We start from the raw sequence: 141,049 nt of genomic DNA, 5'->3' as shown, positions 1-141,049 counted from the left end.
TGATTTTATGTCTGCAGTTAGAGTCTGCGGATGCGCCAGACTAATAGAAGGAGGTTTCGCAAGCCGGCCAGAATGCGAATATTCGAGCTTACATTAAAAAAAAATATTTAAAATATGTTATACCAATAAAAAAAATGGTAAGACTCTTGTAAAATGTAGATAAAATTTCCTACCTTGACAATGTTTTAACGACATTCCAACACGCGCTTCGATTAGTTTATTACAGAACTTTATCAACCAACCGGAATGGTCGCGACCTGCAGAGGGATGAATGTAAATGAATGAAAGCAAAAGACTCGTGAAATATCTAAAGAAGTCACAGTCACCCTCGGGACACGACGGCCTTGGACGTACCTCAGGGACCGGGTGGCTGTGCTGTGGCCGCTCCGCCCGTCACAATCCTAGGCAAGATTAATGAACCACGCACATGTAAGCTCTTCGCAGTTGGCTGAAATGCTGATAATCATAGCTCGCCCCATCGTGGGCCACCGGTCCGACTTCTTGCCGAATAACCTGCGGGGCTTAAAGTTTTGTGCAAACGCGAGGAGAAAAGAAACCTACGCGAAAAGTCCCCCCACGGATCCCGGGGGGTCCCACAGGACCTGCAGACTCGAAAAAAGGAGCTCCATTCTTGAAGGGCACTGTCTGGCGGCTAAAATGTGCTGCGCTGTGCACTTGCGAGCGGGTTATAAAGATTTATCAAGCTTTGGCCGCACCGGATCGGCTTCTGCCGTGCTTCCTACCTACCTTACTCAAGTGGACCGGCTCGCGGGCCACGGACACGAAGCGGCGGGGAAATATTTAAGACCATTTAGTTTAATTTATCGTGACAATGGAAGACAGTTTCCTACCGAGCAAAGATTTATGATGACATCAGTTAAAGCGCCACTTGCTCCGCTGGAAGCCGGCTCCGGCAGGAAGTACGGCTCGGGGAGCCCGGCGTTCCCCGGTTTCCCGGGTGGCTGACCTCGACCACAAACCCCCACCGGCACTGCAACCGGCGTCTACTACGTCGCCAGGGCCCCAGCACAGCAGCTGGCCGCACTACCGAGCTACCGGGGCCAGCTGCTGTGCAGTTAATGCACACCGCTCAGTACACGGAATGGGCGGCCTCCGATGTGGTACTCCGAATATTGATTCTTCCCGCCGCTTGGCGAACTCGAGCACTTTAAACGAAGTCGAAGTCGGAGCCGGAGTTGGACTCTAATGCAGATTCCAGAACGGCGCGACCCCTTTGGGAGAGGCGCACAGGTAACAGCGACATTCCATATCCCCATGGGAAATCGATTGATTTATCGGCGATCAGAATCAGGGGGCGCCGGATAGCGAGCCCCTCGAGACGGGGAGGGAGTGCGCCCCGCTTCGCGGCTAGTCGCGAAGACAGGTTCAAAACTGTCGGCCGCCAAAAGGATCCCTTCCGGGGGTCGGTAAATGATTTCGTCGTGCGCGCCGTGGCGCAGCGGCGGCAGCTGGGCAGCCGATGGAGCGCCAATCGCGGTCGGTCATAATTGTATTTCCGAACCAATCGACGGGCCCGGTAATTAACGAGTGATTTGTTTTCCGATTGTTGTTAAACCGATTAAATTTTCAACTCGACTCCCGGCCCCGTCGACGACGACGAGGATGGTTTATGCAAATTGACACGAGCGGACAATTTGATTATGAAGCGTTTACCACCACCAACAACCGGACCACCGCCGGAATTCGAGTAGTCCGGAGTGTGTGGTTCCCGGATGGGTTTTATCGTGCACCGGGGAGGGCATTGCTTTGAATTTCCTGTCCCACCGGAAGTCCGGTGCGAAAATCGAAGTGTTTAATTATTGGCGCACAGGCCCGCTCAAGTCGATTCGAGCAACGCCGCAAATCATCGTCGACCTCATCAAAACCGGACCCCATCACGAGCGTTTGGCACGATTTGTTCAATTATTCACTGCGTTCAGTGCGGCCAGCGCGTTTAGACCACTTCGCCCCAACAATAATCAGATCTTCGGAGGTGATGCGCTTTGCGAATGCAGAGATTTGGGCAATCAAATATGCAAATCCACCCTCGGTTCGGTGGCCCCAAAAGGGGGAATACAATTGTGCAATTGTTCACTAACTTCTGGAACATGTTTGCCACGCATTAAGTGCATTCGATCAACGGTGGGCCGACCTGGTGAGTGATGAATGATTATCTGCTGCCAATTAAAATTCATATCCGAGCAGTTTCGAGTGGTTTATTTGGTTGGGTTTTTTAGAAGTTCGAAAAGCAACGCAAATTCGTAAAAAATATTTAAATCTTAAACGAGTTTCGAAAATGACGTTATGGGAACAAAATAACCAAGATGCTTGAGAATTCACTTGCAGAACGAAGGGACCATTCTAAAATAATTAATTGTTTTCGAAACTATTGTTTTACTTTCGAAAACATATTATCAGCTTAACAATAAAATTTGTGAAGTCTCTTTCACCGACAAATAACGGCTAACTTCATTCTTGGGCGAGGCATAATGGATTAAGTTGCAATCGACGCTATCGTCCCGGCCACAAACGTCCTTCGAAGTAGGATGCGCTCTAGCGACCACATAAAAGGTAATGCTTATTTCCCGTCCCTTCAATGCAGTTTACTGCAAGGACCCTTAAATCTTTTCTCTTATTTGCAACTTAATCGAATACTGGCTTTAAGCGGACAGGATCGGTATGCTGGAAACGTTTCCGTTCACCGCCAGTCACCGCACAGTTGGCCGCAGCGATTGGCATTAAGTACTGCGAAAGACGGCCTCGACGGCTCCACGCTCTATCAATCAATCGAATTTTCCGCGACCACCGTTCCCGTTGGCTTCTCTTTCTTTTCTCCCAAGACAATGGTCTCGGTGCGGCTTAAGGTTCGCGGGCGGAATGCGTAGATTTGAATTCCATCGCGTTCCGCGTCGAGCCGCCAGCATCCGCGTTGGCAGCGATCCGGGTGATCCGGAGCTGTGCGAAGAAAACTCATTTTCGAATTTAATTTTCCGATCTGACGTCCTTTCAATCAGCGCCCTCGCGGTTGGCGCACTCTAGAGAGCTGCGGAGCCGGGCGGATACGATCGGAACAAAAATGGAACGATTTAGCATTCGTCATCCAGAGTGGCACGCCACCGAAAGAAGTGGATTCGATTCCAGAGCAGTCCGACGACGTTGATGGCTTAGAGTTCGAGGCGAATTTTACTTTAGCCTCTACTGTGTCTAGGAATCGGTTGACGAATCGAATTATGTCAGGGTGACAATTTTTCTTCCGCACTGACAGCTCCGAAGAATGGGCTTCCGTTGTTCGAGGTTTTGCCGAGGATTTTTCTTATTGTTACTACTTTTTCCACGCTTTGAAGGCTTGCAGTTGCTTCGCCTGCTTCAGTTGCAATACTAGGAACCCCATTGGAACCTCAAACCTTGGTTTGAATAAGCTTTAAGAGCATCAATGTTTTGCGAAACAAAGCGAAAATTCAATTCACATAAAATAACTAACTAACGACGGGATAATTTCAACTAACACACCTGGTAAAATATTGTTCAAATATAAGTATTTCAAGGAAATCTAACGACACTCCAAACTCCAATCTAAAGTACCAACATAAAATAGATGGCACCAGCATCAACGCCATCACCCGACAATTGGAGGAAAGCGAGAAAAGAAACCTGCAGCAAACCGCAACGTAGATTGCCCTCACTTGGCTGCGGGTCAAGATCCTGACCAGGTCCTGCGTCCTCCCTAACCGAATGCGGAACAAGCAAACGTCATTCCCTATTAACGTTAGTGACACGTTCACACGATAACAATAATATAATGGCTAATGGCACGTCCGTCCAGTGCGCAGGCCGCAGTTTCGGTTTCTTCGTCCCAGCCGCCAGGGGTTACTGTCGACTTACATCTCTCGAGGGTCTCGAAATACGTCTCCGAAGTCAACTCGAATCAGCGTGGTTTCGGGTTTTTCTATGATTTACCACAAATGACACACAGCGCAGTGGGACGCTACATCACTTGACCGCCGTCGTCTTCCGGACTCTGTAATGCCTCTGCGCCATGTTGCGCCCGGCCAAAACGTGCCAGGCACATGAGCAAACTGACCAGCTAGGAGACATTGCACTTCGAGCTTCGACGTCTCCCGGGTAACCCTGGAGCTTGGATGCTGCAGACGGGTTTGGGGCGCTACATCAACTGGCGGACAAAAGTATTAGAACAGCGCATATTCATTTCACAAATTTGGATTGGAACACTTACAGCAAGTTGTGGATGAAACACTGAACAACACAACCCAAGTATTGTTCTTGTGTACGAATACCTATTAGGCTGTTCTATAAGTTTTGCACTTCGATAAGAAAAACACCATTTTACGGTTTGAAATACCTGGTGTTGTTGCTGTTTTTGGACGTCCTATAAGTAGCTGTGGAACAATAAGTAGCTGTGAAACCTTTTGCGCTAAGGCAAAAGGTAAATGGAAATTCTTCAGTGAAATGAAGTGAAGTAAAGACAATAATCGATCTAGCCTTGCTGCTCAACCCGGCACCCCAATGCCGCGCTCTAACACTTTCGACCGCCAGTGTCGACGACCACTCCTTCTCCTGGAGGAGTTGACAAAACCCTGCGCCCAAGCGGCGCGTAAATGGCACCCATTTCTTGCCTCGGAATGCTCCCGAAATGCTGCAGAAAGCGAGTTAGAACTCCTTCCAGGGCCCTGACGTTGGAATGCAACGAGATCTTCGATACTTTCGTAGTTTCATTTCATTTCTGCCGCACGTCTTGCCCCGGGGTAATCACCTCCGGAGAGAGCACAGTTTAGTGTCCCGGCCCCGGACCCGGCCCAGCATCCCTCCAGTGTTCGCATCCATCTGCGGGCTCTAGTGACAATTCCAACTTTGCCGCGGCGGAGTCGGACGTGAAGAAAGTTCAAAGCTACCGAGGGGCCTTAGAAGCTGCCTCCGGGAGTAGTAGTTCTTCTATTTTGCCGGAGAAACTTCCTGCGACGTGGCAACGACGGCGGCTGCGGCGGCGGCGGCGGCGACAGCAAAACGTTACAATTTATTACGTACTTGGCATTCATGGCGGAGAACCCCCACACAAGGGACCGACGACGTCGACGGCGGCTGGGTCGGAGGCAGGTAATGCGACATATGTTTAATGGAACTCGTTTAGGAGCGGCTGTGGAGCGGTGCCGGCAAACGTGTAATGTCCCCCCGAAACTCCCACGTGACCGGGTGAGGAATTTGCACGTTTTCCGGAAACCCCGGGCGGCGCGCCTCCGACGGCGCTTTCTTGGGGTCCCATGCTTATACGCTGCTTAAATAAATATTTACTGGCTGCAGCCCATCCGGCGGCCACAATGGTCGGGCCCGCCGGGTGCGCGAACAAAGCTGGGTGGGCCAGAATAATAGTTTCGGTGCGATGTGTTCCCTCCAGAAGATTTGCGTCGGTTTTCTTCGTCCCCGGTCTTGACGTGGCTAAGTGGCGCGGAGAAAGATTTCTTTGTCCGAGCGCCTTCGGCGGCGTTAATCGCCACGAAAGTTTGTGAAACTTACCCGCTAATACCGTTACGGAGGACGTGTTGGTTCTTGAACGTGCTCAAGAGGCACTGCTGCTGCTGCCGGCCGGCGGGCGAGGATGCGTTGTAAGATGCCGGTCTGCACGGAGATTGTTCCGTTCAATTAGAAAATGACCCAAGGTGGTGTAGGTTGTTGCTTCCACTTATCGGTTGCGTCCTCGGGTTTGTTCGAAGCTAAAGGAGACGTGTTCAAGTTTAATTAAGGCTCAACAGCTGACCGACCGGTCATTCGGGCGTTGGTCCTGCTGTGCCTTGCAGCGGATAATCAGCGAAGTGAGTAGATTCTTTCGGTGGAGGTGATAAAAAACGAGGACTAACTGGGAGCCGAGATGAAAATGTATGCAAAAAGCTGTGCTCAGAAGAAAAGGAGAGACTGGAAAAGTTTGCCCATTTTCCGCTGTACAAAGTGGAGCCCGTTCGGGGACCATTGTTGTTTATCCCGAGGGGTTTACTAGGGTAAACTAGGCTATGGTTGAAAGAAAAAAGAAGGAAAGAAACCTTACCATAAACTTCAATTGTGCTCTCCGTCTCGGAGTTGCGTGTTGATTAATTATCTAATTTTTTGGTTTGCACATCTTTTAAAACAACAGCCAGTTATTCGACTCGCCACCAATTAAATCTAATTTGTGGACCCGAGTCGGCGGAAAAAATCGTGAAAGTTTCTTTGAAATGCATTGCAAACGAAACTGAGCTACGCTACAGATCGACATGGCGTTCGGGCTCCCCAGCAGCCTGAAACCCGGATAAAATATCCAGCTGAACAATCCTCTTTTACTTCCGGGCGCCGGGAAGCCCGAAAAAATCGAGCCCACTCAGGGGACCCTTCGCAGTGGCCAGGCTGCCGAGCGTTGCAGCATAACGAGCCAGAAACCACCCCCGGAAGTGAGCTGATGATGAATAAAAAAGGATAAAAACGAATGGAAAACCCCGTCGGTCGGTTTTCCTGTTCATTTCCGGTGGGCAAAATCGTGAAGGAAAACTGGCACAGTGAGACAGAGAGAGAGCGCGAGAGAGAGAAACGAGAAAAATGGGTAGATAAAAAGCCGGGCAACCCGGGGAAATTCATTGTTTCTGCGTCTACCGGGATTCGAGGCGCACTGGAGCGGGTTTTCCCGGGTTTCAACATTCAATAAATTATACAAACACGAACACACGGCTCGTACCTTGGCCGCTCGTTTCTAACCGCCTGTTCTAGGAAAATAGTCAACCATCCGTGCCGTATTTTTGTGTTTGAAAGATACTTAACACTTCACTACAAATTTGATTCACATCATATTTGTATTAATAAACAATGCCCCATAACGAATAAACTGTCGAAAAAGTAGCAAAACAGTACAGGAAAAAACATTTAAAGGAAACTAAATTAAGCTCACTCAAGACCGAAGAAACAGATGATTAAACCCATTTAATAATTTACTGAATATGTAAAACTAAACCAACAAAACAAACAGACAATTAAGTCAAAAGGCACCCGAACACACGGTGCTTACCCATGTCTAGCAGTTTTTATCAAAAAGCACAAACCACTTGAGGTACTCCTTTGCTCCTTTGGCTCTGGTGGTCCGCTTCGGTTGCGTCCAGTAACCGATCACTCGGCATGCTGTTTTGACCCCGGAAGTCGTAAAGCTTTCATGGAGCGCGTGTTCCGCTTTTTTTTTTGCCCCAACTGTACTTTTTATCACACCAAACATAGCATCTTCGCGCCCGGTACGGACATCGTGTCTAGTTTTCCAGTCCGGCTTCTAGCGCGTGCATGTAACGACACTCTGGCTTTTCGTGACAAATTCGGCGTGAAAATGTACTGACCATTGGTCTCTTTGTTTAGTGCTGCCAGGAGTACCGAATGGAGCCGGTCGTACCGTCCGAGTGGTGTCGTTGCCAGTCGGACACTACTACGTCCGTTTTAATTAACTTTTCCACTGTCCATCGCTAAATATATAGTTAAATGCCCCAAAAAATGTGAAATAGAATAAAAGAAGCGCATCCTGTAACATGAAGAACATTTACACAACACGTAATATGCTGCAATGAGCAATACGGAAGTCCTCCGACACGGATTTGGTGGCCAACGTCACGTTTCGTCCGTACCGGCGACAATCGACAGTGAGTTGAGTGAGCAGTTAACATAATCAACTTTCGGCCGCATAATAAAGCATCGAACGTGCCGTGTCGTCGTCGAGAGACAATTTTCAACATCGGAACATTTGTCAACCGAACGACATCTTGAGGGCCATCGGCCTTTTTTGCTATCCCCGGATCCTCTGTTTTGGCAACAGAGCATCTCGTAACTATCGAATAAACGAATTTAGCAACTCGTCGAACCAAACTACTCGCAAGTTCACACTTTTCCCCGGGATCTTCACAAAATCATCGAAATCAGAAACGAATCCCGATGGAGTGTTGGGTCCTCGGTACCGTCGAAAGGAGCATTCCGAGCAAGAGTGTCGAAATAAAAGAAGTTATGCTCCCCTTCACTGGAGGTCCTGGACACAAAGGGATGCGGCGGTGTCAGAAAATCTGACGTGTCGGGCTTCGTGCACCGTAAGAACCAGTGAAACAGTGGCCAAGTTGGCTGTTGTTCAATTGCTTGTTTTGAGGGGATGTTTTTCGTGCTTTCAATTTACTACTCGGCGTCCCGGGTTTTGGTTTGGTCGGCGGCCGTTTGGGCCACTCGAAGACTTTGGGTTGAAAGAAGGCGCTCCCAAGGCGACGAACCTTACGGTGCGCCGGCCGATAACGAACGGAATGGTCAGTTTCAGTAGTGAGCGGACGATATCCGGCATGAGACGATTTTTGGGGGTGTTCCAGAGCACGGAACGTGACTTCGTCTAACGAACGTCGGTGTACTACCAGAATGAGAGTACTGCTTTATCTAGTTTCGAATTGATGGCGATTGTTTAACTTCGTTTGCTCTGTTTACCGAACGAAAGAGACATTTTAAGAGAAGAGTCGGCAAAGTCTTCAATTTATTCACAGTCTTACTCTTCCTTACTCTTCCTACACCAAACTAAAATAAACAACTCAACACCGGCTTGTGATTTTTGTGCAGCGAAATATCCTTTCTTCGCTCAATGTTTTATGGGATGTAACTGATGGTTTCGTGCGCTAACCACTGCGCGACTGCGGAACCAGAATCCTCATTTGTTTCCGCTTCGGTTTCGGTTCGGTTCGCGACTACCTTTTATGGATCGCTTCGCCGCTAATGATGATTGCGATTTGATTCAACATACGGCAGGACCCATCAGCACCATTCGCGGGCGATAATGTTACGCCGCCACCACCGTGAGTTAGTTACTCTTTTTCTGGCCTCCCCGGGAATCGAAAGGGAAATACTTTTCCCGTTCGCCTTTTCCGGCAGAAGCAGAATGTACCATTTTGTGTTCCCTTTTCACCGGCGCGAAAGCTCGTTTAAATCCGGCGATCTTCTGCCTGGCATCTGGCACACCAGGAGGAGCGCCAGGGCGCCATTGGCATTGGCTAATGGATGAAAAATCACACAACTGTGAAGCATCAGCAGTGGCCGGGAAGAAGTGAAATGCCAGAATGCCTGGCGTAACGACTATTGATCTAGGAATGAAGACGTTAAAGGCGGCCAAGGCTGAAGCGGAATTCTGTGAGTGAAAGCCAATCGTGCGTCTAATTTACAACGCTCTCGATACCAACGTCAGCAGGCCGCGCCTTAATGTGACGCATTCCGGAGCTCGGCGAGCCATGAGACAATTGGAAGTATTTTTCGTTGATCTCGATCGGCCGGCCGGTCGTCGCCTTTCATCTTGGCAGCATTTTTGGGTTGTCAATCAGAGTTATTTCTGACTGGCGGAGAGACCGACAATCGCTATTCATCTTCACCGACATCATCATAACCCGGGAGACGATGGAGACTGCAGCATAACCATAACTTGATAATAATTTTTTGCCGCGAGCCACATCTTTTGCTACATTACTTTTTTTGTGGATGCATAACTTTCTTCCGGTCGCTGGTTGCTGACATTAATACCTCTGCCAGCTCTCGACAGCGCCCGCGAAGGGCTAAAACAGAAGACAGTCCGGTGCCAACGGTACCCCAAACCCGCCGATACGGAAGGAAACGATAAATCTTTTCCAACATCTTTTCCCGGAACTCGCGGGAGCGGGCAAAAGAAAATCGTGGCGCATCATTCACTCGGCACAAGGATCAGCACCGTTTGTGGCGGCAGAAGCAGTAAAAAAAAACACAACCAAGAAACCAACTCTCAACGTCCTGATAGGACGAGGATTTAATTGTCAGCCCGGTTCGCTGTGCTTCATGAACAGTGAGAAAATAAAATCGAGTGCGCCAGAGGCTCGGTACCGGCCGGCTGGTGCCAACAAAAAAAAAGGACGAGAAGGACGACCAGTTAATGTGGCGAAACTTATAATTATAGCTAACAATGCGGATTACTTCTAATGCTGGTTGAAAAATGGTGAAATGATAAGAGCGCACCGATTGCGCACCGAGCCAAACGGAGAACGGTGTCTTGAGCGGTTTGAAACATTCTTGGCCATCATTCTCTCGGGGAGCCGGCTTTGGTTTTCCTGTTTTTTCTTTAGAATCTGACCATCCTCCCGGGTCTTATCCGGGTTTGCAGATTTATGTCCTTTGGCATCGTTCACTCAATAATGACAGTGAGGGCGCAGTAGCGACAATTGACTTTGGGAAATAGCTGACCGTACCAATGGAAACTTTTAAAATTACATTTTCAATTTACAGCCACGCAGGGCATTGGTCTTCCAGTGATCTATCTTGGAGTTTACCTATACAAGAAGACAGTATTGTCCATTGAGTAGTATTAGATAAACAAACTGTAGGTCAAATTAGCATTAGGATCAACCTGCAGAGCGATCCTGCTTTTTCCTTTCATTATCGCCTTAGTGGCAATTGGAGTAATTTAACATTTTACAATTCCAGCGTTAGAAATTGAGTAAAGTTTTCAAAGCTATGTTACAATAATTATGTAACAACTTTGTCCTATATTTATCAAAATATGTTTTGACTGTGACTCTGTAAAAATAAATTCTATGCAGTGTCGTAATCAGTACTGCTCTGTACTTTTGAGCTTCTGCTTTTCGAAGTAAATAATTCTCTTCTTTGCTCATTTTTGCCGAGCGCCAATTCACATCCAACTGCAATTTATAATATTTAGAAAAAAAACATCTTGGAAGACACAGGCTCATGCTTTTGTCGGCCTCAACGTCAATCTTGTATTAAAACGCGAGAATCACGGTAAGCAAAATATGGTTGGCACCCTTGGGAGGTATCAAAAAGACAAGTAAACACTTTGTGGCCCGGACCGACACCAAAAAAATCCAATCTTATTTCTACTTTCGCGACGCGTTCCAGCTGTGCTTTCGTGTTTCGTTGAGGTGTCTCTCTGCGTTCCGCACCGAGACTCATGTTCCGCTGTCGGTATATTTTTAATAAGCTTTTCCGGAGAGCCCGTGCCGTTTTACGACTTCCCCAAAAAGGCGTTCGTCATCGCTTTTCTAGCTTCATCATGTCTTCGCCAAACGCCTCCAGCGGAAGATGGCCAAGGGGATGGCCTGCTAAGGTTTTTTGACAAGCACCGCGTGCGTCTCGCCATAAATCTAGCGGCACGCGCTGCTGTAAATCTGCTGCAATGCGCGTTTGCGGCTTCGGTCGGAATGATTTGCTGAAGGACTTCAAGGAGATCGTGTCGTTCCTTTACTTTTTTGGGGCTGGCTGGGCCTCACCGTGTATCGATCGGAAAGGTGCTACGTTCTAGGATCCAGATGAGGATACAGCTGAGTCTCCTGAGGCGCCGCTTTTATTCGGTGCCATATAAATTCAATCTTCTAACACACTTTTACTATCGCGCCTTCAGAGGTGCTTTTCTGCACACCTTTCGGTGGCGGTTTTATCCGACGGGATGTTATGGTTCTTTGAAATTTCGTCACTTCCTTTCATCGACGATGGCTCACTTGGTGGCTTTCTTTGCTACCAAAGGACCAAAGTGTTCTTTACGGCTGCCGCAAAAACACCACTTATGTAACCACACTCAACAGATTCCGGAAGAGGAAATTGAATAACTTAAATAATTCAACTTTACCTGATAAAATTTTGGGACAAATTCGTGTTTCCAATCCCAGTTACAGCTTCTCAACTCAACTGGTACCTCGTTGACTCAAGAAAGAAGGCCACTCCAAGCAATCAATCTTTATAGCTCATATTGTTTGTCCCGGCGCCCTTTGCTCGGGCCATAAACCATGCACCGGGCTACCGGGATGTGGCCCGTACACTGCCCAATACGCTGACCACATTACAAAAGCCAAGCTCCAAGCTCCAGAGCACGGACGGCGAGCGAAGCATTTGTTCATGTTTGTAGTTTATGCAAATGTATTCTCCTTCGGCGCCATCCCTGGTTTTTTTGTGCCCCATGACAGAGAACTTTCGAAAGACAAAATAAAGGAGAGGCCCAGAATCGTCGACGTTGCCACTTCTGCTCCCGAGCGAGACCGAGGTAACGAGGATAATTTATTTCGTTCTATCCCATCCGTCCGAAACGAGGCAAAAATTAGACTGAATTAAAACACCATAAATCGTGCCACGCCGGATCGGCGGATGATCCGGAAAATGGGCGGCCTCTCTCGGATTCCCTCTTTGCTGCTGAGCGGACTAGCGAGCCGAGGACGGTACGGAAAATCTGTTCCGTGCCAATTCGGGCCAGCTTCCAGATTATTTTTCCGACTAGCACAGAGAAACCGGACTAAGAAACCGGAAGATGCTGTAGGGTTTCGAGAAGAATTTCTCATTCAATTTATTTGCCAATACAATTTGATTCAAGATGTGACACTAATCGTGTTGGGTTGGAGTGCGAGTCATTATTGATTGCTCAGAAAGGTTCCGTGCAATTGTTGAGACAATTACTTCTGTTTCTCAAAAGGTATTAACTAAAGAATGTCTAGACCCAAAAGGTTGTATAGATTACTTACTAACACTTACTTATTCCAATGTTCATCCTCTACGAATATCAACATCTATGCGTCAGCCAATTTTCTAGCATACCATTGCTTCCAGCAGTCCGATCCCAAGCCCATGATTAATTAAACCATTACCAACACCAACGAACGAGCTTTCTTTTCGATAGGTAACACATTGCCGGCCCAGCCATGTTTGCCAAAAACCCACCCAATGGCCGCTAATGACCTGCCCGCGAATCGATTTGGCCACGAAAACGCGCCCAAAGCTCGAAAATGTGGTGAACGAAATCCAATTTTATTAATTGATTTATCATTCCTCAGCCTTCCCGCGAGTCTGCGCGCAGGAATGTTGCGCGAAACAGCTCCTCGCTCGGCTCTCGGCTGCTGGTTCTCTTCGAAACCGGAACATGATGAAGTGTCGCACGCGCCTTCACGCGAACTTCATTCGCAAACGAACAGCCGCCTAAAACATGTAATTAAATTAAGCCTACCACCAGCTAGGTGCCAGGGCGTAGTGATGATCACACTTCGAAGCAGGGTTCCCACCTGACTCTCCGGACTTAAAAGCCCATCCCAAATAAATTTCAATTAGGCAGCGCAGGTCCCGCGCGAGTGAGAAGTACTCAATTTATCGGTTCCTGGCGTCGATAAGTGTATGGAGTTCCCTGTTCCCTGTCCTGGCCGTCCTTCCTTGCCTGCTGATTATGAAATTCGCGGCACGAACCCAGGACGACGCCAACACGCTCAACGGACGGACGGACTTATATTCGCAGGATGCCAGGACGGAAGTTGTCGGAAGTGTCGCCATCATCGTCGGAAGTGCTCTCCGTGTGCCCGTGTTTTTCGGCCTGTGAGTTGTTATTGTTGCTTTATTGTGGTCTACTCATCAATTTCCCACCACCCACTTTCGCCAATCGATGATGAATGATCAATTTTACGCTCCCGTCCAGGGTGGGAGCTTCTGCTCGACGCTGCGAAATAGATTAGATGTCCTTAACGATTCCACCGTTAGGGTCGTTGTTTGGGTGACATGTTTATTATAAAACAAATTGATTTTTTATCAAACTCGGCCCATAAAGCGCTCGATAGCTTGGAGCGCAGTTGGAATAGGAAAATTTCAATTTCGATGAAGAAGGTTTTTGATAATGAATGGGGTTCGTAACTTTAATTATGCAAAATTGAAAACATAATCCATGAACTTCATCCGAACAGCAACCAAAATGTGACAAAAATGAGTTGTTATTTGTCAATATAATGTAAACTGGTTATTCATTATGAGATTATAAAAAACAAAGGTTTATTTACTTTGAGGCTATGATCTAATGACGCATTAACTATATTTGATCACACTTATTTAACAAACGATCCAACTCAAATGATTCTAATGTCTAATAGCGCAAACTGATGCCATTAGCTTTTATTACTCCACAAAACTAAATCTTGTTGTGCATTTGTATTACTACTTAAATGACTAATTTACTCATAAAAGCTAGCAACTAACTAACTAATGGCCAAGTTACGCTACATTGCGATTTGTTATAAGACTCGGAAAATGGAAAATTGTTATAGGTCACGTTGTAGTGTCTGTGCTGTACAGTTTCAAAATTTTTGTAATTAAAATCGTAACTGAATTTCGATAAAAACCCACAGTTGGGCCACTCGACACGGCAATACCACGGCCGGGCGATCATCCATCAACATTACGATTTATTGAAATAGAACAAAAATTGGACAGAAAAGTGGGCGAAAAAATTGCGACACGCCCTCCATAATTCATTCTTCACATTTGCTGCCCTGCCACTGGGTGGCTGTCAATAATTTATGCAAGTATCAAACTTTGGAGCACCCGTTAGGATAAAATATTAATGAAAATCGATCACTAGGGCTCGGGACGAACGGCCGCTCAGAATGGAAGGAAATTTGATTAATTATAAAGCTGGAATTTCTAATTAAGCCATCAGCTGACGCACTGCGCCGCGCGGATACTCTATTCGAATGTCCATCTACTAAGAAAGTAACTCCCAAAAAGGAGGGACATTCGGACGCGAACAAAGTGAGAAAAAAACATTAACACAATCCACTCATCATCACGCAGCTGTGCCTTTACGTGACAAATCTGGCATTCGAATGTAATTTTGGAGCGAGAACCAAAAAACCCGGCAGACCGGGGGCGTTGTGATTTTGTCGCACGGATTCGGGGATTCCGCCGGCGTCCTGGTAGCGTCGGCCGATAAATTATTCAGCACTTTTGCGTTTCCGTTTCCGAAATTCATGAGGCTGTCATTTTTTTGCTCTCTCTCGGTGTTCGCTGTTGCGCCCGCACTGCTGATTAATGAGGCTCCCCACTAGAGGCCGAGCAAATGGCCGACCAAACGGAAGCTCTGAAAGTCCGGACGAGGACGCTCTTTGGAGCGTGCGTGGAAAAAAGGCAACGCCGGTGGCCGTTGTTGTATCATTTTAACGTTCGCCCCACACTCGCATAATCTTCCGACAGCGAAATAGTGTCCAATTTTCACACTATGAGCATCACCTTGCGCCGCCGGTGACGATGAAAATAACAATCTATAAATCATCGGCACAACTGATATTATTGTCTCTCGACCACCGTCCCCGCCCCAGGAGCTGGCCCCGGCCAGGTGCCATTGCCAACAAACCGCGCGCCGTGCTATGCTTCGGGATGAAAAATGGCAACCATGCTTTATGCTGTCAACCTGTCCCCGGGCTTGGCCCGGCAACCCTGTGCCTGACTGGCTGGCTGGCTAGGAGCGAAATTAAATGAATAATGCAGCATAGTCATAGCATGATGATCGCGCGCTCCCACACACACACAAACATTATGGGGTCCCGAACCACCCGAAACGCATAATTAAAAATAATATAAACGCTCTCGTTCGTATGCGCAACGGGAAGGACATTTTCCGGTCTCCGGTCCGGCCGGAGCAGCACCATTAAATGCTTACGCCCGGGAAATGGACGAAAATGACAATTTTCGTCCCCAACGATCCGTCCGCCGCTGGCTCTCTCTCTCTCTCGCTGTGTTGCAATCTCCCCAAGGGGCCAACCGCACACACATAATTTCGAATTTCATTTCCACTATTCCCCGACCGATCCGGTTATCATTAGCAATTCTGATGGTTTGCTCAATAATTGAATGTGGGACGGAAAATTCATTTCCAATTTCCATTTCGACCACATTCGCGCACTGTGGCCATGCTTGTTATATTCGAGCCACAAAATAAAACTCCTCCTGAATGGTCATTAAATGTCTGAAGAGCGCGTAATCGTAATTAGAAATAATGAAATTCCATTCCTTTCTAAGATAACAAAAAGAATGCTTAAAAACTTTGTTAAATTTAAGGCAAAATGGCAATTGACACCAGGCACCAGGTGTTGAAAGTAGTGAGACAATTAATCGTCTGTCAGACACTCTCGGAAGACTTCTTTCTTCACTTCTGCACGACGATCGCTGTTTCTTTCACTAATTCACTTTTCGTGTTTATGTTTCCGACCGACGAGCTCCGGCCCCCCATTAGCACCATCGACAATCGAACCAAGGAACCGTTCCGGTCCGTGGTCACACGACGCTGTATCCACTCGAAAGCTCGAAGTGAACTTCAGCAAACTTATGGTAGCCACCATCAGCTTGAACAGTCCACTTTATTGTCCCCCGGAACAAGGCGATGGCAATTATTTTAGCGTACGCGCACCACAAGACAAGATGCAGAAAAGGTCCCATCCGATCGTTCAAGCTCAGCTGGGGCTCATTGATCGCGGCCAAGGATTCCGGCTGAAGCGTTAAGAGGATAAACATTGGCCAGCCACCCAGACAGGGAGAGAGAAGTTGGCGAAAACCGAGCTCCGAGCCCTCGTGTCGTGTTAAGTGATGCGCTGCACAACAATGTAGTTCATAAGTGGCCGAATGAAACGGTTTCGTTTAGTCCAAATGAGTCTATCTGATTGCGACCCCACCTCGCCAAATAGTTAATTTCTTAACAATAAATTTTAAAATAACCGTTTAGTAAATAGGCCAGGCGCTCCCATTCGTAGATTTACGAAAACCCGTTTTTACAGCTATTCTGCTCGTGGAGTCAGCTGCAGGTCGGTGCCAGGTTCATTATCACCAGTTCGCCTTGCAATCTCGTATCAGGTCTCGGGTATTCAAATGGCCACCGGTGTGATAAAATAAAAATCAAGATTTAATTGTTTGCACCCGTTCTAATCGATTGATCGACTCGTAACGGACTGTCCGGCGGCCCGACGGGAACAGGTGTGCCGTGTCTTAGACACGCTTATCCCGCGGCCCAGATTGCATGATAATGGGGACCATATCTCTCGCTCGAGAATTAACTGATATCGCATGCTAATTAATTACTATTGATTTTTGCTCGCTCGCCAATAACGTTCCACGAACTCAACTCGTTGCGTTCTAAACGAACCTCGTCAAGGAACCGCTACCATGGCGTGATTTGCGTAAATCTCTCGCCATAGTCCACCCCGGCCGTGGAGTGTGAGCCACGGACGAGTGGGGACGGACGGCCAGGGCGAAAAGAAGGTCAACATAAATTTAATTTCATTCCGCAGATTAATAGTGACCATTACCGGGGGTTCGGGTTAGACCGGGCGTCACAGACCCCAAGGATTATGCTAATGATTGTTTTGCTGTTTCTTTTGTGCGATTAGTTTTCACCAGTCATTAGCCTTTTTGACGCTCAGGTTGTGACCAGTTCATGCCGGCCGGTTGGCCGGGCGAGGGATGAAGACATTAATCTTTCCGGTGCGAAGTGGCTAAGGGATCAAAGCAGGATGCGCGGTCAGTCTGGTCAATAGGAAAGTTTTAGAAGCCGAGTATAGGAACTTTTTTGTGATTACTAAACGCTTCTTAAAATAAAACATAATTAATACAAACAACCAACAACAACCCCGGGGCGCGGGGCCAACAACCCCGCCCATAAAAAAACAAAGTTACAGAAAGCACAAAGGAACTTAGAAACCGGATTCTTGATGATGACTATACGCTACGAACTAGGACTATGAAAACGGACTTGAAACTAGGGACATGGAACGTACGCACTCTGAGAAGAGCTGGGAGCCAGAGGCAAATCGATGAGGCCCTAGCCGCGCTGCAACTGGATATCGTTGCACTGCAAGAAATGCGTTGGCTAGGAAGTGGTTCGCAGAACAGGCGTGGCAGCAGCTACGATATCTACTACAGCTGCCACGACCGCGACCACATGCTTGGAACCGGCTTCGCCGTGGGTCCACGGCTGAAGCCGGCGATCATCGATTTCCGGCCCGTAAACGAGAGGCTATGCACCTTACGCTTGTCGGGCAGATTCTGCCATATCAGCCTGCTTAACGTTCACGCCCCTACCGAAGACAAACCTGAGGAGGAGAAAGACCACTTCTACGACATACTCCAAGGGGAACTGGATAGATGCCCCAGATATGACGTAAAAATCATTCTGGGGGACTTCAATGCCAAAGTCGGTAGGGAGCCGGTGTACCGCCAATACACCGGTCTTCACAGTCTACACAGTGAAAGTAATGATAATGGTTGCAGATTGATCAATTTTGCATCCGCAAGGAACCTGGTGATTGGAAGTACCAAATTTGCGCGAAAGGACATCCACAAAGCTACGTGGGTGTCCCCGGATGGAGCTACTTCCAATCAAATAGATCACGTATTGATAGATCGGCGACATCAATCGAGTCTGATAAACGTCAGAACCTTTCGAGGGGCCAACATCGACTCAGATCACTACCTGGTTGGCGCAGTGATCCGATGTAGAATAACTCGCCGAAGTACAACGAGCGGGAATAACACACAGACTCGATACAATACGGACTCCCTGAAACAAGAACGGATGCAAGAGTTGTACAAACAGGCCATCAGGGAGTCGCTGCAACCATTAAACGATGAGGCAACTACGAGCGAGAGATGGAACGCTCTAAGAACATGCATAGAGAGCTGTGCCCAAGAAGTCTTGGGCACGCGTCGTGGTAAGACCAGATCTGGCTGGTTCGACAATGAGTGTAGACATGTGACGGAACAAAAGAACATTGCGTACAGAGCAATGATAGGCAGGCGCAGGACGCGGGACAGCGTAAGGGAATACAAGAAGCTCAGGAGAACAGAGAAGCAAGTTCATAAGAAAAAGAAGCGATTGTGGGAAGATAACAAAATACGTGAACTTGAAGAAAACAGAGTGCGATACGGACCCACAAGACAATTTTACAAAGCGGTAGCAGGTCACCGAAACAACTTCATACCTAAGGTCACCTGCTGCCGCAACAAGGTTGGAAATCTGATCAGTAACCAGCCAGAGGTCCTCTCGCGATGGGCCCAGCATTTTGATGAATTACTCAACGACCAATTTACTGAGCAACCAGAAGCTCCACTGGTGGATACAAATTTGCTCCTGCCACCAAGCATAGAGGAGACCCGAAGGGCCATTTGTCGACTGAAGAACAACAAAGCACCAGGCACCGACGGGATTGTAGCCGAGCTCATAAAACATGAAGGGGAGAGAGTAGAGCACGAGATTCATCAAATCATAGCTGGGGTGTGGGATAGCGAAGTGATGCCTTGTGAATGGAATCTTGGCATCATCTATCCCATACACAAAAAGGGAGACAGACTAGTTTGCAGCAACTATAGGGGTATAACGGTGCTCAATACCGCCTATAAGATTTTCTCCCTCGTTCTGCAGGAACGACTAGTCCCATATGCTGATGAGATAGTTGGTAACTATCAGGGAGGATTCAGAAGAGGAAAGTCTACCACTGATCAGATCTTCACCATGCGGCAGATCTTGGAAAAGATGATTGAGTACAGACAAAACACATATCACCTCTTCATCGATTTCAAGGCCGCATACGATAGCATAGCCCGTGTAAAATTGTATGAGACCATGACTAGTTTCGGAATACCGGCCAAACTTACCAGACTTGTTAGAATGACCATGACCAACGTCACAAGCCAGGTGAAGGTGGATGGAAAGCTCTCCAATCCCTTTGCTACCACCAAGGGATTGCGCCAAGGGGACGGCCTAGCCTGCATCCTTTTCAACATCGTGCTGGAGCGAGCCATCCGGGACTCGGGAGTAGAGACCTCAGGGACAATCTACTTCAAGTCCAGCCAGATCCTGGCCTATGCTGATGACATAGACATCATAGGTCGACGGCTCTCCGATGTAGTTCAAGCCTACACAGGGATTGAGCATGCGGCGGAGAATCTCGGCCTGCAGATAAATGAAAGTAAGACCAAGATTATGATGGCGCCACCGTCAGCAGCCCCACCAACAACATCGGCGAGCATACGTGGGGGTGACGTACTAATAGGTGACCGAAAGTTCGAGGTCGTCCCGAGCTTCACCTATCTAGGGTCAAAGGTTAACACCAATAATGACATAACTGAGGAGATTCGCGCCGTGCTGTAGGACCCTTAAATTCCTAATCTTTATTTGTAATTCTTTTATTTAAGTAGTTTTTACAAGGATTACTACCAATATGCTATGGTTGCAGCGAACCGTTCCCAAACCGTTTCTTTGGGATTTGGCACTGCTGACCTCAACTGGATGGATTTTAGGAAAGGACACAATTTTGGGAGACTACCATCGGTGCCACTTCGAACGCTTTGCAGCAAATCCCAACCGTCACGGAACTATTTCGCAACCTGTTAATTCCCACGGTTCGCCCGATCTGTTAAGCAGATTAAAAACTTTGGCCCAAACCAATTAGCAGTTACATAACTCCATGTTTAGAGAAAAAAGAGACCCAATTCCCATCCTGAAACCATTCCTAACCATTATCCATTCGCTCAAACACACGGGATCGTTGTAATTTCGCTGGATTACTGTCAAATCGCCAGCACTAACTAGCCGACCGTAAAGTACGATTAGGATTAGCCATTAGGTGCTGGGTGATTTGCAGGTGATTTTGAGCATAATTGGAATTACCTTTTTTCTTACTTTTCCCGAAGTCCCGAAGTTAGTGCAGTGAATTTTAGTAAACGTGTTTGATTGGTGTGCGTTAGCCCCAGCAAAAATGTGTTGCGAGGTCCAGAGAAGATCCGCAACGTCGGGTGACAATGTACCATCGCCGTCGACCGGGAAGCGTTCGATGACCCAATTTGAGCCATGAGTGCTGTCATTATCACGTGCTGAAGGCTATTTCGTAGGGCATCTTCAAGGACAGGGGAAAGCAACTGGGCAGCCTACACGAAACGATGGCTATTGCTGCAGAGGTCTTTTTTCTGCCATCACGCACGCACAGCCCGCCGCCGACCGTGTGCGATAATGACCAGCTTCATTAAGGGGACGATGATTAAATTGTGTGTCATTTTCGTCGCAAGGCTCGCACTCGATGGGCCTTCATGGTGCAAGGACACGGACACAGCAAGTGGCGAAAAAGTGTCACTTCCGTCACATAATTGTTATCGGCGCAACCATCAACACGGTTCTTATCATGCGCTTTTCTGCCAACGAACGAATTTAGACCCGTGGCTTTTGATGTGTAATGATTTTGCTGCTTTTGGTGCAAAGAATCCCATGCGAAGCAATCCTTTAGGGAGTCGTCAACAGGGCAAAAACTGTGATTCATTTTCAAAACCTTTCAATTGAATAATGAGGAAGGAACCAATAAATAGGAATAGGACAGTTTCACAAATTTATTTATTAATAACATAATAAACGAATGAAGAAATTAACAACCAAATGAGAAGTGAATATATTTGTAGTGACATCTGAATTTAATAAATAAATTTCTACCATTTCACCTATCGCCAGCAGAAAGCGACATGATTACGAGATTTATGGTGCCCCCCTGGCGAATGTTATTAATTATCACCACCAACATTCGTCATCGTTAGAATCTGGCCGACCGATGGAAGCCAGGCACTTTTATGAATTCAACATCGCAGAAACTTTCAGCTTTCGATTTTCACTCGTTCGACCATTTCTTTTCCATTTCCATTCGCTCTCTCTCGCGCGCGCTCTTCCTGAAGGATGTCGGCACAGGACGGCGTAGAAAATAATTTATGCACAACGACCGTACGCTTCGAGTTCGAACAACCAGAACACAATGGCACAGCGGCCAGGGCCAGCGCACACGTGAAGTTGGAAGGCGAAAAGAAAGCGCACGCCGACACATAACTGCATTGGCACCACCGTGGCATGCCTTCGGATGCCGCCGATACGGATCTAATACCGGAGAAGCCCCGCAGCATAATGTGCAATCCCCCGGGGAGGACTCAAAGGCAGATTATCCTCCTGGTTGGCCCCTCCAAAGAACTCGCTGAACCCGATGAAATGATAGAATTAGAGACATCACCGATGCTCAGCAGGACTTTATGCACTGCAGCGCTATGCCCGGAACTGGAGGAGAAATGCCATCGGATCGCCAAGTGGGACCGTCCCGTTTTTTCTATTATTACTAACTAAGCTAAGGGAAATTCGCTACACTTCGCCCTGGGATTAGGAAACTTTCTCATGCTACTCTGGCCCCGACCGACCCAGGGCCGCAACAATGGCCGCCGCCAACCACTCCCCGAGTGTGTCATAAATCTTTTGAGGACATATTTGAATATCTGGCACACATAATCCATACGGCTCTGCGCGCTGTGATCGGCACCGGTTGATATCGGGTTAAGGGCGCGATTGGCTCTGACGCCCTGCCGCGTTTGCATGTTGACACAGTTTCAAGTGATTTATTGTGGAGTTGCCTGCCGTTAGTTCGGGGGGCTAATTTTTGCGCGCCAGCCAAATCGGCCCAAATCTAGAAAGCTGCCCGTCTAAGGGAAAACTGTCCAAACTCCCAATCGATGGCACGCAGCGCTTTCCATCAATTAGCCGCAGCCGCGTTCCATCAATCACGCGGCTTCCTAATTAACCGCCGTCGCCGCGCTGGTACCCGTCACGAAATCAGAATCCTGTCAAAACCCGTCAGCAAACAGTGGTGGTGGTGGTGGCCGCCCGATCCGGTCCCGTCTGTTGATTTATTCGCACTCGGAAGTAACCGAATCCTGGCGCTACGTGGGCCCGGGCGTGATGGTGTAAATGGGTCTCGCCTTCGGCCTCCGGAATCGAATCGCGCGCGGCCCGAAATGAAGTTAGTTAATCAAAGACAAACATCATTATCGGTTCGGTTGGCAACAAAAACTTGATCCTTCGGTTCGGGTGCCTTGCGCTGCGGTGGTTTTTGCGTTCAATATCGAATATTAATATTTGAGTTGGGGCAAGAAATTGGCACATTAATTAGATTCATTTACGCGCCTCTAACCGAATCAATGCAAAGTTTGCTCATTCGGAAGCACTCTGTGGGATCAGCGGGCCGCTCCATTTCGAACGCACGTGCTTTGCTCTTTGCGCCAAATCGGACCGGCACGGCGGTTTACGTGCTCGCGGATTGCATAACCTTTAGGCGCAATCATCATACATTTTTGGAGGCTCGGCAAACGTTGTTCTAGCTTTGCTTGAGTACGTTTACAGTCGCTCCTAAAAATCATCCTAAAGTTCAACTTGTTAGTCACAAACCTTTAAAGTTTCAATGTCTTCTAAATGCTGTTATGGTTTGTCTTGTACTTGAACCAAATCTATTTAAATAATATTCAATATTAAATAGAAGTGTTTTTGAAATTTTGTCTGACTGAATTGTTGCACGAAGAATTTGTTGAAGAACTCACCAGCCCACTCCCAAGAATTCCCGACAATTGCTTGACAAAATAACGTGCTGATAGCCGAGTAAGCCGATCAAAAGTACGTGCGTCCAATAGACTACGGGCCGCATGCTAAATCACATCCACAAAGGCATCTCTTCTGACCCAACCCAACTCCACCCGGAGCACAGCATAACTCGCTGCATAATTTCTCGTGCTCGAGAAGGGATTTATTTATTCTGCAATCAGCCACCGGCGCTACTTTCGTTGTCGTTTATGAACTAATTTTGCATTCAAAACGGCAATCACCCAACTTTTGCTCCCGAAACTGACGGAGCGCCCTTCCGGTTTCCCCACGGCCCATGGCATCCAGCAGGTGCAATCTTCGCTCTCCCCCCACCCAATCGGTTCGTGTTCCCCTGGCGCAAATTCATTGCAACTGCAATTCTATTCCACCGTGGCGTGTCTCAAAGAATTTCGGTTCGTTTCCGGAAGCAACTTTCCCAACTCTCGGCTCTGCTCTGCTCTCTGTGCCGTGACAGAGTCTTCAGAGGGAAATTCCCGCCAACGGAGATTATTAAATTACGGAATCTTTTGCGGGGTGCCCGGCCGAAGACGACGATGCGCGTGGCGAGCATGGTAAACGGCGTCTCTGTGGCTGAGGACTCTGCGCACCGGAACCGTCGACTAAACGCCTTACTCCAAAGCTGGCGTCTGGCAATGCCGCGGAGAGGTATGGAAATTAGGTGGCAAGCAACTTTTTAATAAGCACATCACCCCCCGGCACCCAGGACCGTTCCCGGGAAGGAACGGCACGATATATTGGGCGAGATTTTTCGAACGGAACGGAATGGCGTGTGTTTCTTCTAATCAGGGCCCCACCGGGATGGGCCACGCTCAGAATGTGTGTAGCCAACCTGCAACCGGCTGCGGCGTGCTTATTTCATTAGAAAGATGTTCGCGCAAAATTTGGCGAAGCTGAAAATTACAGCAGCGTGAGATTAGCAATAAATTAGCTGTCCCCCGCACAGACACACCCGCAGTTAGCTGCCAACAGGCATTTGCCTTCTTCTGCTTACTTTCGTCACAGAAGAACATGATTCAGATCGGCTATTAAAAACGGGTTTCTGCTCGAGTATGAACTTTTCCCCGAAAAGGATAACGTTTTCCGAGTAACTTTTACTCACATCAGCAATTGTATTGTTTCTTTAAGATTTGTAGGATTGAGTTATTGTTTGCCGGAATCATTTACATTTCAGGCTGGTTGTTGTGAGCGAAATATTAAATCGACTTTCTGATGATAATCCTCTTATGTTTAAAAGGTGTTATGAAATTATATGTTTAACATGCAATTTCATAGTTCAATTATGCATGATAGACGTGTACAATAATGTTGGGTGTAATCGTTAGTTCGAGTAGAACCATTTAACAATATTTTTGGAGTAAATTAAATTAAAAACTGTCGCAACGTTGCGCAAGATAGATCAAGATGATGATCACAATTAACTGCTCACGACATAAAAAGCCATTTTAGTTTAGTTTATTGATATTACACTAAAATCGAACAACATAAAATTGTGTCGCATAACTCCAGGAACATTTGCCGCAACTCAACGTAATGGACGCGTAATTAATTTATAATTGTGTCATGAGACAGGGACTAATAAGAGTGAAATTCTCTGGAGACAGGCACCACAGGCAACCGTTGAGGTGCCACTCCTAGAGCATTCCGGCGGAACTATCTCGTTCCTGTTGTTGTTGAAGCTAAGCTAAAAACTGTATGCAAAAGAAACTTTAATTAGATCAGGGCGGTCTCGGTCAGGGCTTATCGTACAGCTTTTCAGTTGTTATGCAAACATACGATGCGCCTTCGGGTCCCAAAATGTCAAGAATTTAATATATGATTTTGGGAGAACACCGCAACATAGCCACTAATCTCAGGAATGTTTTACTGGTTTAGATTGCAGAAAGGCTGAACGGTGGCTCTAGTGATGAGGTTCAACCATGGAACTACAGCTGAATTAATTAAACATAAACTGACTTGACAAAAGGACGAGATGTTACGGAATTTCGCACGAAGGAATGGAACCACAAGGTATGATTTTCACTTCAAACGGATCGGCATCAATTTTATCACTCTTTGGTTCTAAGCCTTCAACTTAACGTAACGAACATAACAACATGAAACCAAAATGAAACATTGTAACCCCTAACGGTGCGTACCAACAGTTCTGTGGCTTTCAATAAGATCCTTCTAATCGGCGTCACAAACTTGTAATTTACTTATCAGTAAATGCAAATAAGGTAGGAACGATATGCAAATGTTACGATTAATTACCAACACGCATAAACCGTTATGGTTTGGTAATTGTTTTCATTTTCGAAAGATTTCCGCCTTTCGTTTTCAATGAAATCAAAACGAAGTTCCAACAATGAGTAAATGCATTTTATAGTGTAAAGTAATGGCACTCCACAGCGACAAGTACTTCCATATTTGCATATTTTTCATATCCTCTCAAGCCTTAAGCTGTTTCAAAATCTTTGCTGGCCACTTGCAAATGCACATGTTGTACAAGCTTCCTCGACATCCTTCAGGACTTCCGCTCCACGCTGTGGCTGGACCGCTATTACCATTTCCCACCTGACACCCGAGCGTAGCGGCTCTGGGCAGTAATTAAAACACAAATACTCTAAGCGTGAGGACATGACGGACCATGACATCATTCGCGCACGCTGGACGATGTATTTGCACTACATCGCAGCTCCTACGGTGGTCAGTATACGCGCTGCCTTTACTTAGTAAGGTTCACCCGACGTCCATCCGATGACGAAACCCGCTCGGCGAAAGGCGTGTAAGCCGGTAAAGTCCGAAGTGTTCCGGGAGTACTGTGCCAGCAGTTCCGTCCATGGTGTGCGATACTTTGATTCGCACGAGCGAACGACGTGCGAAAGATTCTGGTGGTTGGTGGTGTTCCTGCTGTCCATGGGCGGGTGCGGAACGTTGATCCACAAAACGTTCAGCAAATGGGAAGAGGCACCGATCATTGTGACGTTTTCGGAGAAAACCACTCCCGTCTGGGAAGTTCCGTTTCCGGCCATCACGATCTGCCCGGAGGCGAAGGTACAGGCGAAGAAGCTGAACTTTACGGGTCAGATGAGTGCTCTGCTGGAGGACCTGCGCGACAACGGCCCCAACATGACGATGGATCCAGCGATGTAAGTTCAGACCAGCCGATAGGTTTGTAGAACCTTTTATACATTGGACCCCCGTTGACAGCATCGGCCAGCTGAAGGTTGTGGCTCAGCTGTGCAACTTTCTGTTCCATTCCCAACACTACTACTTGCCCTCGTTGAATGGAACCGACGAGGACGATATCGTGAGCATGCTGAAGAATATCTCTCTTAACCGGCATCGGGTGAAGGCGTTCTGTATGTTTGACAATTTCCACTACGAGTGCAACGACTATTTGAAGGAAACAATCACCGAGGAAGGCATCTGTTACTCCTTCAATATGCGCCCGGAAGACGGTATCTTCCGTCCGGGTGCCGTACACGATGAGTTCAGCTACACGGAGGATTGGTTGGGTCCGAACAACTCTAGCACCAGACACGCGCCAGATCCTAGCCCACCCATCCATGCTAGTGGCGCAGGTCTGAACAGCGGACTGCTGCTGTACCTCCAGCAAAACCTCTCCGACATTGATTACATGTGTACGGTATGACCTGCCCATAGGATTGCCAGGAAGTGCCACTCACCCGAGCCACTTCTTTTGTAGGGATTTTCGCAAGGCTACAAACTGATGCTCCACGATGCGGACGAGTATCCGCAGGTGTCGAAGCGCAACATCCGCGTCCCGCTCGGGCACGAAATAAACATGGCGCTCAAGCCCCAGATGATCATCACCTCGCAGTCGGCCGCCGCCTACGGCTGGCAGAAGCGTCAGTGTTTCTTCAACTACGAGCGCCATCTGCGGTTCTTCCGGAACTACAACCAGAACAACTGTGAGCTCGAGTGTCTCACCAACCTAACGTTGGCCCTGTGCGGATGCGTCCGCTTTTCGATGCCACACGCGCAGGGCACCCAGATCTGTCCGCTGCTCCAGTGGGACTGTATGTTTCAGGCGAAACAATTCTTCCGTCCCAAGTCGAACGTATCGCACGAGTTTCCCCGGTCGGTGCAGGACACGGTGGCCCGCTGCAACTGTCTGCCGGCGTGTACCTCTATCCACTACGATCTGGAAATCACGCAATCATCCCTCGACATCGAGCGGTTCTTCAAGGCCAACGGGCTGCAGAAAAACTACATCTATCATCAGTAATAAGCAACCGGAAGTGGGTTCCGTTCGAAGCCACCTAACGTGCCACTTGCTGTTCCATTTTAGTTTCGCTTTTACGTCGCTGGAAATTTACTTCAAGGAGTCGCACTTTATCACCTCGAAGCGTACGGAACTGTACGGAATTGTCGACCTGCTGGCCAACTGTGGCGGACTGTTGGGGCTGTTTATGGGCGTGAGCTTCTTGAGCTTGATCGAGATTTGCTACTTCATCACGATCCGACCGTTTTCGATCCGGAAAACGCGGAGCGACCGCAAACCACCGATGGCCGGCCAGAACGACGCCAACAATTCGCTGCTTGCCGTTGTGTCCAAAACGGATTGAGTCGGAGGTCTGAGTCTTCACATCTCTCTCGAGGATTTCGCTGTATCGATGTTCGTTGCACCTTACATCACTTTTAACAATATTACTGTACAATGAATCACAAGTGACGTTGTTCTATTTCAAATAATAATGTTAAATCGAATTTTAGCGTTACCGTCGCTCGAAGGTCAGCAGCAATCCATCCTTCGCTTGGTAAATGAACGAGCGGGGATCTACGCAGAAAGGTTTATGGTTCGCCCCAATCGACACTCGGAACTGCAGGATGAGCTTCAGCAAGCCCAGCTTCACCTGCATCTGTCCAAACCGCATTCCCAGACACATCCGGGGTCCTTCACCGAAGGGCATGAACACCGTTCCGGCCTGATCGGTTTTTCTATCCGGACGGAAGCGCTCCGGATCGAACCGCTCCGGTTCTGGGTAGTACTTTGGGTCCCTGACAAAGAAAATATTTAAATTATCTGTGGCTCTGATGCTGGGTCCAACGGGCACTCACATGTGTATGGCCAGGACCGGTATCAAAATGGAAGTTCCTACGGGAACGAAAACGCCCAACTCATGCCCGTGGCTGTCCCGCTGCAGCCGTCGCATTATGTAGTTCTTGGTACACGTTTTGTGCATCGTGGCCGCCGGGGGATGCAATCGAAGCGTCTCCAGAGTCACCCACTCCAGGTAGTTCATCTGCTGCATCGCCTCGTAGCTCAGCTGCCCGTCGTTGGCCCGTAGCGCTTCACTAACTTGTTCGAACAATTTCTGCTGCACTTCCGGATTTTCTGCCAACTGAAAGAAGTCGGTTTAGCTTTGGCCAGGAGCGGCGCAGAGGTGATTTAAAATTCCGTTACCCTGTACAGTGCAAAGCCTAGAACGGCAGCAGACGATTCGAATCCTTCGATGAAGATAGTTAGTGCATGGGCGGTGATCTCTGTCTGAGATGCATCTGGGACGATACGAAAGATTACTTGAATGAGGATAAGACACGAGCGGGTGCCCAGCCATACCGTGTTTGTTAATGTTGTGTAGCAGAGACTTCAGAAAGTCGTCCTTCTTTGGCTCCTCAATTTGTCCGTGCATCCGTTTGCCGATTATGCCGGCCACAAGCGACCGAATCCACTGATCAACTTCCTTCAGGAGGAACCTGCAACGAGTATCGGGCCTTGTGATAGCTTAATCTTCCGGCTACGTACCACTTCTGATCCTACGGCACGGGTATCCACTTGGCGAGGGTTGGCAGGAAAACGCCCAGCATCATCTTAGCGGACGCCAGATGAGACATCTGGAAAACGCGTCGTCCCATCAACCGGAACTCACTTTCGCGCTCGCCGAAACAATCAGCGTCGATTCCGAACGTACAGGCCACCACATTTTGGGTAGTAAATCGTGCCGAAATCTGCAGTCAAGACGATAATTCCGATAAGCGGTCGTTATCCTTCTTTCAACTGATAAGAAATCGAACACACCTCTTTCGCTTCCAACTCTTGCGTAAGATGGCGCCCGACGAACGCAACGAAAGCATCGCCCACCGGCTCCATCACCGGAAACAGCTGCTTCATTTTCGCGCCGGTAAACGATGGCGTCAGAAGGCTGCGGGATCGTTTCCACGCTTCGCCAGCCACCAGAAATGGATCGTGAGCCAGCAGCGGGTCCCGAGCTATGTCCAGCATGAAATCGTTGCTCGCGAAACTCTCAAAGTCTCGTGTGAGGATGTTTTTCACCAACACCGGGTCTTTGACCATTATGGCTGGGCTGAGCACTTTGAAGTATCCAACGAATGCGGCGTGCGGGTAGGAACTAGAATACGAAGGCCAACAAATGTTAACGAATCCACAGTCATTTTTGCTTTTAAGGCTACTCACTTGTACCAATCGGAAGCCAGCTGAGATATGTGCTTCCGCAGCATAATCGAAGGGCCCAGGTTGCCCGTGAGCAGCGACGGTACGGGATGCGGCACATCGATGTTCCGCCAGAACCGGTAATTGTTCCATACCAACCAGTAGAAGACGGCTACCAGAACGATCACGGGCAGCGCCGCTATTGGGTTGTGGTACAGCAGCCCGGCGAGTAAAACGGTTGTCCCGATCATGATGGAAATGGAACTAAAACCGGCACACCGTGTCTGGAACGCGCAACCCACCCGGCTGTCTTTTGCCGAATTGCCGGCTGATAAGATACGAAATTGCCGACGTCTCGTGATACGGAATATCGGTTGCAAGGCAAGGCCGATGAGATAATACAATTTATGCCCTGTCAAACGGGATTATCACGAGTCAGCAGTAATTCGGTTTCGAATGTTCCGTATATAACATAGAATAAGCCAAATAAATAAGCCGGAATAAATTATAAAACCGGAACATGATTTACGTCTTCAGTGTAACGGTTTTCCTATTTAACTTTCAAATAAAGCTTGCGTGAAATTTTTAACCCATATCGTGCAAGCTGCAAAATTCTCGCACGCAAACATTATTATAGCAACTGTCCTGAGGGGTGTTTTTAAACGACCAAACGTCTTATACACTTTGGATACCTCTTGAAAATACTTTTATGATTAATTAGGATCGATTGTGATTAATTATGATAATTAGGAACACACAAAAACTGATCAAACTGCCAACTAACAGTTTAACATTCAAACTGCTCGTGCTATAATACTCGGTCCATAGCAACCAGTTGAGTACTAGATTTGACAGTTCTCGGTGTCATCGAGTGTTTTTTTTTTGTTTACGAGGACGAGTGCCAGCTGTTTTTTGTTGGGGATTACTTTAGCGTGCTTCTTCGTGTAGCTTTCTTTTGTTATAATCCATTGTTTAGGCGCAACAGAACGAAACAGAACGTGTAAATTAAAACAGTGTGTTTAATATTATTGAGTGTTCGTTAAAAGTGCTTCAATGAACCGGCGTAGTCCAGCATAGCCTAGAATCCAAAAGAAAAGGATTGCATTGTGCTCAAACAAAAGGACGTTGGCTTTGTCCTTCATTCTCTAATGATATAGCAGGTAACTGTTTGAAAATTAAATTACAAGCTCTACAGAAACTTGTGTTATGATGGTTATATAAATTCAAAGAAATTATTTAAGCACGAAACGGAAGTCCATGCCGTTTGATCGTGAGAAACGTGTCAACCGTAGTGGCGCGGGGAGCAACAAGCATTCGACGAAGGGCCCAATGCGCTGGGCATTATCATATGCCATATGCGCCATAAAGGAAAGCATAAACCACTCCTTATCGCGGCAGTTAACGATATCCTTCGCTCGTCTGTCGTTGCATAGCCCCTCACACATCACCTGGATCGATCGCGACGTTATCGATCGGAACCGGGGGACAGCAAACGAGCAAAAAACGCAACAACCCTTGCTGCGGTTCCGCTTTGACCAACCGTTCCGACCGACCGAAATGTCGGAACAAAGAAAACAAGCGAAGAAAGAAGTGTCATTAAAAGTGCATCGGATCGACGACCGTTGTGTTCTCCAAGTGATCGGACACCGGCATTTCGGGTTCTTTGCTTTGCCCACAAGCCTTGCGAAGAAACAAAGCACGAAGACGCAATGGAAGGAAATAAAAATTGAAAAGTAGCGATAAATGAACTTCTTTTGGACCTTTCTGAAACCGGAAGTGAACAAGACGCCGGCGGTGACTTTATTTCGGGAGGTCACACCCGACGGGTCACAGAGTCGGCGCCGGTTTTTATCTTATTCTTTTCAACATTTTCGTTTCTATCATGCTCACGAACTGTTTAATTCTTTCTCTATTTTTTTGTGGAAATAGAGAAACAACAAAAATTAATTAAAGTTCAAATTGTTTGAAGTTGCGACTAGAAGAGTTCTGATTGCCTTCTATTTGAATCATCGCTGATCACAAGGTTTTGTTCCTTAAACTAGCTCAACCAGTAGCAAGAAAACAACATTTCCCCAATAACCGCAAAAATCACTTACCCTGCGCGGCGCAAATTCTCCCCACGTTCCACGGACACAATATGGGTCAACCAATTTACACGCGCGGGTCGTTGAATTGACCTGCTCAACACCTTCACGCTGATTCACTAACTGCCGCGCTGAGTTTCCTGATTGATCCAAATTATCCGTCGAACAATTCGGACGAGTCACGAGGATTCTAACTTCCACACCACACCGGATCGAATCGACACCGAGTGAAGATCTCTGCGCGATCGTGGCCCGACGTGCTCCCTACGGGATGCAATCACATTTTTCAACGACCGCACAGCGCCGGTAAGCAAATAGTAGTAGCCACTTGGGGCCCGGTTGCAACGTAGGTTGATTGTGGGTAATTTGTTGTGGTCAACATTTTCTCCCCTCGCCGCGCGGCCTGGACTTGGCCCCGGGGACGACCTTGTGCACTTGTGCCGTAGAACGGTAAGCCGTGCCACTTCAGCACTGGTCGATCGTGGCGAGTGGGAGTTGAGTTCAAGCCGTCTCCAGTTGGCCCGAAACGAGCTGACCGGAGTACTTCACCTCGAGCATCGGGCCGAGACGCTACTCCAAATACGTTTCTCGAGATTATTCAAATTGATAAACGCGCGAACTGGAGTTGAGGCAGTGAACGAAAACCGTTTTGTCGGGCCGGGCCGCGCTGAAACTGATTGCACACTGGCAACGGTCCACGATTCAGGGCCAGCCAAAGGGCCAACCCCAGAATCCAGGCACTTTCGCTGGGTCCGGGTCCAGGAGGATGTCCTTTTCGCCGATCACCGGCGTTCGATCGGAATCGGTGCGCACGTAAATCATTCCATCGATCAAGGCACCTTCGGGGTGTAATTTATTTTGCGTCGCTCCAATCGCGCTCGCTTCATCTTTGCTGTCCCGTCGGGTCTCGGCACCCGCAAATTATCACCTCATTCGCAATCGAAGAGCAATTTGCATTTGTGCCCGTTCATTTCCTTTCTGTGTTTCCTTCTTATGCAGTTCGGCGAAGAGAGGTTGCATCTAAAAAGGTCCCAGAGGCGACTGGCGTCCTGTTGAAACAAATTTGTTCTCGGCGGAAGGATTTTATCAAATTTTGGACACATCGGAAGCTTTTTTCACTCTATTGGTTGATTCGTTATCAACAATCCCACGGCAATATTTACCAAAAGTGCAAACATTTCTCTTCCTACACATCGTTTGGTCGTTTTTTTACGGTATTTGTTTGGAACTTGGTTTAATGTCGAAGCGTGCCCACACTGAACGATCCTTCACTGTAGCGTACTTGAAGCTATTTTTTGGCCAAACCCGAGAAAAAAGAGGTCGGTTGCGTTTCGTCTTGAGTGTAAATACAATATTTACCATTTGCATTCCAACGTGCCGGAGTGGCCGAAGCATCGGAAGAATTCTGCCAAAAGTCCCGTCGAAAAGATTTTTTAACTAAACGTTATCATCATTCCAAAAAAGAGTTGTAAAAACCGATCATGGACATCATAAATATGGGAGTTTTATTTCAATTAAGCATCCAGGATCATGTCGGCCAAGTCGGCTCCAGGGCCTGAAAGGACGTATCGACGAGGTCCAGCGGACTTTTTCTTGACCAACACTTTAGAAAGAGTTACCCACTCTTTCAGATTTGAAAGATCTTCTTTGCGAACTTCGAATTGAAATCGAATCGAATCAAATTGAAACCTTTTTTCAAATCGAATAACCAGTAGAAATGGTGTTGTGTATTGACCTCCAAGAAGCTGCGATTCGACACCATTGAACTGTTATCTTTAGGGATCGGTGAAAAAACAAATGTTACACAAACAAACCAGCAAACATTGGCGACCTCAAGACCCAAATTCAAATTGCCATTGGCGAGATAGAACCACAGACAGTCGAAAATGTACTCGAAAATCGAATGGCCGATCGAATGAGCTTCTGCCAAGCCAGCCGTGGTGGATGTTTGACCGAAATTGTTTTTCGTAAAATAATTTAATGTATCAACCTTTCAAATAAATATTCAAGCATCGAAAAATATTAAACCGTTTTTATAACCAAATGAAAAAACCAAATCTTATATACACCACCCATTAGAATAGGAAAATCGTCCCATCGTCCTGACCGACTTCCGGAACCATTCTTCTGTCCAGCACTGGCCAGTGCGGGCCAGTAAATTCCGTAACACATCTGCCCGGCCGGCCAACGCTCTCGGGCAGACCCGAAGCCAACCGACCGACCGACCGACGATAAGAATCCCGATCAATCCTCTCTGACCGGTGCCCGGTGGCCGGGTTCCGTGTGGGCCACCACCCCCCGGAACGCGATGTGTGTGTGTTTGCGTGACACAGCGCGCCACAGTCTGTAGTGGTGTGCATACGCACCTTTCGCGGCCGAGTGCTCGAGTGCTCGGTTCCGTTCGGTTCAGTCTCTGCCCGGTGCTGATCGGATGCAGAAGGGTTTTCTTTTAGGTTGTGCCAGAAGTGAGTGAGTTCATCCTGTGTGCCGTGTTTAAAGTCTGTGATCTGCTAGTCTGTGGGCCCGAACAAGAACTCTTCCGAACCACCCTCCCGGGGGGCGAAATTGACCGTTGTTGCGTACGGCGCAAGTGGTTCTCGAACTGATCGTGACGTTGGCCGCTCCATCTCTCCATCTCCGTCGGTGGTGTACGTGTTGTTTTGCTAGAAATAGTAAGGTTTGCACTCCTCATATGTTTACCACTTCGAATCGGCCACTTGATGGTTTCGCAATATGGTTCGTAATCGCGCGGCCGATTAGCCGAATCCGAGGGGGCCGTTGGGTGGGTCGTTACGAGCAGAGGGAAGCATTGTAGCGCGCGCGGCCACGATTATCACTTTCTGTGCGATCAGCATTATGTGCGGCCCAGAACAAACCCCAAGAATGGTCCTAGAAGCGAGTGTGTGTTGTGGAAGAAAGCGCACCGCACCGCATGATACGAGCCAGCCACGGATGATGATGATCGTTCGCGGGCCGCGACGGTACTTTCTTGATGGTGGTGGCTTCAGCATCCATCTCTCTGTAGGCTTCCCCCATTTTCTAGGCCTCCGGTTTGCCGCGTGTACATTGTTCCCCCTCGAGTCTCACATTGTTGCTGTCTCGGACGGAACCGTGATCATCTTTGCCGATTTCCTTCGGGGATCGTACGGGTACGGGATCGCGGGATCGTGATTTAGGTGCAGCTGGTTGATTATTTTATTAACTCTAAACGTCAGTGCGTCAGTGCGCGCCACCTAAAACTCTCCACCAAACCTGATTCCTAGTGAGCCTTTGGCCAAGCCACGCCGCCACAAAATGGAATCAAAATTGCCGTGTATATGGGGGTCGTCCTCGGTATCGTCCCGGCGCCCGCCGGCTCCATTATGCGCCACGTTACATTCTCTCCCCGCGGCCCCGCGGGCCCGCGGCCCCGCGGGCCCGCGGAGAGCCGCGCGAACTAGACGCATACGCTACGCTCCGGATCCGGATCACACGGAAGGGAAGAAGACCAAAACAAAAGGGCGAACAGAGCGGCGAAACAAGGCCAGCAGCATGGCATGGAATGGAATGGCAGACCCGGCTGCGGCTCGGAACGATCTTGCAACATAAGAAAGACACGACGACACGGCGCAAAGGAAGCTCTACACGCGGAGCCCCGGGAACGAACGAAAGATAATCATCTCACTGCGGGCCACACGGTGTACAATTATTCACCGGCCACAGATAGAGGCCCCGGCCCTGGGCACGGCCACAGTACCGGGGCCGGGCAGAGTAAATAATATTTAACATATTCTCGACTCTCGCTCTGCACCGCGACTGAGAGTGCGCCGTTGACTTCTTGGCGTTACTTCTGCTGCCGGCCGCCGCTGCTACTATATCGACATAGCTGTCTCTAGGATGCGCCGGTCCACTGTGTGGCCCCCCCCTGGACTCGGAAGGTGCCACCGACGTGTGGTGCCGATCTTCTACGGCAACAGTTTCGTTTCGCGCCCCGGAAAACGGGAACGACCAGAGGGAACATAAAATCTCCCCCCTAGGGCTCGTGTGCGGTTCTGCGGCTGATTTGTGTGCCAAAGTTTATGGCAATCACTTTTTGACACAACTGTGCAACTGCAATTGTGGTGCCGCTAACGCTTCGGATGCTAATTGCATTGGTGGCCGCCTCGAAGCCGGGTTCCTTCTTTCTTCCAACCGCCTAGCCGTTGGGCGATATTAATTGTTTTTTACTTAAATAGTTTAAACGATCTCAAATGTGGATCATCCGTTGAAGAGTGTATCGACTGGAGAATTTGAAGTCGAATAGAAATAGTTTTTAACCCGGAACTCTCTGGCGGAATAGCAATGAATTTGAATGCGGCGCCAAGCGAGGAAAGCATTAACGGGGGTTTTCTCTAAGGCGTTTGCCCCCCAGTTGGCCACCAAGAAGGTGCAGTTGTCACACGACTCCACCCAGAACCGGTGCGCGACCCATAAACCACGGTAGAACCGGTGGACCGACCACAAACGGGACCCAGCCAGCGCTAATCCTGGTCCGCGCGGTCCTCAGCCCGCAAAGATTAATGCCCGCAAAGGTTGCAGCGCAGATGCTACCAGCGCCTGGGCCATTGAATAGATAACATTCTTATGGTCAACCCCAGACCGACCACAAGTCCGTGGATTGAGCGTGTCCCGGGCTTATTCAGTTAATTTGATAATTTATAATGGCAACCCCAGCGGTCGCCGGCGATGGATGGTAATGAAAATAACTAATAGTATTATAAAAATTAGTCAAGGTGCGCGGGCGCGCGCGGCCAAGCCCCAAGAAGGGATGGCCATCTCGCCTCAGCGGTGCAGTGAAATATATATTCGCAATTAATCTTTGGTTGGCAATCTTGTTTCACTGCACGCCGTCGTCGTCGTCGTCGTCGTAGGCCTTCCCGTGTTCGAACTCGGGAGTGCCAGCGCAGTCGGCCAGCGGCGCACCGTTCCGCGGGTGCGATAAGACACAGAGGAAAAGAAGGAACAGGAACATCATCGTGGTTCGTCTTCTGTTTTGCTGCGCGCCATAAGTAACAGCGTCGGAACTAAGCCAAACCGCTCGCTGGCTGGCTGGCTGGCTAGATAGCTGGCCAGGGAGTGTCAGATACTTTATCGAGCTGTGGAGCGGAACCGCGGAGAATGGAGGATCGAAACAGATCAGTCGCTCGCAGCAGCAGCAGCAACAGAGAGTGCACCAGGTCTGCACATCGACCTGGATATCGGGTCTTTCAACTTGCGGCGCTGCTGGGAAGGTTTAATGGCAAGGATTTTATTACCACTCCATCTGCACCGGGGCCGGCGCGGAAATTATCCACCGAGCGGGCGAACGATCGTACCGCGGGACACGGTACGGATGGATCTTCACGGATGTCCAGGTTGAAGATGGAACACCTTCGTTTAGTTATTGTTTTCGTTTACGTGATCGTTTGCAGGGGCTGGGCTGGTCTGCCACGCTGAGGCATTTACGACATTCCGTAGTGGCGGCGGCGGCGTCGGCGTGGATCCCGATATTTATTTTTTTACGACCCGGAATACTCGGATTTAAATCCGGTCATATGTTTGGTGCGGGTTAACGGGTTCTTCGGGGGGACTGGACTTTTATGGTACTACACCCCGAGTTCCCGGGCGAGTTGCCTCACGCTTTGAAGACTCTATATCGTAAGTATCGGTTACGTGCCGTGCTCACGTCGCATCCAATGGTCCACTTTCGGGGGCTAAATGTTGCCGAAAAAATGACCATCATTAAGGTTGACAAATTCCGATGGCACTTCAAAGGTCTAGCTCGGGCTAGGACATGCAAAACCAGCCCCGGACAGCCAGCCAGCCAGCCAGCCGGTGGCCAATATTGCAAGCTCCGCTTAACGAGCTGTGTGGCACATGAGCCGAGTGAAGGTGTCAGAGAGGCATCTCGGCTCGGCTCGGAACGGCACGTGATGTTACGGTCGGTTAAATTTTCCCAACATTTCCCACACACACAGCAGCGAGTGAGAGCAGTGAGTGAGGTGGGAAAACTTGCACTGGCCAGACGAAAAGGGGAACTCTCGGACCTGGCCCCGGCATTCCGGGTGGGAGTGGGACAATAAATTTTAATGCTCGCTGCCAACCCGAAGGCGTGTTGTCGAGAGCCGTAAACTTGAAGAAGACATCTCTTTTTTTGGGCCGAACCTGCCACAGCAAGCCTTTCGCGTGGCCCCCATAATTATAAGAGGCGAAGCCCCGTGAAGCACGGAGCCATGTGCGAACGAAACTTGGACGTTAGGAGGTTGTGTTGCGCTTTTTGGTTATTTTTCATCCATTCATACTGGGCAACATTAATATTATTTAGTTGGGTGCTTTTAAATTTTGTTTATAAAATCGACCGACCGGCCCGGGGAAATAATTGGTTGAATTGACTTATTTCCTCATCAAACGGGACGCGCGATGATGACCATCGATCGAACCGACTTCTGCTTGTGACTGACTGACTTGTGTCTGCCCAGAAACCTCAGAAAGTTTTGTTCCTCACGTCGCACAGAAGATCGCACGTGGTTCTCGCAGAAGACGGTGCCTTCGGTACCGCAGCAAAAAAACCCGCAGCCCCGGATGATTACGTGGCGCATTCGAGTGCACGAACCCTCGGGCGGCACGATGCAGCACTTTACACGCCCGCAGGAAGCCTTCGAGAGCTCCGACTCACCGGGGATAATAATGCGCGCGCAAAGTAAATGATATTTCATTGCCGCGCGCGCCCCACTATGGGCCACTATGGGCCGCGAGTCACATTTCGCATGGCCATAAACCCTGCTGTCATACGAGAGCGGGTCCTGGGCGGCTGCAAGGCAAGATGACGAAACAAATAGCAGGCAAAAGGCAGAGCGCAAAACAGCGTGACAGACGCTGGCCAGGGGGTGATCGCGCATCACCCACCACCTGGGGAGAGGCCCCCCCCCCGCGGGGAGACCCCGTGGGCCAAACCCGTGTTGGAATCATTTTTTATTATCATTACTATTATTACGTGAAATCATAAAATTATAAACATGAGAAGCAAACAACCCGAGCCGAGCCGAGCCGAGCCGTGGCTCGGCAGGGCGTAAGGAACCACGGCCATTTCGCTACGCCATCTTGCGCGCCTATCCAACACGCCTCTAATTGAGCCCGGTCGTCGTCATCGTGGAGAGACTTCGGTCCCGGTACGGTGTGTGGAGTTCGCAATTTGCTCCGGCTAGAATTAAGATGGCTAACCGGAGATGGGATGTGCATCTAGTTTTATCACCGCACGGTGTCGGCCTGGCTCTGGTACCAACGCGGTCGTAATGAGTACACTAATTGGCTGGACAGCCCAGCCTCGGACGCAGATCGCTTCATTGCTTTGACTGGTAAATCTGTCACGCGGACAAATTGGGAAAACCATTGAGCCCCGGGGGTTGCATAAGAAATTGTGTTTGGCCGAGAAGTGTCCCTCGCCCTCGCCCAGACTCGTCTATCGCTTCCTCAGGACCCCCGGTAGTAGAAGCGATTAAGTGCTCCATCTCCAAGCGCCGCGAGTGCGGAGCCGATTGTGGTGGTCTATCATTTTTTTGTTGCGCTTCCTATCACACACTTCTCACAAGACCATGCCCCCTGGTCGTGCCCGGACAGCATAGAACATTCCACGAACTGACCAACACACACACCAGGCACACACGATTCACACACATGATTTTGCAAATGAAATGCAAACCCGCCACTCATCGGAACAACGACGGACGGAACCGTCAAAGCCGTCCGGAGCCGATTTCCCCGCCGGCGTGGCGTGTCCGACTCCGAGCCGAGAGAGAGAGAAACCCGATAATGTATTCTAATGAATTCCATTTTCAATTTCACCCACCGTAATGTTTAATTAACTCCGGGCTCGGCTAAGTGTGTAACTTAAGACGCCCGGCTGCCGCCCTTCATTCGCCAGGGGAATATATTAATCAAATATGTAACACACTCGGACAGAGCCGGCGACCACCGGCGACTTGACCGGCATCGACAGCAGCACCGCTACCGTTCTGGTCGCTTGGAAGGATTAAGGCACGGGTTGATGTGGGTTGATGGGGAAGGTGGGAAGAAAGGCGGGGTCCCGTAAACGAGGAGACCTCGGATCTCGGTCCCGTGTACCAGCGTGCTTTCTGTGACAGTGACGTACTTTGCGTACTCCGGTTGTCGCTACATCGACTGGAACGGAGCGAGACTCGATGTGAGATATTTGAAAAAGCGAAGAATGGCCCACCTTTACTCTTGGCAATTTTTAAGCCAATATTTATCGCTAATCGATAGGTATCAGCAAACAATTTATGAGGAGTCTATAAACTGTAAGAACCTTTAATCCAGGACACACTGAAACGTTAAAAGTATTAGAAACCCTAAAAAATTGATTTCATCATAATTCCAAGAGTTTCTTCGTAGATTCGCTATTTATTGGTACTGGTAGTACAAAGTCGCACCACCCGAGATCGACAATCCGGCTATCGGAAACGGATTGGAAGGACATGACAAACTAACATATTAATATTGGTCATCTAAGAGCCCTGCGCTTTGCTCTCGTGCACTGTTACACTACCTCTCTATCGCTTTCTCTCTGCTGTAGCTGCTCTCTCTCTCTCTCTCGCCGTCTCTCTGTTGATCCGATTGTCTTCCGATTCCGGTTGATGCGGGCGCCGCATCCTCGATGATGGCGCTTCGCTTTTCGCACACGTCACTGCCACCAAAAACCCCCGTTCCGGGAATCAATGGCCAGGCCAGTTGTTATCAAATTGTACCCGCCCGTGCTCGGTTGCACAATCAATCGGCCCGACACCGGGCAGGATTACCAGCTTCTTTCGGGACTCTAGGCAGGCCACGACGACGATGATGATGGTGTGTGTCTGGCTTGGGCGCGATGTAGTTTCGTTCTTTTTGATAAGATGTTTGTTAATATTTCCCCCGATGTGTCCGTGTGCTCCTTATCGCCTATCGGTCGGCGGAGTAATTCCTGGGAACAAAGAACAGGGCACAGGGAAATGGAAGGTGGCTTTTTTGGGAGGTCTCCCAGTGATTCGAACTGCACACTCCGGAGCAAAGTTGAAAACTTTCGGGTAGAGTGGAAGAAACAACAGCTTCTCGCCGCGTATCGCCGCTCTGTCGATCGTCGATGGACCTACCCAAGGCGGATCATTGTTATCGCACAGAGAGTACCACCACCACCACCATGAAGGATACAATCGTCTTCACTAGTGTGACATTGGGAATTTTACAATAGATGACATTTCTCACTAAATGTCTCAAATTCTTTAAATTAAAAATGTTTTTTATAGATACTGTCGTTATGCATCTAACGCAGTATAGACCGAAACATAGTGTTTTAATGGATGTTTATGATAAAGAAAAGAAAGAGGTATTTATTACAAGAATCCCAAAAAGTAAAAACACCTCGGTACAACCAGGTTCATAGCAACTACAGCAAAATATTCGCTGTGCAAAGGTTGTTCTGTGCATATGGTGGGATATGAAAGTTGTGGGGTACTATAGGCTTTTAAAAATTAATAAGGTTATTGATGGACAACGCTATCGACAACAATGAAAGCGTTTGAAGCAAGCTTTGGCCATAATACGGCCGATAAACGATAAAAGACAAAATAAACTGATTTTTCAACATGACTACGCTCGACCAAACAACTCAAAACCGGTCAAAACCTAACTAAACCAATAGTATTCACCACATAGTGCTTCTTCGGACTACGATTTGGTAGCACAGCGGTTCACTTCTTATAAAAATATTGAAAAGTAGGTTTTTGATTGGATCGCTTCTACAGATGAGGAGTTCTATCGACACTGAATCCCGGGAATTACCTAACAGATGGGAGAAAGTAGTAACGAACGACAAGGCCACAGGCCACAATTGACAAATAAAAACCACATAATTTAATTCAAAGTCCTAATAAACGTAAAAGAAATCTTTGAACTACTAATAGGAACCTTTCTGGCATTAAGTGAATTAATGAAGGGCTTACCAAAACCCTTTTGTTCATATTGAACTGATTGTACTCATTTACTGTGACAATAATATTACACACTCAAAGCATAACGATCGCACAGAGCACCCATTGATCGATCCGTGTCCATTAATTGTAACGCTATCTCTTCTTGCTTCGTATCTTCCAGGCACTTCCCTACACCACCACCATCTTCCGCCGCATAAGCATTGCGGAACAAACACCCATCTAAGCAGAATCGACACGGTCAGCTGAGTGTTTCGGGGCCGTTGGTTAATAAAATCCCAACCCCAATCACCATAACCGAACGGCCATCGCCAGCGCCGGCCAGAGCTACGCTGGCTTCACCAGCAACATCCGGCCAGTCGTCCTGCAACCGCGATCGGGTGAACATCGTCGTCGCGTCGCTCGGGCTCAGGCTTATTGTGGCATTCAACACAGTGAACGTGACGGAACAGAGAGCAGACAGATCGGCACGACGCGCGTGTTGTCCGATCGGTGCCGGGAGAAAAGAAAAATACTGTGTGCCATGGTGCATCTGTTAATCTGTTGAAGCAGTAAAATCGAGGGCAAGATTGCGTTCAAATCTGATAGCGAACTTCGGGCTGTGAAGTGATAAGCACACAGTGATCGGGCAGCTAATCGTTTCCTGGTAACTTCCCGCATGTGAAAATGACACGCCAGTGATTGTTTGTCGGTGTCGGAACGAATTGGTGGCGGACTTCATCGACGCGCGAGTTTATGTTTACGACTTTCTGGTGCTTCCGTTGCAACGTGAGAGCAGCGATTCCGATGCAGTGATAGCCAACGTAAGTAGCCATTATCAGTTCATCCAAACGGCGTCAGCCAGCTTCGGCTGAGTGACATTTTTGTGTAATCTACATCTGTTGATTGGCTTGGCGATCAACGGCAATCGTAACGTTTTTTTCATTATTGTTACACTTTTCCAACAATGTCTGTTTGAATGATTTGTTTCATTTATCATGTTGGTCGCTCTTTATTTGCTAGTGACACGTTGAACTTTACTTCTATGCTAAGATTTGAAAACTATTGGCTGATAATTCTAATTAAAGTTGAATAATCAATGGTTAAAACATTTAGTAAATATTGCATTAAATGTGAAATGTGATATTTATTTCACCAACTCCGTCAGACGATTAAAAATGACTTGTAAATGCCCCAGAAGCGTCTCCGATCTTTCGGATTCCTGAGCATTACCCCGCTCTGGTGTGCGGCTAAGAAGATCGTCCGCCCGGGCGAGGTCGCCAAAGGGTGCGAACAAGCCAATGCAGACTAAATTGTAGACTGCAGTGCTCGGTGGTGGAGCTCTGCACCAGATTAAATCTTGTGCCGCGCTGTGGTCTCCCACGAACGCTGTTCACGGTAATTCGCCAGAGCCGACCCCGCGACTGATGCTATCCCCGCACATGTTTTTGGCTTTCGGGGAGGCTTCCTAGATTCGGTTTAATCGTACATCCGAACAGTCCCTTTCTCGACCGCTTCCGGGATCGTGATCGCGCGCCCGGCCAGCCGGCCGGCCCAATATATCACCACACCGTGAAGCACAGACACGAAATGCCGGACGGACGGAGTGCCTAGCGATTGCAGACCTCCGACAAGGCCCACGGCGGCCCTGTTCTATCGCCAGCCTCCTCCTGGCGGTGGGCCTCACGACGGCGAACTCGCCGGCCGCGTGAGATTAATGAAATAGATTTAAACGGTTCGATTCCGAACCGTTTAATTAGTTTCGCTTACAGGCTCCTCCGGCCCCGGTCCAAATCTAGGCCAAACGATTTATCCGCGCACCCGGCAGAGTGAAAGCAGCAGGGCAATCCTTCCCATCACGCGGGACGCGGGATTGAAGGAACCGAACCCGGCGTGTTTTAGCAACAAATGCACAATACGACTGGCACGGCCGTGGTTTGTGGTTCCAAAAATCGGTCAAACATTGTTGGCTCGGCGTGGCGTGTGTTTACTTTGTAGAACTGGCAAAACTCAACGGGTGTCGCAGCGGGCCTTCTGGTGGCAGAACTGACCGGAGAACATTTGTCAAACAGTAACGCACTGGATCGCGGTCGATAAATCTTCCGCGTCGCGCCATAGAAGTTCCGTATCATCCGGACGAAAAGATCACCATCATCATTACGCACGGGGGAAACATCGCCACATGCCTCGCATTCCGGCCTTGCTTCGGCGGTGCGAAAGGTATGCTACGGCCCCCAACAAGACATGGTGCCGTGCCGGGTCAGCCGAAGAATCTTCGAGGCCAGCCAGTACGGATCGGATTTAGATACGCCTGAGGGGCCCCTCGGTACGGTCCACTGAAGATCGCTTCAGCGTTTTGTCGTTCGTGTGGATGAATTGATGATTTATGGATAACGTCTAATGCGCTATCGAGAAGATGGTTCGCAACATGTAGCCCCGACAGATGCCTCGAACATGGTCGAATGCCAACAGGTGGTCTCGTCTCTTTGGAGGATCACTTCCATGTGTATACATTTTAATTGTTCAATAGAATCCCCGATCGACCACGGCCGGGCTGTTTAGCGTAAATTGAATTAAAGGGCGACACTTTTCTGTTGTCCCTCGGCGGGTCGATCAATCATTACGCGGAGCTGATCGGAAGATCTCCACGGGCCCCGTGCGCGACTTGGGACACACTCTCTCTCTCTAGAACTCCGCCAGTGATGGGCCGGGGATTTGCAACCGTTCATTATCATCTTGCGCCGCGGCTGCCGGCTCGTAATCTTACGTCACCGCAATTAATCATTGCACCACGAACAAGACGGAGAGCCCAACGGATTTATCGTACTTCTGTTGTTACGAGGCAGCAGCCTATCCTTCGGCCCGGTACGTAACGGGCTCCATAACCGCCTGATGATGATTGGCAAATCGGCTCATTAGCTCCTCTGAGCGATGCGCTCGATGCGGCCTTACCTCTCGTGGGCCTTTAAATTGGCTATTTGTACAACGTGGAGTTGCCATTGTTTGCACATGTTCTCGAGCGCGATTTGTTGGGTCCACTAAACCAATCGCGCGCGGGTGCACATTGTAGAGTACGCGGATACACCGCACCAGGTTTCCCTGAGTCTGCCTGACATGCCTTGACAAGCTTCCTGATGACGCGAGCTTCACGTGGCCAGTCGACAATTCATTAACTTTGTTAGACTTGTGACGTACTTTCAGCCTTTATGCAAATGATGGACCCATTCTTGGGCTCCCTTTTATCACATTCAACCAATTTATGAATCGTTGAAAAAAATTAAACATTGCGATTTTACGTTCACCGAAAACCATAAACTTTGAGTGCAAAACCAAATTGATTCGACAATGCTGTGTGTCTGGTGGGACCAGAGAGGTGTGGTGTACCACAAGCTCCTTAAATCTGGTGAAACCGTTAATACAGATCGCTGCTGAGAACAAATGATCAATTTGAATCATGCATTGATCTAAAAACGACCAAAATGAGCCAGAAGTCACGGTTTGGTAATTTTGCTCGATGACAATACGCCTGTACACAAAGCAAAATTGGTTCAAGATACAATTAAAGCACTTGGCTGGAAGCACTAGACTCGGCCCCTTCCGATTGTCATTAATTTTCCTCGATGGGACAAATTCGCGGTATCCACAAATTACTTGAGAATGAGAGAATGTAATATAATAAACATTTGATTTCTTTGAAAAAAATCCGATTCTCCGAGGTATCCAATTCTCATCTAGCCTTGGTATATGAAAGCCCCCTTTTGGAGACAACAATCGGCTCGCTGTTTCGCTATTTCTCCTCAATCAATCCCTTGTTTAGATGAAGGACCCCTGGCACCTGGCACGAGTCGTAACGACTCGATCTCCTAGCATCATCCGCGCGCGCATTCATTATCTCTCACGTTGCCCCAGAAATGTACCGAATGTCTTAACGAGCGTGCGTCGCGGAACCCTATAATTTCTGCACCTCGTGTGCTGTGTGTGTTTGTTCTGCTGCGCCATTGTGCCTAGACTCTGTCGCCTTCGACGGCGACGGCCACTCTTGGCGTTTGATCGACAGCCAGCAGCCCACTCCAGCTCCAGGCAGTCGGGCTTGAATTAATGATAACGGCTCACCTCTCGACATGTGCGCCTCGACGACGACGACGGCGGCGGGCTTTTCCTCCATTTTCCGAACCGCCCTCCAACAATGCATATTGTGACAGGTTCGGGGTCAGTGAGCACAATTTGCACAATAATGCACGCGCCCGACGGAGGAGGCAGGCGGAGATTAAGATAATAGCTTACTCAGGCCCGGCCCGACACTGGGGCTATAATTAGCATTTTCTACGATTGATACTTTATGACGACATGACATGATTAGGAGGGGCCCTCGGGGGCCAGAACCGGACCTGCTGCCACCTGACAGCAGCGTTTCTTGCAGCAGCCGAGTGCATCTCTGTGGGACATTAGAATTAATTTTCGGTACCGCACTCTCGGACTCGGACGCCATAAACCTAAACGTGGGGCGTGCATCGGACACGGGACGGTGCGGCTCAACTCATCCTCTGCGTCCTTGCGGCGAGCGGTGCGAAACTCAATCGCCAGTGGCTATTTTATGGGTGTTTTTAGTGTTTGGAGGGTGCCGCCTGTCGGGTCGTGATCGATCCACCGACCCGACCGTCCTTTTAAGTGCCTGGCGGAGGCTGTAAATCCGTGGCATCGATGGGCGCAGTTCCATATTGTGGTTTATTAATAATCTGCCACACTTTGCTAGGAAATCGATGCTCTTGTGGGGTCGCCCTCTGGTTGACTTGATTGATTAATTTGATACGCATTTACGTCGGGTTCTAGAGTTTTATGCGAGAGAAGATTACTGAAAGGTATTAAACGAGGACCCGTAGGTAAAGCCTTGAAACGTGAGTAACGCAAGCATCATTCATAAGCGTCATCTGTACTTATTTAATGTATCTTTGAGTGCTTTCCGCTGCACATTTCTACGAAATGGTTGAGTGGTGTAAAGTGCCCTGTGGAACAGAGATGAATCTTCAATCAGATCTTAGACCTGATCGAAATATTTAAGAAACTTGCAATACTTTAATAGAATGTTGAATTGATTGAAAACAAAAAGACCCCGCTTGTGTTCCCATTCATTTTGGAACCCAAAACACCGAACCTATCAAACGCTTTATCCGCCATCGAACCGAATGCTATTAAACAATTACCGTCAAACGGTGGCCCCACCATATTTTTTTGTTGCCCTCTGGCGCCCCAAGGCTTGCGGAATGCGAAAACGAGCGTATTCTCGTACGACGTGGCGGCTGACGCAGAAGAACCCGCCGGACGGACGTGTTCTCTCATGCTCGGTTGATGAAATAAATGGCACCATTTAATCAAATATAGCCTTAATTGTGTCTGCACAACGTCTCAGACGTTGCCAATTGTGTTGCTCCAGCCGCTTCGATCGTTCGATCGGCGTTCACAGCATTACGCAACCGATGTGCCGCGAGATGATGGTGGTTAACACATCGCGGTTCCTGCCGGGCCACATCCGTAGGTGGAGTTCGGTTTTAATTAAAATTTATGCTCAACGGTGCTATGCAACTTTAAGCCGTCTTCTTCAGCGGTGCTACCCAGCCATTGCTAGTCTCCCACATAATCCCACCCTTGGCCAGGTGGCCAGGTGTGCCGGGAGCGACACGAATGCAAATAGCGGGCATGGTTTATGAAAAATGCATGCCCACTGCTTCCCGATCGGGAGCGTGCCACTGTTTTTGCATTATTCATCGATACGCACCTTCGGCATAATCGGAAGCAAATTGCATTTACGAGAACAAATCTGCGGCAGCCGGTAAGGAATTGTAAATATTTTATGAAGAACAATCGGCTTCGGCAACAATAGCTCCGGGCAATGCATTAATCGACATTTGTCGTGCCGCGGCGAGTCTGGTGAAGATGGATGCATTATTTTATGGCTCCTGCTCCTGTCCGACTGTATGCTGTGAGGAGCTTCAGAAGTTGTCGATGCATCGTACCAAATGTATTAACAGGAATGTCTTCTCGTAGACATGGCATGAAAGTTTTACACCTTTATTCCCTTGGTGATGTGTATTCCCTTTGAGGTTTGGAAATAGGATATCATTTGATAAGCGAGGCTTTTGGAAATCTTCTACCGAAGGAGCTAAAAATATAAGGGAAATGAAATTCCATCAGTATTAAGTTGATTAATACGCCCAAAGAAGGTGCAGATAGAACATGATCGCTTCGAGAACTTGATTTCTGAACCAACTACTTCCAAATCGTTTGAGACATTTGCTGAGCTTTTTCAGTCGCGATTTCCAAGCTTCTGAATATTTTCTTTGACGATGATGATGATTTGATCAATAAAGTTAACTAATATTAGGACTCAAGTTATGCCTAATTCTTTAGTCAAAGGCTCCTAACACTTGACGCGCACCCATCGTTCGCCGAGCCGAGTTCTAGTTGATGGCCCTTTGCGGTTATGTGACCGAGACACTACAATGTAGCCGTCGTCGTCGGTGTAACACACTTCCGGGGTTGAGACCGACCACAATTCATCATCGCCAGCTCGTCCCGCAATAGGCAAAAGAAGCCGTGGTGATTGCGTGGACACAACGACGCCACACGCCACAATATGCACTCATTTGATCGTCCAACTCCAACTCTCTCCTCTCCGCGGGCCGGAGAGTCCCCCCGGGGCACGGTTCGATTCAGGCACAACCGAAATGGCGAATGTCACGGACGCGCACCGGCAATAGGCAAACTCCTGTCGGGGTTCCGGGGTGAATTATGATTTCTAGCGCACCGGCGCACCGTGTGCTGTGTGTGTCCATCATCTTTCGCCTCCGAAGACTGATCGTCTGTGATCGTCTGTACACAAAACAGCTCCGAGCGGGTCCTCTGTCGCCCGAGAGCCGAGTGCGTCGCTGCTGCATTTATCATTAATCACCATCATCCTACCTGGCCCGGCGTGGACGCCCCACGATGATGATGGCCGCCAGGCAGAAAGGACACATTCAAACAAACCGACGGCGAAAACCCCGAAACCTTCTCCCCATCGGCGGCGGCAGCAGCGGCGTGAAGCGGCGTAAAATCACTCCGACACGCAGAGCCTGCCGATGGTCGGCCATCGTACCAGGCGTGTAATCTCTATAATTTAATCAACCATCAAAACGCAATATGACAGCCCGCCGCGATCTCCCCGCGACGGCTCGTTGTTGCGGGCCGTCGTCTCATAAAATGTCAAAACCGATCGAGCGCCGCCACGGGGTGGTACCTCGCAGGTGACGCAGCATCATCATCATCGGCATCACCATCGGCGGCGTAATCTACATCGCTGAAATCACGATCTCACCGTCGTCACTTGAGCCCGAAACGGGCACGATTAATCAAAACATCAAATCAGAGCCTAGCCAGCGTTTTCACTTCACACTGGCCACGGAAAAAAAATGTCACCACACGTCAAGATCCCAATCTCTGAAAGGACTTTCTCTCTTCCTGCTTTCACAGGCCTAGCACTCTATTGAAGATCTGTCCGCCCGGAAGTTGAACTGCGTGTCCGGGACCTCAACCTCACTCACCAGCCACCGGCGATCACCGCGCACTCCTCACCATGGTGCTGGTCCTGAACGGAATCATACAGGACGAGCGTCCGATCAACACCCATGCGCTGTTCCTGGAACACCCGGTCTACCGCGAAACGGCCACACAGCTTCTCTCGATTCCGACCAAAACGGTTCGTGTCCGGTCTGGTCTGGTTGGCCCTCGGCCGAAGTGTTCTCAAACTATCTCTCTCTTCCCGCAGGTTGGAGCCCCCGGGTTGCTGTACGTTTGCCAGCGGGAAATGGCGGCCGTAGCACCGCACGATCGCAACGTGAACATCATCGGATCGGACGACGCCACCACGTGCATCATCGTTGTCGTGCGGCACTCGGGTAAGTGATCCCTTTAACCAACACTAAATTCAGACCCCACTCTTGAGAAAGATAGTCCCAAACTTCTACTTTGCAGGATCCGGAGCGATAGCGTTAGCACATCTGGACGGGAACGGAACCGACGAGGCCGTATCGGCGATGGTGGCTCGCGTCCAGGAGCTCGCGTTCGGTTACCCGGAGGGCCGCATCGAGCTGCAGCTGATCGGAGGCTTCGGGGATCCGCAGGGCTACGCCGAGGATCTGTTCGGCACCATCATGCGTAAGTGTCGGCGAAAGCGCCTTCGATGTTCGTGACCAACTCTTACGTCACGACACACAACCATCTTCGTTTGGGGGGGGGCCATAAAAGATCCAATAGAAACTAACCACGCCGATTCACTTGTCCGTTATGGGCCTCCGCGTGGCTTCGTGGGGCCGGGTGATTGGGAATAGAAACCTATTTCGAATTTAAAAGGCCCGACCGGCCCGGCTTGGTTGGGTTTCACTTTGGGCTCTGACGCGATTGACCGTGCCGCCATCATTCTTCGTCCAGCGGGCACGAAGCGACTCCGGCCGGAGCAAAATAGGGCTACATGACCATAAAGGAGGTTAGTTGGCTGTTAGGCTGGCCAAAGATGCGCGGAGCGCGAATTTTAAACGCTGCCTTTTGCACGACGCGCACTGCCCATCGTGTCTGTCGGAGGGCGCGGGCTTGACGGGCTCGCACCTGCATCGTGGCGCGGCCCGGGCTCACACTCGATCATTTAATGGAGTTTTGACCCTTCCCGGAGATTTATTAGCGAGCAATGAAAATTTATTAACAAATAAAACATGCTGACGGCCCGTTCCCGGCTGGCACGGGGAGCGAGAGAAATGGTGGCCCCGAGCGCAAAATCGAATCGAATGCACCGAACAACCTGCATGCGCTCGTCGATTTCACCGCCGTCCGAGGGGGTCTCACGTTGCCAATTTTATAACTCCCGACGCTCGACTCCCGACGGGTGTGCCTTCATCGTGCCGGAGTTCATCCCTCTAGCACTCAGCCCTAGACCACCGAGAGAAGGATGGAAAAAATAAAAGATGAAACCCGCTCCGAAGGCGAAGACCCCACCTTACACGCTGCAAACCGAATCCCTCCCGAATAATGGTTGGTCAAATTTTAATGATGCCACAAAGATCCTCCCGGGTTTTTCCCAGTGGCCGCCGCACGTTAGTGTGGGATCCTTATGCTTAATTCTAGACCAGTGCCCCCCCAAACGGGACTATCGACGACGGTGGGGTTATCGAAATTGATGATGGCGAAAGATTAGATAACACCATTAGTAATCCTCTCGACCCCCGTTCGTTCGGAGTTGTGGACCGCTTTTCGACCGTCCACACACGCAAAATTGACCACACACCGAACTAGGGTGTGTAATTCGAACTAGAGATAGTGTGCGAAGGGTTTCTTATGCTCTCCGGTGGCCGGTCCTCTGGTCGTGGTCATGATTTGAAGCGGATTTTAATCAATTTTTCGGATAATTTGCACACTTTTTTAAGCATGATTTATCAGTTAAGAGTAGGAAAATACAGAGATTTTGGGTGAACATTTTAAATTGAGACTGCACCATTAATTTGAAAGGTCTTTAGGCGGCACAAATGTTTAAGAAAGGTTTCCAAATTTTTAAAACTCACAGTCATGGACTTCGTCACATAAATGAAACCCTCTAAAGGTCTAAGAAGTTCACAGCACCATCACCCGAGCATATGGGTGGGACTCTCCTTTGCGTACCGAGCGTTTCAACACCCGCCCGCCAGTGTCCAGTTAATAATGAGTTGTCGGTGGCCCTCCCCCGATGTTGTCATCTAATAAATCAATTAATCCTAGGCACTGGCAGCTCCAAGACAGGGGGGCGTGTTTAATTCCTCGCGTAAATATACACTAATCATCCAATCGACGTGCGGAGTGTAACGAGTCCTCCGACACGTTATTCACATTACTCGGCCCGCCGGGTCCGTAATCCTACACGTCCTCGGTACCCGGGGACGGATGAATAATTCTTGATTCTCATTCATCGCGCAGCGCTGAACCCCAAACAGAGATCGTTCACGATCGGCATGGTGGGGGTCCATAGCTATCGTCACATACCCCGCGACCCTGGAGCATGAAATTTAATTATAGTGATTGTAACGTCTCGTAAATTATAATTGACCATCCGAGAGCCCGCCCGGTTGTTGGCGGCGGTGGCCGCAGCAGCGCATACCATTCATCACTATTCATCTCGCCCCGTCATCCCTTCGAGTGGGGAGAAAGATCCTCTTAAGAAGTGTTAATCACCCTCGTGTAAGCCGTCCCGGTGTCGCCCCTTTCAGCCACGGACACTTCACTCTCTCTCTCGGCGCGCGCGTGCTCATTAATCGGCACTTTTTCCCGGCATGCGGTCACTTTCTTTACACGCCTAATTGAATGAAAAACAAATTCACCCCAATTGATGGCCTCGGTCTGCGCTGGCCACATGTGTAAAAAAGTGCTCTTCAAGTAGAAGAGCGAGCGAAACAATGCTGCTGGTGGTCCACTACCGTCACCGGCGTATGAATGAACTGGGAGCTGGTTCCGATGGCCACTTAATTCAATCAAACTACCGTGCTGGCCAATTGCTGCCGGCGGCCAAGTGTTCTGAAGCCAAGTGGCCCAGAAGCAGAGTGGGGCGATCCCTAGGGTCAATTAGGGAATAATTAAATCAAAAAATTGACACCAATCAACCGGCGACTGGCGGCTGGCGGCTGGTTCGTGTCTTTTGCCTGCCTTAACTTATTTTCACCTAACTGAGTTTCTTTTTCCGTACAGAATCGTTCCACAAGCATCCGCTCGAGATCGATCTAACGCAATCGTGCGTCGGCGAGCTCAACACGATCGCGCGCGACGAGGTCAACTGGCCCATCATCTACGGGGTCGGTGTGAACATAAAAACGGGCGAAATCTTTCCGGCCACATTCCCGGACAAGGGCCCGGATATTCCGCTCCGATTGGCCCGGCACTTCACCGGAAGCCACCAGGTATTTGCAGTCCTGCTGTTCCCTATTATCGCACGAATATCACCCAATCCTCGTTCCATTCCAGGTGCTAGACATCTACGACTCCGCGGTCGGCATGCTGCGGATTGGACCGTTCAACTATGACCCGTTGCGCGGCGTCGACCTGTGGCTGGCGCAAAGCGACGAGTTTATTTTGAAGCATCTCTCCACCAGTCCGGATGTGGAACCGCCACACTTTGCCATGCAAGTAAGTACACACTTCGAGCTTCGATCGAGGGCTGGATCTCATTTGTTTCCTGTTTCATCCCGTGCTAGGTCCGTGCCACGCTTAGATACATTCAAGATAACCAATTCCCGGCGGTGACCGTGTTCCGCAACAACAATCCACACTACTTTCGGCGGGACGAAACCACGGGCTGCTGGTCGCCGGTGCGATACTGAATACGGCCCGGCCCGGTGCCTAAAGGCGGCTGATGGCTTGCCCAGTACTTTGAGTCTCTTTACTGTTCGTATTTAACCAACGTGCCAACCTGTCGTTCTGCACGTCGTCATTCGCGGCTCTTTCTTGTTAAGTGTTTGTTTTGTTCTTCTTTCCAACGTAGTGGAAACATTTCTGTGCCTTTTTGCTCTACCATTCACTCAGTCTCTCTCGACGTTACACTCTCTATCTCTGACTATCTCTCTCTCTGTCTACATGCTCCCTAACCTTTGAAGCTGTGGAAATGGACAAACAAAACCGAATTGTTCTAGAGTTCAGTTCGTACACACTACAAATGATCCGACAAACCGAGTGCAGATGGCCGTATCCATTTGCCATTATTTAACACCCGAATAAAAGCATTAAACTATGTTCCACTTAAGGCAGCGAGAGTTGTTTTACATATCACACGATCCTCTGACGATTTTGTAAATTAGTTTATTCGGCAACATGTGTTAAACAACCCCGAATGATCGCGATCGCCCTTATCCTAACGAGCGTTCGATAAACACATTCAACAATCACTCGCTTCCGTTACATGACGTTACATATTTACTACGTGGCTCCGGTGGCTCCAACGCGGCTACAGTTTGGCTGACTAACTTCTCGTGTGCCGATTGCCGTCACAGATCATCACTCGAACGTATCCGATTGCGGTAGGTTAATAATTTAAACATTTAAAAACATTACTTTAAACATTTGTTTGTTTTCCATCTCGCTCTTTTAGCTCATCCTCAACTATCTCGAAGCAACTAGCCAAGGCACACCGAATTTCGTAACACGAAATGACCACACGGACGCGGACGCTGAACGGGGTGGTGCAAAGAAGCGCATTCAAAGCATTAAACAAACAATTATTTACAACAGAATACAACCCCCCGACGGAGGCTGGGTCGAATGGTCAGTTTGATCCTGCTCGCGGAAGGCCACGAAGATCGAGTAATGCGGCCCTGCTGCTTAACAGAGAGCGGTAAACAAAACAACTACAAGCGGATTGACACATGACGGGGAGAGATTCCAATCAGAGCCCAGCATTGGGCCGTCTAGAACGCGCACAGCATCCTCGCTACGACCGTCGTGACGAGCGTACACAGCACCATCGGCAGAGTGGCCCCAGTCAGCTGGAGGCCGGAACCTGGAGGGAGAGAAGCAAACAAACGTTCAAAGATCGAACGAACCCAGACAATCACGCGAATTACCCAGATAAGGCATGCTGGTGTGCAGCCGGTACTCCGTCGCCGGTATCGTCACTTCGCAGTCGATCTGCATGTCCTTGTTCTGGTCCGCCAGGATGTGCTGCACGCTCACGTTGTAGTAGCCCGTGAAGTCTTGCACTTGCTCGCTTACCACCACATCCGTCACTTTCTCGTCGTCGATCCTACAAACGGAACGAGCGTGCAGAGGTTCAGAAGAGGTTGAAATGGCCCTCCGCGCGCGCTACTTACACCAAAGACACGTCCGGCAGCGGATAGATTTCACCGACGTTGCAGAAAACCAACGTGCTGCCGTTCGTTTCGCGCTGAAACCCGAGCGAAAAATCCGTCTCCGGTACGATGATCTGCAGGTGGGCCGTTTTGGTGGCCATCCGTTGGTAGGTCGACACCTGGCACGTGTAGTTGCCCGTATGGTTGGCCATCGGCGTGATAAACTTTAAGGCACTGTGTTTGTGAAGCCGATCCTCCGACTCGGAGTAGTCGGTATCGAGATGCCCCCGGAATGAGCTCTGCAAGGGCAACGAATAAAGAATCGTCAGGGTCCTAGTGGACGGTAAGGTCGCTCGGTCGGTAAACTTACAAATACGACCGGATTCCGCGACGGGATCCATTGGTAGATTTGCAGATCGTTGTGTTTCCATTTGAGCACGAATCCTTTCGAGTCGTTCTCGTCGATATCGTAGTCGCAACCGAGGACGAGGTCTTTCTCCTGCTTTTCGGCCCTCGCTATGGTGTAAGAGCTGGGCACCCGAAGGTTGGTAATTTCGAGACTGCTAGCGACTGAAATTGAAGAATACAGTGGGTCACTTTCAAGAGGACGAATAGACCGATCACGTGTTGGCGATCTTTCTCTTCGCGCCAAGTGTGCTTGGCTTCTCGGCCAGGCATAAAATAATAATACCGTTTATTTTAGAACCTTAGACCCTCTGGCCCGGTGCCAAATAAACTCGACGCTTTCATCTCGCAATGTTGCCGCCAGGGAAATATTCTCTCAAACGAGCGTGCGGTCAGTGGAAATGCGAAATGCTATCGAGCGAAATGGATACAACCTTGTCCGGGGCGGTGGGCGAAAACACGTGTACGCTAGTGGTCGAAAGTTGGCCACTGGCCGAGCTCTGTGAAGCGTTACATCGTTGGCGTTACATGGGAGCGGCGCGTTCCGGCGTAGTTTACGCTCTAGAAAGCCAAACAATAACAAGATGACCAGAAGAAGAAAGTCGCAACCGTGTGCCATGCACGTTTCTTCTATCGCACTGTCCACTTGACTGGGTCCATCCGCGGGGCCGCTTGAGGGGAAAGTTAATGGAAAACGTCTACAAATACGCACACCCACTCGGTCTGTTTGGTGAACAAACGGTTCCGATTTGTGCCGTTAGAGTTTTGTTTTATCAATTTTCATAACACTAACACCCGGGGGTTCCGGGCGGAACTGTGCGAAAATACCCCCGAAGGTCCCAAAGCTGGTGGTGGTCCACTATCGAGACGACGAGCCCGGGGGGGACCACTAAAAGCAGTGCCCAGCCCGGACCAATAACATCCGGCCCCGTGGCAGCCAGAGGTGGCGGCGGTACGCGGCTAATGGATGGACAAATAGCCAACCGAGCGTTACAAGTAAGACATAAATCAACGCGCCGATGCGGACGTCAAGCAGATATCAGAGGTCTCCGCGGTGGGAGCGAAAAGGACGCAGGCAAACGCCACGGCGAGTAGAAGAACTACGTTTAGCAAGTTAACGATCTTCGCGGGAAGTGCCGCGATGAATTTATAATTTTATTTTTATAAAACAAGAAATTTAGTTTTAAGTAATTCTAAACATTTAATAGTTAAATTGAGTTTCTAATCATTTATAAGCCACATCACACTCCGATTCCACAGTCAACCACGTGGCCAGATGAAGCACCAGGCTGCTCCATTCCAGCGCCCATGATGTCATTCTCTGTCCTTCGCTGTATGTGTGTGTTTGTGGGAACAAAACAACAACAACGGCCACACGACCGCACGGTGGCAGAGCGCTTTAAAAATACATAATCCGCAAATCAGTTGGAAGCATCGCTCCGCGTTCCCTTATTTCATCATTTGCGTCGCGCGGCAGGAAGTATTATCCCGGGGCCCGTCGTTGGCATCTGGCATGGGTTGGGTGCAGAAGGAAAATGCTACCACAAGGTGCCGAAAGGCGTCCGCTAATGGGCCCTAACCACCACAGGAGCACTCCCCGGAAGAGGGCTTGGGCTTGTGCCAGAGCGCGCCTCAGGGCGCGCGAAATTAAGGTCACGCAAACTCCCCCGTACTCGTTAATTCCGTTCCAATGCCGTAACACCATCCGCGTGGTGGCTTTTTTCTCCATTCTCCCCTTGACCACCAGCGCGCGCCAGAGCAATGGCAGGCGTCATAAATCTAATTTCGAAAATGATTGACGTAGCGCTCGCGAGGCCGCGGGTGCGATGGGCGAGGAAGTAGTAAAATTTATTGCAGAAAGTATCCAGCCACACGGGTCTGGTGGTTCCTGTTGCTTCGGTTAAAAACTCATCAATTTACGCAAATCACTGGGCCCTTGTGGCCTTCCTGGCGGAAGGACACCGCTCGACCCACCCGAGCTGGGCTTGGCCTTGTTCAGCTTCAGCTTCACAGCCGACCTGACCTACCCGTGCATCGATCGAACAGCACATTGCCAATAATGGCCCGGTGCACGAAAGTCATTCATCAGCGCACCTATTACCTATTTTGACATCCGCGGCGATGCACAGATGCAGATGGCGATACGTGGCGTGGGAGTGCCACTGGATCTACGGCCGCTGCGTCCGTGTGTGTGCACTCGCTTGCCGTCCGCGATCGAGATCGAGTTGCCCGCGATGTAGGAAGTTCTAAAAATACCCTCCGTCTGCGGGAGGGAGACATCTTCCGGTCAGGGGACACACGGTCGCGGTGGCGCAAAATATCGCCAAATATCGTACCGTTGTGCCAAAAAGTGGACGTTTCGAACCAACTCCAGAGTGGTGTGTGCGAGAGTGGTTTTACATTTATTTGTTTTTCGTTCGGACCGCCACCGCGGTCCGGCCCCGGGATGGAAATAGCCCCGGTTACGAAGCAAACCGCCCCCGAGAAAGCGGGTTCGGGGTTCAGGTTTTCCGGCATCCGGCATTTGGTTGCGGATGGTTTTCTCAAGTTTAATCAAACGTTAAGCTTAAGCGGGCACTTTCCTGCACTGGCCAATGCTGGTCACAAATTATGTGGGAGAATTAGCGTCAACGTTTAGCTGTTTGCTAGATCCGGTTGTTGTTGAAGCGTTAGCAACGTGACCGACGGTTGCGTGTGGGCAATGGTTCAAATCACGTTTTATCACACAGCTTACGATCGATCGATCGTTGATTAGCATGACGAGATAAGACTTTGAGTAACCGGGTTCTAATTTACCATATCTCGCGCAGAAAACACTACAGGAAACGGCCCACAAACAAAAGATGTACTAAAAATGGCAGGTTGTACTAAAAAGTGCCATGAGCGTGACATTGAATTACGAATTGTCGTCATTCAACTAAAATAAAATGATATGGACGAAACAAGCTGCTTTAGCATCAATTAGGTGTTTTAACCTTATTTTCTATTAATGTAGCAGGTTCTTCTAGCTAAAATTAAACATGCATTTTTATTGAAAACCAATCATCTACAGGGTGATCTATCAAGTGTTTGAATTTTATACTACCGATTACTTGACTTTTGAAGCAACAAGTCAGCAACAATTGATGTTTTGCGCCCTATCTTCGAAATTCAAACAACCAATAGATCGACAACCCTATACATGGTCTTTCAATGGACTTTTCTCAATACAAAGCATTGTAAACTTAAACTGTAAGTAACAGTTAATTATTGGCCTCGAAATATGCTTGACTTTTGCCAATTACTCCTTGGTCAAACCCAAATCTCTTGGGCGTCCTTTCATGATCTGAACACTGCCAGCAGTCCGACAAGAATGCGGTCCAAAATTTAGGTCACGAAATTGTATGTTTGTTCTTAGCGATTTATGACAACAAGCTGAGACACAGTGCCACTGTTTTGCCATAGATCTCGATCTTCATCCTTCTTCTCGTCACGATCATCATCCTTTAGCCTCGGTGTAATTAACGACTCTAAACATACAATTTATCATTTTAATTTTTGTCCTCAAGAAACCCCACCGGCCGTTGGGTAGCCAAGAAAAACCTAATTTCTCAAAAATCTATCCCCTTTGCGGGACAGAACGGGACAGAACAACCGGGAGCATTGGAAACTCTACACCCCTGCCAACAACCTTCAGCCAGTTCAGCTCGTTCAGCGAACCGCACAGCATAGGGCCAAGGTTTTCCTGTCGGGGGGCGATCTTTCAACCGGGCCCCGACCCGGAAAGTTACGACCCAGAGCAGGATCTAATGTTTTCTCGCTGTATCGGCATTACCATTACCTTGCAGGAAAAGGAGTACTAATCCGGTTTTAAAAATAAGTCCCCGCCGCTGCTTATCCATCGCGCTCAGACGGTCACCGCCGCGGGCCGACACACTGTTGACACGGTTAACACTGTCCGATTAGCCGGCTCCGGTCCGGACACACCACCGGGCGTCGGGGTCCTGTGCGGGGTGCTGTGCAGCTGTCGTAAATGTCACCGAGGGATCCGAGCCGACCGATAGAGAGAGGGTCGCCGCCGCCACACAGGCTAATCCGCAGGCTGTCAAATATTGGGGACCACAACTAGGACGCACTATTGGACCGTTTTCCGACGACCGAGATGTGTTTACTTTATCACCAACGGCCGTTCATTAACGACACACACACACCAGCGGCTGTGTTTACACACTCTGATAGGTTTATTGTTATGCCGTACACCAGATGATCACTCCGTCGGTGACCTCCTCCTCTCGGTCGACCGGAATCGCGATGCTCCTTGGACTCCTTCCTTGGTGTCACCGTGATCTCATCGAAGGCCAATTCATCGGTTCAGCTGTCGGTCGATTTTTCTCGCCCTATCGGCCGTATTTCATATCAGCAGCTGATGACGACACACACACACGGCACCCGGAGTTCGAGAAGGTGGAAAATGATGCTCCTTCTTTCGGCGCGCGCTCTCGATGATTAAATTCACGTCCCGATGGCGGCGGTTCCCAAAATAACACACATCAATAAAACATCATCATCGTCGCCGTCCGCATGGCATAGGGTAGCGCCGGGCGCGCGATCCTCACAGAATCGCGATGTGCGGCGGGGAGGTCTGTCCCTTCGGACTTCCCTGCCCTTGGGTAATGTGAAACTTTTATTTACTATCCACGGAGTGAGCGCGCGCGCCCCCCAATGTCCGTCGGTATTTCGGCTACGCTTGCCACACTGTTTTTCCGGTCGCGCAGTAGATTTTCCACCAACTTTGCTGCCTTCCTGTTTGTTGTTCACTCGTCGTACGGCCTAAGGGAAGTGTACACACGGTGGGTAAGTTTTAATGCCGGGCCAGCGATTGGGACACGGTTTCTGATTTATTTATCTTTCGCCCCAACTTCATTAGATTGACCCGGTCATTCGCCGGGCTCCAAAATTTGTGTCACAAGAAAATTAGGTCACAAGTAATCGGGGTCTGAACAATTGATCATTTAACAATAAGTATATTATAGGAGACTGATTAAGGTACTGGGAATAATAAAATATGTCTTAACACATCGCCAATCGAGATCTCTGAGGGCAAGGATAAAATAGTAAAGGACCGCAATAATTTGCGAATAAAATCCCACACACACGCACGTTCAATATCTTGGTCCCTCTCCACACACACTGGCCACTGGGTGACACACGGTGGCCTCTGATATTTTTAGTCCCGCGATCGCGTCCCGTGTGTCACACAGAGTGGTGGACCAGCACCAAGTTTTGCACCAGATTTTTTGTGCGATGTTTCGATGAAAAATGTTCTGCAGCTGCATCGATCGCGACGATCGCGACTACCGCGGCCAGAGACCGACACCACAGACCGGTCACGGTGCGCAGGATTCGCAGGATTGCGAATTAACACGACTTGGCGACACGATCTGCAGTTCGCGCGAAGATCCTTGGCACGCCTTTTCTTTCTCGAGGGGCACTTTTAGGTAACACACAATAAATCCGCAGGGGGGTCAGAGCGAATCCCTATACCGAGTGGGGAGTCTCACAGCGAGCCGCGTGCTTTACGGTCTTATCCGTCCGAAGTCAGCCAAGCAACTAGTAGAGTAGCGCACCGGGACGACCGAACCGCGACCTGATGCTCTGTCTCGCTCTCGCTCCTGTTGTCGGGCCACCACCGCTATCCCTGTTCCGCTCCCCGTGAGCCCCACCCGGGCGGTATGGGCCGGATGCGGATGGAAATCAACCACCGAGAAGCAACCCCCCCCATTAAAGTCGTGGGCCAGAAAGAGAACAACCCAGAGGGGACGAGAGCGAGAGAGGGAGCGAACGCGAGGGAGAGATAAAGACGCACTTGACTTTTCCGAACCCGCGCCGGCCGCGACCACGGGCCAGAAAATCTCCTTCCTTCCTTCCGTTCTGGTGCGCCAGGCCGAGTTTTCCGCCGGATTTTTGCTTTTCGAAGCTCGCGCCATCGAGAGGAGAGATGACGTCGGTCGTTCGGCTCCCGCGAAAACTGTGTTCACGCATGTGTGTGTGTATGTGTGTGAGTGCGCCTAGTGACTCGGAAAATGAAGGAATTTTCCGCAAACGCGCTTTCCACCGACACAATGTGACACATTCTTCCTCGGCGAGCGCGGCCAAAGATGATGATGAGGTCAGAAAGTCGCCGTGGCCACTCGGGCCTGTGTTGGCCGGGGAAAACAACAACACGTTGTGTATGTGTGCCACACACACACACACGCGCATTCGCGATTCGTAAGTATTATTTCGAAATTCAGTGCACATTGCCGATGTGGAAATAATAAGAGGCGCGGATGGTGCGTTAGCTGAAGTTTATAATTTAAAACTAAACCCGGGTAAAGATTGAATAATGCGAAAATTAAATGATAAGAGATAAGTAGAAAGAGTAAGGGAGTAAGAAATGTAACAAAAGAATTTGTTTACTGAGTACAAAACATACTTGAAACGCACCCTCTTTCTGGTCCCGCCACACTGATGGGCCGTGCCCTCTCGGCCACTTGTTGCTTCGCGGTTATCATCGCTTTCCCTCAACGACCGCAGCGCAGCACGTGCCATCGTTTGCGCGATCCGATGCTCTGCCGTGATTTGTAGCGATCCTGATGTTAAGGCTGATGGCCGCCGACAGACACATAGTCAAAATTCCGCTGCTCCTCCACTGCTCAACAAAAACCACCAAAAGACGTGGCGTCGAGACAGAAAGAGAGAGAGATAAATGGCATGAAGCGGCCATGATGAGCCATAGCCACATACGCCACAAATGCGAATCACGATCGGACCGTGACGAGATCGCTATCCTCTATCCTCCCCCCGCCGGGTTTGTACTTCGCTGGGCCTCGTCTCGAAGTCTCGGGCGACTACAGCGTGTCTGGTGGGTAGAAAATTGGTGGTACACACTTGCAGAGAGTAACATAAAAATCGTCAAACAATTACTATCAAAAATCTTTATCAAAAACTAAAACAAACGAATGTAGTCGTCAAGTCTTGCGGAGATACAGCTACTATCCGTTCTGGCGGGTTCTGCAACCTCGTGAGTCCACGTCACCGATGGGAAAGGGCAACACGAAACCGTACGCCACGGCAAGAAAAACAAAGCGGACGATCATCCACTCTGACTCAGAGACTCCCAACCAGGGCTCGGAGTCTCCGGAACCAGCGATGCATTCGATTCGAAGACCAAGAACCGTAACCCGTAAAGCGATACGCGCCGTCGCGTCCGCGTTCGGTCACTCTTTACATGTGCCTCGGTTCTCGGCTGTGTTGTGCTTCTGTTAGCATTTCACCGGCGCTTGGCCACTAGCTTATGGTGGCCCCTTCACTTGAGAGGATCGAAGTCAGAATTACAAGACAATCGGCCCGAAATGGATTGTGTACTTTTTCGAACACTATGAGTTCGCCTTACCCGACACTTACACCTACAGGGTTAGTGTGCTAGGGCCTCGGTGCAACGATGGCGTTTCTTCATTATTCTCGCTCATTTGCATACCGATAAGAGTCGCGGCATCGAAGGCACCTGTCACCCGCGGGGGCCACCTCATAATTAATGCATGAACTCCAGAAGTTACAAGTGCGAGTGCTCAAGTTGTTTGGCGGATAAGCATTGGTCCCTCGAGCCCTCACCTTGGGGTTTTGGGTAAACAGAGCCGCCAACGTGTAAGGTTACTGTTTAAAGTTTGCTTTCCTACTTTCCGGTTCTTCTTGGCGATAGATAAATGGAAGAGTTAAGCACTGTAAACAGTTCAGAATCGCCCCCAGAGACCAATATTTGCTGCTTTATTTGTTTTTGTGCGTAGCGAAATTCATAATGCGACATGCGAGGTGTTACATTGACCATTGAGATTGCTGGGGCAAACAACAACCGGCGGCTCTATCAGCATACCATTCCGGGGGTCGAGAAGTCATCGGGGCATCGGAGAAGGTGACATCATATGCTACGGGTCTATTTATTCCGGGTGAACAGCAATGACGAAAGCAAGGCCTCAGCTCGCGAGAAACAATATTTGGCGGTTTCAAAATAGGACCAAGGATGCGTTCTAGGCCCGCAGCGCGGACGTTCTCGCCCGGAGCAGCGATGGGGACCGGTGTTTTGCCAACAAACATCACGTGCGCCGTACGGTAGAAGAAGAGTCCCAAAAATAAAATTTTCCGTCCGGCATTCTGAGGGTTGCGCCTGTGTCAGTGGTCTATTGGTTTCAGCCACCGCTGTTTTCTCAATGTCAAAGTCACAAATCCGAGCCGGCGCACTCGGTCGCCAAGGATCCCGCGGGCGCCAAAAACTGATCGCGCGTTCCTCCGTGGTGGTGGAGAACAAACTATGATTGATCGGGAATTTTTTTTTCCACTATCCTGCCCACAGCCGTGTTTGCGGTTCCGTTCCATATGTGGCCGGCAGGTGATGAGAAAATATTTCAATATTTTTAGAAACCCCCCAAATGATGACCGTGATCGAGACCAGACCAGTTTCGCGCCAACGGCGACGTAATCGATAAAACTGAAGATCGTGCGGGTGGGACTGGCAAACTATCGCCTCATCGCAAATAAGTCTTCCTTGTTTAGTGCTTTTCAGCATTCTTTTTTTAATTACCGTTTTGGCGTACTAAAAGATCATCCCAGACCAAACGGTGCGCTCCGAACAGCGTGCGGAATGATGAAATGTAAAATAAACAGTCACATTTCGTCCGAATTTTGCGCTTCTTTTTAGCTCTGACCACGGGTTGGATGCCGGAGACCGCGGGGTGCTGTGCTTGCGTTGTGATAACTTATTACCAAATCATGACGCACGCGAAGAAATGTTAATGCATTTGGTGATTCAAAATATTTTTACTTCCTCTCGTGCTGTGGGGCGGCGTGATCGTAAACAGAGTTCGGTTCAAAGTCTGGAGTCTTTGGATGATGAAATGGTGAATGGCAAATAAACGTTACAGTGATGATGATTCGTGTGAAAATAGGACTATGACCACGAGTGAGGACCAGGGTCGGTTGGATAGGAAGGAAAAGCATATACATTTTACATTTATTTAGTTTTAACTCTATAACTTCTTAATATCAAAACCCACAAAGAGCTACAAAGCCCTTTGGATCTGGATCATCTTCCATGCCCATTGTTTGTAGAACACACGACCCCCGCACGTCAATCATTTGACAAACGGAAAACAATCGCCTCCGCCATGGACCTATCGCATTACACAGACCCTTAACATTTGCTCATCAACAACATTTAAAGCTCAACATTTAAATCTCTTTCCGACGCGGCGCGCGTTCGGTTACAACGCGTATGCTTCATTCATGTGCCAGATTCATCCGGCGGCTGGCGGGATGCTGGACCGCCAACAATGACCGTCCTCACATCATCGCGGCGAGCCGTTAAAATTCATTCATCGCGTGTTAACCGTCCACACACCGCGTACGGAAAAGGAATATTGGTGCTGGCTGGCGAAATATAATCCACTTACAACAGTCGTTGTGCGTAGGAAACCGTATAAGCGTGCACTGGCCAGCAGCAGTGCACGTGTATGATAGGAACCCCTAGCGGTCTGGCGCGGCGAATCTCAAATGCCTCGCAAAAAGTAAGACGTTGGTTGGTGTTACTAAAACAACCACCTCCAGTGCTCAATACCGGTTCCTACTGCAGAGTGTAGCGGCCGTAAGGCGCATTTGCATGATGTTTTGCCCACAGTTTGAGGTTAATATCCGCTGGCTACGCAGCGTATCGCTTGCGCAAAACTGTCACAAACCGGGTGCCGTGAAACCGATCAAAGCTTGGCCACGTCGTGAGCATTCGAGAGTGTCCCTTGCCGTTTGGCCGGGTTCGTGTTTCATTTCGCGGGCCATCGTTGGGATTAGCGAAAGAGGGGGTTTACGATGAGCCCCGCCAGTGCTGACGTTATCCAGGGCTATCTGTCGCTGGTGCTAATCTGTTTGGCACTGTTTCTGCTATGGTTTGTGACGACGATCGGAACCCGATACTGGCAGCACTCCGGCGTGCCGTACGTCGAGGGCCTCCCGGTGGTGGGCAATTTCCGCGACGCGCTGTTGATGCGAAAATCCATGTTCGACGTGATGGACGAGTTGTACGGAAACGAACGCGTCCGCAGTAGCCCCCTGTTTGGCATCAGCAAGCTTATCACGCCGACGATCGTGCTGCGCGATCCGGGCCTCATCAAGCAGATTCTCATTAAAGATGCGGCCTTTTTCTGCAACCGGTAATCTAAATCTCACAGCTACTGTCGGCGGTGTAATTATTGGTCGATCGTATGCGTTATAGGACAATGTGCACCGATCCACATGGCGATCCGTTCGGGTACTACAACCTGCTGATGATCAAAAACCCGGAGTGGCGGCAGCTGCGCTCCTATCTCACGCCGTCACTGAGCTTGAGTAAAATCAAACAAATGTACCAGCTGGTCGATCAGGTATGGAGGTCAGGCATGGTCTATTGGCCCCTTAATCGAAAGAAAAGGGACACGTTATCAACTTAGATTAGATAATCGCACCAAAGAACGATCATTTAATCTAGCACCGAATTGTTTGACTCAATCCACTAATCGGGGCTCATTATCAATGGAAACAATCGAACCAATCGACAGTCAACCCCTCGTTCGGGCCTTAGTTCGCGTTTATCGCTGCTCCAACGCGATGGAGCAGCTGGAAGTGGGCGACACTCTGCTGTTTGTGGTGCTCCTGTGCCTGGCCTATTTGGGCTGGCGAAAGCACAACTACTGGAACTATGCCGGAGTTCCTTACGTGCCAGAGATACCGGTGATCGGCAACTTTAGCACGATCTTCCTGCAGCGTCACTCGAGCTTCGAATACATGGAGCACCTGTATCGGCACCCGCGAACAAGGAACAGTGACTTTTTTGGTGTAAACATTTTCACACGACCCGCGCTAGTGTTGCGATCGCCGGACCTTATCAAACGGCTCACTTGCACCGATGCGGCCTACTTCACCAACCGGCAGATGTGTACGGATCCGGTGCACGATTCGATCGGGTACTACAACCTCATGATGATCAAGGAGCCAATGTGGAAGGAACTTAGAGGCCTTCTGTCACCGTCGGTGACCAGTGCCAAGTTGCGGCGGATGCGCACACTAATCGAGCAGGTTTTGAGGCACTCGATGATGTGATCGATGATTCACTTAATGATTACCCCCCTCATACACGCAGGTCGGTTCGGAAATGGTGGCAGCTCTCGACGCATTGCCCCAGATTCGGCCCCAGGCGCGGGAGACGGAATTCAAGGAGCTGAGTGCACGCTACACGACCGACGTAATCGCCAGCACATTCTTCGGAATACGGGCCAACTGTCTGCAGGACGCGGACTCCGAGTTCCGGCACTATGGTCGAAAGATCTTCGAGTATGGGCCAGTGCGCGGCATGACGATGGCCTCGTTCTTCTTCATGCCGGAGCTCGTGCCCTACCTGCGGTTGAAACTGTTCCCGGCGGATACTGAGCTGTTCCTGAGGACGATCATCGAGGGGGAGATCGCCCGCCGGGAGGAAAGTGGGCAGAGTCGGGGAGACTTTATCGACTCACTGATCGCACTGAAGAACAACAACGCAACACTGGGAGTGACTGAGAAAATACGTGCGTAGACTTTGCGTTGTTGCTGTTGAGGCTGTAGCCATTACGAATCCTCTTTTTCACTTTTTCCGGTAGCGCTCAAAGGGGACGTCCTGGTGGCACAGGCTGCCACGTTTTATATGGCCAGCTTCGAGACGACCTCATCGGTTCTTTCGTTTGCGCTGTACGAGTTGACCAAGAACGTAAGGATGCGCATTGAGTGTGGACGCTCTCGAAGCAACGCTGAAACAATCTGCTCCTTTTCAGCCAAACATTCAGGAACGGCTACGGGAGGAAGTGCGTTGTATCGCGGCGAAGTATGGACCGAACGTTCCGTACGAGGCCCTCAACAACGAGATGCCCTACCTGGGAATGGTGATCTCCGAAACTGCACGACTCTATCCGGTTCTTCCGTTTCTGGAACGCCAGTGCTCGTTACCGGACGGTGCGACCGGCTTCAAACTGGAGCCTTTCCACGAGTTTGTGGTTCCAAACAAGATGCCGGTCCTGATACCGATCTATGCGATACATCGCGATCCGAAGGTACTATCACTATTATCTGGGATGATACGGCCTTCAATAATCATCTCTTTTTTCTCAGTATTTCCCGAATCCTCATCAGTTTGATCCGGAGCGATTCGCGAAAGAAAACCTTCACCAAATACAACCGTGTACTTACATGCCGTTCGGTGTCGGGCCGCGCACCTGTCTGGGGTCACATTTCGGAACGCTGCAGATTAAGATTGCGCTCGTAAAGCTGCTTGCCCAGTACCGCATCGAGCGATCCGTTTCGACTCCGGAAACGTTAACCTATCGCAAGAATGCCTTTACCCTGCACTCGAACGAAGGACTGTACGCAGAACTACACGAAGACCGTTTGGTCCAAGAGCACGTATAATGAAACTTAACTCAATCCATTCGGTTTTATTTCCTGCCACAATAAACGTACATTCACATCGTGCAATACCCTTCGGTAGTTCAGGTTTTACCTCTTTATCAGCACTTCGTCAAACTTTTAAAATGGTTCGTTGGTTGCTGGAGTTCCACAGCAATCGTTATTTCAGTGCTATCAACGCATAACAACGCGGAGACACGACTGGCTCGAAAAGTTTCACCAGATAGCTCCGCTCGTACCCACATTCCCAGAGAAACAGCAAACGATCGAGAAGGATCAGCGTCTCGACCACGGGCGCAAACTGTTGCCGTATGAGATAGAACACCTTCAGCTGCTCCAACTCGCACTGGAACAGTCTTTCCAGCTCCAGCAGCTTCTCGTCCGTTATCGTCACTTGCTCCTGTAGCCCCAAACGGCGAACCGCTGTGCGAACGTAATCAGTCAGTCCACAGCTCTTCAGCCGTCCCACTTGCAGCGATGTTTTCTGTCCGTAGTGCAACAGAATGACCTGCAACAAAGCCCGGTAGCCCAGCTTGTCGCTGGGGTTCTCCCGATTCCGGCACGCCCGCTCAATCGACTCGGACGCCAAATTGCGTGCATTGCGGCCGAGAGCGAACCGACGGGCGCGTAAGTGCGCGCTCATTGGAAATCCAAATCCCGAATGGTCCGTTGTATTGATGGGATTGTCGAAATCATCCGAAACGAACTCCTCCTTCATCAGATGGTAGCAGCAGCCAACGTTGCAAACGGCCTTGAGCGCTGTGTTCTGGGCGAAAAGACGAAGGCAATTTGGGCCCAGATTACCGCACGTGTGTAAGCCTGCCAGCGCGAAAGAACTGAAGCTTCCGACTCCGGGAAAATGCTGGCCGGCCAACTCGGCGAGGTTTGTTCCGAAATCGATCAGCTGTGTCGTGGTTCGGTAGAGAGCCTCTAATCGTCCATCGTCCTTGATCAACTCGGAGAAATGTTTATCCTCCTCGAGGTTTGACTTTTTGACCGCTTTCGGGATCTTATTCTAAACGAAAGGTTTTGGTGAGATTGTCTTCTTTGTGTAAAACTTTGCCCAATCTCTCACCTTCAATCGGTCGCGCCGTTTCTTGGCACCACTCGTGTTCCCTTCGTTGCAGTCCACGCCCAGTACTTTGAGTCCGTGTTCGAGGGCAATGCGGGACGAAAGGTACCCCTTCCCATCACCGGCATCAATGACGATCACATCTTCCGGGCTTCCGTTCGGCACACCGGAGGCAACGGCCGTGCACAGGGATGCTACCACGGAGGCCGCAATCTCCACTTCGTGACGCTTCTTAACGTTCATCAGTTCCGGCAGCCTCAGTCTGGTCTCCTTTCGCACATTCAGCAATCCTTCGTTGAACTCCGTCAGCGACAGTACCGTGCCTTGGATTTCAGCGCCATCGAACCGAAACTTTCGCGTTTCCTCGATGAACGCACTGACTGCCGGCAGTTCCGGTGCCCCCTCACCGACGGTGTTCTGTTCGAACTGTGCAAAGAAGATGTTCTTCGCCCGCAGATAGTCTTGCATCGAAGTCAGTTCGCTCTGAATCGTCCGGGGCACGTAGTTCTTCCAGTGGTCCTCCGTCAGATAGCCAACCATGTGGCAGTTGATAAATCCCATGTTTGGTTTGAGAAACCGAACGATCGTATCGATCAGCTTGCACAGCTGGTCCATCGCTCTAAAACGTGAGCTCATGACCCTGTTCGTACTTGTAGGGTAGCTTCAGCAGGGCACACAGTCTCCGGTATTTGTTGCGGATTTGCTGCAGGTTGTGTAACAAGTCCACGTTCGGGTCGTTGTCGCAGGGAAACTTCTCGATGGCCACTTCGATTTCTTTCAGTAACGTCAACGCTCGCCCGTTGGATGCCACCAACGTTTCCTGTGAGGCCACCTCCGTGGCGATGGTTTGATAAAATCCGATTTCACGTCCAATTTCTGAACCCTTTTTGTGGCCGTAGTCGAACGCTTCCTCTACGGACTCCTGCTGCCGACCGTCTTCCAGCCCCTGATGGTAACTCTCGTCGATAACACGTTCCTCGGTCAGGAAGATTTCTTCAAACACATCGTTTATATTATCGTTTTCTTGGGGCCGTGAAACACTCTCTAAACCGGACATCGTGGGCTATATTTCCGTAAGTACAAAAGCATTGTTGCGGCCTCGAGACATTCAAAACAAACGGGCCAGCTGACGGAGCGGCTGTCAAAACAACCGTCCGAAAGTGAGTGACTACCTCTCAATCGAAAAAACAATCATAAATCGGCCATGAATCACAATCTAATCGCCATTATCAACCCCAAAGATTCTTTTTATACCATTTTCAATCGTTTTGCTTCCATCGCAATGCAAACACGAATCGAATTAAAGTACATTCGGAAATAACAACTAAAAATCTGTCCTACGCGAGATACTCATTCTGACAGGACGGATTCAAAACTGTGCTACGTTACCGCTGTCAAAATCGGCATGTTTTTACTTTCAAGTTGGCTTCAGAGTGAATCGTGTTTCGCGGAAAACGGTAACACGGGTCGAGTCGCGCGTGCCTAGGGTACACCTCAATTTCTATTCGACAGGTAAAAGAAGGTAACACAGTGAATTTCAAGCTCTAGAATAAAGATAATAACAACAGTTCACAGTGCTTCGAGTCCGGTCTTTTCGAGCCCTCAACACTCAATTGTAGACGCTACTGTTTCTCTTTCCCCCTCTCCCCTTTTCTCGTTCGGGATTTTCGTAGGTTGACTCGGTTTTTTTCGGGATTTTCGTAGGTTGACTCGGGTGTCAGGTTCAGGTTCGCAGTGTCTTAGTTAGGTTCGGATTCATAAAAACAACATTTTGACGTTTCTTTAAAAAAAAGTATCGATTGTCGCGCAAAAAAAAGGAAAAAGAAACGAAACTCGACTTCCTGCCGTCCGCCAGGCATCCGTTCGACTCGCGAAAAACATTCCCAACCGTGTGATAAGATTACATCCCATATCTGGCTAGCAGCGGTCGGCTATCGATAAACCAACACACCGCAATCCGCACCGGGCCGCTCTGTATGGAAAAAATCGAAAGTGAATCGCGAGGAGCCCCTGTTGTCGATAAGCGGTCAGTCTAGTTGCACAAAGCGGGGACCATTACCGAATCGCCGATAGCCAATAACCAATCTTCAAGTCCGTTCCACGATGGCAAAATATTATGAAAATTCAACCATCTACAACTATTCCTGGGAGCAGGTGATGCAGGGCTTCTGGAATCGATACCCCAATCCGTTCAGGTAAGCAGCGGATGGCGTGTTCTGCCTCTACCGAGAGTGGGCAAAGTACACGGGCGATGATACGTCGGTGGTCAAAAAATAGCTGCAATTTAGGTTGCGGAGTCACTGCCATTGGCCGCGCGGCATGTTAGAGGGAAACTGTAGGCCTTCCTATCAACTACCAACACCTTCACGACGCCCCGTACGCATTATGTAATTTGCATCGCACGGAACTGGGGCCGCAGCATCACCTTACGCCGCTTCTTTTCCAACACACACAAAGTTCTATTTATATTGCCGCATTCGTATGGCGATGTTTATGACGCCGGTAACACGCGGCCACGTACATCACCAGTTAATTGACCCTTCCGTCCATTTCTATACACCCTCCCCTGGTGCAGCTCACACGTCCTGTCGGAGGACACGGTCAGCCGGGAGGTGCGAAACGGCAAACTGCACAGCAAGCGACTCCTGACCAAAACGAACCGCGTTCCGAAGTGGGGCGAGCGTTTCTTCAAAGCAAAGTCGGTCAACATCGTCGAGGAATCGGTGGTCGACCCGAAGGAGCGAACCCTGGTCACGTACACCAGAAACATTGGATTCAACAAGATAATGGTAGGTATGCTACTGACCTAGTCCCGGAATGATGCTAACGTCCCCCCCCCCTTCCCGTTTCAGAGCGTCGTCGAGCAGGTTGTCTACATGTCGCTACCGGAACAACCGGGCAAAACGATCGCCATCCGATCGGCATGGATCGACTCGTCGGTGTACGGCTTCGGGACGGCCATCCGCGCGTTCGGACTCGATCGATTCAAGAAGAACTGCGCCAAAACGGTGGACGGTTTCAACTACGTGCTGCAGCACATGTACCCCAATCATCCGGTAGCGCTGGCGGCCGCCGTCAACGCCGCCAAGGATCACCACGGTTCGAAGGCGCAAAAGTTGCGTGAAGCCGCCAAACACGCGTCCGATCACATGAGGGCTCAGGCCGAGCAATTGGTACAAAATCTGTCCGTAAAGGGCTAGGATCGAGACTGACCGGCGGCGGTGCTGTTGGAAGTGGCGGAGTTTCCGCTCGCGTGTCTCTGGTACATCCGATTCCTCCATCACCGTTCCGCTGGGAGTTAGTTAGTAACAGGCCATAAGTGTGATGTTTGTGTGTGTGTGGTTAAGGTACCCGGACCAGACCCGGGAGTGGTCTACGAAAAGGGCTCACAGTATTCTTCCTGTTAGTATAGCGCCGGTTTGCTATACATAACGCCCTGCTTAACCTTCGCCGGGAGGGAGCCAAGTGTCGGCCTTTTATCGTAAAAAGGAACACTTCATCAGTCCACGGCCTCAGCATAACGTTACAACCTATTTCTCTCTCTCTCCCCTACTTCGATTATGATGCTCGGATCAACCGGTTAACCGCGCGATTCGTTGCAGATCATTCCACGTGTTTTCCGCTTCTTTACAATCCCCCGGAACAGAGAGCGAGGTCGCTGGCATCGTAAAGACACTGGTATCACACCAAAAGAATAGTTATTGTTAATGTTATTGTATTAAGATTCCATTCTCTCTGTCTTTGTGGAGACATCCAATCGAACGAGTGCGGTTTTTTATTGAGGAGTAGAAAGATAGCAATAGAAGCTAGGAAGATACGGCTTAATTGTTTAATTTAGAATATTCAATTGTACACCACAATAAAATTACCTGCTAATCATACGATGTGCGCTGTTGAACCGTTGATTTGATGGCCAAACAAAATCCGAACATTGCGTCAGTGTTGGATATTCCGTGGTTTGTTTTGCCCTTTCTGCCAGTCATTCTTATCACGCGATTCTGCGCATGGTACTCTCTCAGCGGCCAGTTAAGTTGACGTAAAACTAGCCAACTAGCAAATCGGATCGAAAAAAAACGAAAAAAGTTAGGCTCCACCGAGATTCGAACTCAGATTGCAGGATTCAGAGTCCTGAGTGCTAACCAATTACACTATGGAGCCAGTTGCCAATGAGCTCGTTGCCAATGAACCAGTTGCTGGTGAACCCGTTGCCGATGAGCCAGTTGCCAACCCGAACAAAAATGGCATTCTTCTTCTCCATACTGAGACAAAATATCTCACGGGGAACACTTTTCTCGCCAAAGGCCAGAGAAAAAGCGCAATATCAAGCAATATTTACTGCCTTCTTCGCACTAATGCGATACTCTTCGCGGACCGTTCCAAGCTGTCAAAATGGTCACTTCATATTAATATTATAAGTAGTAATATTAATATTATATTATATAAGGAAGGATTAATATGAAGTGACTATTTTGACCAAGGAAGAAAATATTACTCGCTGTGAGTTGTATTGTGAGATATTTCATCTCAGTATGGAGAAAAAGAGTGCCTTTTTTGCACGGGTACAGTGCTGGCCAAAAACAAAGTAACAGTATATTTAAGCCCGGTAACGGTTAGGACTCAGGACTCTGAATCCTGAGATCCGAGTTCAAATCTCGGTAGAACGTGCGAGAGAAAAACTGTTTTTCTTCTATTGCCAAGAAAATTTAATGCATTTTTTCCACATTCATGTTTTAATTTTACCCGCTTCTTTCGATGCGTCTCCGACTAGAACGGATTGCACCGGAAAAAGAAAGTTAAAACTCCTTCAAGCCAGAATAAGACACAATCGATTATGACTTAGTTGATTTCTTTATTACAAAATCCTAATTGCCGTTTGTTGGAACAGAAAACAAATTAATGCTCGAGAAATGCTCTTCTGTCGACCGTTGCCTTTCGACGACCCTATTCAGCCGCGTCCTATGTTTTGCTTACTCTAAACAAGATTAAAACCGTACGTCATTCGTCGTTTCACACCACGACGTCTACTACTGTTTCTTGAAGCTTTTCAGAATCGGGTAGATGTTTTCGAACGCATCGTAGATTTCCTGCCGCACCTTGGCACCCGTGAGCACAACCTTGCCGGACACGAAAATCAGCAGCACGATACGGGGTTTCACCATACGGTAGATGAGACCAGGAAACAGCTCCGGTTCGTAGGAGCTGAACCGCCCGTGCGTCAGCACCAACCCCTCCAGTCGGATCGGGAACCGCACATCGCAGCTACCGACCATGTTTTGTACTTTGAAGTCCAGAAACTTGGCCTGTAAACGAAAGGGAAGGGTTTGCATTATCCGGTTCCGCCACCATCCGCCCAAAGTGCGACCACTCGCCCGCTTACCGTGAAACCCAGCTTCTGTATGATCCGAGCGTACTTGCGAGCCGCCAGCCGCGAGTCTTCCTCGCTCTTCGCCCCCGTGCACACCATTTTGCCGGAGGAGAAAATTAGGGCCGTCGTGCGCGGTTCCCGGATGCGCATAATGACCGCAGCGAATCGCTTCGGGTTGTACTCGGCGTTACGGGCGTGCAGGGCGATCTTTTTCAGGTCCAGCTTGCAGCTTAGATTCACCGTCGACACGATGTTCTGCAATTGCGGCAGGATGGCCGATTCGCTCGGTGTCATGGGCGTCATCGGTGTGGCCGGGCCCATCGTTTGGTGGATGTTCACGCTGCCAATGTTTTCCGGGTCCCGTACGCTACCGGCGGCGCTCGCGTTATCGGGTCTCGGGGTGGCCGCCGCTTTCGATTCCGTCATCGGCACCATCGGCGACATGAGACTTTGCTGTAAAGACATCGAGTGTTACTAGCAAACTATCATGGCCATTCCCACGACCTTCCATTACTGCGCCCTACCGGAGTCTGTGGCTGGATCATGTTCTGCGGGGTGGAAAAGCTCGGAGCGTACGTGTGCATGCTTTTGCCCGAGGAAGACGCCGAACCGATCGCCGGCATGACGTAGTTGCTAGAGCTGAGCCCTCCCATCGGGGTCATGTGTGGCATCGACTGTTGCTGCTGGTAAGCGTGCGGTAAGATCTGTTGGTCCTCTTCCGGCTGGTGCAGCGGCGTCCCGATGCTGGGGATGGAAAACCCCGGACTCGGCAGCATCTGATCCATGGTCGCGAAGCTTGAACCGTTCACGGCGACAAAAGGGTAACAAAAACTTCCCGGCGAATGCTAAACTCCTGTGTAACGGAGAACCCCCACTTACGGAGAGTTTTTGGGGCTTTTATTCGCAAATTGTCACGTATTTCCGGCACAAACGTAGCACAATATTGCGGCCGAACGATCGCGGCACAAAAACAAACAGATTTTACCAACTGATCAGTTTTTATACCAACTGTATAAAATGTTTGTTAATTGTATGTTTGTTCGCGTCTTTAGTGTTTTCTTTGGACCGATGACGTTTCACCAGTGACAGTTGGTGTTTGGGTAAAAGTCAGTGACGGCGGAGTCAGCAGGGTCACCCGGGAAGAAGGTATGAAAAACGGTTCAAATATCGTGTCGAGGAAATTATGAAGGAAATATATTTTAAATTTAAGAAATTATTCGTTTTATTACTGCCCAAAACGGTTGCATCAAGCCACATAAAGTAAGTACATCATCCGTTGTGAACGCCCCTTCAGGAAAAGGTCCAAAACTGGAAGAGTATTCAAAATTTCAAACAGCACAACGGATTTTGTCAACATGATGTCCTGTGCGTAAGAACTTTTTGTTTTCAACGGTAACGACTAACAGCGAAGACCAGGTTCTTAAGCTGGAGACTTAGCATCGTTCACATGGGACAGAACAAAATGGAGCAGAATGATGATCGTTCTGGAAACACTACCTTAGGAGCGACGAGCATTCGGATAGCCGGCGTGCAATTCGTTTTAGTCGGAGATGAATCGAAAGAAACGGCTGCCAAAATTCTCAGCCCAAATTGAGCGATTCTGCGCCAACAATTTTAACAGAATTCATGACAGATCGGAGCTGGGTACAATTAGCTCGTTATCGGCGTGCGATCCATCGTGCGCGTGATTAGCGATCCTCCGTCTGCGAGCCAGGAACCGATCTACCGGCTTCGTTTTTCTCTCGCAGGTTCCACCGAGATTTGAACTCGAATCGCAGGATTCCGTTACACCATTCCAAGGACAAACATAGAATAAAAGAACAACTCTGGTCGGTTTTTTGTTTTTTGGTTCTTTTTCTTTTTTTGTTTCTTTAGATGTTTTGTTTTTCACTGTCACTATCGATTCGAACGACTAAAAATTACATTATAATAAATAGTGTTGTTTTTTGTTTGTTTGTTCTTTGCATCTTCGTTTTAAGTATAATCGTTACAAGTATAAGAAAAGAGGAAAGGGTATTATTGTGTTTTTCCGTTTTTTTTTCTGCTTCGTTCGTTTGTTTGTTTAGTGTTCCGTTTGCTAAGTACTCGTGTGCTTGGAAAGTCTCGTTTCGCGTCGTTTGCGTCCAAATGATTGCGTTAAAAGTGTTGGTTCCGCTGCGATTCCGCTTGGCGGTGGCCAAATATGGATTTCGTCCACAATAATGAATGTTTGCTGCTGCTGCTGCTGCACGCTGCCGGTCACCAGAGCCAAGTTTTTGTGTTCCGTTTTCTTTCGTGATAGAAAATGTAATCAAGCGAATGCAGGCGAGATTCAACGGTGCCTTCTGAGCGCGGGTTCACCCCTAGATCGCGGCGAGCGGCACCATCATCAACGGCGCAGGAAAACGAAAGCTCTATCCCTAGCTGTTGACTGCTGTTCGTTTGGTGTGTACTAGAGTGTGTCCCGTGGTTTGAGTTCGTTTGTTCGCAAGATATCCCCTCGAATGTTCGCGGATGGGTGTGTGTGTGTGTGTGTTTACTAATGTACTGTTGTTTACTTTGTTATCGCCGTGTTTTGTTTGCTGCTTCTATAGCACTGCCGGTAAACTTGCTTTTAATTTTCGCTAGCAGTGAGTATTATTTAAAAAAAAGTTAAATAGTAATAGTAATAGTAGTAGTAGCTTTGTAACAGTTTAAGTACTTCCTCTAACTGATCACACACTGCACTAGCGAACTGCAATTCCTCTGAGGGCGCGCGCCCGCGTTTCGAACCGGGCCACGCGCCCCGTACTAAACCACGAGACCGCGCGCATTGGAAAGGACAGCAAAGTAGAAGAAGATGAACACACGCACCCAGACACACACACACATACGAGTGTGTAAAGGAGAGAACCTTTTACGAAATGCGGGGTGGAAAGGAGCGTAGCTTATTAACCAATGTAGTACAGATAGAGTGCCTCCGTAAACAGGCTCGATCGATCGATCTTGTGTGTGTGTGTGTAGAGAGAGAGAGAAGTACAAACAAGAAGATGAAACAAATACGGGAGAGATTAGTAGTAGAGAGTGCTGCACAGCTGTTTATTAATTATTATTATTATTATTACGCATTCTCTTTTTCCCTTTCGCCACATCTTCGCTTTTCGTTTCCTGTCTCGTGTCCAGCAACCACCGCGCGTCCGCGTACGTTCGATCGTCCGTGACCCCGCGCGGTGCCCTAATCCGTTCCGTTCCGTTCCGTCGCTCTTCTTCCGTCTCCCCTCTTCTACACAGTTCCTGCCTCCTCTGACTCTGACTTCCATTTCTTGCTGCCCCCAAACCTAACCCAATAATGCATTGTTTCTTCTTCGTTCCATTGTGAATGTATTTTTGTTTCGGTTTTTCTGTTATGCTTAGAGAGAGTAGTTGCTGATTTCACTTCTCTGCCAACTAATCCTACACACACACGCACACACACACACAGACACAAACGCGCGCACACAGCGCACACGTGCGTAGCGTGTGCCAAGCGCGCGTAAGCACGCGGCAAGCGCATCCGCACACGCATCAGAGGCAGGCACACGTACGTGCGCACACAACACACACACACACACACACACGCACGAACTCGCGTTAGTGGGTTGGTGGCGGTAGCTGCTGCTGTAGTGGTCAGTGGTAGTCGTCGTGGTAGTGCGTGGTGGTGGTAATGGTGGGGATTGCTGAGTCAAATATATATAAATATCATATTCATACCTATATATATTATATCTTCTCTTCATCTTTACGTTTTGTGTTTCTCTATCGCTGCTTTCACTCTCTCTCTCTCCCTCTCTCAGTGTATCTCGCCCGCGTGTGTATTATCTTTACTGTTTTGTGTAGGTTTTAATTAATGCTTTTCGCTCTCCATTTGTTTGTTTCTTTTCTTTCCTCCTCTCGTTAATACCTCTGGTGCAAACTCAACAACCTCCTCCGCAACGTTTTGTTGTTTTTATCAAATTGTTTTCCGTTTTGTAACTGCCCTTGCTTCATGAACTTGTATGTGTGTGTGTGTGTGTAATTGTTCTGTGTATGTGTGTGTGCGAGCGAAGTTCGTGTTCTCCGGTCCTTCTAACAATGAGTCGGCGGCTTCCTCCCTCTCTCACACAACTGCTTTCTGTTGCTGTTTTGCTATATCTGTTTGTTGCTTTACGTTTAAGTTTTGTTATTTTTGCTTTGCTTCGAATTTGTCTCTATCGTTCTTTTGTATTCTCCTGTAAGGGTGTCCGTGGTGGTGATTGATTTCATTTCTTCTTCTGCGCGGCATTCTTCTTTGTTTGTGGCATTGCAAATATTTCCTCAACTAACAAACGCGACAACGACGACGACGACGACAACGACGACGAAAGAAAGAAAGGAAGAAACTGTTTTTCCGGATTTTTCCCATGCTGGTGGCCGTATTATTAAGGTGTGTGCTTGTGTGTGTGTGTTCACTGGGTTGCATTTACGCGTGTGTTCGTATCTCCGTGGAACGCTTTGCTGTGTGTGTGTTGTTGTGATTGTGTTTTGTCTCGGTGTGTCTTTTGTTTTCGCAGTTTCTGTAATTTTGCTTCACTAACGATTTCTTATGTTTCTCTTTTTCTCTTACACACTGCTGATAGTAGTAGTTCTTAGTGAAAAGCTCTTATTTTTATCAATTAAGTTTACTGCTTTTACTATCTCTTAGTTTTTTGTTTTGTCGCTATGCTCATCCGGCCCTAACACGCTTCGCTTCTTCCTTTTTTTGTTGCTCTTGTGTAAGTGCTCTACATACTGTGTGTGTGGGTCCGTGTGTGTGTGTGTTAGTTGTTGTTGTTTCGGCGGCATTCAACACGCACAACTTACACAACTTTTTGCCGTGACCGCCGCACACAAATGTTCTTTCTCTCTAAAAGACTGGCCGCCTTTCCAATGTTTTTTTGTTGTAATTTTTGTTTTGTCTCAAACACTTTCGCTACAAGATGTGTTGTGTTTTGCGCTTTTGGATTATAAGTGGATTGGATTTCGACTTCGTAACAATGATGGCAATTATTTTTCATCTCCACTATCCGCTACGATTTCCGTCTTCGGCTGCAACGCTTTTTTCCCTTGACCCTTTCCCTTCCTTCCTTTCTGGCTAGAGATTTGATTTTCGTTTCCTTCATCCGTCTTGCCCTTCGGGCTCTTTGCAACACTTAGCAAGCTAGTACTGAACCACCAACTAACAGACCACGAGGAAAATGCGCCACTCGCTCATCATATCAGCGCTCAACGAACCATACAACAAACCTTCAACCTGAAAAAAGACCAAATCCCAAACTGTAAAAGTGGACCGTATCTCGATCCGCAGAGCGCGTGTTGCGTGTGGTGTTAGTCAAGCTGCAAGCCGGTTATTGCCACAATACAAATCTCGCTGGTCGCTGTTGCTGCTGCTGATGTTGCTGATGCTGCGCCTCTGCCCGGTGTTATTGATGCTTGCTGCTGATGCTGCTGCTGCTGCTGCCGGTGTGGCTTCTGGTCTAGTCCGGCGTCGTTACACTAAAAACGATGAAGCGTTATGTTAGAGACCGTTCAGAGATTCGTTATATTGCAAAAGCAGCGCAACTCTTTTCACCAATTAGGGGAAACAACCAACAAGAAGCCAATTAGCGGCCGGCAGTGCTACCCGGAAGAGAGGACAGATTGATTGAGACCTCGTTCGGCCTTCAGCCATTTTGTGTTGAGTATAGTATCGTGAACTGTGTTATATGTGCGTCGTTAGGTGTCGTGGGTTTTCGAGTTCCTGCTGTTGAGGACGCGCGTAGTGTATTAAAGGGTCACAACTAAAGAGACAGAGACTAAGCAAGTGCACGATGGTCACTAGTACACGGCATTCATTAAGTCTCTTCCAATTCTGGCCTGGCGCGCGTTGTGGAGCGCAGCACACACTTTTTCATTTTGTTCCGGCCTTTTCCCGGGATCAAAAGCAGGTGCTGGTGCTGGTGGATGGATCGATTTCGTCGTAGCCAATCATGGGGGGGTGGGGACCCTAAAAATGTGTAACATCATCGTCGGTCACTTAACATCGAGAAGGAGGAGCATCATAATAGCGACGCGTTCGTAGATTTCATTCTTTTTATTTTTACAAAAAAAAATTTACACAAATAGTTTAAGGATAGCGTTTTTTTAAATGTAGAGTTTTTAATTTAAATCATCTTTTCATCGTGCCTTTTTGTTGTTTTTTAATCTCTTACTTCACGCGCGCGCGCCTCACGGCCGATCACCGATCGTGAACAATGCAAATGAAAAACGTAGCGCAGGACTGTTGTTGTGGCTGTCTCATCTTGTGTGTTTGTCTGTCTGTGTTTGTGTGTCGGTGTACGGTGTGTGTGGTGTGTTTGTTGCAGTTTTCTGTAGGCTGTGTGTCTTGTTATATCATGATGTTAACGATTATATAGTTTTATGTAATAGGAGAGTTGATTGTATGCCCTTTTGTTTGTTTTTCTTTCTTTTACCATTTTTTTTATTTATCTTATTTATAATTGTGGTTGTTACAATTAAAATTGTTTTAAGTTATACTTTTTGCCTTTTGTTTTTTTTGTTTCTCTTCAGCCCGCGGCTCTGTTTTTGTTCCATTTCCATTTTGTTTACTTTTTTGCAGTAAGGATTTCGTTTTGAAAATGAGAGAGTTTTACCTTTTTTTTCTCTTTCTCTTTCGCGCCTCCTGCTTGCGTGGTAGAAGAAGAGAGAGGTGTGTTGTGTCTCTTGTGATGGTTGTTGTTGTTGTTGTTGGAGAGAGTGGTGAGAAGATGTTCTATTAGTGGCTTCTATTTTGTTCCTTTCCTGTTGCTCTGTGGTGGATGTTGTTGTTGTTGTTGTGGTTGCTGCTCTGCTGTAGTAGTAGTAGTAGTGGTACTTATTTTGATGTTACATGCTTGTATCCTGTGTTGTGGTGCACACACAGTACATGGTTATTATCTTGACTTGACCACACATCCGCTCACCGCCGGGTGTTGTATTCGTTTTTCGCGTAAGCTGCTTCTTTCACACACGCTTGGTTTGGTTGTTGTATTTTCTGTTGTGTTTTGCTGCTTTTTAAGTTAAATTTAATGTTAATCCTTTTTTAACTTGCGGTATGTTTACTCTTTGTATTTTTTCTCCTTCCTTCCTTTTCATCATCATCATCATCATCACCATCATCTTGCTGCTCTGTGTCCCCATCATCATCATCCCACGCTGCATTCTTCATTTTCTTCCTTTTAAATCCATAGCGATAGCGTTGCGCAGCTGGTGTTGCGCGTGGCTACAGTCTTCTTAATAAACAAATAGAAAGGCGCAATGTATCGACCTGCAGCTCACTTCGATGTCATCATTGTTACGAATTCTGAAACGGAAGACAGAGGAGCAGAGCATTGTTAGACAGACGGACGGACACACGACACCCCAGACAAATGTGAGATAACAGTTAAGAAAGTAAAAAGATCGGTGCACTGCCGCAGAGAAGCTATTGCGTCACACGAAGGGGAGAGGCCACGACAGCAGGGACACCGCGTTATTTATCACCTGATTAGCGGCCGGCCAAATACAACCAGAAGACACGCTGTTCCTCTGTCGGCACATCTACTTTTCTGCCCTTTTTTTTAGGAGCGAAATGAATAAATTAGCACACACGCCATCGTCGTCGTGCCTTTGCTTGAACCGAGAGAGGGAAGCTTTGCGCAAGCACCAGCAATTGCGGCCTGGGCTACGCTTGTCTCAAACGCTTGTCTCTATATGCTTGGCACGACCGCCACGAGCCAACAAACGCAGCATCGGACGGACGGCCGGACTGCGGCTGACATGGTAATTGTTCTAGAGATGTACAGAAAAATGCCGTCATCGGAACACGTGCTTCTCCGTCGATACACATACGATGTGTTGTTCCCCGTGGACGGGTGATTTTGCTTTGGGCACCGCACAAATATGTGCCCAGCGTTTTTGGCGATCGTTTTCGATTTTAACTACATTCACTTTTGACCCAATTGTCATCGAACCGTGCACGGCCCGATAGTGCGCGGACATGCAGCAGCATCATCATCTGCCTCGTGCCAACATTACTGGAACCGAACCGAGAGCTCAAACAACCGCAGTATTATCTTTATTGCAGCGGGCCGGCTCGCCTCGAGAGAGCCAGAGGAGGACTATAACACACCACCACGCGCTGCAGAATGCAAAAAAGCTGCAGCCGCCAACTGCACAACACCCGACAGAGGGGGGGCCGGCGTGCGATAAACACTGCGACAATTTTGGCTTCTGCAGGCCCTCCCAACACGCCAAAGATTATGATGGCGCGTGAACACACAGACACACGGAGACCGGAACCGTCGTCGTGTACTGCAGATAAATCGTGCTGTTTACAAACAAAAAAGGTAACTGCCTAAAGCTACTTATCTTGTGGGGGTCTCGGGTAACCGCACATGATTGCGGTCAAGCATAAAAGGGGCAAGAAAAAATAATAGCGAAGCCCCAGCAAATCCCAACGAATAATTTGAGCTACAAGAACTCGAAGGGGATGGCGCACCTATTGTGTGACTCATCGCCATCGAGACGTCACACAGCGAGCAGCAGCGTGTGTGTTGTCGGTCGGGAAATTCCTGACCCATCTCAAGAGCTTCCCGCGCGAGGAGAAAGCACACTCACGGGAGATCGGTCGGGATCGTCGTCCCGTGACTATCATCACCGTCCGTGACTCTCCTCCTCGTTGAATGAGTGGATGTTTATAAAAAGATTCACGCTGCGCGTGATCATTAGCCATTTGTGATCATTACACGATCCCACCCACCGTTTCCTTCTGCTCGAGTGCCTCACCAAACTGAAAGAGTTTGTTTTTTATTATTTGTTCGAAAACCGTTCGAAAAAATACCCTTCAATTAAAACGCGACTCTCTCTCAGAGGCAATGCACCACGAAACGAACCTCGTCCGCGGATGACACGCACCATTGAGGAAGTGAAATTGGAAGTTTACTTGCAGCAGAGCAGCGAGTTCGCACCGCACCTTTCAGCGGACGTCGTCGTCGTTGTTGATCGAAACCAGATGCACACGTCCGACGGCCGCAGCAGTAAGCAAAAAAGGAGGAAGTAGCAGCGCGCGACTGATGACGTGCTCGCATCTGCTAACAAGGAGACGATCGATCGCGTTTGATGTTCGACCCCCCGCGGGGCGGGAGTAGTATCGTGTGAATATTTGGCAAATCCGTTACAGAAACAACACACACACCTCCAGTTCCGTCCGGGGAGGATTTTTAGGTAAACAGATTGGGTTTGTGCAGTAACTTCAAAGTGACCAAAATGATGCACGGCTTCCGTCAATTTTCTAATTACCGTGGTGGCGTCACGAGGCGTCGATTTTTCAATTCTCCGAGCTTACAATAGACACACTGGGGTGACGATTTATGACGTGGCTCCCAAAACCACCCAAGATTATGTTACACCCCGTGCCTGTTTTGTGGCGAGGCCAAAAGTCATTAGGCGAACTCCAAAACCGGGCGGCAGGGCATCAGGATTAGATCCAAGGCTCTAGAGGCACTGGTTAGCATCATAATTTATCGCCGCGATGTGTGCACAGGCACAGCAGTAGCAGCGCAATCGCATGCAACACGCAATCACCCGAGCGAGGGAGCAATTCATCAATCTCAAAAGGGGCCGCAACCCACACTAATCATGATCATCATCAGAGCATTATTCGGAGGTGGCTTGGCGTAAGGATCGCCCCCACACGGGTAACAACATGGCCCCACCGTATATCCTTCTTGTGGGCACCCCACATAATGGGCACCGTTCACGGAAAGATAGAACAAGGCGCCGCCGCCGAGCTTTTGATGGGGGCTTGATGAAGTTTCACAACAAAGCACACAACCTTCGCAAAAGACCTTTATCTTCCTTCCCGACCCCTGGTAGAGGTCTCACCCAGGCGCTTGCGGTGCGGGCTGGTGCACGCGATCTAAGAAACTTTCTTTGAAGTTTCCGCCCGTTCCGGCTACGATTGCATCGCTCTCTGTCGAACACACGGCCGCACCAAAGGATGCGCAAATAATTGTGCGAACATCAAAGGAAATCACACGGTGGTCGAGGTGGGATCCACACACACACCCCGGCGAGGCCACAGAGAACCATCGAGAGCAACACAACAATGATTGAAATGTGCGGCGGGTGAGACAGACTCTGTCTTCGACAGACACGAAAAGAGGGGCTTTCAAAAGCTCCAGGGGTGCCAATAGTGCGTCTCGGGGCGAAGAGGGACTCGCGTCAAAAGCAGGGGTCCCTCCGACAAGCGTTCGAACGGAAAAAGGTCCTTCCGCACTTCGCAAGTAAGGCCTCGGTGGCGGCGGCGATGACCCTGGCGGATTCTGATGGCGCAGTATTCTTCGCCCACAGTCCGGGGCCGTCGTCGTGTGCCACACTCTATCGATCAAACACAGTGTCGTCTCTCGCGGGCTGGATTGATTTACGGCCGCCACCGGCACCGTGCCGGAGGAAGAAATTCTTCGTCGCCTACAAAAAAAAAAGAAACAACGAAACACCGAGGGGCCACCACGAACTTACCTTCATAATTAACCTGGCCATCGCCATCTATATCGGCTTCACGGATCATCTCATCTACCTCCTCGTCTGTTAGCTTCTCGCCGAGATTAGTCATGACGTGGCGCAGCTCGGCGGCCGAGATAAAACCGTTGCCATCCTTGTCGAAGACTCGGAACGCCTCCCGGATTTCCTCTTCACTATCAGTGTCCTTCATTTTGCGAGCCATCATTGTTAGAAACTCGGGGAAATCGATCGTACCGTTGCCTGTGGGGACAGAGAGAGAAAGAGAAGGGAACAAATGAGGCGCATATTACAGGAATTTGTTTTGCTCGGTGGTTGGTGGTTCTATTCAATCTGATTTTGGTCCGAATTCCGTCGACCGTACGGCGTTGGTGACCGCGGTATAACATTTAATAATTGTGTGATTAGGACCCAACGGGCGAAAGGCCCTTTTTGGGAGGGTCGCGGCCCCGTGTGTCGCATAGGCCCACCAATTTCCTCTCCCGCGTTTTAATGAAATATATTTCCCGGAATGCTCCGGTCGGGTAGGGTGGCCCACTAAAGGGATCTTCAATTGCCGGAATTCTACATTTTCCGAATTGCTTTCTGTCCTCTCGGTGCGCTCGCGGTCGGTCGGGTGGGGATTTTTTGTCAACATTCCCCGAAATCACGAAAACCCGACAACGACGACGACGGCGACGGGGGCACCCGCGAACCGGTTGCTAATGACTAATTCCACGAAAACCCCCTCGCGAAAGTCTGAGGCCTATAGGGGGCGGGCCCCAGGGAGGATCTGAAACGTCGCAGGCACACACGCCGCCGAAAGTTGAACGTTTCAGAGACAGAATGTGCGGCGGAAACCAATTTAGGGTTTTTTTTCTTCTCTCTCACCATGTCAGTCGAATGCGTGAAGTCAAAGAAAAGTATGTTTATTTGATAAGTTGGGCATATCAGTACCGGCCGGCCCAAAGGCTTGGCGCCCGCGCGAAACGTTGTATATTTTATGAGCCACTTTCTCGCTCTCGATCGATCGATCGCGGTTCACATCACCAATCCCCGCCCTAATAAGAAAAAGTTGGACACTTTCATAACTTTGGTGCGTGCGCGCCTTTGTTGTGGGGTCATAAATAAGTGAAAATAATGTGAGAGAACTCCAGCTGTAAACTTCACCGATGGGGAAAACACTCCGGTGTCTCGGGTGATCATTTTCTTCGACGCTACGCCAAGTCTTGATTCTTACACCCGACTGACTAGTACCTTATTGGCGCACGGAGAAAAGCCCTCGAAAAGATCTAATCTATTTTTTATTGGAAAGCCCTCAGAGTTTGCAACAGCGCAACAGTGTGTCCCCACCCGGGGCACTAGGTGGTGTTTGAAATATTGATGACCCAACGATAACCCAATTCCCAGTGAGCTTCCTCTTCCCCGGGGCTATGGTGGAAGCATCTTATGGACCGACCGACCGCCCTTTCGATAAGGTACCTTTCCCCGGAATCCGATTGTACGACACCTTGCGAGTTTGGGGTCATCCTTTATTCAACAGCAGCTCACACACAAAACACCAACGAGACTGCCAATCAATAACCCCCGAGCCGGCCGCTTACTAATGCGTATGTTGCGGTTCTGCATGGCCGGGCGTTTGGGATCTCATACCCTCCGGGGGAGCCGCGTCTAGCCCTTCACCGGGACAAGCCTACACACACGACCGCCCCGTAGTAGTGAATTAAATTAGAATGAACGTTTTAAAATTGTATGAAACTGTGGAATCATAGTGATCTCCTTCGCGTATCGTTCAGTCATTAGATCGCGTGCGGTCTGGACTGTCAAGTCCAATTTAGACAGAACTTCCCCGGGCCTAATGGCGAGAAACGGTTCCCTCCCCGTCGATTAATTTGTGTGCTGTTGAAGGTGGTAATTTGGTGCGCGCCACAGCGCACTTTTATCACCAAACGCGATCTGTATCCGACAGGCGACATTACCAGCAACACGGACGGCGTAAAGGCGCCCACAAAAGCGTGGGGAAATCTAATCAGTTTTCTAATCTTTGTGGAAACTTCAATTGCTTCTGTGTCCCAACGAAGGACCTTTGTGTGAATGGCGGTCGGTCTCTCCATCAGTGCCATGATTGGCAGCAGATCCCATTGTGAGCGCCATCGGCGGCAGTGGAAGAAAAGCTTGAGTAGTGTGTGTACCCGTTCTTTCAAACCGAACTTTATCCATTACCAAACCCTACCACCGACCGACCGGCCGGCCACCCTAACGAGCCTCCGGCGGCCCGGTTGTCGTCCTTGCGGTTACGAAGCACATTTCCATTCGCTTTGTGTGTGACTCCGGCTTCCAGCGGAAATCATAAATAGCTCTCTCTACCCTTCTGTTCCTCTTCTGTGGCGCGCCCACGGATATTAGGCCAAACCAATGAAGGAACACAAATTTATTGTAATGTGTTGTGTGTGTGCCGCTGCCACCCGTTTTATGGCAAACTAGCGTGATTGCGCGCGCCAAGGGAAAGCTTTCAGTCATATACCCACCACTAGGCAGTCCCAAAAAGCTCGGTCGCCTTCAGCGCAGTCAGTCCGGGGAGTAACGGCAACTTATCGCATCTTGGGCGAGAAGGTCCCCAGAAGGACATCGCCACAAAAATGTCAAGTGTCACTACTCCACTGGGCACTGATAATAAAGCAGAGTAATAACAATGGAACAGAAGTTTGTTTACTGGAGCGCGCGGTGTGTGGCTTTTTTATCGATTTCTCGTCGGCCATAAAAAGCGTCACAAAAGCAAAAGGCGTTACGCAAGACGCAAGTGATTTTGCGCGTATCACACACAGAAGGGCACAAGATATGAGATGGAAAGTAATAAAATGTTGGTATCCTTAGACGGGCGACGGGCGCGGCGGCCCCAGAGGGACCAACCTCTTGTGGGAAAAAAGGAGTTGCGTGGCCCGGCGTCGTCTCTCAAGGGCGATCAATATCCGACCAGTACACCACCACCGTCGTCGTGTGTCCTGCGGGAAACGACGTTGCACATTACCATATGCGATGGAGAGATAATCACCGCGCGAAGATAGTAAAAAGCCCATATTTCACCGACGGAAATCCGTTCGGGAAAAAGTTTCCCAGATTCACGACGAATCCACAGGGATCCACAGAACAACAGGTAGTTGGTCGGAAATTCGCCGACCCACGACGGAATAAAATTCTATAAAGAACCAATAACACATACCGCGGGCTTCTTTCGTGTGGTGGTCACACACACACACACACACAGAAGAAGGGGCTCAATGTCACCATAAATTTCATTGTTATCCCTCTTTCATATTTACGGGGCCGCGGCCGGGGGGACACGTCGGTATTATTTATGGGAATTCTAAGGAAAAAGCGGGCAGAGCTAAGTTACTCGTCGTCGTCGTCGTCGTCGCCGTGATGGCCATTCCATAATGTTGAGCCCTACTACATCAAAAATGCTAACGCCAGACTCTTTCTAATGGACTCGAGACGAGGGACACAACCCTCCGAGGGAAGGCTCCCGAAAGGTGGAACACAACCTGTAGAGGACCGTGAAGGCCTGTGCCGCCCAAAGCTTGAGCCTGAAAATGACCTTAAAAATTAATGCCAAGCTCGTGACTGGCGCTCTTTTTTCCCTCGGCATCAATCGACAAACGATGAAACTCTCTGTTGACTCTGCTACTACTAGCGAGTTCCGTGCGCCCACGGTCAGCAGCTACCGAAGCAGTATAGAGAGACACAGAGAGAAGAAAGAGGAAATTAAAAACTACAAAATGGCACTTTCTCGACGACGATAAACGGGTGGTCGGTCTTTGGGGGGGTTGTCGGTAAACTTTATGCAGTTGTTTACCACCATCGTGTTGTTGTGCCATTGGGGGTCTCTGTCTCTCGGTGGTCACTTTGAGCTGCAGGCCCGGAAAACCCCCCGCGAGACATGCGCCGGTAAGTGAGTGAGTGAGTGTTGTGTGAATGGGAAATTGAATTCAGCACCGCAGGAAGTACCGACCCCAAAAAAGCCAACCGAAGCCGGCGTTTTATGACTCTAGGGGGAGGTCGATGCTGTCAGAAAGCGTACGTTTTTTGCTCCGTTTTCCCCAACGGTCCCGCTGCCCGGAACGATTTCTTTTCCGACTCGCGGGCCGGCAGGCCGTCCAATAACTTTGGAAACAACCTCCGCCGGATCCGGAGCCGGAGATGGTGTTGTCTCGTACTTCGGGCTTATGGACGGCCCCCTTGGGGGAGACATTCAAACGGAATGGAATTTGCCGGAGACAAGTGCCGTAGTAAGCGGTACGAGTTTTTATTTTAGTTCACAGTTCGGTTGTTTAAGTTGGTTAGGATTGGAATCGGACAATCATGACAAAAGTTGTACAAAGAAAATGGGCCTATGGAATAAGAGAGACAGAGAAAACTTAAATCTAAATAAACAACGGAAAACAACCGGAGAGAGTTTGGGGTCGCCGAACAACAAACAAATGTGCCGCGCGACCGATTCAGAGGCCCCGGTTCACGTGCACAAGATAACGAGAAACCTGAATTGCGCGCCTCCCCCGGGGGCCGTACGCACAGATGGCAGAATCAACATAAAACGTACGGAATTTGCATTGACGCAATCATCAGAGCGCTCCAGCTGCGAGCGAGGCGACGTAGAACTGCATTTTAAGTAGGTCAAAGGGACGAAGAAAATCGCTTCTTCAGCGTTCACGACACTCTTTCCGGAATTAGTTTCCGGAAACGGTTCCCTCCTATCGAAATTAATTGGTTGGGCCCCGCGTTCGAATCCGACATCTTCCTATATCAGTTCCCCGGGTGTGCGCCTGGGTTGTAATAAATACGCAATGGCTAACCGTGCCTGGAACACACGATGATGTGCGGCGGATTACAACCGCACCGGAAAGCACCTATTTTTTGCTTACTCAAGACCGTGGGACAAATAGCACGTCGTTGTCAGGACTCTAGCGGTGGGTGGCGTAAAAAAAAACGAGGATAACTCATAACAACGCCCACTTCGGTTCGGTGTGTCCGTGCCCGAGTAACACGAGGCATCCCACTGATTGGATCTTTTCGTCTATAGACTGCGCCGTCACGAACATTCACACCGACGCGGGGCGAAGGACGTGTCCCGACGAGACAGACCAGCCCCAGCCAGCGTCGGGCACATCGATGGCTCACGTTCACCCGGTAGATTATTGTCGTACGTGACCCACGGATTACCACATGCAGTGCCTAGGCGAGACCAAGACACGACACGATACGTGTGTGTGTGTGTGCTGATCGTAGGTGGTCTCTCTAGCTAGCTGGTGCTCTATGTGGCCTAATAGAGCGTGTTGTGGCTGGCCACTGCCTCCCCCAGGAGTCACCGGTTAAAGACGTGGGCCCATGCGGAGGACAGGTCAGTGCGGTGCACACACGGAAACCTACTCCCGTGCAGGAGGCAGCGCCGTGGACGGACATGTTATAATCAATCCTCTGGGGACGAAAAGAAGCGGATGGCCGTCGTGAAAAAAAATATTGGAGTGCCGTCGTGTGGAGCCTATCGTATGGTCCGAACATCCGCGGCGAGCTCCGGAGGACATTACCAGCATTTTCCATTGCGTTGCGTTGTCGGGGTTTTTTATTAGTTTTGCGTAATCAGCACGCCACAGAAAAATGGGCCCAAGGGAGATGTGGGCATCTTGGGAGCGCCATCTGACCCTAAGAGTGTATCCTAAATGTGAAATTTGACATTACACAAACAACTTCGATAGAAGGTCCCAGGGGTTAAAGGGTTATCTAATATTCGTTTGATAACGTAACGCATTTATTAAATTCTTTTCACATGTTGTCAACAAACCTGACAAGTGTTTAGAGTGTAGTTAATAAAATGGTTAAAAAATTGACCCCAAGACATAGGACAAATGTGAGGCTTTCTAAAATAAGTACAGGGTGCGTAATATTGACAGGACATATTTAAATATCAAATAACTTCGCTATTTGGCAGTCGATTTTGACAAATCTGAAACGCCAATCTATGCCGTTTTACCCATGGAACAATTTACGAAAAAAAAGCGGGCTGAAATTTTGGCGCTGGACATTGAAAATAATCTTTCAACTGTGAAAACTGTGCGTGTGTGTTTATTGTTGCCGAATTTGTAAAAAAATGCCCAAAAAAGACCGCTTTATGTGTGTCTAATGGAGGCGGTTATTTGATCGATATTATATTCTAAGTGTATTTTCAATAAACTACATTTTATACCCTAAATAAATCTTGTTCATTTGTTAAAGTCGACTGGAAAATGGTGAAATTATGGAACATTTAAATATGTCTTGTCATGATTACGCACCCTGTATCATTGGCGATGTAAGAAGCTTCAGACAACGCTGAGGGCCGAATCCTGCAGCAGATCAGTGCGCTTTTGATGAACCAGAAACCTCACAAAAGCCTTGTTGGCGCATGGTGCAACATAAGCGAAAACAAAAGTTGAATGCAACAAAAACCAACATCGCAAAACTCATTATCCGTGCCGGAGAGCCTTCCAAATCGGACCCCGAGCACACGCACACGACAGAGTTGCTCGTAATTAAAATCATCCTACGGAACCAACTTCCTGAAAGTTTCCGCTTCCAGCCTGGCTGAACGGGGTCGCCTGGTTGGTCCCGGGGTTGGTTGGTCCTGGTACATCATCATCGCCATCATCATCATCGTCATCTCTCGCTAGCCCCAAGTGCTGATAATTACAGAGCCATAGTTTGGGGCCAGTTTTTATGACTACTTCTCTACAGCTCGTCACCACACACCGCGCGAGGGATGACGTAAATTAGATGTCGAAAGTGGTTCGGTGCGCTCCCATCATAAGCCGGCGAGTCAACGATGGCCTCTTTTGGTTTGAACTACTTCCGGAACACACAACCTGCTTGCTCGGTCCATTTTTTGTGCCTAGAAAAGGATGCTACTCTATTTTAGACGGCCTTAAAAACATCCTTACCCATCCCGCCTTTGGGTCGCTTTTATTCAATTTTTTTGTAGATTATTTCATTTCGACACAACGGAGCACATAACACAGGTCGTAAATAACTCCTAAAAGGGAGCGAACCCGTTCAAGACCAACACACACCGCCATCAGCCATTGTCCTTTGGGGATCTGCGCTGTCGGGCGTCGGGCGTTGGCTGAAGAAAGTGAAGATCAAACCGCCGCATTTTCACTCCGCAATTCCCCATTCTCCCCAAAACAAACGCCAATTTTTCTTCACCATCCTTGGGCTCCTTGACTCCCCGATAGGGTGGGCCATTTTTTACACAGAGCTTGTTGTTTGGCAAATTACGGCGCCAATTTTCACATGGTTGTGGTACACGCACCTTATAAAGCCATTCTTCGTCAGGCTCGACGTGTGGCGTACGAAGACAAATGGGGGCGGCGAGTGGTTTCCGAAATTGAACGTTGTCGTCATGACGGCCCCCACCCAGGCAGCAGGAGCGACAGGAATGTGTGGTGGTGGAACGTAAAGCTAACCGAACCAACGAAGCCGGAAGCGGATCTAGCCATTTTTTCCTAATTCCAGCCCATCAATTCATTCACCGGTTACCGGAGTTCCGCCAAACCCAACCCCTGGGGTGGCAGGCACCATTTCCCAATGATTTCATTTACTGACGACCAGGGCGCTCAGGACCGAATTGACACAAATCATGAAGTTTCGGGTTTCCCAAACTCATTACCACAATGGCGCCCCACACGCAGGGCCCAAGGCGCGTTTTTTCTTTGCCGCTCGGCCGATTTTATCGACCCAAACAACCCCCGGAGACTCTTGGCGACGCCGACGGCCGACCAAGGGACCAAGAATCCAAGACGACATTGTCGTCGTCGTCGTCGCCGGCGAGGGCCGTAACTGGAGCGACCCTGGGCGAGAAGGCAAAATGAGGCCATCGGCATCGGAGAATTGGATCAAGTTGGGAAACGGAGCGTCACAGACAGACGACCGACCGACCGGGCCCTGGAGGGTAAGGTAAGGTAGGTAGGCAGCTGTCAGTACCAGCAAGAGAAGCCGGAACGAGGACTCTGCAAGTACAATGTTATATTGTTGGTGGGCTATAGCGCAGACAACCGAACATAGTCTACCCATAAGCTGTGCTGGCCGTAATAATAGCCGTTAAAATATCTACAAAATATGTAGATCGTAAAGATTTGAATAGCGAACTGCGTCATTCCGTCCTTGGGAATATACGGTTGGCCCAGAGCGTCGTGCCTAGAGAGCGAGCCGCAGTAATGTCTGTCTGGCGTCTGACGTTCCGGTGGAGGCGCCTAGTTGCCTTGCGACATTGTGGAAAAAATGGGCAAATAAATCTTGGCCGTTATCGCGATCAATGGCGCTGGAGCTGGTTGTCGATTCTTGGATTTTCTTGGAACTCGCACTCTAAGCCAAAATAGACAAAGAGGCGGAAAGAGGGAGGCAATTTACATCAGAAACAAGGCAGAGAGTCCTTGACGTCCGAACGAACCCAACCACTGCTACGGGCCCCGAAAAAGGTCTCATCAATTGAAGTTTTCGGCTGTCATCGAACGAAGATTGAGAGGACGGCCGCCCACCGCGGGAACGACGTGCCTCGAGGGGATTCATGCCATCATTCTCTGGGCTTCCGCCGCAAAGTCGTTAGTCGCTACGTGGTGTGTTCCGTTCCGTCCGTCCCGTAACGTGTCAACAAGGACCAAGGAGAGAGTCCGAAGGGCAGGGTGGTCGCGTCCTGTCCTGGACCTGGTTTCCTTGTTCCATATTACGCCCGAATGCAGCGGTGCGCGGTTTATTGCGCAGATCCGCCGTCCCGAGACACGCTACACACCTTAAAATGACGGAAAAATCGGACGGGCGGAAAAGGCACACACACAGGAAACGGCCAGAGACAGGTGTGTGTGTGTGTGTGTTTGTTGTCGTTGTGGGACCTCCGTCGTGCCGCGCTTTTAACTTCGAGAGCCCTCAACACAACTCCACACCAAAGGAAGGAGCTTTTCTCTCCTTCTTTTCGAGAGAGAGAGTTCGCCCCGATGCCCGTCCGCGGACTCCGGATCGGACCCCCTTACGGGAGTTCGTTGAAGGTCCACAGCTTTCGCTGAGGGGTTTAGCTGGAGCGCCATCATCTACCTGGTTGATGACAGATCCCACTCTGCCGAAGGGGGTCTCTCTCTCCCTGAGACCAGGAGCGTGCGCACAAAACACTGTTCGCTCTACTGTGTGTGTGTGTGTGTCCGAGGCCAGTGTTCTAAGTGCCGCTGCTACTGCGGCGCTACCGTCGCGAGGGGCGGCTATACCACGTTCCCCGGAAAACGGCGATCGATATTTGGCTTTGCCCGGAGCTTCCAGATCTTTCCGCAACCGTCGCTACTCCCCGGAGGTGGCACACACTGTTGCTTCACTCTCGAACAATTGGGGTGTGTGTGTGTGTGGCGTGTCCCGAAAAGGTGTTCCCTCTAAACCACCCGCGACTTCGGGTCTGTGATAAGGATCGCAATTTCCTCCTTGGTCGCAGCGTGTTGGTACAATTTTCATCCGCATTTCCTGGCACAGCATGTATTGCCACAATTACCTTGCGGAAACGAGGCCACACACCAACACGCGCGCAACGAGGAAAAGCACTAAAAGGAATTAGTTCCGGTGGTGCGCGATCCCCGCGCGTGAACGAACACACGACCACCGACCGGCAGCAAGACAAAAGGCGCTCCTGTGTGTTCTTCTCCTAAAATGGATGGAACGTGGAAGAAAATTTACATACATCAGCATCATCAACGCGCGGACTGCCGTGAGCCGTGACCTGGTCTCTCTAAAGGGCGGTGGCTTTAACGGTGAAAATGGGAACACACGAAAAAAGGCTCCTCAAATATGTGGTCTGGGCCTACCTGGAGCACACACACACATACAGTGACCGACCGGATTGGGAATAGCCCATGGGACACACCGGAGAGAGTGCGGCGCAAATGAAACACTGTTACACAAAAGCCCTGTACAAATTGCATGACAAATGTAAAATTGGTCCTTCCAGATCCTTGCACCGCGGCGTTCGGACAGACAATCCCAAAACAGTGGCATCATCCTTTCACAAATGGCCAATGGGCGCAGCGCACGATGAATAAATATATTCGCTGGGAGAAAAAAGGACTTCCTCTGTGCACATCATGCAAATATGGCGACAATGGGGCGTCCATTTGGTGGAAACCGGGCGCCAGTCGGCCAGCCGCCTTTTATGAAAGTCATGTTGGGAGCATAGAATAATAGCGCAGATGGTGATCGGGCAAAAAAGAGAACCCACCCCCCAATGACAAGGGATAAATGTAATCAGAAAAAAACGGCACCTCGGACAATTACAACGAAGGACACAACGATGCCGACGCATAATGATGGTGTAGGCGCCCAAAACGTACAATATAATGAGAACAAATTGATCCCATTTGTAAGTCTCGTGCCCTGGTGTTTCCCTCGAGAACTTGCGCTGTCCACACTGAATTGACTCCCCCACGCAAAAGATTAACGAAAGTATCATCCTTTCTGGTGATCTCCTCTTTTTTGGAAGGGACGCCACCGCAACGGTGTGTCCTTTCCTTGTTGTTGTTGGCTGGGTTGGAAATAATATGCTAAGCAACCTTTTTTTGTGGGGAGGGCAAAAAACAATTAGTCCTAATTCCTTGTCCGCATCGGCCCATAAATAAACTCTCTCCGGGGGCAAGATAAGCCCCCGGCCCCGTAGTGAAAGGTACGGCGCGGCCACGTTGTGAGAAATGGTGTGCCATTACAGCGATGGTTAGCGAAAGAACGGACAATTGTGGCGGTGCTGGCCAAAGCAAGGACCTTCTTTCGCGGCCGGCCGCCAACCGTGATCCGAATACACAAACATTAGCAGGTCACACATCATGCCATGGAACTCAAAACGATCTTCGATCGGCCATTAGGTGATGATGGGTCAAAGAACACCTCTCTCCATCTGCGGGCGCCTTCACCAATCATTAGCCTTAAATGAACGACAAAAAGTTATTAGCTTGTGTCCGCGAGACCCGAACGGTTTTTATAAAAGCCATTAGCTACTGGGCACCGGGAGGGGCACAACAACCCAGATCCCAGCTCTGAGTTCCACAACGTCGGCCCCTCAACGTGTTCGACTTTTTCAATTAACCGACCGAAGCTCGAAATAAAGCGACCCGTAATTTATTCGGGTTCTTTTCGTGTTGAAGGACATTGGATTATACAATCCAATTACCGGAGAAGTTTGGTGGCGCTGCATTCATATTCATCGACCAATCGTGCTCGGTTCCTCGGACGGTGTTCGATACGACCGATCGATTCGGTGGGGATTAACTTTTTCATGGCGGCTTTCTGTGGCCCTCGTCCGCAGACCAGTGCAGCACTCGCCTCGAAGGCAGCTCGGCGGCAACCGGAAATGACTTCAGCAGTAGCCCACCACAGCAGTGAATCAGAGTTCCCCCAAGACAGGAAGGGAGCGACAGGAGATGGAGCTGCGGGCGGGTGTGATATTATGACCTTTGGCGCCATAAACCTCACCCAAAACTGGAAGCACCAACCCTGATTAGGGGTGGTGCGCTATCGAAGGTCATCATCAACATCACGGTCACCCCGCCAGCCCCGCCGCCAAAAGTCAGTGTTCTGCACAACAAACCCACCGGAGGCCGACCTCCGCCGCCGCGGGGGTGGGGGGAAAGTAATTTGAATCTGATGGTCGAACCTTTCTGGGGTGGTGATGATTAATGTTCCTTTGGCGTGTATCGCAAACGATCACCGCGCTGGGCGCGTGCACCCAAAAGGAAGAATCCAGGAAATTCAATACCACGAGGAGCTGTGTTTCTTCAATCACAAAACATCGTGCTTTCGGCTCTGGGGGCGCCTTGTTCAAACCCTTGCCGATGACTTGTTACGAAAGCATCGAAACGTTCAGTAGCTCTGTGTATTGAAATCCCCGTTCCGCTCATTACGAGGGACTTATGAGCCACTGTTCTGAGAGTCAAAGGCGAAATTTATTTAGATTCATTTTTGCGCAAAAGTTCGCGCATCACAAGCCACGCTCTTTTTGGTGATAATTAGTAAATACCCGAATGATTTAGAGAGATCATTAGCAACCACATGATAATGGTGCTGTCGAGCTCTAATTGACAAAAGTCAAACTTACCGTCCGCGTCGACTTCGTTGATCATGTCTTGCAGTTCTGCTTCTGTGGGGTTCTGGCCTAGGGATCGCATAACGGTGCCTAACTCCTTGGTCGTGATTGTGCCATCACCGTCCTTGTCGAAGAGCGAGAACGCTTCTTTGAATTCGGCAATCTGTTCTTCCGTAAGTTGATCGGCCTGGAAAACAACAAGAGGAAACGGTTGATTAGTGCGTGTTTTGAGATGCCCACTTTGGGTGTATTTGTGAAGTGTCGAAGATCACCATCCGGACTTCGGGAAAAACGATCCATCAACCCTTCCCGGACATCACCGGGCACGCGCTCGAGCGTAGGCTTCCCAAAGCTCGAGATCCATTATTTTCGAAAAAATATGAGATGTTTACACTAAACAGAGTCAAACCAGCAAAAAGGCAGCAAACACCGGACTCGGAGCTTCTGCGCGTGACCGCTCGTGGGGGGGTCATAGGCGCGCAACTAATTAATTTGATACCTGGAAGGGAACAATTTAACTTCCGGGCGTACCCAGCAGCAGCAGCCGTGGTGAAGGCCATCTTGACGCGCTCCCCCAAGTCTTTCCCACCACCATCACGACCACAGACACGTGAGAATTAATTTCCAAAATAACAAAAACAAAGCACAACTACCCTCCTCTCCCGCCCTGGGAGCCTGTCTGTGGGCCGCCACAAATTGGAAACAGATTTATTACAGTTCCTCGTCCAGAAGACCGACCCTCGCCGCTCGACCGCGGTCTGGTCTGAACTCGAGAAAATCGAGCAAGCAATAAAATCATTATGACCCCGGCAACGGCACCACCGAGGCCATCCTCGGGCGTGTCTTTGGAAAAACAAACGATGTCATCAATCAAAGCGTCGGAGAGAAAGGGGCCAACAATTTTCCATTTCTTGCGCGAAAGGGGCACCGGGACAGGCCGGCGGTAGAAACGCTTGATGCAAAATACCACCACCACATGCCGCTTGCGGTGTAGGAAGTACCGTTACGGGCGACAAGTTATTTGAGAATCATTAAACATTATTTATATGCATACCCCATCACACCACATTGCTGGCGCTGGCCCCGCCTGGGGACCGGATGATGGCCGGTGTGTGCTACATACTTTTCGCCGGGGGGACAGAGAGAAGTGAGAGCTCACGTGGTCTGTGCGCGCGATACGTTATAAGCTACGGGAGGAGGAGCACAGGAGGGCTCATCAATAAATGTTGACTGGCGACGGCTGGTGCTGGTGTCTCATCGATAGCCGACCGCGGCGGAGCAACTTTTCCTATCAATCAACCCGGCCGGCCGGGGGTAAAACCGGCCCCCGTGCACTGGTTTGGCCACAATCTTCCGTGCTGCAGACGCCACCGGATAGATAATGCCGCGTCGTGATTTGATACAAAAATTATCCTAACAAATCATTGTGTCAATCAAATCAGCTACGGCGTTCCGTCCCCCCGTGAGTACTCTCTCTCGCCGCAATAACACCAGGAATGCTGCCCGCGAGAGTGGCGCCAATGATTTGACATCACACAAAAAGAAACGATGAACACAACTCCACGTCTCGCGAAGTCACGACTTTTGGAAAGAGCGCTACAGTCGCCGCCAAGGCATGTGTCACACACCACGGTTTAGAGTGACACATTCGCTGCACGCGCGCACACTCGGACCACAGCACCACAGTTTGGTCCGTAACCCGCCGGCTCCGCGAGACCAACACGGAGACCCCAACAGATCTCACATTGCAATGTTTCGCTTCACAGAGCATCTCAACACTCTCGCTTCTCGCGCGCGCGGTTCGTGTGAATTTGATCTTTAATGTCATGCATGAGACGCCGCGCCGCCCGTTGACTCACTCGCCGCGATCATCGCGGTGAAAATCACGTTCCTTGTCGATAAAATGGTGACGCGACGTCTGGGGTGTTGTTACACAACCCCAACAGACACACAGAAGATCGCACGCAGCATATCAAATATTGAACCTCCGCCGGTGTGCCGATTATCTCCTATCTGCCGTTTATCTAATCAAGACACACATTCCGGACACATTTAAGCCGGCCACAACAAAGTGTGTTGCTGACGCATGGCGCGCCGAGGGAACAACAACGGGGTCGACGGGGGCACCCACAGTCTTTGAAGTGTTTATAAAACATTCGCAAGACCCATTCGAGCCCTAATTGGGCGCACATTCGACACGCAAACACACGTCATTAGTTTTCTGCGCTGACATCCGATGCCAAAGCATAGACACCTCATTAGCAATCAATACTTCTCGCCGCAGAAACCGCGACTGGATCGCTGCTAACGCCGCCTGCACCGCGCCATGGAACTCTCGCCTCGCAGTGCAGTTGAGGCAGGTGGTTCCTTGGTTGTGTTGATGGCCGCCGGCGCTCCATAGATTCTTGGATTCTACGGAACAAGATTTTCTGCTGGCAAAGTGTTGCATTTTGACGAACACGCGCGCCCCCCGAAATTACAATGCACCGCAGCAAAGTTCAACATATGCTTTCTCTGCGTGCTCTGCCCGCGCGCCTTCGTCTCCGGTGGGACCCCCGGAGGAAAGCACAGTACAGTGCAGCAGCAACAGTGGCGTGTGGAGGACGACGACGACCACAACCCAACCGGTCCGACGGCCGGCGAAAATCGAAAATACATTTCACCTAAAAAACAACCGCACCACACACACGCAGCAGCGGCAGACCGGCACAAAACCGCACACCGTAACGCCGGTGGCCGGCCGGCCGGTTACCGGCTGGCTGGCCCGGCCCACTCCTGGTGGCGCATACAAAACACCTTCTCCTAACGGGCCGTCGGTGTTGGAAGGTGTCCCAAAAATAACATTCCAACACAGCAGCAGCAGCACCAGTGCATGGCTTCTGTGTTTTTGCGCTCCGCTTCGAAAACCGGCGTCCACACACCAAGGAGTGCAGCAACCCGAACACGACTCTTTTTTCCTGGGGAGCAGAACGCACCATCAGTGCAGCCTGCACTCCTCCCGGTTGACGAGATTTTTGCTTCCCGAGAAAACACGGCGATGACTGCACCCGATCAATTCTCCTACAAAAACAAGACAATCGATCAACGAAAATGGTAATTTGAAATTTAAAAACATTGTTGGAATCACAGTATGAATGATCACTGGAGATCACTATATTGTTGGGCAACATTGGCCATTCGTTGGATTCCTTCCCGTGGGGAATGATAGCCAAATAAGCCTTGGATGGCACGCAGCATGTTTACAGGGCCTGTCTCGTTTGCATAAGAAACGGACAGAGCGCGGAGGTTAATTACCACAGGCCACCGCCAGTTGGCCAGTTATTATGCCGAGGCCCCATTAGACGTTGAATAATTCCTGTTATGTCATCAGGGCATCCTCGGCCCCGGTTATAGGCGCTATCTTTGCCGAATTTGGGTCATCTATCGATCTGTGGCCGCTTTCGTTTAATGGCGCAAGACCCCTACAGACCTGGAACATCTGGCTCGGGTTTTCGGGCCTCGCCTTGATTAGTCGCCCCCTCTTCCATCCCCCGGAAGGAGACTTTCTTCTTCCGGTGCCGTGTTTTGGAGTGGACTCCTCTTGTGTGTCCAGCGTGCACGGGCGGACATGAAATACAATTCTATCATCGTTCTAATTGGATTTTGTGCGCCTCCCAGTCCTAGTCCAGCTACAGGTACGTCGTCGTCATGTGGCGGCCACAGAGAGACAGAGAGCCCGAAGCAAGACATATGGGACGATGGGACGATGGGACGATGGGACGATGGGACGATGGGACGATGGGACGATGGGACGATGGGACGATGGGACGATGGGACGATGGGACGATGGGACGATGGGACGACGGGACTCCTTTTCCTCTGTGCCATTAATTGTCGCACGAGGACGGGTGGGAGCCTGTCACTGCGCTGCACTGTTACGCGGTCGTCTTCCGGACACCGAGGGCTAGAACCTGTGTGCAAACATGTTGTTGACCGACCTGACGAGAATGGCATAATTGTAATCTAATTTACACCTCGGCGAGAGTTGGTTCGAAAAACCCCCGGGAGGAAGTGAGCCATAAATCGAGAGAGAGCGGGCCGGTCCAGAAATGGCTTCCGTTTTCAGCGCCCTGGGAACGGCCAGCCTGGGTGCGGCCTCTGAAATGTGCTTTAGCGAAAAGCGAACCATAAATAATTAAATATGGACATGTTTAATTCAATTGATTCTTCCCTCGGTTTGTGGTTCTCTCGTCGCTCGAGGAACGCAAAATGTCGGACGCAGCCGGATGCAGTCCAAAATCCAAAATGGTCAATCGCAAACTCTGAACGGATGCCGCGGACATTAGCGTAAGGACTATGTTGACCGGCCCCTCAGGTGAACCGGATTCAGATTCAAGCGCGGCAACGCTCTCGGGGCGTCCAGATTTCGATGCTGCTGTGTCACACACGCACACACGGAGAGGCGCGGCGACAGTTCTTTTCGAAAATTTGATCCAACGGTGGCCCAAGACCAGAGCCCAGCTCCTCGCCGGATGAGAGTGCGTCAGTTCTCTGCAAAATCAGTTTGGAGGTCTCCTCTCTCTCTCTATCCATCCGGACCCATACTCTGGCCGTACCGAAACCCGGTTTTCGTGGTGCTCGCGCGCTCTTTCGCTGGCCAACGGCAAATTTGCGAGTTTAAAATCCGGCTACGGGAGAAACCCGATTCTCACGCGCCCCACGACGACGACGATGGGGAACTCAACACGTAGTTCGCCGCCCAAGCGATCCAAGAAAGGGTTTATATTCGTAATCACTTCGCTCCTTCGCTCAGCGACACCACGATGGCCAAACAAGGCACGAGACGAAGCGACGCGCAGGTGTGCCTCAGCGACAAATAAAGATGAGAGCGCGATCAAGGCCTCTTCTCGCTGCCGGAATGGCAACCACTTTTTCGCAACACATTCCGCCGCCGCCACCGAGTAACCCCACACCCCGCCGCTCTTGCTACTGCCCTTGCACACACACACACACACACACACACACATCCATGCAGGCGGGCGCGCGCGCGCATTTCCTCTATTGTGCGGTGCGTTAATCTGCGGCGATCAATCGCGAGCAGCACCAACACACATGCACCCGAAAAAGGGAGAGCGAGAGAGCCGAAAACCCGCAATGCGGTAAAACAAGCGCCGCGGAGAAGCGCGCGCGATCCAACGAGCGGCTCTCTCTCGCTCCGATCAAACCGCCGCGTTGCAGCAGCACCGCGCCGAGAAGGTGTGAGTTAGCAACGGACCGCGAGAGAGAGCGCGTACATTGCGCACGGGGGGTGACTATAAAACACACACACACATACACGCCAATCAATTAGCGAGAGATGAGATCGAGCCATGCGCGCTCTCGCGGGCAAGAAATGACAGCATTTGCTCGCGAACGAAGAACACGATGAGAAAAAGAAGTGAGACACCCAACGGGCAGCAGCCGTGCGAGTGACGAATCAAATAAAACCCGGGCCGGGCCGCAACACACCGAACCGAACGAACTCGGTAGGCGTAGCGGGGCTCAAAAAGCGGTTCTTCGGACTCATCAACCGTAAACCCTAGCGCGCCGAGCAGAAAAAAGTGAGGTTAGAAAATGGGGCCCCCACTATGGCGGCGCGTTCGATGATTCACACTGCACACCCGATACTCGCCTCTCCCTCTTTCTCACTATCTAGCTCGGTGGGGCATGATGGCCGCAGCACCACCAAAGTCGCCTGTGACATTGCAGCGCGCACCCGGTAAAAGTAAACGTCACCACCATGCCTGTTTTACAGACACACACACACGCACTCGTACGGGCCCGCCCGTTCTCAAAGCGCCACTGATAGTGTTGTTCTGCCCGAAAATGGTGCTGCTGCAAAATGTGGAGCACCAAAATCCCAAATGATGTGACGACGACCGTTGCTAAGATGCTCCAAAAGAAGCCCCGTTCTTTGCAAAAGACGCTATGAACGCGGCGCAAAATGGGAACCAGGCACACACACACAAACGGATGTGTGCGTGTGTGTGTTCGCGAATGCCTTGAAAATCTGCGGATGCTGGTTCCGGGATGATGATAGTTGACCCGCGCGGCCGCTTGAAAAGTGTCCGGTAGCACCACTAACTAAGCAACTTATCCACCAGAGCCCGGAAGTGTGCCGGATGGTTCCAGTGCAAACGAAAAAACGAATCACACAGGGGACGCGCCACCTAGAGAGTTCGCGGACCTCTCTGCCGTGTGGCGTCCACCATTTGCACGGTTTTGCCCACCAATTCACACTGCTGCTGTCCCCCTGGCAACGGGCGCGCGCTAAAGTGAGTGAACTTGGGGACTTGGGAGAATATTTACCATTTTGCTGCTAAGAAAGGGTTGGTGTCTGCTGGCAAAAAACTGGCTGACGGTGGCGGGCTGCGGCGACTACTGCGGGCGCTGGATACACGAAGACGACAACGACGCTTGCTGCGAACTAGGACGACGACGGCTGCTAACTACTGCGGCTTACAATTTACTGCTTCCTTCGAGGGCTGCCTTGACTCGCGCTCTCGAGCTCACGCTTCCGCTCTCTCACTGCTCTCTCGCGAGCGAATCAATCTCACCGCCGCGCGAGCGAGAGCCGCACACACGCACACAACACACTCGGCAGTTCGCTCTCTCTCGAGCGAGAGATCACACGAAACACACGACGACGACGAACCGTTGGCGAACTGGCCGAACTCACACTCACTCACTACCGAGAACCGAGTTTCGGTGACACGCGGAGCACGGCAAAACACGTTCAAACTGCACCACGGCGGATCTCTCTCTCACGTCGGCGACGTGTGTGTACTACGATTGCTCGAACGCTTCGAACCTGCCAGAGGAGGCTAACTAGAGGAAAAAAAAAGGGAAATACATAAAAATTCACACCGAAACGTGTTACTACCGGGAAAATCCGGGGGGAAAATTACGCCTAATTTCGTTTTTTTTCTCAAAAGTTCACTCTCGGGTCTCTTTCGCTCGCTCTCTCACATTCTATCCCTCTCTCTTTGCAGTGATTTGATTCCTTCTAAGGAGAAAAGTTCACTTTGCTGTGTTTCGGTGTGCTGCTTCGAACGATTCGGAACCGGAGTTTTCCTTGCCCCTAAGGCGAGTCGAGAAAAAGCCGACCTGGAAAACTTTGAATCGAGAAACCTGCGACCAAGCGAAAAACCATCTGCTATCACCGCACGTCGTGCTGGCCTCTGGCTTCCGTCTATTGTACCCTAGCAGTAAACTTTTTAGCTACAGGACGCTTTCCACTTTGTGGAAAAAGCGCTGCGCACTGAACTGGAGACTCACGACAAACACGATAACACCGCACAACACTGGAGGACCTTTCACAGAACCGATTTCCACGGCGACTCACTTAAAACTGGCTCTCGACGCGCTCGCCTGCACCGACTACTAGATCTAGTGCACGGTGCCGAAGCCCGAGGATCGCACCGCTGTCTCGGTGTGTGCGTGCCGTACTGGGAAAACCAACCGAGCGTTTGTTGGTGTGTGTGCTCGGGCAGCTCGGGAGATAGTAACGGCGCCCGGAGAAGAAAAGACCGCAGTTTCCCGCAGGAAAACTCTGCGGTGGAAAATTGGTCTCTTGCTTGCGTTCGGTGGCGTTCTCTTTTGTCGGTCCATCATCGGTCGGTGTGTCTCTCGGTGGTGTTATCAATCTCTCTCTTAAGCGCGCTCGCACACACCACCAAAGGGGACAGCTTTTCTGTCTCTAAAAGCCTCTTGTACGCAACAGGACAAGCTTCCGCCAAGGGACCGCGAGAGAGAGAGAGAGAGATTGGCCCCAAAAGACGACACTGGTGCAAGCGTACACTTTGGGGCCGCCTGGCCACATCCTGGCTGCAAGGTTTGACCCCGGCGTGTGTGTGTGTGCGTGCCGCAGGACACCGCCGTCCGTCGTCGTGTATTACTGCGCAGAAATGTCGCAATGCACACAAAAGTTCGCTTCCTTCTTTACATATTCGATAAAACAACGCTCGACGCGACGACTTTTGGGGCTCGTCCTCGCTTCGCGCTTCGGTGGCGCCTCCATCGTACCGGGTTAACTTTGCGCCTCCATTAAATGGCCACCAATACCAACACCAACATCGGGCTGCCAAAGGCCGAAGGCCCGGAAAAGTGAGGATTGTAAACTAATAATAATAGTACTAACAGCCGTTGGGGGGAGAGCTAATAAACAGCCAGCGCCTTTTAGGGTTCATTGCGGTGGTTTGTGCAGAGTGCACCCACACGACCGCGGGGTGTCATCTCCACACACGCGCACGCACCTGACCACCTGACACAAGCTCTGATGCAGTAGCGATTCTCTTTCGCCCGAGCCTTCGCTGACGTCGTTCAACTTGACACACATACTGGCCACGCCGGGGGCTGGCAGCACTGCTGGGGCTTCCGGCGACGATGGGGAGGTTACGGTTACGCTAAAAGCTTCTTGCGGCCCTTCCCAGGGAGCCGATCCCTGCGCGAAACGGGAGGAAGGGCTGCGCTCATGGTCAACGCTGGAAGGCTACCGCAATGTTTTATTGTGCAGATGCAGCAGTGCAGAGATGGGCCTGCCGACCTGCATTCTAACGATGCCGCGAATGCCGCTGGTGTGACATCGCAATCGATGCACCACCTGATTGGGGACCACACCACATTAGTGTCCCGCCGCACGCCCTGTTATTACTGCGCCCCCACCCCTGTGATTGAGGGGCGATTGAGCAATCAAACTTGCGGCCAAGATACCGCCGTGGTGTTGACCGGAGCATCGGCTAAGCGATGATCGATCGGACACTTTGCCCGCACCACAATAGGGCGCGCAATGGAACGGGCTACAAACATTGTTAACAAGAATTACAACCAGGCACGTACTGGGATGTTCAATAAATTCGAAACCTCGAGTTCGTAGCTACAAACCATTTTAGTATGTTGGTACACTCTTCATATGAACGTACGTGAAGTTTCATTTCAATCGATCATTTAATTCCTTTTTTACACGCCATTTAGTATCGGTGTGTCAGTATTTTTGACAACGGAAAAAATCAAATATCTGGCAGTGAAGGCATTTTTATTTTTGGAATGTTTAAAAGCAAAGAAAATGAACGAACGTTGAAGTACTCTTCGCCTGCAATTAGTATATTAAAAGGGGGGTTTCTGAGTTTAAACGTGGTCGTACAAAGCTTGAAGACGATCCACGTCAAGGACGTTCAAAAACAGACACAACACCTGAAATCGTAGACAAAATACAGGATATCATATTGGAAAATCGTCTAATGACTGAAAGAGATTTAGTACAAAACTGAATAATAAAGTGTATTCCAAAACATTAAAAGGTATTTTTCTTATCAAGGGACCGAACTGTTGAACACCTCAGTAGATGAGGTGATAGCCCTGGCAAGGTATCTAGAGGGTAATAAAGTTACAAGTTATAAGTTTACGGCAGAGTCGGATATCCAACTTGCCGAATGAAGTTACTTTCAATGCATCTTTATTGTTATTAAAATATTGACTTGGCCACCTGACCGGACAAATACAGAAAACCTTCACAGACGTTCGCATGCTCGCAATAGCTTAATCACGGAAAAGGGAAAACCAACAACACACCGTTTGTTTTCATGCTCCTATCGGGTGGTGGTACCTGACGGACCCACGGGCCCGTTGAATTGCGGCACTCTGCAGCCAACCATCACGACGCGCTGATAGCGATAAGACTGCTGTGTGCCCGATAACGACGCCCACCACCAGCTCCAACTCCTTACGGTGCTCGCATGTTCGAAGTTAGATTCCAATCAATTAGCTAATGGCGATAACCCGCGTCATGTGAGTCGAAGAAGTCGGCAGAAGATTCCCCGCACAAAAGAAGAATTGGAATGGAATTGAATTTTTCCCTTACAACAAAGGGCGGTGGTAACGAGTGGCCCGGAGGGGCTTTTCCCTTGGGTGAGGCATCCCCGAACGATCACCGTTTGGCGTGTGAAACGAAAATAACGAAACGAAAAACGTGTGAAGCAAAGGGCGCCCGGGCTAATTCAAGAGTCGCCGAATCAAGAGAAACGATTTCGATTCGGGGTTCGTTCGAAACGGTGGTGGCTTTCGATGCCCAACACCCGAGTGGTGATTGGGTGATTAATGGGAAGCAGTGCGGGGCCTAAAGCAATCGCCCCATCGATGCACTTCACTTCCGGCGATGATAACTCTGACTGTGATGACGTGATTGATAGTCGGTCGGTCCCGCGACAAGATCGACGACGGTCGTCGGCGTGCTATTATCGGTTACTTTCTTGTTCGCTCTGTCTGTTATTCTGCGAATCGCGCGTCAGCGAAAAGCTTTTAGTTTTATCGGCGTATTGCCATTGAACAACGTGTCCAATCAGATTACAATTGTGGAGGCCTAACGATTTTTCCAGCAGTTCTTTCCATGAGCATTTTTGGAGAATATACCTTTTAAATAGCGTAGCTGACAGAGACAACCAACAACTTTATAATGACCAATAAGATTCCAGGACACAGGGACCACAATCTGAACCCTAATTAGCGTGCTCTTATCAGAGTCAGGAGATAACCATTGCAACCTCTGCTACCGCCCGGGTCCGGCTCCGACTCCGATCGACATCAATCGAACGGCGGACAGCCCCTGGGGACAGCACGGGCACGATCGCCCCCCGTAATTAATGTTTCAACTTTTGCCATTTCTTCGCACTTCCGCGAAACGAAAACGTCGGCAGGGGTGGCAAAATCGGTTTTATGGTCATGACCAAAGCTTCCGCCTGACGGCGATTTTACTTCTTTCCATAGGCACACAGGCAGGCAGTTAATAATTTCGAGAGTCGAGGCGTGCCATTGGATTTGAAAGTTGCGAAATAAAATTTATCACCAAACCCGGGGTCCCCCGTTTGCCCCGTACCCGGCCGACCCTTAATTTTTGCGTCGTCGGTGAGGTGATGATGCGCTTGGCCGCCGCGGCCGGGCAGTGAGCGCACGTGAGATGAATCCCAAGATGAACCACAGGCCGGATGCTGATCTCACCATCTATCATGCCGCCGCGTTTCAAGGGGGGTCGATGTGTGACACCGAGACCGAGCAGACCGGCGAGTGGCCCGCTTAGTCATCTGCTGGCGGACTCGTTTGACGGTACGGCTGGTCACCGCGTGGCACGGACGAAATTGGGCCTACGAGATTGCGTGCGAGAACCCGGTACTGGGCGGTGCGTGTGAGTAAAACACGTTGTTCCGCTATCCGCCCCACGATTAGTAGCGTCGGCGGCGACCGGGACCGCGGGCACCTAGCGCATCGTGTGGAGGACACTACCCGGAGAGAGATTGAGAGAGAGAGACAGTGAGAGAGAGTTGGATCGGCGAGTAGTAAGTGTTACAATGGGGCCCCAGTAGTGACGCCGCTGCAGCAGCACCAGACACTGACTGCTGCTGGGGCGTGTGTGCGGGAATTTGTCGTCGTCGTCGCGGCGCGCGTTGCGTCCGTCCGGCCGGTGCGTGGCCGTGTGTGTTGGTGACGGCAAACGGAGCGCGTTGATTGGCGCAGCGGTACCTGCAATGCGAAAAACCCTGGCGCGGCGCTCGGCCCTGGCACGCAAACTGCTGCGGCGGACGTGTGCGCGGCCCCCCGCGCACCGAGACCGACCCAGAGAGATGACCGAGGTGATTTCTGACGCGGCACTTGAATCGGCGCCAACGCCTACACGTCGCCCCCTTGGCACCACCCGGTCACGGAACAGGTGGCGTAGGCCAGCCAGCCAGATCCTGCGGTGATCGTGATTGACCGGGATCCGCCATTGTCTTCTCCCCGGACCCCGTCGGATGCTGTGGTGTGTGAGACTGATGGACTCTCGCACACACACACACACGTGGCCGCCGCATTTCGTCGCTGGCCGGCACGGCTAGTAAACAATTGTCGCTGTCAGTTCGCAGTCAAGCGTCGCCTTGGGCGCCCGATCGGGCGGTCAGCGCGGAGTTCTGTTATCATTGCGGCCATTGCGTGGGGCGCGTGTTATCAGCATCGTCGCCGGACCGATCGATTCGCGTGAACGATACCAATGCCTTAGTAATTGGCCAATAAATAATACAATACACTCAGGCCCCGTGACTTCCGCCTCGGGCTTTCCGGGCCCTGAATGGAGGCGCCTAGTGGCCCGGGTCTTTGGAGCAGTGAACCGCACCATGTAAACGCACGGCCGCGTGTCGCATCGCATCCGCAACAGGTCGGGGCTCGCGTGCGCGTTTGAAAATGAGCCGACACTTTTCGGGAGTGATAGGCGGAAAGAGAGAGATCGAGAGAGAGAGAGAGATCCTAAATGCTTTATTTATTTATCTTGTTTGTTTCTTCTTCTCTGCGGTGCAGATGCAGTGTTGCTCCCGCGCACATGCAGCGGGAGTAAACCTCGTGTAATCGTGGCCAATTCCAGGGCCCAACCTCTGGCCGTGCGGTCGGGCCCGGACGGGAGCAACCAAAATCTAGTCCAATGACATACATATACTTATACACGCACACGGGCTGGCTGGCTGGCGGTTTTTGGCAAGCAAATGGCACGTTCCGTGCTTCCGCACACGCACACGCAGCCAGCCGCAGCCGGCCAGCCAGCATCCGCGTGGCCGCGTGACTTTCGGTAGCGCAAAACAAACGCGAGCTAATTGCTCCGCACTGGGGGGGGTGGGCTGGTTAGGGATCCGACAAAATGTAAACAACTTTGCCAACTCGCCGTGGCCATGGGCGATATTCGATTGTAATGCCCCCGTTTTTGCAGAACACCGATTTGAGTCAGATTGTTCCGGATTTCGTGCCCGGCTTGTTTGAGTAATGTCGATTCAATTATCAGTAACTTTTGCGGGACTTCGCATTCGAAACAGGGTTTAAAATATATGTGGATCAAGGTTCTGCTTGCGGATTGTAATGAAGTCGTCAGTAAAAATTAGAAAATAAGTCAATCCAAGTATTCATCAGTTCCCTTAAGGCACTTTCGAAGACAGCAGTTCTCAATTTAAGTGAGAGCAATATTGTCCGACTCCAATTCTAATTTTGCATTATTCCCATTTGAAAGCATTTGAATAAACCGATAACCATAATTCCTCCATTCCAAAGCGTGCCCGGCAGTCGAATTTGCAATTTTAATACCCTTTTAAAATCATTCAACATCTCCTAGAGCGCCCTCACACCTTGCGCTCGGTGAATTCGATGGACATTCGTTTTCGGTGAAGGACCAACGAAGCGGCGCGGTTAGCATAATTTGATTAGTCGACGTTGATTAGGCCAGCAGCAAATAGTCATCGCCGATTTAGCATACTGCCGACGGCCGATGACGACGACGCCAGGCTGCGTAACAGCGCCGTACTGCGGTACCCTGCAACGGACCAGGCGCGCCTAGAACGCAGGAAAACGATGGCGCACAGTCCGGACTGCACATGTACACCAGAGAACCGGGTGGGCCATTGCGGGCCATTTTGCGGAGAGTTTGCAGAGGCAACTCCGTGGCCTCGGACGGAGCCGACGCAACCGATCGCGCCCCACGCCACCGCGCGCTGGGGGGGGATGTTACGAGCCACAGTAATATCGCGCAATCCGTCGACACTGCGTTCCGGGTGATACGGCGTCGCCAGTGTTGCAATATGGCCCTAAAGGCGCAGTACGCAGTTGACAGTGTAGTCGTGGCAGCTCCCGCAGTGCCCCAGAGTCCTAGGGCTTCTTGCAGGGGTGCTTGAGCTTTCGCTCGCCTCCGTGACGAGCGAATCCTCGTGAGAAAGACGTCAATTGCTGACCGAGGCATTTGAAGTACACCCGCGGTCTTTCCGGGGAAAAACATGCAAAGGCAAAGAAAATGCCCCTTGGCCAGGAGGAGAGAGCCAGGATCCAGCACACCGCCCCGGCCCAGAGGACCCTTCAGTGTGTGGTGTGATGGTACTATTTTTAGAGCACTCGCGGGAGAGTGAGAAAAACAGGAAGAAACAGGGCGCTGGGTAAACAGTGTGATGCTCGGGAGCCACCGCAGCAGCAGTTACGTCCAGGCTGGGCGGGCGCCACCGGGTTGTGCGCATTCTGGCGCTATATTCTGGAGTGGCGCAAAAAAACTTACGCTATGCTGTCGACGTCATGCGCATTTTCGGTCCTCCGACGAAGTCCGACAGGGTCTCTCTCTCGCATCATCGGCAGCGACGCATTCTCGGCGTAAGATAACGGCTTTCTCCTCTGCAGAACGAACTTGTTGATTGTTGTTAGCTCTTGGGTGCTGCCCCCGCTTCGGTCAGGCGAGAAAGTCCACCGGAGAGAGAGCCCAGACCCAGCGCGACGGTGTTTGCGTGTGTATTCCGGTGGGGTTTTACGGGTGGGTGTGTGCTGGGAGAGTCTCGCAGTTATAACCCGAACGCGGGATTGCCGTCGCAGCGAGCGAACACGGGATGTGCATTGTCCCGGGCGCGTTTGGCGAGGTTACCATTTCACACTGCAGCATTGGACAGCAGCTCCGGACGGGCGCGTTGCGGCACTCGTTGCGTATAAATTTTACTCAGCTGACGACGGACCGACGGAAAAGCAATTTATATCCCCCTTCGGACGGTTCCCGGGAACCACCGGAAGCAGGGAAATTTCGTAATATCAAGCCACTAGCTCGGTATGGTGCACCGTGAGGGCGTTCTTCGAATTTCTGTGCAATTTTGTGGTTTATCCCTTTTTGAATAAGCTTCTGTTTGGTGTTTACCTAACGCAGATTGGCGTACTCTACTCATATTGAAAATCACACACATTCTTTAGAAATGTGCTCAAACATCGAAAATATGTAAACAGACAATAAAAATAACTGACCAATGACGACCCAAAACGAATCAGCATTTGTCAACATGAGGCAATTATTTGTGGCAGGGAATTAAATTCACATTTGCATCTCTATTGACGAACAGAGCCGTGTTGTTGCATAAAGTCAACCAATTTTCGGTCAATCAATAGAATCGGTTTCCTAACGGACTATCAGAATTGAATCTAAAATTCACGAATCAGGAAAGCAGCGCCACCTATCCGTCAGATGCCTGTGAAACGAGTCTAATTTTTCTTCGCACGGGTGAGCCTTAGTTTCTTGCGAATATTCATTCTTGAAGCTTGTTTTATAGAAACGCCTGGGCGATCAGTGTAATATGTTGTATATTTTAAAATAATTCAACAATCTGGTCCAGAAACCACATAACATTTGTATTTTAGATCGCTTTCGGTAGAGTAGCTGTCGAAATCGCTGTCACGCACACCATCAAATCAAACGTCAAACTGCAGGGCGCGTCGTTTGCAACAAATGTCCAGCCCGTGAAAAAAGTAACAACAAACCATTGGTTTTCCTACGCACGGCGGGTGCGAAAATGCACTCCGACAGCGTGTACCGGCTCGTTGACGAGCTGGTCAAGGCGATCGGCAGCGAGTGCGGCGTGAAAGTGGACGAAAAAGTGGCCAAAACATGCCGATCGCTCACATTTGGCGTGCTGCTGCACGGGACACCGTGCACCGGAGTGCATCGGAATGCGGTGCAACAGCTGTCGGAATGCGCCGCCGCCGACCCGTTGGAGGCACTCGAGTGCCACCACTTCGAGCTGCTCATGACCGCACACTATCGCTATCAGATGGATCGGTGTGGCCGTTTCGAGCGATTACTGGATGAAATTCGAAGTCACCGCGTTACGGGTTGCCAGCCGTTGCCCGAGTCGGATCCATCGCTGCTGCAGTTTTTGCTGTGCCTGAAAAACTCTTCCGCCGATGACTGTCGGGAAATTTGCTCCCTGGTAAGTCCGGGCTTTTGCTAGTGCGCCATTTCTGGGGCTCGTCCTCATTTCCTCTGTCGCTTTCAGACACCGTTCTTCTCGTACAGTAAAATGCCCGCGCTAAGATACGGGCCGTATCCGATCTTCCGTCCGGAGGACTTTCGGCTCGACAAGCGGCTCATCGCGTCGTGCTACGACGAGAAAGCAAACCCGTACCTGCTTCGTGCTACAACGCACAACGTCTTCACCGCTAACCTGGCCAGTATGATCGCCGACCAACAGGCCCATCGGACGGCCGTCGTCCCGCTTCCGGTTGATTGTTCCTACTTCAGCGACACCATGGCCCCGCTGGCACACTACGAAGGGCCGTTTCGATACAACCTTCTGCAACAAAGCTACCGAATTCCGACGAGCGAGCCTCCGGAGCAAGTACCGAAGCTGTCCCGCACCGGCACGGTCGTAAAACCCAAAGAGGAAGTGCGTGAAGAACTGATATTTGGAATGAACTGGGAAAATCTTGGTCAACGGTACGTTCCGAAGGCGAAATCGTTCACGTCCGAGTGCCGGGGGTCACTGTTTCCGATGCTCGCCGTGGAAGCATCGGTCAAAACCCCACCGGAACAGCTGGATATTAAAATCGTGACCCAGTGCAACCTCCTGCGGGACGTAAAGTTTCTGCTCAGTAAGTATCCGTGTCGAAGCCCCCTCCCGGATTGGCATCCGTTAAGCTTGCTTCTTCTTGCAGCCGGCGTGAGTTCGAGTATTTTCTACTTCGACGAAACACACCGTTTTCGGGCGCTACCGAGCCTTACGCTCGAGGACGTGGCGATCGGTTCGATGGCATCGTTGCTCGATCGGGCCCTCGAAATCGGGACCTGCTTCCGGCGGCTGCAGATGATGTGCCGCAAGAACCCGTACACGCTCCAGTTGCTGCTCGAGGGCTTCGTGTTTAAAGCGTTTTGCGAGAGCGTGGACCGGTTCTTGGCCTGCTATCGGCTGTTGGTCAACGCGTACGAGGGCCCATCCCTGCTGCAGCTGCTCCACACGCTTGTCCCGGCCACCGAGCAACTGCTAGCGTTGGCCGCGCTGTGTGGTATTCATCCGCGGCGTGAAAGTGACTGTGAATTCCCGACCGGGTCCCGGCTGCTCGATCATCTCCACCGGGAGCTGCTCCAGGCAACGCAACCATCGGTTGGCACGTTCCTGCTCGGTCTGGTGCGCCGCTGTAGCCTCGAGTATTTCGCCCTCTTCCAGCGGTGGCTGTTTGGGGGCCAACTGCACGACCCCTCCGGTGAATTGTTCGTGTACTTTGTCGATCACTATCGCCCGAACACGAAGCACTTCTTCGACAAGGCGTACCTGATCCGGCGCCAGAGTGTGCCCGTGTTTTTGCGCGGCTTCGAAGAGGACGTGCTACTGTGCGGCAAGTACGCCATGCTGTTGAAAGCCTTCCGGCCACTGGTAGGGAGAACGGGCGGGTAATGTTCCTTAAAACGGTGGGCCTCATCCTTTTTCTCTCCTTTAGCATCCGGTGTTTAGCCTCCGCCAACCGGATCTGTCCGTGTGTCTCTCGTTCGAGGCCTTCGATCAGCTGCGAACGCGCTGGTTGCAGTACGCGGCCCGTGCCCGACGCCTCTGCGGTCCGGCGGTTTCGGTACGCGAACTGTACGAAGCGAAAGAGCGCGCCCGGGACGAGTGCTGCCGGCGCGTGGAGGAAGGCTTCCGCACGTTTATGGAAGGCTGGCGCCGGGAGCAGACGGCCGAGGCGCAGGAGTTGAAGCGCAAGAAGCAACAGCAGCTGGACGATCTGTTGGACCAGCTGAGCGAAATACGGGCTAGCAAGCTTTCGGCCAAGCGGCAGGAGCTGCTACAGGTAGTGCAGGACGAGCAGGGCAGACTGGAGGAGGACAATCGGCGGCTGCTGGAGGAGAACTACGATCTCACGCGGCGTGTGCGGAAGTACACCGAGCTAAACCGGCTGGCGGATGTCGAGCTGGAGCGGTTGAAGGTGGCCGAACTAAGCATCGTGCCGGTGGTGACGGTGTCGTGTGAGGAAGCGATCACGGAGGATGGCGGCACCAGTGAGGGAGCCTTTCAGAGTTGCCGCGAGAGTTACGCCAGCGCCACGAGCCCTTCGATCTACGAGGATGCCCAAAAATCGCCCCTTTCCAGCGTGGATTCGTCGAGTGATGGTGGTGGCCGGAACTTGTCGACTTCGAGCGTCGAAGGCGCCGATGCAACGATGCTCGACGCGACGCTCGTCGAGAGCCCCATTGTGCCGGTGGATGTTGTGCTAGCCACGGAAAGCGATCGGCTAAACTCGAACCTCCCGATCGCGCCCGCGATCACGGTGGAACTGAGCGAAGGTGAACGAAACCGTCAGAAGGTCCTGGGGTCCTCGGTGCTGGCCACGTACCTGAACGAGGATCACGCCAATGCGAACGTGCAGCTCACGACCACCAAGACCAGCACCACTACCGGAATGCGCAAACTCACCGAGGCACAGCGGAACAAGCTGAAAATTTTGTCCCAAGAATTCGAAATTACCACGACCGATGTGAACTGTAATCGGCTCGATGCGGAGCGGAGCGAATTGCGCAGGAACCGCGAGAGGATCCTGATCAGCGATTACACCTCCCGGCCGGACGAAACCACAATCCGGGTGGGACCAGGTGTGGAACTGACGGAACTGCAGCGGAATCGGGCAAAAATCATGAGCCAAGAGTATAATCTTCTGTTAGATAACGGAGCGTCGGGGACTCCAGCGCCCCCGAAAGCGACGATGTACTTGACGCTGGACACGGACCGTGCACGAAACCGTCGCCGGGTGATGGACTCTGAGTACAGTATGGTAACGGGAGCGCTGGAACCCGCCGTCTTCCCCGACACACCAATGTCCGTCGATAGTGACACCGTGGAGTCATCCGTAAGCCCGGCTCCGGGACCATTCCCGGGAGCCACCGAGCAGGACATCAATGCCAACCCGCTGGAACGGGACGCTCTCAAACTCGATGTCGGTTCGGCTGCGGAAGGGGGCTTTGACATTGGCAGACGGTTCGGCATTCCGGATACGGCCACGTTAGAGCAGGAAACGCCTGCCGATGCACTGAAGGGCACTACCGATCAGCTCGATGGGTTCGATTTTGCGAAAGCCCTTAACTTGGAGCACCGGCGGCCGGTGTCCCCCGGTGGGCCGCTGGAAGAGGACGAGCTGTACCGTGAGTTTGTGCAGACGCTCCGGAAGCGGTGCACTAACTTTTGCCGCCTGGCAATCCCGGATGACGGTACCGTCGTCGGCGCCGGGGACGAATGGGACTCGGTTCGGCTCGGCGCAGAACTGCACAGTCTCGATCCGCTAACCGTGACACGGTTCCTGCAGTATTCGCTCGTGATTCCGCTCCGAGCGCACATGGAGATTGTGAACAACGAAATTCTGAAACTCTTTCTGTACGATCTCGATCTGTTGAGCCATTTCGAAAGCCTGCGGAACTACTTCCTGCTAATGGACGGAGAGTTTTCGTCGCACATCTGTGACAGTCTGTTCGGCCGGCTCGAGACGGTCCGGTCACCGAATGAGCTACTCAACTACCAGACGCTACACGCGATCCTGGATGGAGCGTTGTATTCGAGCAACGCCGGCATGGACCGGAACGCGGAGCGACTCTCGTTCATCGTGTGCCAGGTGCCGGAGCGGTTCGATCTGTACGCACCGAACGCGGTCAGTATGCTGAATCTGAGCTACCGCGTCGAGTGGCCGCTCAATCTCATCCTCACGCCCGAAACGCTCGAGCAGTACACGAACGTGTTCCGGTACCTGGTGAAGGTGCGGCGCATCAGTTACGCGCTCGAGAACGCGTTCGAGCTGCTGAAGGATGCCCGGAAGCGGATCGGCAGCGCCCTGTTACTGCGGTCACCGCAGTATGCTCGGGTGCAGCTAATGCGCCACAAGCTGTCGCAGATGGTAATGGCACTGGCGACCTATCTGCGGAGCATGCTGCACACCTCGTGGGACACGTTCCGGGCCGATCTGCAGGATGCGACGGCCACGATGGAGGACCTTTACCGCAAACACCGGGCGTACGTGAAACGCATCATCTTCGTGTGCTTGCTGAACAAACGGAGCGCCGAACTGTACGGTCACATCGAGCAAGTATTTCGCGTGGTGCTGCAGTTTTACCGGCACCTACGGTCCAAGGACTGGCGGCTTCAGGAGGCCACGGCTGGCCAGCAAGACCAGTACGTGCATCCGCGCTACGAACAGATGCTCGGCGACGAGCGGGAGTTTGATCGGCTCGTCAAGGGTATGCTGCAGATCGGGGACAAGATGTACGACGAGGGCTACCTGAAGGAAATCTCCGAGTTTCTGCACCTGGTCAACATCAACGGGTACTACGGGGACGGTGTCGTTGGCTAAACGGACGGGTCGAGTTTCAAGATAAGTCCGTTTGAAGGAGAACCACTTGCCATCTTCCTACGCACTATTCTCGTTCTGTTGTCTTCTCCGCGATAAGATCGCTGGTCGTTTCGTGGGGAGCCTGTTAGTTAGCACATTCCCGTCCGTTCCGTTGAGTCGAGCTGTTCTGAAGCTTCGTTTCGTTTTCGAATCGTTTTGTTGGCCAGAGGGGCGCACTAAGTAGTTATTAATCGAATAAAATATATTTACTGTAATAGTATATATGGAATGATATTTATCGTACAACGGGCTCATGCTCGGGAAATAAATTATTTGTTCAAACTGCACCTCGCTTCGGATTTTGCTTCTTGTGTCTTAAGAGCGGGGTTAAGCCGCTTGTTTGTTAGCTACGGCTTCAGCCATCAACTTCACACTTCTGTCCATTCTACCAGTATCAATTCTATCGCTCGTTTATGGTTCTTCTGAACCTCTTGTCCCCCGCCTGTTCGGCAGAACGGACCCTGGGACCCACAAGCGCACCCTTCAGGCTGAGACCTTTCGAATTTATAATGGGCAAGAGACGTCTTCCCCGACGTTGTGTTACGCCATCCGAAAGTTAACGGGGCTTGATCGCCGCAGGGCCCGCGCAGCGAAGATCCCTCCAGGGCCCCTCCTGGTCCGGCTCCGGGTGACCTAACGGTTTTCGGACCATCTCAACCTCCGCCCGCAGGCAGCAGCACGGCCCTCCGAAAACAAAAACGTGACGTTTCACTTTCGTTTCTCCAACAGACATCTTGCGCCGCGCCCCGCGTCTTTCATTCTCGCGCTGACCGTGAACCGCGGCCGCCTTGCCATGCGGCGGCTGCATTCCCTTTCGTTTGCACGTTCGCCGTTCGCCTGGCCCTTGGCTGGCTGACTGGCTGAGGGCTTCACTTTCGTGGCACGAAAAAGCAAATAAAAGGCGGCCCAATCGAACGCCCGGCACCCTCCGGAGCCGGAGAGCCGGTCAGACAGGTTCGACCAGCGCCCAGGGAGGCCCCATCAAAATTAACGTCCCAACCGGCTCCGGGAAGGGAAGCTCGCTTGCGGGGCGGCTGTTAGGGTCTGCTGGACACGGGAATTTACTGCTGTGGCCGGCGCTGGGGGCGAACGTTGAACGTTTTGTTTTGATTTCGATTTTCCGAACGCGGCCGACGAGCGGAGGAGGGGGAGTGGGCGGTCCGAGAAGTCGATGATCCGTGACATCGGAGCCCATCGGAGACACCTTCACCTTCACAGCAGCAGCGGTCTAACGGTGATTGACGTTGCCATCGTTGGAATGCTTCACCTTTTACTCCGCTCGTGGCCGCTCCGATGGGCTTGAGGTATGGGGCAAGCTAAGGGAAGGAAATGGCCTCAGCTTGGGGTCCGTTTCGAGCCTACAGCTTCGTAGTTTCGGTGGGAGATCGGAGAATATCAGGAATTGTTCTAAATACACTCGCAATACTTGGGGTAATCTCAAAACGGTACAATCACAGTTGAGCTGGCTAATTGTGAGACCACAACGACTGTACATTAGTCACTCAAAGACCCACCGTTAGCCGGGATGATCATCGCGCGAAGTCGTGATCATTACCATCCCCTCGACCGAGGTCGTCATCAAGCAGTCAAGGGTGCAGTCGGCCCGCTGCTGGCGCTGAAGTCCGGGAATCCTAGACGGCCGAGGTGCGCCTGCGCGGATGATAACTGCAGGAAAGGGCATCCGATCGGTAATTATTATTCACCATCAGCGTCAGCAGACGTCACCGGTAATGGATGCTCCTAGCTGAAGATTTTCTCCCAAAAAGCGGCGTTCGACGTGTTTGTTTAATGGTGTCTAATAGGTGTGTTGAGGCCCTAATGGTTCCTTCGCCACAAATTGCAGCATGATCGTGAACATGATCATCAACTACGGTACACTTGAGTGGCCAGTGGAGTCGGTCTCAGTTTTGCCGAACCGGTTCGAGTGTGATTTGCGATCTTTCTTTCATTTAATGACGAAAGATTATGACTTGAGACTTTTGCAGTTTTAACCCTTCGTAATATCGTCATCACATCGTCGTCGTTAGATTGTGATTTGTAATCTGTGACTTCCCCAACTTGTCCAAAGGATCGGTGTCCCGGCTCATAACTCTCTAGTTACTGTTGTATGTTCCTTTGTTTCCAACCAGAAGACATTCTTCCATATATCAACTAGAGTCTGTGTCAAGCACTTGCACTTTCAATCCCTCACTGGCCGCGCGTGGATAAAGTGCTGCGCCACAGTTTCGTGTCTCATGGGAAGGTCATGGGAAAATATGCTACCATCGGTGAAGCATAGCTTCCGCGAAAACAATATGATATCAGCGGCTCTCTGTTCACATGTCAGCTGCCCGCGTCCATACTTCAGGCCTGACCAAAGTGACTGAATTAAATATGAACCAAGCCGACCCAAACTAGACGCCCCCCGGAACACGCCAAAGCTGCTGCCGCTCCGTCCTATCAGCTATCTGGCTATCCATTCGCCACCCAAGAGTCAGTGTGTGCCGGTTGTGTGACTGACGAAGAGAGTGATTATTTTCGCCACACAACATTCTGGTGCTGGTCCGTTTTGCAACCCTCAACATATGGCATAGTTTTGGCCCCCGGGTCCCCCCCGGCGGCCAGCGATAACTGGCGTCGGAAATGAGACGGCGGCGCCAGAACCGTTTCAAACGCCATGATTCACACGGCAGTTCCGGTGGTTGGTACGGTTGAATGAAAAATCGGCTTAAGCCGGCGCTGCGCTGAGAACATACGCGATCGACAAGACGTACGACATTAAGTGGTTCCCACAGCGCAGTGGCCACTACAAGATAAGGTTCTGGGAAGTAACATGTCGCTGATGATGATGACGGTTCAACTCGGCCATCGGCATCCGGTGAACATAAACAAAGAAACTGAAAACTTGAAATCTTTTACGATGATAAAAACACAAAAAAGGTTAGCAAAGATATGAACAAATCGCGAAAATTACCACTCAACCCTGAGACCACTGTGAAGCAAACGGATGATCATAATCATTCAAATGAGAGCAAAGCTGCAACCGATAAACGATAAGTTCGTGCGCTTGAAATGCAGTTTGATGTCAATATAATTAACCTGCCTTTGGCCAAACGAACAACAACAACGGCAAATAATGACAAATTAAATGAAACACATTGTTTCGCAACCGTTTAATTTCGCCGCTGCCGAGGGAAACACCCATCCGGCCGGGCGGATGGGAGGGTTTCTGATTCGATCGACACCGGGCGATGCATCGGCTCCCCCCCTCTATCGGTCGGGGGTCCAATTTCCCCTTGGTGCACACCGAGCCGTGCCGAGAGATGCACTCGGCAAGCTTGCATCGCTTTTCACGATCACCACCACGGCGATGGATGATGATGATGGCGCGATGGCGCGCTGATCATGTGTTTTCCCTTTCCGCTGCCGCTACAAAGTCGACCAGGTTTCGTAATTTGTGGTGGCATGGCATGGCCATCACCGCAACAACAACATGCCATTACATATGTACACGACTGCGGCCTATGATGTGATCGCTTTCGGAAACCGGCGGCGGCGGCGCACGGGGCCCCCTGCAGCGCAGTGGTGGTTCCTGTCGAGTTTTCCAGCGTATTGTATAATCATAATTTCTGCCGCAACCGCACACCGCGCTCGTCTGCGGTTGGATGGTCGCTGGCCGGAAACACACACACACGGCACGAGGTGGAAAATGGAATTCCGTGCCGTGCCGTGGCGTGGAGAGAGGAAAACAAAATTCCAACTCCGGGTTGGGTTGGGTTGGCTTTTCACGCTGATCGTCTGCCCGATATCGGAGAAGATATCAACGGAGCATAAGTAATTCCATCACATCTCCGGGGTCGGGGGTGCTGTGGAATTTCATTCATATTCGTTGGCCGTAACGGGGCTTCACGGCTGTCACGTGTCGATTTCGTTTACCAAAGTTTAGCCGACACCTTCGCCGGCGATTGGAACTGATGGATGGATGCGTATGGTGTGATGTATCTATTTTGTGCTAATTATTTTAAACTTACAAATGAATGATCATACATTTCAGCCGGTCGGGTCTGTTGGCACACAAGTTGACGCCCTGTCCGAACTGACGTCTTTGTGACGTCACGACTGATGTAATAGAAACTGATTAATCGCTGATCATGATCTACGATCATTCATAGAAATGAAACTATATGGCAAATTTGAGTTATTAAATAATTTACAAAAATCTATGCGAAATCTATTTGAAGAAGCTTCATCTTAAGACTGACCCAAGCGATTGATTACTACCGTGCCCAGCCATTGTTAAGGTTTGTTTTAAATTAAGGTTTGTTTTAAAATTGAGCAAACGAACCAAACTGATCCGGAAAGTTTGCTGACCTATTAACAAAGCGGAAGTCATTTCAGCCTGACAATCTGCATCCTTAAACTCAACCATATGTTACAGGATCTTGAAAGGATCCTCAGTGTTCAGTGATCCATAACATAGAAGGGTCACTGATTCGAACATGAAAGTATCTGAACAACATCGAACATTGATGTATCTGAACACATTTGAAGTAGAAAAAGTGATACTTTTATGTTATGTAAAAAGTTGAACGTTGAAACAATAGCGATTTGAGAACGATAACGACAATAAAGGGGTTGATAACGATGCAAACAAATCAGACAATAAAACCTTCAAAGACCTCCCGTTAAACTCTCCCATTCGCTCGGACCTGTGGAAGCTACCGTCAACATGTTTAAATGCGACAGTAAAACTAAAACAATAAAACGCCAGGCACATTTACTTAATTCACACACATTTCGTGGCGTTACAGCATTACTCCCCCACCGTGTGGCGGCCAAGTGGACCATCGCAAAACTTTGGCGCCCGCCATGCAATAAACGGGCTGCGCCATTCAAATGGGCTGCCAACCCTTGCACAAATGAAAAGCTCCTTCCTGAGGCCCCCACCCGGCGGCCACGCAGGCAATAAACATAAAACGATTATCAGAAAGCAAAAGCCGGCCACGGAGCAACGGGTGCCGGACGCAGCAACAACGGGCCAAATAATGGGAAGAAAGTAAACGAGAAGAGAGCGAGGGAGAAAAAAACACAAGGCACTGCCATGGATCCGTGGCGATCTATGCGGTCATTGAAGTGAGTTCCTCTTCCACACGCGCGCGCGCGCTCGATCTTGAAGCAATTACCCGTTCCCGTCGTCCCTCGACGTCCGCCTTCCGTCCGTCGATTGCGAACGAAATCGAAAGGGATGTTGTTACAAGGGGTCTGCCGGCGGTCCCCAAGGCCCGCTTCGGTTCGCTTCCTGCTTTGCCTTAGATGGGAGTGCACGGAAGATAGCGTGCGAAGGCAGAAGAGGAGCGAAAAGAGACACATAAACCCTTGCCACGGTTTGCGGTTTTTGTCCCCGGGGGGGCACCGGGGGCCGCTCTTCCCACCAGCGGCAGCTCCGCGCGATTGTCACGTCGCGATCCAATTGCGTTGCCATCTCCAACCGGGGCCCCGACCGGCCAGGGACCGTCAAATTCGATACGATCAGTGAAAATGAAAGTGAATCAAAGCGGCCACCATCCGATGGCGCCACGGTGGACCGCGGGGGAAGACGGGAGGGAGAGGGATCTATTTGCCCGGGGTGCTCTTCGACAAAATGTCGCACCTCTTCAGCAGCGCGACCACGAGACACACAGCAAACAAGCCCGACAAGCCCGACTCCCGGCGAAATGGGTTGCTGGCAGCGATGGCCGCCAGAGCCTTGTATCAACCTTGTAGGCCCGCCTGTCGGTGAGGTAAGAGTTGACATTTAGCGGGGTGACATTAAAAGCTTGCGCCAACAGCGCGCGTTCGGCCGCATCCTTCGGCCCCGCTAGAGAGTCGGTGCCATTCGATCGATTCGTCGAGGCTCTATGAACATCCCGAAACGGTCTTTAGGATCAATATTTTGGATCAACTGCACCAGATGTGATTGTTCGCGGAGGGTTTAGCGGACAAGTGCCGTGGGCGTCTATGGCGTCATGTGATCATTGAGCAATCATTTTATTCAGCAATTGATTCAAAGTGACTTGTTGATGTTGTTGGATGTTTTATAATGGCAACTGGATGGATTATGCTTCTATTCCGTTATTTTTAAATATGCATGTGGCTTAAAAGATATCCATTATTTTTGCGTGAATTTCAGAATTTGTAGCTTTATAATGCTTCTCTTAAAGAAGTCTTGGTCCTTATTGACCTAAAACTCTAGTAATCTATTCTTACAATCTTCTCTTCTCCAATTGTTGGCAGTAGAGCTCTGAATTTAGTGTTTGGCCATACGAGAGCAACTCATAATAAATTATTCCTTTCAAGTCCCACCATATAAGCAGTAGAACCATCCTGACCGTCAGTCCTGGGTCCTGGACAACTACAGGCATCTATCGAGAATGTAATGGATTGGTTTTTACCCAAACTTAGCCTTTTAGTTCAACTTCCAGTCGGTTAGCGTAACTTAAATTGATATCGGAATCTATTATGTCATGTTTTTGCATTCATTTCCATGTTGAATCAATAAAACAACGCCAATTCGCTTGGTTTGGGTTGTCCTTGTCAGTTTTCTTGCACCATCCGTGCATTTGAATGCGTCACTAACGACGACTAACAACATTCTTCTCGGAGCTCTGGAGCTCGTTCACCTATGCTGCGCTAGGCCGATCCAACCCGGAGCCTGCCCCCTGCACCGGGGTGGCTGAACCATTTCGTAATTGTTTTGTCAGCCGAGTAGCCGGGGCCACAACGCGACAGTTGCGCCACAGTTTCCACAACCTCCGCCAACGTGTGCGGTAGCATATTTTCCACCTACGGGGAGGCGGGCTAGGGGCTATTTTATTATCATTTCGGGATATGATCCGTCAGTTGGTCGCCCCCCTTGCGCGCCTCGGAATGTGGCCGCCTGTGTCCTGCGTCTATTATGCTGCGTCGCTGTCGGTGGCACAATTCCCCACCCAAAGCCCAGCAGCAGATTGATTACATCCGTCGCGTCAGCATCAGCAAGTGCCCGGTGCACCGCTGACCGGTGTGCGGACCGCAGCAATCCGTATCGCTCGCGCTTCTGTCCACCACCAAAAGCCAATCGGAGCTGCCCCACACTTGGGCCCCCACATTAGGCCCGTGTCGCAGCCCGCCACAGTGCAGCAAAAACAAATGGACGAAGAAAAATAAAGCAACCGGCACGTCGGTCGGTCGGCCCGGTTTGGAAATATGATACTCGGAAGCCACATAAATTTTGCAATCCGCACGCGGTCGACTTGCACCGCACGGTTGAATTCGCGCACACGGACACACGAACGGTAGCCCCCACGACGGTGGTGCGATCGTCACGACCGACAGCAGCCCCCCTAGCCACCCAGCATAACATGTCACATTCGTGACGGAACGCAGGCACGGCCGCAGCATGACGCCTGGATCACGGTTTCGGCTCGAAACACGCAATGCCGCAAGTCCACGGACCGAGTGGCAAGTTTATGAGATGTGTCCATTGTGTGTCGCGCTGAATGGCATCGACCTACGGCGAGATCTTGGCTGAAGTTGGTGAGATCGAGTGAAAACAGGAAGCACCACATTTCGGGTCTGAAGCTGATTGCGCTCAATAGTACCTAGTAGTGCTTCTCTACTTCAGGTTTTAATGTGATCAGTTCACTCCAATCTTCGATTTTGGCATTAATTCTGACTGACGATCTGACGATCGATTAATCACGATTGCGAACTTTAAAGAACTTTCCAAGGTATACTTTAATAAAAAATCTGCTGGTTCGTCGTTCGCCATTCTCATGACATGATCAGCCCACCGGAGCCTGGCGAGGCGAGCGTTACGTCTGTTTTTTGACAGAGTCCAGAGTCTAAATAATTTGAAATAGAGTCAAGACCTCTTTGAAACATTTCCAGTCGTTCTACCATGCGTTTACTCTCTCAATAAATTAGCATTACGTTGCATGTGAGCTTTGCAGGCATAACAGTAAAAAGGCAGAAAATATGACCAGACACGTCGGCTATTACGAGCCGTCAGCAACCGTAGTTTGCAACCCACGATCTCGTCTTGTCACCCCGCCAGATGTGGCCACCCCGCTGAAGACATTTGGACGCACCCTAAGCACCTCCCCTGAGGTATTGCAAAAATAGTTGTCAGTGTCACCGCAACCCCGGTTGACACACGCCACTATTGCCCTGCATCTCTCTTTCTTCTCGGTGGCCACCAACCAACCAACCGTCGAAAAAAAAGGAAGTCACAGAGCATAAAACTACGCCACGGAATGCCATTGAATGCTGATGTGCGCACTTCCAAAAAGGTGACAGCCCGTCCGGCGCGCGTTGTATAGGAAACATCGGCGGCGAAAACATTACGAGCGAAAAGGAGAGTAACAAAGATCTCGGCCCAACCCGACAAAGGAACTGGCCACAATGACTAGTTAGTTGCCGCCGGTTGGGGCCGGTGCCGTTACACTGGGAAATGTCAAGATGAACGATGTGAATAAACTTCACATTTTCCGCCACGGCCACCGCCACGGGCCCTTTGTTGTGGAGGCCGAAAACCCGCTGATGCATGCTGGGTGGGTGGGTGTGGGTCCTATAATTTGCATCCGACATTAGTCAGACAATTGCGCGCGCGCGAGCTCGGTGCAGTGCGCGGTGCACTCACCGGAGTGGCCCGAGGCCTTTGGATCATTAAGCCAGCGAGTCTCCAGGTGGTTGGGCGCGATTTGGGCACAGTACGGTGCAAACGTCAGTCAGTCTGCGAATCATGAGCCTACACATTAATAATTGTTTAACGGAATTGGCGACGACAATGGAGACTCACTGTAAATGCACCGAAAAATGCCATCCAGCCGTGTCCAGCGGGTAGGAGCTTCTAGAGTGCAGCGCCCGGGAGCCGTAGCTATTACGTTGATTATGCTAAAGAGGACGACGTTACGTCTCTAGCGAACCGGACCACTCTCGGACCGGGGGTCGTCCCGGTGGCAAAACCCCACGAAGATGAAACATAAGTCCCGCTCCGCACCGGACCACGCAAGGTGATGTATGATGCGCCCCGATGTGACTGGACACTGGGTAAAAGCTTCGTGGCTAACCGACCGACACACACAGATCGGACACGATTTTCGGGAGACGCTCATACGGCGGGGCCCTTCGGCGGCGTAACCGCAGCCGGACCGGAGCCCTCGGGGCTCTTCGAAAGTGAAGTTGCGCCGCACTGGTTGCAGTGCTTGCCTCCGGTTACGGATGGCCGATGGCTACTGACTGCGCTGACCAGGCTGGCCAGGTGCAGCGGGCTAATTCGGTTGCGGAACATACATGCCGGGCCATGGCGAGCCCCACGTAACACTTCGCGGCTTCGCAGGTTTGGCAATCGACCAATCGACGGTTATGGCGATCTCTGTGCCACAAAGTTTGATGTTCATGAGTCTCTTTTTCGAGCAGTAAAGGGCTCTAATCCTTGAAGGCTTAGCCCCATAAATGGTTATTTAACTTACGGAAACAGCAATGAATTAAGGAATGTAACTCTTGCGAATACAATCAACCTTGGGAACAACTTTGAGAACACAAACACAAAGGGATTGAAGAGTTAATTTTAAGTTAAGACGGGTAGAATTAAGGAGTCGTTAGCTATGTACAGATCTTTACAGAACAAAGAATTTGTTAAACTATATAAAGCAGCTAAAATGGTGGCCAAAAAATGACTAACGGCCAGGAAAGCTTTACTGTGAATTTGGTGGGACTTGAAAGGAATCATTTATTATAAATTGCTTCCGTGTGGCCAAACACTAAATTCAGATTCCTACTGTCAGCAATTGGAGAAGAAAAGATTGTAAAAATAGACTTCTAGAGTTTTTTGCCAATAAGTACCAAGACGTCTATCAAAGAGGCACTATTAAGGTGCTTATTTGACGCAAATCGGAATCATCGGAAACATCTTAAATAAAGTTTGGAAATTCCCCCCATAATAATGGGTTTCGATTTAGCCAACCTAATATTAAACCTATAAAAACCCGTAAGACAACAAATCGTTCGTTTCAACACCCAATTCGACCCCTGCGTTAAGTAAACAGCTCGGAAGACGTTAGCGTTAGCGAAGGACACGAAAATAACTCACTCAATAATGCAAATCGCTGGATGGCTGGCTGGCCGCTTCGCCTTATCCGCCAGGGGCTCTTTTCTCAATCAGACGAATCGCCTCATTTCGTACTCATTCGAGTGGTCGCTTTGCTTTTCGGCTTTTCAACCGGCTTATTACCGGGGACCACCTCCAAAAGTTATGTAAAACTAATTATGCACCAAAATGCGCGCCAGGAAGGACAAACCGTTGCCCTCCAAAAGGTTCGCCCCACCGTAATGGCCCGTTCGAATCCGATTTTCCGGCGCCCATTTCCTTGCCCGCCGCTTGGGTGGCTAGCTGGCTGTACGCACGTTTAGGACCTCCACGGTCGTCTATGGTTTTGGAGAGCTTCGACTGTGGCCGCGATTAGCGACAGACAGACAGACAGAGCCGGGCCTAATTGGTAACTTCCGATAAGAGAGGGGTCTCTCGGGGATCGCGGTCCGCGTCGCACACGGCGAAACGGTGGTTTTGGCCGCTTTCGAGTCTTCCGAGGTCAGCGACGAGGTGCTCGCGTTGTGCAATGTGCGCACCACCGGATCGCCGCCGCCATCGGCTGCTGACCACTTACGAGGTTACTAATTTTCTTCACCTTACCCTGAACTGAAGAGAGCTCTCAGGCGCAGGTCATCGGTTTTTGGGGGGTTGACTTCTCGACGACAGGGGTTGTGTGAGGCGAAAGTGAGAGTGTGTTGGCCATCATCATCACGACCGCCTGCCTGCCTGCCCCCTTCTTGAGGTCACTTCTTTTCCATTTTTACAGCCCCAGAAAGGTGGCCCACGTTTTCACTCCGTGATGAGAGTGTGACTCACCCAGGTGCACCGGCGGGGCTACCTTTTGACCCGGTTCCGAGTGATTTATCGAGGGGTCCGGAGGGGTCGTCTGGTGTTAGGCACCGCCTAATGCGCCGCGATCGTGGTCAGGGTCCTGGGCAGCCGCTGCCGAACTCCTTCAGTAAGTTCATTATCGTTCGGCGAGCGTGCGGGGTTATTGATTTATTTCCATGATACTTAACTTCTTAACCCAGCCTCCGGCCACACACTTCGGGAGTGCCGGAGTAATGGCGTGGTGGTGGGCCAATGGGGTGGTTGCTAAATGAGGTGCGGACAACCTTCGAACGACGATCGGTGGTACCAGTGGTTGAAAGTTCGCCAAAGAGTGGTGCGGTCTAGATCGGAAGATCGGTACATTAGCGATCGGAGAGAAAATCTCGTTCACCCTCGAAGGAGGCGGCTATTTACCGCCTAATATTAGGCCCCAGGTTACTGTCTGCCAGGACCGTAAAGCTCTTAGGAATTGATAGGTGGCTATCAGTCAAGCATTATCAGCTTCGTTTATCAAAAGTTCCAGAGCAATGCTCACAGCCTACAGGAGGTTCCAATGAAGAATCAGCGTAATCGAATCGTTCAACGGATTTGGAAGCTTCTTTCTTGCCACATCTCCTCTCCTGCAGCGATGTAACTAACTTACCTCACCGCAACATTATTATATGACCATTACGAGCACCCTTTCATTGTGTTTACTCTTTTTTCCTATTGGTTTTTTGCATCATTTCAACCGGACTCCGTACTGATCGATGGTGACCTCTCTGATCTGTTTGAAGGGATGCATCGCGCTTCGCGAAAAAAATATCAAACACACCCGGCCTAGGGTCAAGATGATTACAAAACCCCGTGAGAGGCCTGATGAGTTTATTGATGAAAGGTTCACTGAAAAGGTTGAGGTTCCCGCAATGTGATTACATCGAAAAAAAAAGATTACAGAATGTTGTAGCGTGTGAAGGCCACAAGGAACATCTTATCATACCCTGAATAGGGTAGGTTTAGTCTAAAAACTTCATCACTTCTAAGAGTGACCCAACAGGCACCACATATTGGCCGCAAACAAACCAATGCGGGCCACCATCTGGAAAACGGAACCGGTGAAAATCGTCCTACGAGGCGCGAAAGATCGAAAAGATAACTCCGTTCTTATGCTCGCCCAAGTTTTTTTTATGCTTAGGGGCGCACATAATATTTGTCCTTCAAAACCCGATACGGCCGTTCAGCAGACGCCGAGTGTTGAAAGTATCCGTTTTTTTTGCTGCTGCTGCCCCAACCGTTCAAACGAACGGCTCTCCACTCGACCCACACGTCGGGAACTTTCCCAGGAAATTGTTGCCTGGCCAGGGTGTTGGAATTTGAATTTCGGTATTTCCTTTCTGCCACGGTTGCAGAGCCGTTTGTTGCAGCCCTTGCAACACATGCAACAACCCCGTTTCGGTTGTCGTTTTTTATTTCGCTTGCAACTGCTGCCAACCAACCAACCTTTTCCACACTCTCTTTTTCGCTTGGCTTATCAGAAACGGCACAAGCGGCAAACCCGTGGCCGAACGCGAAACGCGACCGAAAGGTGAAGAGGAAAGCAAAGAGTAAACGAAACACTAGAACGGCGTGTCTCAGTTTCAGCAGCAGCAGCGTGTGTTTCAACGCATTTCTGCTTATCGATGCAATTTGGCCGCATCGGGTCCCCATTCGCCGCTGGCCGGGCGCTCTGTTTGGTCGTTCGAAAAAAAAGTTGTTGACTCAAGACACAACACCCAGAGTTCGAGTGCAGCCGCTTACGGTACGCGGCCCGATGCTGATTGTGGCGTTTATGCTGCAGTCGGCCGCAGTTGGGTTGCAGTTTTTCTTCCATTTTTGATTCGTGTTCCCTTTTTTTGTGTCCCCTTCCATGGGGAACGCTTATCGGGCCCCACGGCTCGTGGGTTCGGACTTCGATGCTTCGAGTGTCAAAAATCAACACCACACCACAAGTTGTGTGATACTTTGGGCTTCCAAGTTTGGCCTCGGCTTTACGGATCGTCCTATTTGGAGTTGACTTTTCACAATATTGCGTCTTTAAAAGTATTGCGTAAGCACAATTGTATGGTTTGAAATACATTTTAGTATTCAGCATAGCTCGAGTATTAAGTATTCAGTATAGCTGAGCTTTTAAACGTTCCAAAAATAAAAATTCAATCACTGCAAGATACTTGATTTTTCCCATTGTAAAAAATACTATTACATGTCGATACCAAAGGGCTTGTAAACAAAGTGCGAATTGAGACGCCGAAATGAAGCTTCACATACGTTCATATGAAGAGTGTACCAACATAACATAATTTAGGTTAGTAGCAGCGCCCGCAAAACTGATTAAACACCCCAGTATCAGCCAGCAACGGTTATGGTTAAGGAATGAGTCTTTATAACAGTCTTTCTTCGCACCAAGAAGCTTTTCTTGCTACTACAGTGCCAGTTGCAGTTGCGTCGCTAAGCTTTAGATCCGCGCAGAGCGGAACTACTTCGTGTGACCTGGATTTCGCCCTCACAGAACTTTTGCAATCGCTCCTGCCTATCGCTCCTGCTGGGTCCGACCACTCGGACCACTAATCGAGTAGCGTGAAACACATGTAAACAAGCGATTTGTTTCCTCCAAGCCACTGCTGTTGTTGTCGTCAATTGTTTCCTGCCGGGTTCGGAACTATTCGCGCGCAAAAAAAGGGCTGCGTATTGCGACGTGTGCGGTTCTGCGGTTTTTACGACTCGCTTGCCCCACGCTTGCCGCCACCGGGGCCGCTGGGCAGAGGCGTAGTTACCAAGACGCGATAAAGCGTCCACTGTAACGGTCCACTAATCAAAACGGAAAAGTACACAAACACAGCAAATGAGCCAGCGATTTCTTCCCCGGGGCCACCGAGGAGCGGACACTATCTTCGAGCTGTCAGCTGGGTTACCCACCCGACGACGACGACGACGACGACTCGGTCTCGGGCGTCGTATCTCGGGCCGGTTTCAAGAAATCAGGAAACGAAGCTGACCATTCACTCTCTCGCGCAGAGGGTTATCGGTTGGTGGCCTCCCCTCTGATAGCGAGTGCGCGCACCCCGAAATATTGCACACGGATTAGGTCCTGCACACAGCGCGCTCGCGCGCCTCGTTGATGTCACTCTATGTCCCCTTTCTCTCCCGCTCTCTCTCCCTGGGCCTACGTTTATCGCTCAAGTGGCTCTGCTATCGGCCGAGTCGGGTCTCCGTAACCCCAGCCCAGAATCTGACGAGCTCGATCGGGGCGGAAGAAAGTAACAAGAAGCTGTCGACAGAACCCGGGCGACCCGAGGCACCGATAAGAACTGGCCAGAGATCAGAGGGGGTTGGAGGGGGGAAGTGGTGAGCACACTGAGCACAATAATAAAGATGTTTCTGTTCCTGTTTCTTGGATTTTTTTTTTGCTGGTCCAAGTCCCTGACGGCCCTGACGGCCTCTGCGGCGGGACATTTTGAAGTAAATAACGTGGGTCTCTCCCCCCAAGTCTTGAGTGTGTACAGTCTTATCGCGTGTGTGGTTCAATATTTGAGTCCACCGGAGACCCCCTTAATGTTTACTGTCAAGTGATACGGAGCGCACCCGATGGGCCAACGACTCCGGGCGCTGGACTCCGGAAGACCTGGCTCAGAAGCGACCCCTGCTAGATGCAGTGGTCGTAAAGACGAGCTAAGCCATTTTCACCCCAGCTCTGGAGTATCCACAAGACCCTGGAGAGAGCCCACGGGTAATCGGCGGGTAATTTAGAACCCACCGAGCCGTCGCTTATCTTGGGAGGGCCCAGACCCAGGGCACCCCACCGGTGACGGATGGTTGATTGTGTTTTTCCCAGCGCGGACCGGTGGCACCGGATCTTATCACGATTACTTCACGCTGGACGGTACACCATTTAGTAATGTGGGGTCCTTCCCTTTCCCGGGGTGGGACCACCACCCAGTCTTATCGTCTGGAGGGCGCCGCCGCCAGAGTGGGTCATAAAGATCGATCGAAAGGCACGTCTCGTCCGATGCTTCTTGAACAATGGAACAAATTGTCATGCGCCGTATATGCGCCGTCGGGAAGATCTGGCTGGTTGACTGGAAGGATGCTTGTGGGGAACGTCAGTGGCCCCAGCAATCTCTCGGACTCGGTTCTCCGCCAATGATGGATAGGTCTAGAGGACCCAGTTCGGTTCGGTTTGTGTGGGAAAAGTCCCAGCTTATCTACTATTTGTCCACTTCTCAACAGCTGCCGGGATGGGGACTGAATTGGACGCTGTCCATGTACAGGGCGAGCACTTCCGGACAGTGCCGAAGACGGTCCTTGGACTCGGAAACGCAGCGCGAAAAATGTGTGACAGTTTCGTGTTTCTCATCGGGTATCCCTGACCTACTTGCTCCGGATTTTCTGGTCCACCAGCTGACAATAGAACGGAAGCTGTCGGCGGTGACACTTCAACAACAACAACCCGATCGTCTGTGAGGAATGCTAAACAGAGATCGCGAAGATCGCGATTCGACCTGGCACCGGACCGTCCTGGGCTACCGGACACCCGCGCGCTGTCGAACGATTTGCAGCAGATGCAACGCCCATCAGCGCGTCCCCCATTTAAGAATGCACCCGCGGCCAGCGCTTAACCTCGAACCCAGGCGCGCGTCCCAAGATGTTGGTCAAAACGATGTTTACCAAACAAAGACGATCACCAGGGGCCCGGTAGACAAAGGCACACGGAAATCGGAAAACTGCCATCCAGCCCCGCCAGTCGCGTGCGCTTGTTGAACCCGCTCCACCTCGGCTGACCAACCAACCAACCCAACCCGTCGCCGTGTGGTGGTGCTCGTCTATGTCGCCTGCTGGCCGTTGAAAACCGAACCGAAAATAGATCTTCCAGGCGGCGGCGCGAGCCCGGTGCAAGCGTAAATAGAAAACAATATCTCGGCCTGTGGCTGTGCGGAGGCCGCCTCGCGTTGGGCATATATTTAGCGGGGCCGTGTGATTTATTGTAAATAATGCAGTTGCATTGCGAGCACCGAGAGTTGCACCGGCGGCGTTCCGTTGGTTCGGGCGGCTTCGACGAATTGGTCCTGCGGCCGGCTTCCTGTTGCGTGCAGCGCTTCATTCATTACGACGCGTGTGATCTAGCTCGCGTCTAGTGCGCGTTGGACACCGGAGCGCTAGCTGACCGCGGTGGTCAAAAGTAGAGGTCCTGTGGACTAATAATCAAGACTATTCTAGACGTACTCGAGACTATTAAATATTGTCACATCTTAATTTGAGCATAATAGTTTTAAATCGAAAACATAAACAAATAAGGGCCAAGCTTAATAGTTGAGCCAACTCCCTATAAGTTTTTATTTCATTCTTCGTCGGTGTCCCTTTACCAAACGCTGCCAAAGTGGTGATCTTATTGAAAGCAAATTTTGTTAGACAAAAGCATAGTTTGAGCCTTAATATTGATTTTACTGTTCATCGAATCGTTTCTCAAATGTTGGTGTTTGTACGAGGTCCATTCAAAATGTATCAGTTTTCTTCGATTGCAGGGCGTGCAATATTACCTGCACAATTTTCGCGATGCAATCCACCGTATTCCCCAGATCTGGCCCCCTGTGACTTTTTCTTGTTCCCGAAATTGAAGAGCCCCATGAAAGGACGACACTACACCACGATTAAGGCGGTAAAGACGGTATCGAAGGACGAGCTGAACAAGATCACAAAAAATGATTTTATGAAGTATACAATATCTGATGGAGATAACTTCGAAGGGGACAAAATAGATATCCATAAGGAAAAACAGAAAAATTGGCGATACTTTTTAAACAGACCACGTATTTTTGCATTTTAAGAAATCCCTTTTTGGTCCTGTTGAAGTACTAAAGTAATTTGCGATCGATGCTCGATCGATTTTTGACCACTTGAAGAGTCAATGAGTCAGATCGGAAAACCCCATAAAAATATAATGTCTCCCCCGGAGAGAAACAGAGAGAGAGAGAGAGAGAACGGGGGAGCGGGAGCCGGTCTCCCACTGTGCTAACGGAGGATGGAATGCAACTAATTTTAGCGATTCGACCCCGCGCAGGGGCGCCGGGGGGTAAGAAAATTCTGTTTATTTTCGTGCGTGCGTGCGTGTGCGTGTGTGTGGAGGTTTTCCCGGTTCATGGGACGCTATTTTCGTGACCTTTGCGTGCGGTACGATGCACCTCTCGCGCCTGATTACGAGACCACAGCATCCGAGACCAGCAGGGCCAATGGCCACGGCGTTCAATGCTCTTCGCGCGCGCGCATCTTCACGTGCATGTCACGTCGTCGCCACAAAGTGTCCTCGGTCCTGCCCGTTCAACCCGCGACCGACCGACCCGTCGCGCCGGGTCAATGTCAATGTGCGATGCCCATCACAACCCGGTCCGCGGTACCGGGATCGGTTGCGGTTAGAGCTTCTTCCAGAGCTGCTTCCCCGAGCGCTGAGGCCAACGACAAAGAAACGGAATAATGAAGCACACTCCACACTCCACGTCTCTTCTGTCGAAGGGGACTCGAAGCCCGAGCGTAACTTCCGCATCCGATCGACTTCCACGACAAGTCGGCCAAAAAAGGAAAGCGATTCATCACGACCACGACGACGACGCCAAAGCGGAACAGCGAGGAGAGCGCATACGGCGCGCACACGCGATCAATTCACTTCCAACATGGAAACCGGAAACTGACCAAACTGGCTCGCGCGATCCAGCTCGACGATCGATCGGCCGATCGAGTGCCGGCCAGAGTGGGCCGCGCTGGCCACCTTCACCTGCCGTGTTTGTGTTCGCCGTTTCTCGTCCTTAATTGCCGGAGGGGTGTAAAAATGCAACGCCAAAACGGGTGCCAATTAGGCGGTGGGTGTGTGTCCGACTCGGAAGTCCGACCCGGCGGCTTCAGGAAGTCCGGAATCGCACCGGAACCAGACCGGAACCGCGCGGCGTTGGATTCCGGTTTTTCTCGGAAGGGAAAACACCGGAAAACGTCATCGGCTCACCACTGGGCGGCACCAATCGAGTAGTAAGCGGTTTGCTGTTTACGTGGCGTGGCGTGATGTTGTCGTCGATCCCGGCGGACCTCCGAGTGATGAAACCGGCGTACGGAATGTTGTAATCGTGTGAGATGCAGCATAGCGAGCTTCCTCTAAAAGGCGTGTGAGAAGCGATCGCTGGTTGGAGATCACGTTAGGCAGGCTGCTGAATGTTTAGGATAAGGAAAAAGAGGGACTTAAAACGGGTCTTCGAGGTCAGAATAAAAGAGTTCGTTTGGAGTTATGTTCATTTGGAAAACATTCTAACATGTCCTTCAAATAAAGATTAGTTGGATTGGACCTTATAATCTAGGTTGGTTCATCAAGTGTTTGTATTTTAAACTACTGATTACTTGACCTTTAAAATGTCACACTTCATTCTGGTTCTGGAAAGTGAAGTCGTACAAGAGAAGCCAATACACCTCCAAACAACGAGTGATTTTTTGGGACGGATTTGGTCATCGGCCCATTTTGCTTCGAAAACGAAGAAGAAGCCTCATTTTTAAATGTCCTACTCTATATGAGTTAAATTTGTGGCAAAAAGTTGGAATTTATACTGACATTTGATAGAATGGCCAACACATTTTTTGTACATTTTTCGTGAAACTTTTTTATAGAAGAGAAAGCAACTCAGGACCCTACAGCGACGTGTTCCAAAAGCGAATCGAATATCTACAGACAACAGCATGAGTAGCGCTCAACGAAGGCTGAAGCAGCCTCCGTATTAAGCGATATGATCATCGATACATACCAATCATTCAGATATCGATCAAGTACTCTCTCCATCTCGTGTTGAGATCACCCAAAATGCTTTCCAAATTATAGAGCAATAAGTTCTCTGTTTAAGTGCCGCCAAGACAGTGCCGTTTTAAGCAAGATATATTCATTCCCCGATGCACATCCCGCGTCTCGTTCCGTGCATGCATCTTCCCGGGGGCCAGGAGCAGGTCCAGGGGCCAAAAAAACAAACCTCCCCGAACGGCTCCCCGCCGGAAAGCCAGAAAGTTACGATTAGGTAACACCGCTGGCCACGCCGTGGCCCGATGGAGTCGACCACAAATTTACATCCCAGACAGATGCAGACGGCAGTGTGTTGCAAGGATCGGGGCCGGCTCAGGGGTCCACCGGCTCGATCCTTGCCCGGTCACCTGGTGGTTGCGAGTTTTCTAAATTTGTGCCATAAAGTTGCAGTTTTATCATGCATCCTCGCGCGCCACCGCTCGGCGCCGGTGCTGATGTCCCCGTGGCCGATCGGCACCGAAAGCCGGGGGGGCCGGGCAATCCCAATAAAATGCAAATTTCACCACCATCGACGGCGCGCTGGCGCAGCGCAATCGAAGCGCGGCTTAACCGCGCGGAGGGATTTGCATAAAACACATCAGCTGTATTTATTGAAACCGTTGCCGTTGAGCTTTATTCGTTCGTTTGGTTTTGCCTTTTTTCCCGCGATCATTTCTTACTTCAGTCGGTCTGCTTCGCCGTCCGAATCCGGGGTTGAATGGGGCGCGGGATTCGCGACTGCGGTCGGTTTCTGCGTTTTGGTCACGCAAAAAAGGCGCCCCAAAAAACGATCCGAAAAGAAAACGAAATGCTTTGGGCCACAGAAGAGACGATCAAGCATAAAAAGGTGCGGCAGGCAGGCAGGCAGGGAGAAGAAAACCACAAACACACAACACACACGCCAAAGTGTACCGAATCATGAATAATGGCCTTCGGGGGGGCCGATGGTACCGTATCACCCCGAACCGCACAATCGCGATCGATGCGCGATCGGTGCATAATTTTGGTCCGGCGACTGTTGGGAAGTTTCCTGCCCATTGCGGTTTGGTGCGTGTTATTGTTTCGCAGTTTTGTTTTATTTGCATAAGGTATGGGCGCGCTCCGGCGCTGGCCACTGCCTGGCCTGGGGGAAGGTGCGCGAAACACTCTTTTGGAGGTGTTCATTGAAGAGTTAGTACTTTAAAGTGGAAGTGCTCACCAATCTATTGAATCAATTGTTCTCATTGCTCTTAACTATGATTTTGTATCGTTCACTCCTTGTGTGTTATTTCTCAATGCGTCTTCAACTGCTTCATCAACAAACAGTAACGGGCTGGAACGGGCACTGGGCTTATATACTTATATAAACGATCGCTCGGTAGCGGTTTCGGTGATCGATAGAGATCGGACTGAACTTTCACGCACCGAACCGAACCGGGCTTAGCCTGCGGGCTCTAGTGACACAGATCATGGCCACAGGTGTCCGCTCGGGAGCAGGAAAGTGGGGTCCAATAAAATACAGACAATCAGATAAGAGGCAGATCCGTTCGGGGCTAGGATCAACCGGCGCCACCGGCGCTTTCCCGATACAATATTGATTAATTGCGCCTAAAGATCTCGAGTGTGTCAGCGATACAGAGAGAGAGAGAGAGATAGAGAGACTCAGCCACTAATACGATTCACGGTAGCCATCAGTTGCAACAGACCCACAACGAGGAGGTCGAGACGTCCTCAGAGAATCGGTGTCAGTCCCACTTCGTTCGCCGGGTACCGGGTCAGCAATGGACACCCTTTGACAGCCCGATCTTGGCTACTACTTGTGGCCCGGCTGATCATCTCTCAGCCGGTAATTGTTCGGCCAATAGCCGCACCGAGCAAGTAGCAAAAGATCATTCCGTCCGGTGTCCTTCGTATCCGTTCATAGCGTCATAAATTACTTGCCGCTCGATGGGCCGTTAGACTGTCACTAGGAGTAGGACAACACAAATTGTTGATCGCAGCGAATCTAGCGTTGGAGCGCTTCGTCCGATCAGACAGACGGGCTGGCATTTCTGCGAATCAGCACACAAGACACTTCAAGGGCAAGTCAACCCCCGGAGCCCTACGACTCTGGTCCTGCAAATCGCCAAATAATCAAATCTCAGCCCGTATCAGCGCGTCACGTTACGCGTGCGGAGCGTGTAGTGTTTTAGCACAAGAATCGCCATATCCTGTTGAGGGTGACCTCGAGAACCAGTTTCACTTTTCAGCTGGCAGCAGGGTTTGTTTACTACACACCTCTAATGCGCGGCCGGGGGATTCCTGTTGCAAGCTACTTTATCTCGCCCGATCAGCACATTCAGCTCGTAATCTTACTCCGGTGGACAAGCCGGTGCACCGTTTAATTAACTGCACATTCCACGAGGCACCACCGCGAAGCACCGCGCGGGCTTAGAATTTCACACCCATCCACGCGCGCTGCATCGTTTGACGTTTCGATCGGCGCATGCGTCGGCCGATCGGCGTGGCGTGTTGCCCAAATGTGTCGAGACCCGAGAGAACACACCGGGCAGATGGGATGGGATGGGAGCTTATCATAGATCTCGGCTAAGCTTTCGCATCGCGATCATCGCGAGCTGTGGGAGATCCACGGATCACAACAAACCGTCATGACGTCATCGGGGTGTCTGTGTCGGGGCAAAAAAGTTCAACCAGATGCAATCAGCAGTCGGAATCGGGAAAGATCACAATTAACATTTGCATTTTACGCTCGCCGTGGCTCTACTGAATGTGTTGCGAAGGGCTTTGAGTAAGTTGCTTTAAAAGCCATTGGTTACTGATCGTCGCCATTTAGTAGCACGCAGCGCCGCATTCGATCATCGACGGAAGTCCCTTGGAGCCGGCTGCTCGTTTCATTTACATGCTACAACGTGTAATACGAAATTCCCTCCATCATTCATCGGTGGCGCTAGGCCGAGGGAACCGGTTCAGGAATCGGCTTCTAATGCCCGAGAAGAAACTCGAAGATCGGGCTCTTGAATGGAATGGAAAAGGTGTCTGGCTCCGGAACTTGTCGTTGCGATAACCGTAAACTAGTTGAGATGGATTCCAAGTAATGTAAAAATATGTTATAGCAACACATCGATCAATAATTCACGAGACTTACTTAGTAATTAAAGAAATTGCTAAGCCTTGAATGCTTGCGACCATTAACCGTTGTATAATATTTATACCGATTTAATTTAAGGACATAATAGAGAAGTCTTGGTCGTTGGCGAAAAACTCGAACAATCTATTTTCAGAATCCTTTCTTGAACTCAATTTATTATCACTCAGGAGGCAGTGAAGTGTCAGCTTTAAAACGAGCATAAACTTGAAACTGTAAGATCGATACTTCACAAGACATCGATCATTAAAGGCATCTACCGAGAAAACAATAGATTGTTTTGTAGCCAACATTATATTTGACGCATGTTCGCAATGGCCTAATGTTGTTTACGCTGCTGACAACCTTGAGCGTAAAGTAGAGGATTCATCGTCATTCGATGACTTACAACGGCGATCTTGCTTAGAGCAAAGCTAGAGTAGATAGCGGACCAAAGATTAGACAAAATGGAATTAAAAATTCTACGCACCTCGGCGCGGTCGACCTCAGAGGCGTCAGAGGCCTCTGACTCATCGACCATACGAAAAAAAGGAAACAAGCCCCTTAACCTTAACCACACACACACAAGCGGACTAGATAAATGACAGGCTGACGAGTTCATTGCCGTGTTTCGCGCAGTTCGCTTATCACGCACATCGCGCGCGAACCTCGAAATGAGCTGGCCAAAAACCGCAACTGTAACGGGCTCCTGAGCTATCGATCATGAATTCGAGCAGTGTTTCGATGTTCTTGCTTCATTAAAGTTTGGCGCGACTCGCACAAACTCTCCGTTAAGTCACCGAACGGTCGATAAGGAGTTCGTCGCTTATCGTTCGTCGGTGTGTGTGGTGCGCGGGTGGACGAATGTGACGAATCGGTCACCCCGATCAGACCACCAGGAGTCGGTCATTCGCCCGGATGTCTTGAAGGTTCGAAACAAGAGGCCCCGGAGGCCTTTAGACTCTAAGGCGATAAGATAAGGTGCTATCAAGAGTGACCCAAAAATGGATGTGATTGTCAGTCGCGCGTAGGGATGGCCGTGCTTAGCTGATCGCCTGTGACAGTCACCTTCGACCGGGAGAGCACTATAACCAGCCATTTGTTGATCGTCACCGTTAAAGGAGGCATGTCACTGTTACGATTTAATATCACTGAAACATCTCCTATTGGAAGTACATAAAACGAATCGCTTCAATCGCTTAGCTTAACCGTTACTCACCCATGGTCCACCGTAGAGAAGTTCCACCCCGTATCCAGCGTATCTGAAAAGAGGCCGAAGAGACGGCGATAAGACAAGCGTGTAGTGTAACGGATTAATTTATGATGCTGGAATTAAAATCAAATCAATTAATACATCGGGCAGACCGATCGATAGTTAGTAATCCTCACGCAGTGTTTCATCATTCTAAGCACATTTCTTAGGGGTTTGTAAATGTTGACAAGAGCTTGAGGACCGCAAACAGTTCATCGCAAAGCTCCACCCTTTGGAACGTTTGTTTGCCATTCCCACCATGCGGGCCACGAGCGTCTGGAGAATCTGGGAATTTCAACCGAAAACCAGTTCCTACAGGAAGAGTTCACAGTTTGCAAATTGCTTGAGGAGTGTTGGAAAATACCCAGAGATGTCGGAAGAGGCGCGTCCGTTGGATGCTGTAGTATTCAAAAACATTTTGAATGTCCTAAGGTCCTTCAAAGATTGTGCCAAATGCTAAAACTGTTATTGAAACACATGGTTTGACCATTATTTCATGTACCGTTAAATGTGCCTTAAATGAAGCGAACACTCCAATCGAAGAAATCAACTGGCCTGAACTAATAAAGTATGGAACATTAGAATTTTCTACATCACTTCCGTACAGTTCCGATTATGTTTCCAACAATTTGGTTCGTTTCGCAAATCGCTCTGAGAGCTTGAGGAGCCAATCCTTTTGGCCCATCTTTGTGGGCCCAAACGAATATCGTTTCAAAATTAAACCGTGGCCATTTTCGGTACCTCCAGAAAAACAGGTCTCTCTGGTGTTCCGAGAACAGCACCACGTAGCGACCGGTCCGCAGTCGGTTCTTGTTGCGCTGTTGCGAGAGATTAGCTATGGTCCTTCGCACAAACTCAATCCGGCATTTGCGCAGCCTCACGCTGTCCTGCCCTTGCGCTGCGCCCGCTGCGTTCAAAAATTGCCAATTTGTCTTCCCAAAGCCGTTGGGTGTGTCTCGGGATTCGGGTTTTACTTTACCTGACCACAGCGTAGCGACCCTGTCCCTGTTCCCGGAAGGCTCAGAGCCCATCATTTGTGGGTCTTCCATTTTGCTCTCTTACGCCCGGCCGTGTGCCCTTCAAGTCCGACTTTCTCTGTCGCCGAAGTGCCAGGAAGTGTCCTTCGCCGAGGGACCGAGTCCTTCGCGTCCTGCCGGAAATTGAAAAGTTGAGTGGCTGGCATCGTACACTTAGTGTCCAAATTGGGAGTCACCCGGCGGTTCGAGGAATCAGCGATCGGCTCGGTCGATCGACCCCTTCACGGCTATCCGGCAGAGCAACAACCTGCCTTGCAGCAGGGAGGGAGGGAACTGAGTGGCGGCTGCGGCTG

General features: G+C 50.2%; 10 protein-coding genes, 1 non-coding gene and 1 pseudogene across 12 annotated transcripts; 5 read left to right on the top strand and 7 right to left on the bottom strand.

The window, feature by feature from the left end:
• The first annotated feature begins 25,987 nt into the window (after positions 1-25,987).
• On the top strand, positions 25,988-27,822 carry LOC128278406 (pickpocket protein 28-like). The gene is made up of 4 exons (XM_053017135.1): positions 25,988-26,379; positions 26,441-26,879; positions 26,940-27,478; positions 27,546-27,822. Exons 1-4 carry the CDS (start codon positions 25,988-25,990, stop codon positions 27,820-27,822), a joined length of 1,647 nt encoding a protein of 548 aa, XP_052873095.1.
• Positions 27,823-27,972: 150 nt separating this feature from the next.
• On the bottom strand, positions 27,973-29,899 carry LOC128268290 (cytochrome P450 6a2-like; annotated as a pseudogene).
• Positions 29,900-41,910: 12,011 nt separating this feature from the next.
• LOC128268577 (protein N-terminal asparagine amidohydrolase) lies at positions 41,911-53,465 on the top strand. Its single transcript, XM_053005704.1, has 7 exons — positions 41,911-42,512; positions 49,195-49,420; positions 49,490-49,619; positions 49,696-49,878; positions 52,426-52,634; positions 52,699-52,860; positions 52,929-53,465. Exons 2-7 carry the CDS (start codon positions 49,298-49,300, stop codon positions 53,052-53,054), a joined length of 933 nt encoding a protein of 310 aa, XP_052861664.1. The 5' UTR covers positions 41,911-42,512; positions 49,195-49,297; the 3' UTR covers positions 53,055-53,465.
• Positions 52,722-59,884, bottom strand: LOC128268578 (uncharacterized). The gene is made up of 5 exons (XM_053005705.1): positions 58,741-59,884; positions 54,886-55,085; positions 54,537-54,814; positions 54,291-54,469; positions 52,722-54,226 (listed from the first exon to the last, which is right to left on the bottom strand). The coding sequence occupies exons 1-5, from the start codon at positions 58,799-58,801 to the stop codon at positions 54,135-54,137; spliced, it is 810 nt and encodes a 269-aa protein (XP_052861665.1). The 5' UTR covers positions 58,802-59,884; the 3' UTR covers positions 52,722-54,134.
• Positions 59,885-64,687: 4,803 nt separating this feature from the next.
• Positions 64,688-67,452, top strand: LOC128268069 (cytochrome P450 6g1-like). Its single transcript, XM_053005078.1, has 6 exons — positions 64,688-65,134; positions 65,197-65,344; positions 66,100-66,520; positions 66,593-66,699; positions 66,764-67,039; positions 67,098-67,452. Exons 1-6 carry the CDS (start codon positions 64,794-64,796, stop codon positions 67,392-67,394), a joined length of 1,590 nt encoding a protein of 529 aa, XP_052861038.1. The 5' UTR covers positions 64,688-64,793; the 3' UTR covers positions 67,395-67,452.
• On the bottom strand, positions 67,401-69,099 carry LOC128268070 (probable methyltransferase-like protein 25). Its single transcript, XM_053005079.1, has 2 exons — positions 68,467-69,099; positions 67,401-68,406 (listed from the first exon to the last, which is right to left on the bottom strand). Exons 1-2 carry the CDS (start codon positions 69,097-69,099, stop codon positions 67,552-67,554), a joined length of 1,488 nt encoding a protein of 495 aa, XP_052861039.1. The 3' UTR covers positions 67,401-67,551.
• On the bottom strand, positions 69,083-69,544 carry LOC128268071 (protein LTO1 homolog). The gene has a single exon (XM_053005080.1). It carries the CDS (start codon positions 69,518-69,520, stop codon positions 69,083-69,085), a length of 438 nt encoding a protein of 145 aa, XP_052861040.1. The 5' UTR covers positions 69,521-69,544.
• A 1,007-nt stretch (positions 69,545-70,551) lies between these two features.
• On the top strand, positions 70,552-72,340 carry LOC128267294 (protein preli-like). The gene is made up of 3 exons (XM_053004100.1): positions 70,552-70,658; positions 71,039-71,252; positions 71,316-72,340. The coding sequence occupies exons 1-3, from the start codon at positions 70,567-70,569 to the stop codon at positions 71,661-71,663; spliced, it is 654 nt and encodes a 217-aa protein (XP_052860060.1). The 5' UTR covers positions 70,552-70,566; the 3' UTR covers positions 71,664-72,340.
• Positions 72,341-72,548: 208 nt separating this feature from the next.
• On the bottom strand, positions 72,549-72,621 carry Trnaq-cug (transfer RNA glutamine (anticodon CUG)). Its single transcript has one exon. It is a non-coding gene; the product is annotated as a tRNA-Gln (tRNA).
• A 751-nt stretch (positions 72,622-73,372) lies between these two features.
• Positions 73,373-74,739, bottom strand: LOC128269220 (uncharacterized). Its single transcript, XM_053006622.1, has 3 exons — positions 74,353-74,739; positions 73,841-74,281; positions 73,373-73,763 (listed from the first exon to the last, which is right to left on the bottom strand). The coding sequence occupies exons 1-3, from the start codon at positions 74,611-74,613 to the stop codon at positions 73,488-73,490; spliced, it is 978 nt and encodes a 325-aa protein (XP_052862582.1). The 5' UTR covers positions 74,614-74,739; the 3' UTR covers positions 73,373-73,487.
• A 3,591-nt stretch (positions 74,740-78,330) lies between these two features.
• LOC128269221 (calmodulin) lies at positions 78,331-103,836 on the bottom strand. 2 transcript variants are annotated; one of them, XM_053006623.1, is made up of 6 exons: positions 103,743-103,836; positions 102,774-103,292; positions 96,459-96,633; positions 84,338-84,580; positions 79,383-81,140; positions 78,331-79,315 (listed from the first exon to the last, which is right to left on the bottom strand). In XM_053006623.1, exons 2-5 carry the CDS (start codon positions 102,774-102,776, stop codon positions 81,112-81,114), a joined length of 450 nt encoding a protein of 149 aa, XP_052862583.1. In that variant the 5' UTR covers positions 102,777-103,292; positions 103,743-103,836; the 3' UTR covers positions 78,331-79,315; positions 79,383-81,111. The 2 variants fall into 2 exon arrangements, with proteins under 2 accessions (XP_052862583.1, XP_052862584.1); XM_053006624.1 differs by having other exon boundaries at positions 80,452-81,140.
• A 7,942-nt stretch (positions 103,837-111,778) lies between these two features.
• On the top strand, positions 111,779-116,796 carry LOC128278281 (gamma-tubulin complex component 6). The gene is made up of 4 exons (XM_053016971.1): positions 111,779-112,195; positions 112,262-112,856; positions 112,920-113,635; positions 113,700-116,796. The coding sequence occupies exons 1-4, from the start codon at positions 111,779-111,781 to the stop codon at positions 116,586-116,588; spliced, it is 4,617 nt and encodes a 1,538-aa protein (XP_052872931.1). The 3' UTR covers positions 116,589-116,796.
• Positions 116,797-141,049: the final 24,253 nt, after the last annotated feature.

Source organism: Anopheles cruzii, chromosome 2 (assembly GCF_943734635.1).
Source record: "Anopheles cruzii chromosome 2, idAnoCruzAS_RS32_06, whole genome shotgun sequence".
Classification (NCBI taxonomy): domain Eukaryota; kingdom Metazoa; phylum Arthropoda; class Insecta; order Diptera; family Culicidae; genus Anopheles; species Anopheles cruzii.
This window is presented reverse-complemented; position numbering and strand designations above follow the sequence as displayed.

Coding starts and splice junctions, on each gene's coding strand:
- LOC128268578 (XM_053005705.1), bottom strand. CDS start 58,801: ATGGATAAGCAGCGGCGGGGACTTATTTTTAAAACCGGATTAGTACTC. Junction 55,086..58,740: donor AGTACTCCTTTTCCTGCAAG/GTAATGGTAATG, acceptor CTTCAATTTCAG/TCGCTAGCAGTCTCGAAATT. Junction 54,470..54,536: donor CTGCCGGACGTGTCTTTGGT/GTAAGTAGCGCG, acceptor TTCCGTTTGTAG/GATCGACGACGAGAAAGTGA.
- LOC128268577 (XM_053005704.1), top strand. CDS start 49,298: ATGGTGCTGGTCCTGAACGGAATCATACAGGACGAGCGTCCGATCAAC. Junction 49,620..49,695: donor CGTTGTCGTGCGGCACTCGG/GTAAGTGATCCC, acceptor TCTACTTTGCAG/GATCCGGAGCGATAGCGTTA. Junction 52,861..52,928: donor CGCCACACTTTGCCATGCAA/GTAAGTACACAC, acceptor ATCCCGTGCTAG/GTCCGTGCCACGCTTAGATA.
- LOC128267294 (XM_053004100.1), top strand. CDS start 70,567: ATGGCAAAATATTATGAAAATTCAACCATCTACAACTATTCCTGGGAG. Junction 70,659..71,038: donor CGATACCCCAATCCGTTCAG/GTAAGCAGCGGA, acceptor CCCCTGGTGCAG/CTCACACGTCCTGTCGGAGG. Junction 71,253..71,315: donor TTGGATTCAACAAGATAATG/GTAGGTATGCTA, acceptor TTCCCGTTTCAG/AGCGTCGTCGAGCAGGTTGT.
- LOC128268071 (XM_053005080.1), bottom strand. CDS start 69,520: ATGTCCGGTTTAGAGAGTGTTTCACGGCCCCAAGAAAACGATAATATA.
- LOC128268069 (XM_053005078.1), top strand. CDS start 64,794: ATGAGCCCCGCCAGTGCTGACGTTATCCAGGGCTATCTGTCGCTGGTG. Junction 66,521..66,592: donor GGGAGTGACTGAGAAAATAC/GTGCGTAGACTT, acceptor TTTTTCCGGTAG/CGCTCAAAGGGGACGTCCTG. Junction 66,700..66,763: donor TGTACGAGTTGACCAAGAAC/GTAAGGATGCGC, acceptor GCTCCTTTTCAG/CCAAACATTCAGGAACGGCT.
- LOC128278406 (XM_053017135.1), top strand. CDS start 25,988: ATGACGAAACCCGCTCGGCGAAAGGCGTGTAAGCCGGTAAAGTCCGAA. Junction 26,380..26,440: donor ATGACGATGGATCCAGCGAT/GTAAGTTCAGAC, acceptor CCCCGTTGACAG/CATCGGCCAGCTGAAGGTTG. Junction 27,479..27,545: donor AAAAACTACATCTATCATCA/GTAATAAGCAAC, acceptor GTTCCATTTTAG/TTTCGCTTTTACGTCGCTGG.
- LOC128278281 (XM_053016971.1), top strand. CDS start 111,779: ATGCACTCCGACAGCGTGTACCGGCTCGTTGACGAGCTGGTCAAGGCG. Junction 112,196..112,261: donor GTCGGGAAATTTGCTCCCTG/GTAAGTCCGGGC, acceptor TGTCGCTTTCAG/ACACCGTTCTTCTCGTACAG. Junction 112,857..112,919: donor GGACGTAAAGTTTCTGCTCA/GTAAGTATCCGT, acceptor TTCTTCTTGCAG/CCGGCGTGAGTTCGAGTATT.
- LOC128269220 (XM_053006622.1), bottom strand. CDS start 74,613: ATGGATCAGATGCTGCCGAGTCCGGGGTTTTCCATCCCCAGCATCGGG. Junction 74,282..74,352: donor TGATCCAGCCACAGACTCCG/GTAGGGCGCAGT, acceptor ATGTCTTTACAG/CAAAGTCTCATGTCGCCGAT. Junction 73,764..73,840: donor TACAGAAGCTGGGTTTCACG/GTAAGCGGGCGA, acceptor TTTCGTTTACAG/GCCAAGTTTCTGGACTTCAA.
- LOC128269221 (XM_053006623.1), bottom strand. Junction 84,581..96,458: donor CAACGAAGTCGACGCGGACG/GTAAGTTTGACT, acceptor CTGTCCCCACAG/GCAACGGTACGATCGATTTC. Junction 81,141..84,337: donor TGGCCAGGTTAATTATGAAG/GTAAGTTCGTGG, acceptor CTTCCGTTTCAG/AATTCGTAACAATGATGACA.
- LOC128268070 (XM_053005079.1), bottom strand. CDS start 69,099: ATGAGCTCACGTTTTAGAGCGATGGACCAGCTGTGCAAGCTGATCGAT. Junction 68,407..68,466: donor AACGGCGCGACCGATTGAAG/GTGAGAGATTGG, acceptor CCTTTCGTTTAG/AATAAGATCCCGAAAGCGGT.